At 42.2% G+C, this 118,893-nt stretch overlaps 1 protein-coding gene across 1 annotated transcript; it reads left to right on the top strand.

Moving 5' to 3' along the window:
* Positions 1–21,774: 21,774 nt before the first annotated feature.
* Positions 21,775–118,467, top strand: LOC129323398 (cytosolic phospholipase A2 epsilon-like). The gene is made up of 20 exons (XM_054969931.1): positions 21,775–21,834; positions 23,983–24,055; positions 59,532–59,668; positions 60,098–60,226; positions 70,592–70,632; positions 72,896–72,938; positions 73,872–73,944; positions 82,445–82,614; positions 82,734–82,829; positions 84,088–84,125; positions 86,368–86,503; positions 86,978–87,114; positions 90,131–90,356; positions 93,676–93,790; positions 94,163–94,300; positions 99,207–99,314; positions 100,514–100,699; positions 101,120–101,286; positions 115,164–115,350; positions 117,092–118,467. Exons 1-20 carry the CDS (start codon positions 21,775–21,777, stop codon positions 117,352–117,354), a joined length of 2,523 nt encoding a protein of 840 aa, XP_054825906.1. The 3' UTR covers positions 117,355–118,467.
* The last annotated feature ends 426 nt before the right edge of the window (positions 118,468–118,893 follow it).

Below are 118,893 nucleotides of genomic sequence, written 5' to 3'. Positions count from 1 at the left end.
TCCATTTTCCCTTCACCTGGCTGGGATCAGGAGTGGAGCAAGTGGCAATGCCTGCCCCCCTTTACCCAGCCTGTATCAGACGTGCAGCAAGTAGCAAAGCCCGCCATCCCTTCATGTTGCTGAGATCAGGTGTGGAGCATGTGGCAATGCCCACCCCACTCCTTCACCGGCCTGAATCAGTGACCGAGGAGGAGGGAGTGCCTGGCTGCCTGCTCTGCCCTTTCTAGAGTCCATTGTATTTTTTCCCACAATGGGCTTTGTTTCTAGTACTATATAAAAATAAATTAAGTCCAATTATTGTAATCTGGGTGTGATGTACAGATAAAAGACTATATTATGTTTCTTGGCTTCAGGAAATCTGCTGACCCGTGTAATAAAGAATTGCCTAACCATCATGGGTTAGTACATCATTTAAAACTGAAATATACAATAGCTGTTCCAGTCATCTCTATGGTTCAGCATTAAAGTGGCAATGCAAGTGGCTTCACAACTAAGTACTTATGTGGTTGTTGGGCTAATTTTATTTCTTGCAAAATTTCAGGACAATGTGATATAAATCTGTTTATGACTTTGGGGGAGTGATATTATAATTTAACAAACTGACATCAATAGGAGTTTTGAACAAATAGGAGTAAGGTTGCACATTGGATTTGAACTGATCTGGAGACTTCCTGAAGATGCAGCTTCTACATGGACAAAAATTAATTAGGGATGATATCCCCCTGGTCAGGGGATCCCCCACCCCAGCAATATGTGTATTCTTTCATAACTTCCAGGAAAGAACTGGAAGTGATGGTGGGTAGACCTGTAAATTACTGGAAACTCTGTAATTTTATGGTAAAACTACAGAGTTCCCAAAGGTTCCTAAAACTACTCATCAGCACTTTGGGGTTTCCCCAGAAGTGACATCATCACACCCGGAACATCACCCCCTACCATGTCCCCACCCCTACTCTCCCACCAGTTGCCAGACACAATTAATCACTCATTTAGCAACACAAAACAAGTACCTCTTTTTTAATTAAAGGGAACTGAGTAATTAATGTAGGTACAATTTTAAAACCAATTACTCAATGGGCTTAATCCCGAAGAAGCTGTTTCAGGATTGCATCCAATGTGTTTTGTCTCAGTCCTATAGACTGACAGATTGGCAGGAGACAAACCTAAACATCTTCAAAAAAAACTGACATACCATGTATGTCAACACAGTTCTAGGGAACTGGCCTGTTGTATTATATTAACATAAAACAATCCCAGATTTTGCAATAATAGGATGGATTTTAATCCAAAGAATGGCTTGGAGCCAGTAATGTACAGAAGCAGAAACATAAATGGACAAAGCAGTTCCATTTACTCAAGCTCACGTGCAACATGTGGCACTTTCTTCCCTATATATATCTATTATATATTATAATACCTAGAAATTGGATGCACAAAATCAAAAACACAATCAGGGATACGATTTAGGACAAAAAGCTATTGCCATTTTTTTTCTTGCATTTCTACTAGAGCTAGAGCTCTCGTACTCGATCAAACTCAATTAAGATTGTGGACAAATATTGCAAAAAGTGAAAATTGGTTCAAAATTCACAGTCCTGCTTAGGTGGAATAGTATACTAAAGACATAAGCAAATCCATAACCTATGAAGCTGTGTTAGACTATATCAGACTGTTCTTCCATCAGACTCACTGATGTTTAGTTTAGTGGTCTTCAGCTCACGTTAGAGAGAAAAAGTTAATCTTTCATAAAATTCTTCACTTTGTGGCAATCTATACACACCTTTCTTAACCTATCAAGAACAGGGCCTTTTGTGTGCTTATGAAATAAATTGCTTTTTGCCTTCTCTGTACAATCTCATCGGCTGCTTTGCTCTAAGTATGTCATGATGACACAAGAAACAGTCTTCTTGCCTTATGGAAAGTCCGTGATTGGTTTGAGTGATATGCAGGACTATATTGTTCAGCTTCCAGTGGAGCTGTCTTTTTCTGGTGACTGTCAGTGTGACATCATAGCTGCCATTTTATTTGCTCTCATGCTTTCATGAGAAAGTGACATCATCATGCAGGCCATGTGCCACCCCTAGGAGAGCTCCCACGCTCTGCAGTGGGCTAATTTCAAACCATTTGGGGTTGAAATTGGCCCATTGTGGAGCATGGGAGCATTGCCAGGGCAGCACAATGGGCCCTGGAGTGCTCCTGTGTTCCGCGGTGGGCTGATTTTGGCTCATTTGGGGCTGAATTAGCCTGTTTCAGGCTGAAATTGGCCCACCTGGGAGCATGCCCCAAGAGGCACATTCCCCTGCCTTTCCCCCTGCTGGCCAGGTAAGCGGGGGCAGGGGGTGGAGGGTGGGAGCAAGGGATCCCCACCCTCAGTGGGGGACTGGCAACCCTACTGCCAACCTAGGCTGGGCCAGCAGTGAGAGGCAAGGAAAGCAGCACCCAACCAATGAGTAAGGCAGGCTGCCTCTTCTTTCCTTCCTCTCTCCTTCCTCCCTCCCCTTTCCCCCTCTCTCCCTCCATCCTCTGGGGAGGAGCCCTTTTCAAGGATTTCTCACCCCTAATCCACTCCTAATCCAATCACCTTCCTCCCCCCCCTTTTGTATCCTCAGAAGGGTTGTTCTGAGGATAAAAAAGGAGGAGAGGAAGGTGATATAAACTCCTTTGAGCCTCCATTGTGGAGAAAGTTTCAGGTAGGTAGCCATGTTGGTCTACAGCAGAACAGCAGAATTTGAGTCCAGTGACACCTTTGAGATCAATAAGATTTTTTTGATGTCTAAGGGGCCACTGAACTCAAATCCCATCATGAAGAAAGGTGTGGTATAAATGAACTAAATAAATAATGTGCAGCTGAAAATGAGGGCAGAGCAGATAAGATTTAGGCTGGTTGGTAGATAGAAAGAAGTCAAGGAAATAGAGAAGAGTGAGAATATGAAGGTTGCCCCAATGTTCTTTCAGCAGAGTTTAGAAGCCTGGAGGGACAAGTATTTAATCTATTGATGGTAGTGTTTACAATACCAAGAACCTTGTCCACATCCATTAGAAGGATCAATCTGAATCTATGTATAACTACTTGACTAGATGGTGCAATTGACAGCTTTACTGCCTGATGGTTTTTGAAATACCATCCAATTCAGAGTGGATCTGAGAGATTTTGTCTGAAAAAAATCTTGCAAAAACATTGCAGTTGCCTCCCACTGAATATATCTATCAAGTCTGAAACTATCCTAAAGAGATTATCTAGTTGAGATTAGTGGACAAACAATGTGTGTATGTATATCCATACTCTGGTGTCCAGGAAGTTTATTTCTTGTGCAGAGTGATTCATAATTAGATTGATGGTGAGGTGGAAGTTGTAGAAAATCTGGTGAAATCTCTCATGGGCTTCCTTGCTACGGGCCCTACGCAGTCAATGCCCCCAGTTATGTGTGAAACATCACAGACTTCTTGAGAAAAGTACAATCTGTTGACAATCTACCAGGTAATGCTATTTTGGCAACCATGGAAGTTGAGTCTCTATATACTAACATCCCCCACTTAGATGGACTAGATGCCTTTAGGAACAGTATCACTGACAACTCTGCATCTGACCATGCTACTAAGTGATGTCAGTTTGTTCTCACCTGAAAATAGTTTAGATTTGGTGAAGATTTATTCCCTCAAATCAATGGTGCAGCCATGAGCACTCACAAAGCACTGCAATACATTAACATTTTCATAGATGACTTGGAACAGTGCTCTCTCTGATCCTACCTGATAACACACCTCCTGTATCTGAGATTTATTGATGACATTTCCCTCATCTGGACACATGGGAAAGAAGCACTGAAGGAATTCTATCAGGCCTTCAGCAATTCCCACCGCACCATCAACCTGACCATGAATCAACCAACACCTGAAGTACATTTTCTACATACTACTGTACAAATACATGATGCATCCTTAAGAACCACTTTATACCAGAAACCTACTGATTGGCAAACATATCTACATGGCTCCAATCACCATCTCAAACACATCAAACACTCCATCATCTATAACCAAGCTCTACATTACAACCATATTTGTTCCAGTCCTTCCTACAGACATTATTTCCTGTCAGGATCTACAACAGACATTTTTGGAATTACAATTGACAAAGCCAGAATGATACCAAGGGATAACCTGATACAAGATAGGCCCAAACGTAACAGGAACAGAACACCACTGGTGGTCACATAGAGCTCTCAGCTCAAATCAGTTCAATGCATCATTAATGACTTGCAAGTTGCAACCTATGCTGGGCAATGGAAATTTCAAGGAGAGATTGTAATGTGAGATTGCTGAAATGGAGTTTATTCCAAATTCAGAACAATGGAATACATACACACACACCCTCACTGGGCTGAACAGAAATTTAGGATTTTTATCTGACTACAGATTCTAATTTCAGCTGTAATCAAGCTGCATTGTACCTTTACATCCTGAAGCCCTCCTTTGTAACACCTCACCCAACTTTGGCTGGGATATAAAGGCTCAGGGATCTACATTCTTCTCGAAAGCTTGCAGTCTGAAAATGATGGTTTCTATCGTGTCACTGGACTAAAATCCTGCTCAAATGGTACCCTCCATGACTGTTTCAAGTTAGTCCTGGGGTCCCCACCGTAGGTAATCGTTCCTCCAGTTTTAATTCAGAAACAATTACATTTTTTTATACTTCTTTCACATTAATAATTCCCTGTAACTGGAAATTTAGTTCCTGGTATCAGAAATGAATAGTGTACGACTTCAAGTGGGAACAATGAGTGCAATGGAGGTTCACATACTCCAAGGATGTCAGCTTCTGAGATAAGCTGAAAGAGAGTGTGTTATCCAAGTGGGGACTTGCAACAAAATGTGGCAGAATGTTTCAGTTTGCCCAAGTATTGCTGCAAAGTTAGGTCTGTTTCCACCTTTGGAGCCACCCTCAAGGTTTAAGCCCCAACAGATGACACCCTCTAACCCCAGAAGGTAGCTGTAACGGGTAGACCTTTAGTCATGGAAGAGGGAAAATACCACATCCCCCATTCTACCACCGCTGTACTGTAAGGAAGTGGTCTCAGAGAGATGCATCAGGAAAGGGATAGGGACCACAGAGTCTAATACTATGTGCTACTGTATGATAGCTGCTGCTTTGGGTATGAGCCTAATGGGTAGTTCTATGCTGTTTAATGTTGTTCAGTGATTCATCTTAGAATTGCTTATGTTCTGTCTCAGCATTTCCTCAACTATGTATTGAATTTCTGCTGTACTGGATTTCTTTGCAAATTTGCATTGAAAGGCATTGTTAATTGAAATGTCCTTGAAATTGACTGTACTAACTCCCTCTGTAATCCATGAGTCTCAGTGAGAAAGGTGGACTATAAATAACATAACTATATAAATAAATGATTTTGTCATCTCCTACTCTTTTTCTTTCTTATCTCACTCCTGTCACCTCCTCTTTCTTCCCTCCACCCTATTGCTGCTGCCACTTCTTCTCTCAGCATGGCCTCTTTGTGCCAGTATTTTGTTCCATCCCCACAGCTGATATAGATTTTAAAATACCTGGTAATACCATCCATGAACTCATAAGATCTTAGTTGCCATTTTTTTGATTCAGTTGTGAAGTCTACACAGGATCTGATGCTGCTTCTCCAGTTTGGAATTTTTATAGAATAACATTATTTTTATACATTTTTCAAGGGTTATCTCTTTTCCATAACTTGAGGAAGGGTTCGGATAAATGTTGGTGTTGGGTACTGTTCTGATATGAAATGAAGTCTTGCCATGTTTCATTAAAATCTGACATTCTGGCATTACCTTTAACAACTCTAAGTTGATGTGTCAATTTTTCTGCCATGGTTATTTGCCATAACTCAGAGTACCGGTGATGTAATGATAATGATTCTGCAGATTTCCAGCATATTCCTAATGTGAAGTAATTTATAAAACTGTTGCGAGAGCAAGATGCTGGGTGCAGCAGGAAGGTGCATCACACTGACTCTTTGTAGAAAGAAACATCATCATAAAAGCAGCCTTGGCTTGTTTCTCGTGCCTTGTATTTATGATTTTTTATAATTGATCATTTTTATTGTTGGAAGAGGAGGATTAATCTCTGTCCCTTTCCTCAGGCTTCAGAGGGGGACAAACCAAAGAGTTAGAAAGATAGAGATAATCTTGCACCAACTCACGTCTCCACCTCTCTCTTCCCTTGTGGTTGGCAGGGAAGGGTGAAATGAACCTGGGACATAGTGCATAGTCAGAACATAGTGCAGAGTTTGTTTTTATGCTGTTAAATCTGGCTTTTATCATTATTTAATGTACCATTTTATCAATGTGTTTTTATCTGTATGTTGTAATCCACCCTGAGCCCATCCATGAGGAGAGCGGACTATAAATTTAATAAATATAAATTTAATAAATAATAATAATAACATTTATTAAAAGGGAATAAGATACTGTGACAGAAAAGTTCTATCTTACTTTATTTTAATAAAGTCAACTGCCCAATGCTAAACTTGCAAGCCAATTGACTTCAGTTTTCACCTAGTCTTGGATCCACAATAGATTCCTACAAAAAATACACGTACAACTCTGGCTTGGGAGATTCCTGGTGATTTTGGGGGTGGAGCATCAGGTGTTCAGCAAGGTCATAGACTCAACTCTCCAAAGCAGCCATTTTCTCTAGAGAAACTGGCCTCTGTAGTCTGGAGATCAGTTGTAATTCTGGGAAATTACCAGGCTTCGCTTGGAGGTTGGCAACCCTAATTGTCGCCTTCCTCTCTCCAAGAATCCTGTCAACATCCATCAAAAGGATGATTCTGAAACTAACCATAACAGCTTGATTAACTGGTGCTTCTGACCCCTCTAATGCTTGGTCTGCATTCAAACTGGAGTCCAAACTGGATTGGATTACAGAGATTTTATCTGCAAAAAATGGCAAAAATGTTATATCTAATAGCCAGATAACTCTCTTCTATAAACTCTTAAGAGTCAACATATTGGCTGGATAAGATTCAGCAGATGCAATATCAACAATGGAAAAAAAGCCTTTCTTGCCACCATCACTTCCCCTCATAGGTTTTCAAATGAACTCTATGGCATGTTTGATTTGGCACACATTTGTCTCTAGCAGTGCTCTAGCTCCCCACTATCATTCTTAAGCTCCCTCAGCTCCTTGGTATGACCTTGCTGAACACCTGAGGCTCCACCCCCAAAATCACCAGGAATTTCCCAAGCCAGAGTTGTCAGACCCAGCCACAACCTATACTTCTTAGTTGGTTAATTGTTTTCCATGAGAAAATAAGGCACCCTCTTACTCAAATTATAAGTATCCCTTTTGTAGAACTGGAAGTTTTCCTGGCAGTTCTCTAGTGGTTTGACTCTTTCTTGCCTGGATGGACAAAGAGTGTATAGTCTGAATAATTTTCCTGGAAGTTGTCATGTAATATGCCTCAGAGTTCTGTCCTTTGCCCTGTTTAACAATTATGACAGACAACTTAGTAAGATTATCTGTAGCTATGAAGCTGAATGTCATCAGCTGGGTGTCATCCAACTCCCAGTTCTACATTTTGTTAACTAACAGTGCCTTCCTAAGCAGAGTCACATCCTTCTAATGCCACTGAAATAAATGGGCTTAGAAGGATGTAATTCTGTTTAGAATGGCACTGTAAGTCCTCAAAAACAGCTGTCTCCATCCTCGCATGTTGCCTAGATACCACAATCATAAGGCTAAAAAGGAACAAACTGAAGCTGGATCTAGAAAGATGGAAGTGCTGCTAGTCAGAAAAGGTGATGACTTGGAGGGAGCTGCATTATCAACTTTGAATGGAATAGCCCTATCCTTGGTGGATTGTTTGAAGAGCTGGGAGCTGCTTTTGGACCTGACACTGTTGATAGATAGGCTTTTCAGCATTATTGCTAAAAGTGCCATTTTTAATTACATGTGGTTGAGAGATCAGCTCCCCTCCTAGAATCAGTTGATCTGGCCAGGCTGGTCCATGCTATTGAAATTGAGGCCACATTACTCTAACGGTCTGGTCACCTTGGAAACTTCAAGAGGGTTGGGCCAACTTTTGGTTCAACATTGGCAATTTTAAATTACCATGGTTGCCTAGGCAACCAAATGCACTGAGCATTCAGGAAGGAATGCATTGAGAGTTCAGGAAGCCTGAAAGGGGACAAATCATGTTTATTTTTTAAAAAAAATTATTTATTACTCAATTACAGAACAAAACATCATTAGCAAAACAAATGACTGTGGGAAAATATCAAAAAGGCAAATGCAAATACAAATCAAATCAAATTAAGGGAAAAAAATAAAGAAATAAAATGTTTCCTATTAATGTATTATCTTTTAAAAGGCGGATTAGGTGTTCTAACTCCATAGCAGAAGCAAGGACCACTGCAGTGCAAATGGCACTGGAGACAAGAGTGACCTGCAACTCATGGAGAAAGCATCAGTGGCAGAAGTTGCCAACCATTCCCCAAATTTGATGCTGGCAACACCATCTCAGTTAGTCTTACAGCTGGGTCTCCCCTGTCTATGGACTATGGGTTGGTTGTTGTCTGCTCTCTTTCTGATAGAAATGTTGTGCTGTTTTACGGTTCTAATTATAGATGTGCATAATCACATTATTATAGGCTGCTGGGCACCAAATGAGGGGAAAGGTGGATAAATATCTCAATTAATAAATAAAATTCACACACTGCATTAACCTATGGAACTCACTATCATGGGCTCATGCTATAACCACTAACTTTGCCAGCTTCAGAACTGGATTTGATACACTCATGGAGGGTAGATCTGCCAATGGCTATTTAGCTCTGATACATAAATGGGACCTCTATGTCTGGAGGAGGTTCTTTTTGAATGCTAGTGGGTGACGAGCAGCATCAGGGAGAGGCTTTGGCCTCTGTGCCCCTGCTGGGGGCTTCCAGGGCATCTGTTTGGCCAATGTGGGAGACCGGATAGTGAGCTAGATGGATTATTAGTCTACTTTAGCTGGGTTTATAATTGTTGTTTAATGGTTACAATGTTGGAGTAGGACTAAGTGATCCAGACATGAAACTCACTGGGTGACCTTGGATTATTTATTCTCGGTCAACCTTCCTTAGTTTACAGAGTTCTTTTGAGGCTAAAATGGAGGACGACAGCATCACATATGCTATCCTGAGCTCCCTGGTTTAAAATGAAACACATCTATTAAGGAACTTTCCATTAATAAACAAACAAATAAATAAATGTTCTATTTTTGTTTTCGATTTTTTACACAGTACTGTGCATGCACAATTTGCTTTGGCTATCAGTTCCTTCCTTTCACTTGCTTTCCCTCCACTACACACACATAACCCGTCTTGCAGATGTAAATATGCACCTTGACAATACACTGGCTCAGAAGTCATGTGTCTGTGTGAATGAAGTCATTCATTTTCCAATCTAGCTGAAACTCACTTTGGGGAAACCAAGTGTAAGAAGTCATTCCGCTGTCCCTTACTCCTATTCCAAAAGGAATCGCAGGCTTAGGTTTTGCACCTGGCATATAATGAATGATGCGTCAGTGGTCAGAACAGAACATGATGCACAATGTGAGGAAAGAGTCCGACTTCAGCTAATTCAACTTCAAATACAATTTGGAAAAGTTGAAATGAAAAAACCCTTTAAAAATAAATAATCATAGGTGTTTTTTCTAGAAATTTCTTTTGGCAGGTAGCTGCATTCTTGTTTTACTTGCTATAATTAAACTTCATGAAAAGATAGCTAATTTTAAAATGAAAATTAACATTACTCATGTTAAATGCTACAGTCCAGGAGACCAACAGCACAAACACAAAGCCATGCAATGTGCTCCTCCCTCTCTGCCTAATAGATTTTTGATAGCAGCATTATTTATTTTTGATGCATGCTATTCCTCCTACAAGAATCTCAGGATAACATACATTAGGTTCCCCCCTTTTATTTTTTCTGCAATTCTGTGCAGTATATTAGCTGCCCAAGGGTGACCCAATGAAGACCATATCCAAGACTCCTTTGAATCTAGTTCTCTCCTGTACCACTTTGTTTGGCTGGCAGCGCTCATCTGCTAGGTGGTCAACAGCAGGAGTCTAACTGTATGGCATCCTTATCCTCAAAAGGTGAGCAGTACTATCAGTGTTGATAGCCTCTATGGCAGCGATCATGCAGTGAAGGTTTTTCTAAAACCATAGAGGCTTTTCTGAACCTTAGAGGAAAGGCAGGATAGGAATCATGATCTATCAATCAAGTTTGGTCAAAAAGATCCATGAGCAGACACTCTTTTCACGGTAGCCTTACACTCTGATTAAGCAACATTCTGTAACTAGACAAATGTATACAGTCTTCTGAAGGTCAAAGAGACCACAGAACCTGATAAATTAATGCATCCATCAAAACATTCTGCATCCATCATAGCTGCCTCAAGCAGGTTCTCTGAAGAGGTAGCACAGAAATTTTCAAATAAATAAAACAAATGGTTATGTTATTAAAAACACCTGTGGGATAAAATACATGTTATACTGTTTATCACATTTCTTTCTCCCATCCTTCTGCCAAAGAGCTTAGGAGGATAGCACACAAGGTACTTCCTTGCTCATTTGATCCCTACTACAGTCCTGTGAAGTAGATTAGGCTGACAGAGAGAGAGAGAGAGAGAGAGAGAGAGAGAGAGAACCTGGCCCAGATTTATTCAGAGAGATTCCTGGTTGAAGGGAAATTTGAACTTGTGTCATCCAGGTCTTAGGTCAGTATATATATTATGTATATACATGTGTGAAGTATTGCCCTACAGGATTGGATTTTTTTTTTTTACAAAAAAATCACCTCAAGAGGGGTAAGTGCAAACATATGACTAGAATCCCATTGGAGAGAAGATGTAGAGAAGTAAAATGTTAGAGAAAGAAAGTGTTAATTGCCGTCTTTTCATATTCCTTCTGTGTTAATACCTGCACATTCCAAAAGGAGGGGGAAAGCATGCAACTATTGTTACAAACCTTTATGAGTAATATATGTACCTGACTCTTAAGTAGCCATCATTTTGAAATAGAGATTAATAATAATAATGTTTATTGCTTTTCCAGCCGAAGCCATAAGCCATACAAACACCAACAAAATATGAACTGTACACTTGAACATACCCAATTCACATAGACATAACTCGTCATTATCACTTTAAACTATCTAAACTCATGGAAATCTTGTTTCTTTATCACCGTGGCTAGAAAGGAAGCCACTATAGCTGAGGTTTGATTGTCAGGAAAGTTATCAGACAATAACACTGAGATTGCCCAAGGAAGGAAGGGAAGCTTTTCTTTTAACATAATAGGAATAATAAATCGAGAGAGATTAATGTAAACTTTATTGTTGACGTTTAACATTTATCTTTAGCATTTGTGATAACACCAGAAATGAAAAATCATAAAATATTACTTTTAGCCTAGGAGATGCAATTGCAGTTCTGTCCACACTTATCTATGAATGCTTTTTACTTTACTGGTCCTCTACTGTGGAATGTACAGAGTATAGATTTTCTCTAGTTCTACAGTCACCCAGTGAAAAAACCTTTTCTTGCAACAGGCTTTTGTATGGTGCAAGTTAAAGTGGGTGGGAATTCTTTCTGTTTCTGAAATCCAAAGAGGTGGGGCTCTGACTCAGTGTTTATAACACCTGTGGAACAGCTTTGTCAATTTCAAAGTCTGATATACATTTTAGGAGCCACAACTGTGTTTAGATGTACTCTTACTAGCATCTGACTGGAATGCAGTGAAGTCCACAATGGGATCACCTGCTACTTTCCCACAGGTAAGCAGATTAAAACTGAACAATGGATTTAGATATCCTAAATATATTTCTAAAATAAACACAAATCTAGGGGCACCTTAAGGACTATGGTTGCCAGCTCTAAGTTGGGAAATTCCTGGGGATTTGGGGGGGGGGGGTGAAGCCTGGAGAAGACAGGGTTTGGGGAGGGAAAGGACCTCAGCATGGTATAATCTCATAGTGTTCATCCTCCAAAACAGCCATTTTCTCCAGGTGAACTGATCTCTGTGTCCAGGAGATCAGTTGTAATTCCAGGAGATCCCCAGCCACCATCTGGAGGCTGGTAACCCTATTAAGGAAGGACTAACAAGACTTTATTCCAGCATAAATTAATGTGGATTGAAGCCCATTTTGTCAGATGCGAAGTAATGCGTGTATTCTTTTTTTAAAATCGGGGCCTGCAATTCACTGATACTGACAGGTTTTTTGTTGTGAAACTAATGCTTCTCAGTGCTCGTCTGTCACTCAAGACACCTTTTCTGTAATAGTTCTGGGCTGGCTATTTTCAGTTATAAGAGACCCAAACAGGGTAGCGTGAGGAGTAGAACAGACACAACTGGTAAAAAGCAAGTCTGAGAAGACAAGAATGAAACATAAATGCAAAATCAGAAAGGACTGTTGAAGAAGACTCCTCAAGAAATTTAAAATGATTCTTAACTGCAAAAGTAGTAATAAGATGAGGCTGTCTAGTTGTGTGTCAGTAGAAATCTCTGTTCTTGCTGCCTCAGCCTTGGGAACCAGGAAATAAGAGAGTTTGGTAATGGCAAGCAAAGCTATCAAACATTATATATAACATTGGTTATTGTGGGTTTTCCGGGCTGTATTGCCGTGGTCTTGGCATTGTAGTTCCTGACGTTTCGCCAGCAGCTGTGGCTGGCATCTTCAGAGGTGTAGCACCAAAAGACAGAGATCTCTGTCGTTTGGTGCTACACCTCTGAAGATGCCAGCCACAGCTGCTGGCGAAACGTCAGGAACTACAATGCCAAGACCACGGCAATACAGCCCGGAAAACCCACAACAACCATCGTTCTCCGGCCTTGAAAGCCTTCGACAATACATTATATATAACAGATTTGCAGAAGTAGATCCTGATGGTAATATTGGGAAGGGAGGAAGGCTGCATGGTCCTTTTGGGTGCAATCTGTTTGGTGGAAGAGACCCTGGGGCATATGTCTGGCTACTTATTTTCCAATGGCATCAGTGTTCATCAGCTCAGTTTATAATGTGCTAGTAGACCAGTCCCATTTGTACACTCCATGACAAACCAAATAATGATTCAGAAAATATCTGCATTATTCTGAAAAATGGATGTGAATTTTAAAATGTCACAAAGATTATTTTTTTTAAAAAAAATAAAAATATGTACCCTTTAAAAATATTTTATAAAAAATAATCTTTGTGACATTTTAAAATTCACATCCATTTCTCAGAATAATTCAGATAGCTTGTATCTTTACAAGAGAAGACATTGAAAAACTGGCAAAAGCAAATTTATTTAGAATGGTAAAAAACCAAGAATAAGATTTAAGGTACTACAAGATCAAAAAGAAGAGGAGGTCTGGTGGTACCAAATATTAAATTATATTATCAAGCAGCTGGCCTGGATTATAGATTGGATTAAAAATCTAAATGATAGATAATAAGATTAGAAGCAGCAGATCTGACTGAACGGCTACATAATCATCTTTGGCCAAAGAAAAGAACAAGAATACTGCATAAATGCCATGTAATTAGAAACAGTCTGTTTAAAATTTGGGACTCCCTGAGAATGAGGATCAGCCCTCAAACACACCAGCAATGTCACCGACTGATGCCTTCTATGATAAGCATGAGAGGAAAACTAATGATTTTATAATTTATCAAGATATGACAAACTCTCAAGGAAAAATAAAATCATAGCAAGAAATCAGTGAAGAAGGCAGGCGTATACAATGGCTGGTATATCTTCAGACAATCTCCAGACTAAAAGAACCTGTTCATGATTGCAAAGGTTGAATGAAGGTCTTAACTGAATTTGAAGAGATAATTATCCAACAGAAGGATCATATGTTGGGGCAAATTATTAAACTTTTGATGTATTGTCGAAGGCTTTCATGGCCGGAGAACGATGGTTGTTGTGGGTTTTCCGAGCTGTATTGTCGTGATCTTGGCATTGTAGTTCCTGACATTTCGCCAGCAGCTGTGGCTGGCATCTTCAGAGGTGTAGCACCAAAAGACAGAGATCTCTCAGAAGAGAGATCTCTGAAGATGCCAGCCACAGCTGCTGACGAAACGTCAGGAACTACAATGCCAAGACCATGGCAATACAGCCCGGAAAACCCACAACAACCATATTAAACTTTTACTTCAATATGATACAGAAACAGAACAAGTCAAAATGTGTATGCAGAAATGGATCCAAAACTTTGGAGAAGAGATAACAATTCAAGAGTGGGAAAATTTATGGATGAAGGGTATAAAATTTACAGCAAGTCAAACATTAAGAGAGAATTAGTACAAAATATTTTACCGATGGTACATTACTCCAAAAGACATTGAAAACATGGACAATAAGTATATAGGGATGTGCTGGAAATGTAAGGAAGCCCCCTTTTACCATATGTGGTGGTGGACATGCAAAAAACGGAAAAAAATGGAAAGATATACACTCTGAGATTCAGAAGATTTTAAAAATTAATTTTGTTATGTTGTTGGGAATATTGCCAGACAATGTTGAAAGAATACAATATGAATTATTTAGATATGTTTACAGTGGCTAGAGTAGTAATGGCAAGCAAGCAAATGGAAAGAGGAGGAATGCCCAACTAGAGAAAATTGGAAAGCCAATAAGGCAGAATATACGGCAATGGCAAAATTAACAAACTATATAAATAGAAGACTGATTAAAATTTTTGAAAAAAATAGGAAACTTATTTTGACTATTACAGATAAAGACTGGTAATAAATGAAACAAATTAACTTTGTAAATTTGGTTCTGAATTTGATTATTAGAGACTATAGAGATATTATTTTAAGTTTTAAATTCTTGAGATAATGTATTAACTTGATAAATATAATGTATCTGATAGAATATCATTTATTATAGCCAGTATTAAAAACTTTTTAGGTTATAATATCTTATATAAAATTAGTCTGGAATTAAGATAAGTGTAAAAACTAACATTGGTATAAAATATTTTAAATATAATACAAAACATCTTGTAGGGTTTTTTTAATAATGAGATTTATTAGGAGGGAGAGATTAAATATTTTGGAGAACGGTTGTGTTATAATCTGAATGTGATGTATAAATGTTATAGCTTTATTGAATTCTATTTTTAAACAGTCCTTGTAAGGTATATCTTAACTTTTCTTCAAACTTATAAAACTTATAAGTTTTATCCCCTTTCCCTTTTTTCTTTCTTATTTTCGTTTCTTACTTGTTTAGAAAATAATGTGTGTGTGTATGTGTGTATTTGTATCCTATCTTTTGCAATACTTTCAAGAAAGCTTACGGTCATTTTAAAAAGAGCTCAAAGCAAAATAAAAACAAAAACATTGAAACAATAAATAACCAAGTATATGAAAACCATGAGCAATAAGAATCAAATTAGCAGTAAAGACTGGTAATAAATGAAACAAATTAACTTTGTAAATTTGGTTCTGAATTTGATTATTAGAGACTATAGAGATATTATTTTAAGTTTTAAATTCTTTTTTTATAAGAATTTTTATTGGATGGGTCATTATATCAATTCACACATACAACACATTATTTTATCTCCCCCATATAGTAATATCCCCCCTTCCCCCCCTTTTCCGCTGACTTCCGACAGTTTTCCATTCCCTTCATCTAATTAACTTTACTACCTCTTAATATATAATCCTTAATCATCCTAAACCCTATATAACATAGCTATTCAATAACATAATATAATCTAACAATATGTATCATATATTTAATACTATATAATATCCAGTATATTCCAGAAATGAATCATATATTCTATTACTCAACATATACACTCTCTATAATAACGTACTCTATAATAGTATAACCTATAATATTCCATATCCAAAATAATATATATCTACTATACCATATCTATAACATTCAAAATTATTGTTATTTTCAGTATTACTTTAAGATATATTGTCTCATTTTTTCCTCTTATAACTTAAATTAGGCGTTTAATATATAGTGTCCTACAATATACCATAATCTGGTGAATACCCTATAAATCTCGTCTTATTATGACCTAGTGTATTATAGCAAAATACATCGCTATAGCCTGGTATATTATCACAAACTATATTATCCTTTTCCAATATAATGTTAAAATTTCTATCTCTATATTCAGTTAAAGTAGCAGAGCACTATCCTCCCCTTAAAAAGTATCCAAAGACCACACTTTCCCTTTAATGTCCCAGTTTTTTTCCATATAATTCTTAAATTTCTCCCAGCTTCTTATATAGTTTTCCGCAACTTTTTCTCGTAGTTTCCTCGTAAATTTGTCCATTTCTGCCAGATTCAATGTTTTCAAGATCCAATCTTCCACTAATGGTATCTCTTTTGTCTTCCACAACTGAGCGTATAGTATCCTAGCCGCCTTAATCATATAAAACACCATTATCCTGTCCATTTTATCAAATTCTTCAAGGTTCATACATAACAATAACAATTCTGGGTTCTTAACAACATTTTTCTGTAATATATCTGACATAGCATCTACTATTTCCCCCCAGAACTGTTTAGCTTTTTCACACGTCCACCACATATGGTAAAAAGAATCTTCATGTTTCCCACATTTCCAACATTTATCTGACATCTGACTGTTTCCCTTAGCTAACTTTTTTGGCGTAAGATACCATCTATAAATCATTTTATAAACATTTTCTCTTATCGTGGTACATGTTGATATCTTTATAGTATTCTTCCACAATTTCTCCCAAGCTTCCATCAATATATCCTTATTATAATTTATTGCCCATTTTACCATTTGAACCTTTACTATCTCGTCTTTCAACAAAATTTTATACATTTTAGATACCAACTTTTCCCCCCTTGAAGTAAACACTGTTCCAGCTCTGAATTTTCTGTCCTAAAACCTGCTTTCCTCCGATCAGAATCATACAAATCTTTTATCTGCATATATTGAAACCAACCATATTGAAATGGCAATTCTTCATTGTTTTTAATACTATATAAATTCTGGTCCACTCTAAGAATATTTTGATATGTCGTCCACTCCTCTCCTTCATATTCAATCCTTGGATTGACAACCTCCGCTGGTACAATCCACATTGGTGTTTTTTCATTCAAATATCTCTTATATTTAGCCCATACAGCAAATAGAGTTCGCCTCACAAAATGATGCAAAAACATCATATCAGCATTAGTCTTTTCATACCATAGATATGTATGCCATCCAAAGGTTTTATTGTACCCTTCCAATGTCAATAGTTTATGGTTTTCCAACAGCATCCAATCCCTCACCCAAACCAAACATATAGCTTCATAATATAATTTCTGATTTGGTAGCTGTAGTCCACCTCTCTCCTTTGCATCATATAACACCTTCATCTTGACTCTTGACTCTTTTTCCCTGCCCACACAAATGTTAAGATTTTCCTTTGCCATTTTTCAAATTGCTTATTGTCTTTCACTATTGGAATTGTCTGCATTAAAAACATTATCCTTGGTAGGACATTCATCTTAATTGGGGCAATACGACCCAACCATGACAGATCATCATGTTTTTATCTATTTGCTGCCATAACTTTTCATAATTGTTCTTGAATAAGTCAATATTTTTTGCTGTCAACTCAGTACCTAAGTACCTTGTTTTATGAATCACTTCACAATCCGTTATCTTCATTAACTCTTGCTGTTGTTGTTTAGACATATTTTTACAAAGCAGTTTAGATTTCTTTTTATTTATATAAAATCCTGCCAGCTCTCCAAATTCTTTTATCTTCCCCAACAGTCTTGGCATATTTTGGAGCGGATCTTCCACTATCACCATCACATCATCTGCAAAGGCCCTCAACTTATATGTATACCCTTTAATCTTCATACCTTAAATTTCTTCATCTTCACGTATTTGTCTAAGTAAAATTTCCAATACCATTACAAATAACAATGGAGAGAGTGGGCATCCTTGTCTCGTTCCCTTTCTTATCTCCAATTTTTTTGTTATGTCCCAGTTAACAACTATAGCTGCAGATTGGTTTTTGTATATCATCTTTACTGCTTGATAAACATCTCGCCCATCTGCACTTTTTCCATCATTGCAAACATAAAATCCCAATTTAAATTGTCAAACGCTTTTTCGGCATCCACAAAAAAAAAAATCCAACTTGTTTTCCTGGGTTTTTATCATAGTATTCTATAGCATTCAAAACCGTCCTCAAATTGTCCTTTATCTGTCTATCTGGTAAAAAACCTTCCTGCTCCTCCCGCACAAACTCTACCAACCAGATCTTTAACCTCTCAGCCAATATTTTTGCAAAAATCTTATAGTCATTATTTGTTAAGGATATCGGTCTATAATTTTTCACATTAGTCAAATCTTGTGTTTCTTTTGGTATTAATGTAATATTAGCTTCATTCCATGTCTCCGGCAAATCATGACCTTCCAAAATCGCATTCATCACTTTCTGCATCAGCTGCTTCAAGTCCTCTGCCATTACTTTATAAAATTTAGCTGTAAGTCCATCCGGTCCTGGCGCCTTTCCCACTTTTGTATCTTGTATCGCTTCCACAATTTCCAATGTTGTTATTTCAGCATTTAATTTCTCTTTCAGTTTCTTGGACACCATTAGTAAACTCAACTTTCAAAAATATTCTTCTAATAACCTTTTATCAAATGATCTCTTCTGATATAACTTTGCATAATATTTTTTAAAAGCCCTCTCAATTGAATTTTGATCAAACAGCTCCTTCCCATCCTCCACAATCTTACTGATTGTTTGCTTCTCCCTTTTCTTCTTCAATTGCCAAGCCAAATATTTCCCTGGTTTGTTGGCTCCTTCAAATGCTTTTTGTTTCATCCTTTTTAACTCCTATTCCACTTCTTTATTCTCCATTGTTCTAATTTGTTCCTGTAATATTTTAATTTCTTGTTGTAACTTCTTTTTGCCCAGTCTTTTCTTTAACTGTTGTTCTTTTAACTTAATTTTTCCTTGAATTTCTTTCAACTTCAACTCTTTGTTTTTCTTATCACTGGCATTTAAATCCATCAGCACTCCTCGAATCACTGCTTTATATGCATCCCATACTTTATGAATTGCCACTCCTTGATCCACATTATATTGTATAAAGTCTTTAGTCTCTTTCTTGAGAACCTCCACATTAGCATGACTGCTCAAAAGATCCTCATTTATTCTCCATCTCCTTTTTTTACCTCTCATTCCAAATCTCCAAAACACAGGATTATGGTCTGAGCTAACTTTTGGCAAAATACCCGTTTCTTTTGTGCACACAGCAAGCTCTTTAGATACCCAAATCATATCAATTCTTGAAAAAGACTGATGTCTTGCTGAAAAAAGGTATATTGTTTGGCATTCGGATTATATTTCCTCCATATATCTTCCAAACCCTCTTGTCCTTGAAGTTCAAAAAATGATTTTGGCAATTTCCCTCCTTTATTTTTTATCAAATTCTTTTATCTACTTGCACATCTACTACCTCATTGAAATCCCCTGTCACAATCACTTGATCATATGTCATCTGTCCAAGTCTATCTTTAATTTCATTAAAAAATGGCTCTTTCGCACCATTTGGTGCATATATTCCCACAATCAGGGCTTTTTTAGAATTGCAATCAAATTCCACTGCCACATATCTTCCGTCTTTATCATTGAAAATCAATTTCGGTTATAATTCTTCTTTAATATAAAGTACAATTCCTCTCTTCTTTTGCTTAGTTGTTGCCACAAATTGTTTCCCTAATTTTTTATTTTGTAAATATTTTACATCTTATTCTTGTATATGGGTTTCTTGTAAACAAATCACATTACATCTCTGTTTAGCCAGCCAATGAAATATTGCTTTTCTCTTTGAGAGTGAATTAAGTCCATTTACATTCCATGATAATAATTTGTATTCCATAATTACAATCGGGTTGATTTTGATAAGTCCTTTTCATACTCTACCAGAAACACTTCCATTGCATGTCTTGATTTAATAACTTGCCTCACAGATTGGAACTCAAAACTCAACCCTTCTGGTATTTCCCATCTATATTTTATATTCATGGTTTTCAACTTTTGAGTCAGATCCCTATATTTTTTTTTCGATCTTGCAGCACTGATCTCAGTAGCTGCTTCATAATTCGAACACGCTTCCCTTCAAGTACCAATGGGGATTCAAAATGCTTTCTGAGAATTTCCTCTTTCATTCTTTTGGTAGTTAACTGGACAATAACATCCCTTGGCAAATTTTTTTGCTCTGCATACTTGGAATTAATTCTATAGGCAATATCTAAATTGGCTGCCACTTCTTCCTGCTCTTTAAAAATTCTGCAATTATTTCAGTAACTTGTTTCATGGCAGTTCCAGCCATTACTTCTGGAATGCCTCTTAAATGAAGCTGCTTTTCCATAGCTTTGCATTCCATTACCACAACCCTATCACTCACTCCAGCTGCCTCTGCTCTTAAACCTTCCGTTTTCACATCCACCTCCTGTACCTTCTGCTGTGTAGCTTGGAGTTCCATTCTTATTTCATCAATACTTTTTGCCAATTCTGCAACCTCTGATTTTATTGCCTCTTTAATCTCTTTCACTAAATCCAACTGAGAGACTTTCACTTGCTTTTGCAATTCTTGAACCATTTCCTGCATCTTTTGTATAGTTTCATTTGTTTCCTTATTACCTTCTGTTATTTTTTTGTCCAAATTTTCAATTGCTGCCTGCCAGTCTTTATCTTTTTTTCCCCACCATTGGACTTGCCTTAGGACCTCACGAATCGGCTCTCTTCCTCAACTCCGTCTTTCCTTTTTTATATTTCTTACTTTAATTAAATCAGTCTTGTCCAATAATATAAAAAGAATGTAAAGGGAAATTTTTTATCTTTTTCCAGTAGTCAAGATGTCGGGCGTTTTTTCTCAATGGTATTCTCTATGTTTGCCTTCCACTTTTCCCCTATCCAAAATGGTGTATTCCGCTTCGTTTTATCAATGTCGGACGCTTTTCTCTGATACACAGTTACACAGTTCACATGTAGTCATCTGCCCTTCCCACACTCAAGATGGCCAACTTCCGCTTCCTCTTCGGGTCTTCTGTCCCTCGCTGTCTCTCTTCCTCTGCTCCAGCCGACTTCCTGCCCTTCTAGCCACCACTCAGTTGTATTACAGGCAATCCACTTCTCATGATATTTCAGCCACTTCCCACACTCTTCCCCCTCTCCAAAACCACAGGTATGCAAAACAAAAAGTTCCTTTTGCTCTTTTTAAACTCTTTAAATCGTTAATTTCACAGATCTTCACTCCCCGCTACTTTTAATGTCCTTTGCTTTGAGGATTTGTCTCTTTACTTTAAAACGTTTCAGTCTTTGAGCAAAAATCAAGCCCATTAAGGGAGATAGTGATCTTTACTTCTCTAAGTCTTCTTGAGTTGTACTCACTGTCTCTTTTGTTCAATCCTGGTTAAAGTTCGTTTCTGAAGCTTATCTATAAAAACAATAAAAAGTCAGTGTCAGGAGAGCCAGACTGGGAACTGAACACTCAAAGCCACCCAAAACAACATGGTGGAATGTTCTTCCCTGTGAATAGAGTCCCATGACCTTGATGCTAATACTGAAAAGGCCCTGCAATGTACAAGCAACAGAACCTCTGAGACAGATCTTAACCTCTGGACAAACTCAAATGGGAAGGGATGGTCCTTTGGCAGTGTATCAATGTCACAGATGCTTTTTCTGTTTTACTTTTAAAGGTTCTAAACAACAAAACAAAAACTTCGGGAATGTTGGAAGTGCAATTGATGCACCAGCAAATTGTTCAGAAGGATGTTGCTGACTATAAGGTACTGTGCATAGTGAAGAGTATGAAACCAAATTACCTAATGGAGAACGTGCCTTCATTTTGAGACTGAGGCACAGTAGGTGTCTAACAGAAATTGCAAATACCTCTTTAGCTGCTGGAACAATTTCACTGGAGAAATTGCCTTAGTTCTCATATCTTTATCTTCTTGATTAATGTTATTTTTTGTTCTTGTTGTACACAAGTTTTGTATGTGACTGCTGCCCTCTCAATCCAGTGCACTCCCAAATTCATTGTTTCCACTGAAATTTATTTCTATGTAAGGATGTTCAGAATTACAGCTTCACAGCTTGATCCTAAGCACATGGTCTTGAAAATTGGTCTCGCTGAATGTCATGATACTGACGAGGCAAGCCTATATACATTTAGGGACTAATTATTTCTGAATAATTCAAAATTCTCCGAAAATTTCCAGTTTATACAGAAAAATATGAGATGATTAAGGGCAGTTGGCTATAAATCAAAAGATGCATCTCACAATGGGATATAAATGGCTCCTGCTATCTTACTGCAATTAGACTAACATGTACATTAAGTTATTTGCTTCCATAGATCTCAATCAGGGCTGCTTCATACAATAAAGCCCCCACATGGAAATTGCTGTAGGTGAGTTTCATGTGGCAGAGCTTGTAACTATTCATCTGATCATGCAAGTAAGAGGCTTGCAAATGTTATGACTCTCACACCCCCACAACGAAGTAATTTTTTGCATCCTCCTCATGGGAGCTGTAACAATTAATTCAGTCCTCGAGGCTGAAGCATGGAGATTCATGCACAGCCTGATTTTCTTTTATGCCACTTGGCCAATGTAAATTGCCTGATCCTAGAGACAATAGCCCTGTTCACAAGTTACAGAGAACACATGTACAATCCATGTACAGCGTATATTTGATTTTTTAAAAATTTGGGTATTGATTAATTCTTATGTTACTTTCAATGCATATACAGCCGAACATGTGATACAAGCCCCTCATTTATCCCTGGTTTCTATTGAAAAGTATATGTGCGTTGGCTAATTCCTAGAAGCTGATGTATGTACTGTATTCTCTGAAACATTTCTTTATATATTTCCTTCATTTATACTCTGCCTTTATCCCCAATGTGCACCCAAAGCATCTTACAAAATTATCCCCTCTTCCATTTTAAACTCGCAACAAACCTGTGAGATTAGGCTGAAAGTCTCTAACCATTACATTGGCTCACAGTGGATCTTGAACATGTGAATGCAGCTTTTATGTGTTTTCAAAAACAAACAAGCCCATATGGGTAGTTGAGTGATTTGTCATACAGAGCAAATAGCGGTTCCAGTCGGGATACCCTCCCCACTCTATTAACATAATTTTAAATGAGGGATTTAAATAATGGCTCTGTTTTGATAAAATTACACCAAAAGAATAACTGCAGTTCTGGGAGTTCCGATGTTATTCCAAATGCTGACTTGATAATTATAGAAAATGTTGACAAAATATGCACTCTAAGAGCAAAATGGTGGTGTCCTGTGGGTGTGAAAATGCTGCTCCCCAGACAGGAGTAATTCAATGGCCAATGTTGCTACTGCTGCTGCCAGACCAGCTGTTCCCCTCCCATGTGGCCCAGAATTCATGGGGGGAAACAACCAGGCATGACTCTGGTTGGTGTCATATTGTAACATTTTAGAAGCAGGGGAGAACTGCAGTCCGGTATAATTTAAGAATATTATTCATTTATTGGAGAGTAAGTGTATCTGGAAGAGTGATCATGTTTGCTTAGAGATATTGTAGGGAAGGGGTCACATTGTGGGATATATCAGTAGTGGTGAAAGTACCCTTAAGTTTTAGTTGACTTATGGCAGCCAGTGCTGGGGTTTTCAAGGCAAGAGACTAACAGAGCGGGTTTGCCATTGCCTGCCTCTGCAACCCTGGTCTTCATTGGAGGTCTCCCATTCAATTATTAACAAAGGCTGACCCTGCTTAGCTTCCAAGATCTGACAAGATCAGTCTTGCCTGGCTACCTAATAGTTTTGTAATATTATTTATTTTATGTTCAGACATTTTATATTTGTTATATAGTACATTGGTTTTCAAGTATAAATTTCAAGAAGTACATTCAGTACTTCAAAGATTCATCTATTTATAAATGCCTTGTTTTCCAGAGGGCAGCATCACCTTGCTATATACTCACTGTAAGAATCATACGAATGCGAAATGTCCACCAACAAGACTTTTGTGAGTATTTTATTCTTCTCTTTATTATGATCCCATAATGGTCATTCTTCATTATGTTCATTCTAAAATTGAGTATGTTAGAATAATTATCTATCTATCTATCTATCTATCTATCTATCTATCTATCTATCTATCTATCTATCTATCTATCTATCTATCTATCACTGCTCATACAGCTATTGCCTTAAACAGAAATTAAAATGGAAAGAATCTTACTTAATGTAATTTCTCTGGTGTTTAATTATTGCCCCTATATATTTTGCCACAGAAAGAGTAATGGAATCATTTGTATTTGATAATAACCATGTCACCTGCACTCTCATATTAGATAGTTCCATATTTTTAAGTAGAGGAATGATTAAGCTAGCCCTCAACTAATTAAATATGGGACACTCTATAATGTTCAATGGTTTCAATTTTATCATATGGGCATTTGCATGGTCTGTTTACATATGGTACTTTCCTGTATCTACCTTCCAAAACTGCCAAGGGAAGAGCATTCATTCTTGCCTGAGTAAAAGCTCTTCTGAGCTTTGGTACTGTCAAATGATAAAAATACTTCAGCAGTTGCATCTAGAGGGCAATACCTAAGTAAAGAGTTGAACATATACCCCTGCTTAACACCTTTATCAAGAATACACCCCTACTTAACACCTTTATCTAAGGTAAATGGCTCAAATAGCTGTCCTGAATCTCCATATCTAACTTGGGCAGTAGGATAGCTGTATAGTTGTTGTATTAAGTAAAGGAGATGTAGTTCAATGCCATACTTCCTCAGCTTTCCCGTAAGCAGGGCCTAGAGATTGTGTTAAATGCTGATTTAAGATCCATGAAGGCAGTTGCCAAAATGCCTTCTTCAGAACTTGTATATTTGTCTACCATGTACTGGAATGTGTGGCAATGATCGATGGTACTTGCTCCTTTCCTAAAACCAGCCTGTTCATTCCCCAGAATATTATTTCATTCAACCCAGGATCTAAGCTTTTCAAAAAGCATTGCAGCATAAAGTTTTCCTATGGTGGATAACAGACTTACTGGAGAATTTGCCGGGTCCACTGGATCACCCTTTTTATAGATTGGGATGATTATCGCACTGCACCAGACTTCGGGTATATTTCTTGCCTTATTTATGTCAGGAAAAACTGAAGCCAAAATCTGCACCCATCAATCGGGGTCCATTTTAAATAATTCCACTGGTATTAGGTCACGGTCAATTGCTTTTCTTTTCTTTTTTTTTGTTGCTTGATTAAGATCCTGACTAGAGCTGGGCACAAACAGAAAAAAAATGAACATGATGTTCGTTGTTCATTGCCATCCATGAACAGGGACTCACGAACAACCACAAACATGGCCCTGTTCATGAACATGTTTGTGGTTGGCTATTCGGGGGGGCCAGCAGGCTCTCCTCGAGCCATCATCCAAGTCAAGATCCCTACCGCACCACTCCCAGAAACCTGTCCTGAGCAGGAAGCAGGAAAGGTACCAATAATAAATAATAGCTTTGCCCAGAGCCTGGCAGCAGCCCTGGAACTTGAAGGGGTAGATTCCTATCCCACCACACACAAAGAAAATTCAAGCTCCAATGCACTCTCTGTCAAAATGCCAACAGCAACTGTCTCTCTCCCTCTCCACTGTCTGCTAAGTCAGAGCTGGGAGCCCCTCTCCCCCTGCTCTTTGCTCCCTTGTTGTAACAAATTTGGAGCTCCACACTTGAAAGGAAGACCAGCCTATCAAGCTAAATTGTGCTTAGATTGGGGTTTCCAGGTGAACAGCAGGAGTTCAGACAATCCCTGCCTAAGTTGCCAAGGGAATTGATTGCAGGTGCCAGACTGTCTGGCTCGATGAACAGCAAGACGAACAGCAACAAACAAGGCTTGCAACGACCACCTGTTCGTTTAGAATGGGGCCTCACGAACAGCTTGTTCGCAAACAGCAGATTGGGCTGTTTGTGGCTTTTTTTGTTCGTATTGCTGTTCGTGTCCATCTCTAATCCTGACCTTACTGGCCATTACTGGGGTCATTCCTTCATACCAGGTGGCAGCTTTGGTATGCCATCTGGCAAATCTCTATTTTTGTTTGCAAAGATAGAAGTTTAAAAAAAAGCTTCCCAAACGACAGCAGAAATGTGGCAAGGTACTGGGAACCTTGTGTTTAATCCTATCAGAATCCAGATTTCCCCCCCAGTTTTTGATTTTACAGCCCAGAATAAATACTCCCATTCACTTTTCTGGGCCTCAAACTTCTTAAATTTCAATATTTTTTATATTCCTTTTTCAGTTTCAAAATACCTCTGTTCTGTTCAAATTTTTAAACTGTCTGTAAAGGCTCCAGTCCTAAGTGATCTTTTTAATGCCTTACAGTCAGTATCATATCAGTTGTTTCTCTTGGGTATGCCATGCCCCATAGGCTTTGTTGTTACCAAGAAAGGCTTTAAAAGGTCAATTCGTTCAGGAAGAAATTCCATATTTCCCATATTCTTGGTTTCTTGGGAACCTATAGATTTTATCAAATCCATTTGTGCTTTAACTTTCTCTTCCATAGCTTCACACCATCTCAATAACCTTAAGGTGTTATGTGTCTGGTCTAAAGCTAAGTTCATTACACACACACACGCACGCACACGCACACACATACACATATAATATATGTGTGTGTGTTATTACATATATATTGCATAATAATATTAAACTCATCCTAGAGTACCATTTCAGTGGGGAGCAGATGTTGTTACATGTTGATTTCTAGGGTTACCAACAGCCTGGAGACAAAATGTCCTGTCCTTTAATAGAGCCTTAAAGTGTGAAAATAGACAGTTGATGCTTTTATTGACATGGGTGTAAATAACATCCCTTTAAGCTTCTGTTAAGGGAATGGGACATTTTTTTCTCCAGGTTGTTAGCAATCTTATTGCTTTCTGAAGACAGTCAGTGTTTCATAGTGGTTAGATTGTTGAACTAGGACTGAGGAGTGGGGAAAGCCCGGTTCAGGTTCCCACTCACCATGAAACGAACTGAGAGGACTTGGGCCAGTCACTCTCTCTCATTTATTGAACTAAGCTTAGCTGAGAGACAAAGCTTGCAGGATAATATGATTCTTTACCATTCTAAGTCTATAAACAGATTTAAAAGAATAATTAGAGTGTGATTTATGTTTTAGCAATTCAATTTAGCTTTTGATAAAGCTTCTGATAAGGTTCCCTGTGGCATTCTAATGGGTAAAGTGGAAGACTGCAGATTGGACTATAGGACATTTTGGTGGATAGGGAACTGGTTAGAGGACCGCACCCAAAGAGTGGTGGTCAATGGCATTTCATCAGATCGGAGGGAGGTGTCCTGTGGGGTGCCACAGGGCTCAGTTTTGGGCCTGGTACTTTTCAATATTTTTATCAATGATCTGGATGAAAAGGTAAATGGGTACTCATTAATTTGCTGATGATACTAAATTGGGAAGAGTGGCAAACACCCAAGAAGATAGAGTTAAAATTCAACAAGAATACTCTGGAGAAGTGGGCGGTTGTGAACAGGATGCAATTCAACATAGACAAGTGCACCGTATTACACCTGGGCCACAAAAATTTGAAGCACAAATACAGTATGGGGGATACACTTCTGGGTAGTAGTGTATGCGAAAGAGATACTAAAGAGTGGACTGTAAACTAAATATGAGCAGTCAGTGTGATGTGGTGGCAAAAAAGGCAAACTCAGTCTTGGGTTGTATCAAAAGGGCCGTTGCATCGAAATCGCAGGAGGTCATAGTTCCTCTCTATGCTGCCTTGGTCAGGCTGCACCTGGAGTACTGTATACAGTTCTGGAGGCCTCACTTCAAAAAGGTTGTGGATAAAATTGAGAGGGTGCAAAAGAGAGTGACTAAAATGATCATGGGTCTGGAGACTGAGCCCTACATGGAAAGGCTAAGATCCTTGGGAATGTTTAGTTTGGAGAAAAGGAGATTGAGGGGGGACTCTCTTTAAATATTTGAAAGGCTGTTGTTTGGAGGAGGGCAAGGAGCTGTTCAGGTTGGCAGCAGAGGATAGGACTCAAAGCAATGGGCTTAAATTACATGCAGCAAGCTACCGGCTGGATATTAGAAAAAACTTTTTCATGGTCAGAGTAGTTCAAAGGTGGAATCAGCTGCCTAGGGAGGTGGTGAGCTCCTCTTCACTGGCAGTTTTCAAGAAGAGGCTGGATGAATATTTGTCAGGGATGCTTTAGGCTCATCCTGCATTGGGCAGGGGGTTGGACTAGAAGGTCTGTATGGCCCCTTCCAACTCTGTGATTCTGTGATCTTATGCTGACTAACGGACTTTTCTGCACACTCTATTTGTTCCTGATTTTCTTAGCAGTCAATCCCCAAGCACTAGAATCAGTTTGGGTATGGTTATTCCACATGTTTGCCCTCCCTTTGTATTTTTACAGTTGTGGAGTGGGTTTATTTTGTTCTGCATGTGCCTTAAATAATCAGGGTTTTCAAGTAAGAGTGCTGTAGTCATCAGTGATCATCAGTGACATCACAGCACATACATCCCTTTTTATTTTTTGTGCATGTTTATATCGATAGATCAATATAAGGGCTGAATTTTTAAAAAAGATTGAGAATGAATACATGAGAATGACTGAAGGGAGAGCAGCTCCACCAACTATACCTAAGCCCCCACTGTCCAAATCAGAGAGCCCTGCCCAGACTGACCCAGAGGTTCTCAGGGAGTGGTGTCACACCTTCCTGGATGAAGCCAGCCAAGTAAGCTATTTGGGATCCCAGCTGGAGGGCCCCAAAGCGAAGTGGTATGTAACCCTGTACATCACCCGAGTTCCGGAGCTGAGAAGCATGGAGGCTTTTGTCTGAGCTATGAAGGAACAGTTTGAGGACCCTCTCAAAGAGAAAAGGGTGAGGACCAAGCTGAAACAGATGCAGCAGGGCAACCGTCCCCTGCGAGAGTATGCTGTGGAATTCCGGCAGTATGCAGCCAAAGTGAGAGACTGGACTGAAGGAGTAAAGACTGAGTTCTTCAGGGTGGGCCTGAACCCAGACTTGGTGGCAAAGGCATTGGTGCAAGACAACTCTCAGATATTGCTGGGATGGATTCAACTCACCTGTGAAATCAAGAACCGGGATCAAGTTGTCAAGCTACTGCAGATGCAGCACCAAGTGGGTCAGCACAGACTCCCCCCCTTGGATGTCAGAGCTTGAGAGAGGAAGCACTCCAGGAGTCTCCTCCCAGTGGCAGATCGAGTCCTCCACTTTAAACGAGGCCTCTGCTGACAGTGCGGGGGAGCAGGCCATTTTGCAGCTGAATGTCCGGGGCAGAGAGTGGAAGCCTCAGAGAGAGGACACAAGGCCCAGAGGGCCCCGACAAAACCACCAAAGACCGCTAAGAAACTAACGTGCCCTTGGGACGAAGCAGCTAGCAGCTTGAAGTTGAAGGACAAGTCGGAGTCATCCAGTGGTGACCTGTTTGGGGCTGAAGAGGACAAGAGCCTGCCGGCGGGAAACAAAGACAACCTGCTGTGAGGAGGCCCCGCCAGCAGGATGCAAAGAACCAGCATCTGAAGAGGTGAGACTCAAAGGGCTCCTGTTCTATTTGCCAGTTATCCTAGTGAACCCTCGAAGAAGGACACATATCCGAGTAAGAGCTCTAATTGACTCAGGATGTACTAGAGACTTAATCACCCCTGCGTTGGTGACAGGACTGGGGCTGGAGGTGAGAAAACTTGCCCATCCCATTATGTTTGAGCAAATGGATGGGTCTAGGATGAAAAGGAATCCTCCCAGTTACGAGACTGAACTTATCCCCCTGGGGATGGGGAGCCATTGGGAAACCTGGGCATTTATAATTTGCTCAGCTACTAAATTTCCCCTGGTATTGGGAGTGAGCTGGCTGTGTGATCATGACCCTTATGTACGCTGGAGGGCTGGAGAGCTGTGTTTCCCCAGGGAAGAGTGTCACAACCATGTATGGAATGAGAAGTGAAGAAAAGCTGCCCCTCCTATCCCAGAAGCTGTTCTATTGACAAAAAGGAGAGAGATCAGATCCCTCCTGAGTACTGGGACTTGAGCCAAGTGTTTGATGAAAAGGAAGCAGATGAGCTCCCTCCCCATAGAGCCACCGACTGTACCATTGAACTGATCCCCGGACAGAAGCTATCAAAGGGGAAGCTATACTCTAAACTGGACTTGTGAGACACTTACTTTAGAGTACGGATCAAGGCTCCGGGGGTCTTTATGAATTTGATCAATGAGGTCCTGCACAAATATCCGTACAAAGGGGCAGTCGTTTACTTAAATGATTTGATTATATTTGCAAGATGATGAATCTCATGTGAAACTAGTGTGGGAGGTACTAAAGACCCTGCATGCTCACCAGTTGCCAGTTAAATTGTCCAAATGTGAGTTCCATAAGAGAAAGCTGGACTGTTTCGGCTACCAAGTTTTGGGTCAAGGGTTGGGAAAGGACCCAGCAAAAGTTCAAGCCATGGTGGTGTGGAAGCCCCCAAAACTCGACGGCAGCTGCAAGCTCCTGGAGTTTGCTAATTTTTACCAACCCTACATAAAGAACTTTGCCCAAATCTCACTGCCATTAACTGACTAGTTAAAAACCAAGGGGAAGGGACCTCAGGGAATGAAGCCTAGCGCTAAACTAGCATGGACTGCAGAGTGTCAGGAGGTGTCAGTCCCTAGCAGTTAGGTCCCTCCAGCTCTCCAGAGTTAACACAGAGGTGTTCCAGTTGAAGCAACTTTATTAAGATCCATACAGTTCAGGATGTTCACACAAAGGTGGCAATTGGCAGAAGTGACAATTCAAACAAAGGTATTACTAATTATAGGGAAATTTCCCACCCTTTGGGTCCATTGACATTCTGGTGCGAAACCCCAAAGAAGTTACATGGGAACTGATTAGTTTAGACTAAGTGAAGTACAAAGTAAAAATATCCCAGGCTCTGGGCAAAGATACAACATTCGCTGCTAGCAGCTTGCCTTCAAGGACAAGCTTGAAAAGTGAAAGCACATATCTTCAACAGATAATGTTGAGGCCCCACTGGCTCTCCTTGTACAATTCATGTTAACGGTTTGCACACTCTCAGATGAGTTATACAGAATACAAACAGTTATGATCAGCACACAATGCAAAACACATTAACGGCAGGTATGCTTGCAGGCATGACAGGAGGCTTTCAAGTGCTTAAAGTGGTTGTTCACCTCGGAGCCGGTCCTGTGACACCCCGATGAAAATCACAAGTTTGTGGCACAGGTGGATGCCAGTGATGTTGCAATGGGGGGGGGGGGCGTGATTCTACAGGAGGAGGGAAATTTACACCCCTGTGCCTATGTGTCAAAAATTTTTTCGGAAACTGAGCAGCACTGGGACAAAGAGGTGGCTGCAATTAAATTGGCTTTGTGCACTTGGAGACATTGGTTAGAAGGTGCTAAAATGCCATTTGAGGTGAGGACTGATCATAAGAATTTGGAAGCGTTACACAAGCAGTTATGGTTGGCGGAGTTTTTCTCTCTTTTTTTATTTTAATTACTAACAATACAAAAATAAAGAAGGGGGCAGAGGGAAGGAGAGAAAAAAAACCAGCACATAACAACACAGACACTACATCTACAAATAATGCTTTCCCTTCATACTGCCATTGTTTAAAATCAAAACTTTGTAAAATACTGTTAGATTGGTAGACCTTGCAAAATACAGATTATAATCAAGATTAGGTCTTCCTCCCCCCCCTGGGCCTCGGACGCAGTTCTCTCTGAACAGCTGCAGTCGCCGTGCTCGTTCCCTCCTCCCCTCCCCCTTCAAACTTGGAATCCTTTTCCTCTTGTTTAGCATCTTGCTGGAACTCTTGATGCTGACCCTCAAAGTCCCTTAGCTGATCTTCTGATGTTATCTTGTAAACTTGGTCTTTGTAACTAAACCAGATACCTTCCGGAAATAACCATTTGAACTTTATTCCACGTTTCCTCAGAAGAGCTGCAAACCCTTTGTATTTAAATCTTCTTTTCCGAGCTAAGAATGGAACGCCCTTCAATATCTTAACCTTATTACCCAGAAAGTCCAGATCCGCATTATATGAATTATATAGGATAGTGTCCCGAATCCTCTTAGATGAGAAGTCAATGATGATCTCGCGAGGCAGCTGACTCTTCGTTGCATATTTTGAAGAAGCCCGACGGACTTCCAAGATGGCACTTTTTAACTCTTCTTTAGTTGCCCTCGCGGGTGTCGCCAAAAGTTTCGAGACCAGATCCTTTAAATTCTCATTTTCCTCCTCTTTCATGTTCTGGAGACGCAAAATTGTTTGTGCTCGTTCCACTTGTAGCCCGATCAGCTGGTTCTCCACCAGCTTTAGTTCTTTGTTTGTTGCCCTCACGAGTGACGCATTTTCCCGAGCAGACTTCTCTGCCCCCCCCCGCTGTTTCCTTAATGGTTTTCACTTCGCTTTCAATTAAGCCAACCCTTTGATCTGTTTTATTTAGCTTGTCAACAAAGGGCTTTATGGCTTCAATCACCGACCGCTTCACCAGATCCTCAAGAGACTCTCCTTTTCCCTGCAGGGCAGCCGAGATTGACTTGCCCAAAGCGGGACTCTGCTTTTTCATCGCCATTTTAGGGGGGGGGGAGACCGCCGACCAAGTTCTGAAACTCAGTGACGGGGGAGAAACCCGAGCCTTCTTAGCTTCAGATCCCACCAATCCTTCACGTACGCTTGTAGTAACAGAAGGGATTAGCTTACTTACAGGCTTTCGCCTAGTTCTGCTCTTTGCCGTTCTCCGTGGCCCGGCTGCACACGATGTGCTGCGCAAGTCTGCCGGCCTCCGTTGGAGCAAACGGGCAATTTACCCCCTGCATTGCTTTCAGGGGGTTCTTCCCGCGGCGCCCCGGACCCTGACTCCCTCACTGGGAGTCCTGGGGGTTAACCCTCACGGGTCAACCGCCCGGTCAGGCTGCTCGGACATTTCCTCCCGGACCTGCGGAGAGGAGTATCCAACATGGCCGGGAAAACGAAACCGAATCCCCTTGGCGGAGTTTTTCTCTTTATTCTATTTTGTACTTAAGCACTTCCCAGGCAAATTGAACTTCCTCACAGATTTCTTTTCGTGCCTCCCTCAACATGACAGTCAAAAGGAGGAGGTGGTAAACACTATGTTCTTGCCCACCCAGCTGGGAGGGGTGGTCATCACTAGGCAACAGGTGAAAGGCAACGCAGCCTGCTCTCATGGAGTGGGAGGAAAAAGTGAAAGATGAAGTGGAAAAGGAGGAGGAGGAAATGCCCAAGGATAAACTGGAACAGTGCGAGCACGGGGGCTGGTACAGGCAAGGGAAACTATACATTCCTGCCAGCCTAAGAGGAGAGGTGCTGAAAAGTTGTCATGATACTAAATTGGCTGGGCATTTTGGATACCTGAAAACCTTACACCTAGTACAAAGACAATTTTGGTAGCCCAAAATGAGGTAAGGTGTGTCACAATATGTGTCCACCTGCCAAGTGTTTAATGTGGGGAAAGGGGAGAGAAGCCTCCAGGTTTGTTGCAACCTCTTGAGACTCTGGCTCGGCCGTAGGCTACCATGTCCATGGATTTCATAATGGACCTTCCCCCCTCTAAGGGAAAGACTGTGATTTTTGTGGTGTTGGATTTATTCTTGAAACAAGCCCACTTCATACCACGTGCCAAACTACCTTCAGCCAAGAAGTTGGCCACTTTATTCATGCAACATGTGGTACGTTTGCATTCGTTTCCTGATAAGGTGATCTCTGATCGAGGGACACAGTTCGTGGGCAAGTTCTGGAGGGAATTGTTGCAGGTGGCAGGGATAGAGCAAGTGTTAAGCTCCGCCCATCATCCTGAAACCAATGGTCAAACCGAAAGTGTTAATTAGGTGTTGGAACCATTCCTAAGGTGCTGTATCAATTATCAGCAGAGTGACAGAGCAGACTTACTGGGTTTTGCCGAATATTGTTACAATAACAGTATACACAGCTCCACAGGAGCCTCCCCCTTCAAAATTGGTCAAGGGTTTGAGGGCAAGGCCATGCCTTTTGTACACACCCCGGATGAGAGCAAAGAGGGGAGGTTGACTGAATGGTGGACTAAATTGTATTGTCGAAGGCTTTCACGGCCGGAGAACGATGGCTGTTGTGGGTTTTCCGGGCTGTATTGCCGTGGTCTTAGCATTGTAGGTCCTGACGTTTCGCCAGCAGCTGTGGCTGACATCTTCAGAGGTGTAGCACCAAAAGACAGAGATCTCTCAGTGTCAATAAGAGTGACACTGAGAGATCTCTGTCTTTTGGTGCTACACCTCTGAAGATGCCAGCCACAGCTGCTGGCGAAACGTTAGGAACTACAATGCCAAGACCACGGCAATACAGCCCGGAAAACCCACAACAACCATCGGTGGACTAAATTAACTAACCAGTGGGACGAGATTAAAACAACTCTGGATAAAGCCAAAGAGGACTACAAGAAACAAGCAGATTGAAAGCGCTCTGCCCCCTGGAACCTGAAAGTGGGAAATAAAGTCTACATCTCCACCAAAAATCCTCAGGGGGAGCAACTGAGTAAAAAACTTGGGTGGAAATATTTGGGACTGTTCGAGGTCCTTCGGATGATCAATGATGTGACTGTGGAATTAAAACTGCTGAAGAACTTAAAACATGTTCAACCAGTATTTCATTTTAGCCTCCTGAAGAGAACTCTGCACCCTGATGTGTGGCATCCAGATCAAGGGGTCCTACCCTCCCCCCCCCATCGTGAATGGTCAATCTCACTACAGAGTTGAGGATATTTTGGACTCTAAATTGAAATGTGGAGAATTGTACTACTTGATTCAATGGATTCATTTCAATAAGAGTAATATTGAGTGGGTCAAAGCTTCTGATGTGAATGCTCCTAAGCTCGTACATCAATTTCACAAGAAATACCTGGAGAAGCCAGGGGGTTAGATGGATCCTTTGGGGGGGGCAGAATGTCAGATAAGCCTCCAGTTAAATGTTCCAGCATATCTGTCATTTGTTATGAGTTTCTTGCTAGAGTAATTAATATGCCTCTGAGAACATGCAAAATAAAACCTGTTTTGCTGACTGGTTGCTAGCTGTTTATCTTGCAGGTGTTTTGGTTATGACTTCCGGGCAGGCTTGGGAATTCGGCCTTGAAGTTACAGCAGACACTGCACCAAGCTTCTAAGAGACTAAGTAGAGCTCATCCCTTCCCTCCTCCTCTCTTCCCAGGCTCTGCGCGCCACAATTCTAAAGGACTTTCCCACTGCATGGTGTGGGGACTGTGACCTATAGTTAACCTTGCTTTGCTGCCTTGGGCCATTCCAGCCAATACTCCCGTCCTTGCATCTTGATACTGGTATTTTTCTTTAATAAAAACAACTTTAATTCATACACCTAAGTAATGCAGTGAAGTGTTAGGGGGAAATACCTGGCAAGACCTGACACTCCCAGACTGATGCATGCTCTTTTCTCTTGTGACAAGGGCTCGTGGGCAGAAGCAGCTGCATCCTTCCTTTCCTGGCAATCAGTAGGAGACTGGGGAGGCAGAGGCATGGAGAGTGGCCATAATGTGATGTCACTTCCAGGAAACCCTAGAGGTGACACCATACCTTTCTAGGAATGGCAATCCCTCTGGCTGATATTACTTCCAGTTTTTCCTCAGAAGTGACATCCGCCCTGTCTAGGAATTGAATAGGTAAAACTATAGTATTTCCAATGATTCCTAGAGAAGTATAACATCACTTCTAGGTTTTTCCCAGAAGTGATGTCACACTGTTGCTGAGCGCATTTTTAATTTTTTTCTTCCCACTGGCACCTGAAATGCCAACTGGCATTGCCTGCTGGGGGCAGGAGGTCTCTTTCCCCGATGGGTGAATGGCAACCACACTCAGCGCTATTATTTGTTCTATTGCAAAACTTCTGTGCAGCCATGAGTTTGCAAACAGACCCAATAACAGCATTTCAGGGCAGTTTAAGCAGCAGGAAATAGTGTGGAGGAGAATGCTGCAGTCACTTCTGTCCATATGCTCTGATTATGAGGAGAAAAGGGCACACGTTTCAATTGACTGTCTGATTCAAAGTCCTTGTTTGTTGCTCATCCTTTTACACTTATAAACTTGCTCTTAAAAATTTAGTGCTGAACTAAGAGGTGGCTGGTTCACATCTCACCTCTTCTCTGAACTCTCTAAGTAGCCTCATAAACCATTATCTCTCAGCTTCCATGGAAGTATGAGGATATAACACAATATATATCAATACTAAGAATTCATATTATAATGTCTTACTCTGGAAGATTAACTCCTTTGTTCACATGACAAAATGAAATCAAAAGTAAAAGTAGAGTTGCAATTCACCTTTGAGGAACCAAGAGGAAAAATTTATTTATTTATTTTATCGTATTTATATTCCGCCCTCCCTGCAAGCAGGCTCAGGGCGGATAACAACATTAAAACATTTAAAACATTTCATTAAACATTAAACATAAAACATTAAAAACATAGTATAAAGATATTAAAAATAGCAGCACTCTTTTCCTGGTGGCAGCAATATTGATTACAGAAAGTGCAACAGTGCAATTGAACATAGCAGCAACTTCAGAACAGTGGTGGCCAGCTCTCATAGGGAGGGGAGTAGATGTTATATCCTCCAGCCAGTGGAGGCCCAGCCTCAGCCATAAGCCTGGCGGAACAACTCTGTCTTACAGGACCGGCGGAAAGATAGTAGATCCTGCCGGGCCCTGGTCTCGGTAGACAGAGTGTTCCACCAGGTAGGAGGAGCTAGGACTGAGAAAGCTCTTGCTCTAGTCAAAGCCAGGTGGGCCTCCTTGGAACCAGGGACTGATAGCAATTTCTTTGACTTTGGTCTTGTTTTTGATTCTGCAGGTGTGCTAATTAGGGACTAACTATGTTAACATTATCTAGGTAGCATGTGAATGCTGCCTCTAATAAATTACAGATTGTAGCAAATAGATTGTTTCCTAATTGCATATTAAGCATCAACTCTTCCTAATATTCAGGAAAAGGGAATGTTTCCCATCTAAGCAAATTACATTCACCATATAAGGCAGAATTAGGAGCCTAGCATGCTAAGGATTTGGCAATTCATTTAAAATTCTGATGTGCTGAATGCTGGTAAAATAAGTACCATTGTCAGTTTTATAAATATACTGCTAGTTATATCTTAATGTGTTGGTTTAAATGTCGTGTCAAACTAGGGATCTCAGATCCTCAGTGGGGTAGAGGATTCCCCACTCCCACCCTCTTCTCCCTGCCTCCACTCACCCACCCAGGGAGGAGAAGGTGGGGGAACAGGCCTCCTGGGCATGCTAGGGAGCACACGTGTGCAAAGTGCACTCACAAGGCCAAAAAACAAGGTGAATACCGGGTCCCCTACGCCCGCTGGGAGGGTAAGGGGATCTGGCAATCCTATGCCAAACCATGACTTGGACTAAAACAAACAAAACAGAAAAACCATGCTTAAAACTGCCTGTATGGTTTCATTTTCTGTTTGAACAGCATTCTCTTCTCTAAGTGCAGAGGCAGAGCAATCTCTTTAATCATGGTTCGTTAATTCAGAAATCACAACGAGCTATAATTAACACAAACTAAAGTCTGCAAATCCGTTTCTGATTCTGCTTTACTGGCTACTTGCAAACTATAACCAGCCAATTCAGGCATTGCGCCAAACCAAAAATAGCTTCACAAAGCATGGTTTGGCATCATGTTTGAATTCAGCCAGCATTGGTTAAAGCATTGCCTTTCTATCCAGATTTTGCAAGTTTATAATATATGCTTGGTGACAGTGGTGTGTAATTCCAGCCACCTGACATTGTAGCAGGGTTCGGTGTTCCCAAGAATTGAGACTAGACAGAATCTTCAGGAAGGAATGATGTTTATTGCCGGCAGAGCTCAGCGTGACTAGTGCCACAAAGAACTGAGCTCCCGATTCATTCACAGTTCTTCATTTTATACATACAGCATATAGACACATCACATAGTGTTGGTGTCAGGTAAGCTAAGCTCATTTTAGCTAGAATGTATCTGTTTTCCCATCTAACAGCGAGGCACTTCAACTGACATTTTAGATAAACATGTCTACATTGCTTCCGCTTTCACTTTGAATGCAGGCTATTTTAGATAAGCATGTCTACATAGCTTCCTCTTTCACTTTGAATGCAGGCTACTGTAAAATGTGAGAACAAAGTTTATTTTTCATTATAATCATTCAGTATTAATGGCACTCAGCATTTGCAATCTATTAGTAATTAAACAATTGGTATTTCCTTCAGCTACATTTCCCCCCTTTCAGCCTCTGATTAGCGCAGCAAAGAGGCTGACCCAAAACTTTGTCTGCACAATTTATGCCTTTAGCCCCACATACTCCCCCTCCTCCTCTTCATCCTCTGACGGGAACCTCAGAGCCCGCATCTTAATTGAATGAACCCGTTCAGGAGATACAGAGGTAACAGTATATAGCTGAGTCAGGGGTGGGGCTCCCCTGGGTGGAGGCGCCACCGGTGTGGCCATCATTGTCATGCCTGAAACTGTAGATTGTATGAGGCGAATAACACAGGGAATACAACAAGGGAGGAATATAATACCGGCTAGAGCACACCCCATCAGAAGCAAAGCTTTCTTCCACCAACCTCCTCCTAAGAAGGAGTCCCACCAGGTAGTGTCCCAAGCAGATTTCCACGTCTGCACAGGAACATGGGCTAGCTTGCGTATATTGGAAGCTATGTTTGTAACTGCTTGCCCACTGTCATCAATTGATAAACAACAATCCGAGAGATTAAACTTTCCACATACTCCTCCTTCCTCGGCTAGCAGGTAGTCTAGAGCCAATCTATTTTGGTAGATAGCTGCTCTCATTTGGGTCTGCTGCCGGGCCAAGAGTTCAAGAGCCACAGCTGTTTGATTAGTAATAATCTCAAGGACAGCCTGAAGACGGATTAGGCGGTTCAGTATGTAAATAGGGGTGCGGTAGCCCCAAGACCCATCCTGTGCCCAGGTGGCTGGGCCTCAATACTCTATTACACGGGGGGGGGGCATTCATCACCCCAATGCTGGGTACCACCAATTTCCAGGGAGCGTTTGGAGCGAGAAAGATCATCAAATACCGGTATGCCCAGTGTATCACCCTTGTCTTTTGGCAGCAGAAAGAACCCTGGGCGGATGGTCCCTATAGTGCAGGATCCGGACCATTTCCTGGGGAGACGGGAATAAGCAGTTGACCCACATACCCAGTACAGACCTTCTGGGGCTTCCCAAGTAAGGGAGAGGCTCTGTGGGTTTTCCCAAAATGGCTTTAGAGCAGTATGGTTTATCCAGGGATTTTGTGCTGGGGCAACTTGCTCATCTGTGGCATTCACCCAGGAAGGTGATAGTGTGGATGGGGAAACTGTCAGGGCCCATCGGCAGGGGGTTTCACCGACCTGGGAAGTATAACTGGCACTTGGGAACCGTACCAGGCAAAGGGTTCCTTCTATCGGGGCAGCCAGAGCCCAGCCACGGGGCCGTGCCTGAGGGGGGGCCTGAACTGTATGGTTCCACTGGGTTAATATTTCAGGGGTCACTTCCATTGCCACCCAGGGCCATTGCTCACTCATAAGGGGTCCCCCACACACCCAACAATCTGAGACATTTAAAGAGGCGGCTATTTGTTCAGCAAGAGTCAAAAAGAGATTTCTACCAGGGGCGGGGATTGGAACATCTGAGGCAACCTCCTGATACAAGGAGGAGTATATAAGAAACACTGGGGGCAGGGTACGTTACTACAATGTTGTTGACCACAGTCAGGACAAACTACCTCTTGGATGCCTGTCCCGATCTTATAAAAACAACAGATAAGGAGAACAAAACACAGGAAAAATGCACAGCCAGTAAAGGTATAGGAGAAAACACGAAAAAACATCAACTGTTACTGTAGTCCACCGATGATCGAAGCTTCAGCTGTGGGTAGACTAGCCAGCCCAGGAGTGGCTAGACCAGAGCGTCTTCAGCCTTGAACCTGAACAGCCTCCTGGAGTGCTCAGGTACCAGGCCCTGGAACTGTTGCCTGTGAATCTTAGCCTTTTCCGGTAGGCTGAGATCCAGAGGGTAGCTTCTTCAGTCAGAAACGGAGGGGATCGTCTGGACAGATCTCTGAAACTCAAGGCATGGCAGCAGGTTTAATATTAGTCCAATGAACCCAAAATGCAATGCCTTTTACCTTCACAGCAGTAGGAGTTGCTAACAGGACAGTGTATGGGCCCTTCTATTTAGGTCCTAGCAGAATTACTTGCCAGTCCTTTACCCAAATCTCAGCTCCTGGCTGAAACTTATGGACTAGATTAAACACTGGCAAAGGCTATTGTTCTCCTACATACTTTTGAATTTTCTGCAAAGTCTTGCCCAGGGCCACAACTTGTTCCCTGAGTCTCAGATCTCCCAACTGACAAGGGTTTCCTGTAACACCTTGTAAAATAGGAGGTGGCCTACCAAACATTAACTCAAATGGGGACATTTTCACTTAAAATAACTGCTGGCAGACCCCACCGTCCTACAATTTCCTTTAAAAGACACCGAACTACCTCTCTGGCCTTTTCAGTTTTACAAGGAAACGCTTCTACTCACCCAGAATATGACAAACAAACACTAACAACAAACACTAACAAGTATCGGAATACTTGGTACCGTGGCAATTCAGTAAAATCTATAACTAGTGACTGAAATGGCAGAGACCCCGGGGGTTGGAACCCAGGAGGTGGACCTGGTCCTTGTCGGGGGTTGTTTCTGGCACACACGACACAGCTTCTGGAAACAGCTGCACACAGTCCATGTAGTTTAGCAATGTACAAGTCCTTGTTTAGTAACTCTGCTAGTGCTGACTTTCCATAATGAGTGGCTTCATGGGCAGCTTTTACTACTGCATGAGCAATTGATTCTGGCCCAAAGAGTCTTCTATCTGGAAACTGAAGCCAGCCATCACATCTCTGGGTATTCTGAGGACTAGCCTAGTCCTCCTCCTCATGGGAATACTTTGGAGTCCAATCAGACATCTGGACTTGGAAAAGGACATTGAAAATGGGATGGCTGCAAAAATTCTTCTCTGGCCACCGCAATGCATGACAGTTACTTTTTAAAGCCTTGGAGCAATTGCAAAATCTCAGGTCCATTTTTAATTCGTTTTCATGAAGCAGTGATGAGACCTTTCTCTTTGTATAAAACTCCATGAGCATGCAGAGTAAGAAATGCATATTTAGAATCTGTCCAAATGTTAACCTTTTAATCCTTCTGCTAACTGAAGAGCTCTGGCTAAAGCAGTAAGTTCAGCTTTCTGAGCAGAGGTATTGGGTGGCAAGGGTTTAGCTTCTATATTCTTTGTCCAAGTTACTACTGCATACCTTGCGTTTCTAACCCCATTTTTGACAAAGCTGCTGCCGTCAGTAAAATAATGTCTGGGTTTGGCATGGGGACATCAGTCAGGTCCTTTCGGCTAGAGTAAACTTCATCGATGGTTCGGAGACAATCAAGGGTTGGGCTCTCCTCATCTACTGGCAGTAAGGATGCTGAGTTGAGAGCACTAATTACAGTTAGCTTCACTTGTGGGTTTTCAGCAATCCCTGATACGTGGTCATGCATACATTTGTGAACGAATCTCTTCCCTGTAGTCCATCAGGGCGAGCACAGAATGTGGGACTTTAACATAGACCTTCTGTCCCAAAGTCAGCTTCTGCGAATCTTTGACTAGCTCTGCTGTGGCTGCTACAGCACGGAGACAGGCTGGCCAGCCTTTTGCTACAGCATCCAACTGCTTAGACAGGTATGCTACTGGCCTTTCCTAATTTCCCAGATGCTGGGTTAATACTCCAGCTGCTGTGCCATTCCTCTTATGCACAGAAGAGCAAAAAGGCTTCATAAGGTCTGGCAGACCCAGGGCAGGGGCTTCCAGCAACTGTCCTTTAAGAGTCTGGAATGCTTGCTTCTGCTCTTTTCCCCACAGAAAAAGGATCCCGTTCTCCCCCCTTTGTAGCTTCATAAAGGGGCTTTGCTGTTTCTGCAAAGTTGGGAATCCAAATTTGGCAATACCCTGCAGACCCCAGAAATTCTCGCACTCGCCTCCTGGAGGAGGGCTCTGGAATGGAGCAGACTGCTTCCTTACATTCATGGCCCAGGGACCTGATTCCTTCTGATATATCAAATCCCAAATATTTTACTTGGGGCTGACAGAGCTGTGCTTTCTGACACTTTGTAGCCAGCTTTGTATAGCACCTTTAGCAACTTCTGGGTAGCCTCATAACAAATCCCCTTACAATGATTGTTTTATCTGTCACTGGGACTACTGGCTGAGTTACTACTGAACGTTCAGCTCTAGTGTCCACTAAGAAAGAAATATTTTGGCTCCTCATGCAAATTTCAACCATGGGCTCCTGTGGGCCAAGATTGAAGGTGCTCAGTCTGGCCTATGCCTCCCATTCTTCGTCCCATTCAGAGTCTATTTGCCATCCATATTTGTCCTCTCTCAATGCTGCTTCCATGGCTGGTCCTCATCTTTTATACATTCCATCTCGGACTTCCCCTTGGCTCTGGGGGTCCCATCTTTTCCTTCTTCTATCATCTCGTCCTCTTCCACATCCCCTGATACTCTGTAGCCTCTCTTTGCACTCATCTTTCCAAAACCCTCTTTTAAAACACCACACACATGTTTCAAAATCTAGGGGCTGCCTGCCTCCTCTTCTCTCTCTCAGGGTGCCCCCCATACGTCCCCTTCCAGGGGGGGGTACTGTCCCTGTTGGGGCTGCTGGGCCAGTGCTACAGCCAGCAATTCTGCCTTCTTTTTCATTTTATTATCGGTCTCTCTTTGTGCTTCCTGTTCACGATTAGAAAAAATTTTATGGGCAATTTCAAGCAGCTGATCTATATTCATTCCCAGGAACCCTTCTTGCTTCTGGATTTTCCTTCTAATGTCCCCTGCTGCTTGGGTGACAAAAGTGTTCAAAACCATTCTCCTATTTTCTTCTGCTTCTGGGACATAGGGAGTGTATTGACGGTAGGTCTGGTAGACCCTTTCTAGGAAAGCACCAGGAGGCTCATTTGGTCCTTGTTGACACTCTTGTATTTTTCTCATATCAGTTGCCTTTTTTCCTGCAGCCTTTATCCCTTGCATCAGGGCCTGCTGGTACCTGGTTAGTTTAGCCATGCCTCCCTCTTCATTGGCATCCCAGTTTGGATCTGCCATAGGAAATGCCTCTTTCACCTTTTGTTTCTGTATCCTCCCCTTCTTTCACTAGCTTTGCTAGGTATTTCCTAGCTCCTTGTATAATACATTTGCGTTCCTCTGTATTGAAGAACGTGATCAGGAGCTGGTTACAGTCCTGCTAAGTTGGTTTATGGCTATTAATTATGGATTGAAACAAAGTAGTCACCGGTTCTGGCTGATCTGAGAATGGAGGTGTGTGAGTCTTCCAATTGTACAGATCAGTAGTTGGAAAGGGTATATATATTATATACGAGGTCCCTGAGCGAGGGTCCACTGTCTCTCTTAAGGGACAGGCTTTAGTTTCCTTCAAGGGATAGACATTGCTCTCTTCCCCTTCTTTTTCTAGCTCTGGGATATCTTTATACTCATCTTCTGCCTCTGCATCTTCTTTCCGTGTCTAAGATCTGGTTTTGGCAGGGGTAGCATTGGAGGGGTTTCTTGGTCCACCCCCAGCTCCCCCTACTTGCTCTTCTACAGGCCCTTCCGCTCTCTCTCCTCCTCTAGGCAGTGAGGGAGCATATGGTGGTGGGGGCACCTCTTCTTCTTGGGTTTGTTGAACAGGCTTAGACTTCGGCTGGAGCCTAGCTTCTAGAGGGGCAGTGGGGCAGGCAGTATCTCGCTTTACTGGCACCACCGGGTAGATGCCTCCCTTCGCCTTCTTGACTATGGATTCATCCTCCTTCCTTTCCCTAGGGCCATAAGCTGCACCTCCTTCTTCCTAGCCCGGTACCCCGGCCAGTTCTTAACCCAGGGAGGGGGATTCAAACAAGTGTCAAACCATGACTGTGCATATATAATCTGATCATCATGATACTTAAGAGTAAAGTGATAAACATTTAGGGCAGTTGTTTTGTCAAAAGTCCCTTCCTTTGGCCAGCCTAAATCAAATGTAGGCCAGAAAATTTCCAACAGCTCAGGGGTTGGATTCTCCCCTGACTGGACCCATCCTCCATACACCTCCTGGAAATGTTTCAACATCAATGCCAGGGGGGTATTTTCTGGGGATGAGCATGAACCACCCATTATCAACACAGAGCCCAGACAAGACAAGACAGTCTAGGGATTAATAACAGTGAGAAAGCAGTAAGGGGTCTGCTTCTCAGGAGGCCCTACGCACTCGCTTCTCGTCTTTGATGACCTGACGAAGTCGCCCAGCCAGGAAATGCGTCTCGGAGATTCACACACCAATCGCCCTAGCCGTTCCATTCATGTCATTCACATGACAAGTTTCCATCCCAGTTCCTACAAGCACCAGCGGGTTCAGTTGAGTCCCTCTGACTCACTCACTTGGGCTGTGCTAGGGGGTGATCAAGCCCCTCTTCGCTCCAAAGTGGAACGGTAACCCCAATTACTCCATACTCACATGTCCCGGGACTTTCCTGGATCACTCATTCCTGATTCCGTCACCGGGTCGTTGACACCCCAGTGGCGCACCGCTGACACCCGAGGAAGGCAGGGCCTGCTCCTACAAAACTCAGGGGGCGCCCACAGGTCCACTACCAGTCTAGAACCAGCGGCCACGGACTGGGGGTCAAGGGGGTACCCCCAAGGGTCCCCTCAATCCCGGAAGAACGAGCCCCCAAAAATGTAGCAGGGTTCGGTGTTCCCAAGAATTGAGACTAGACAGAATCTTCAGGAAGGAATGATGTTTATTGCCGGCAGAGCTCAGCGTGACTAGTGCCACAAAGAACTGAGCTCCCGATTCATTCACAGTTCCTCATTTTATACATACAGCATATAGACACATCACATGGTGTTGGTGTCAGGTAAGCTAAGCTCATTTTAGCTAGAATGTATCTGTTTTCCCATCTAACAGCGAGGCACTTCAACTGACATTTTAGATAAACATGTCTACATTGCTTCTGCTTTCACTTTGAATGCAGGCTATTTTAGATAAGCATGTCTACATAGCTTCCTCTTTCACTTTGAGTGCAGGCTACTGTAAAATGTGAGAACAAAGTTTATTTTTCATTATAATCATTCAGTATTAATGGCACTCAGCATTTGCAATCTATTAGTAATTAAACAATTGGTATTTCCTTCAGCTACAACATAACAGAAGTTATAGGTCATCTTAATGAAACTAATTCAGACTCAGTTTCGATTGGGGTCAAATTAACTCGCTGAAGTCTGATCCATTCCAACATGTTCATATATCTTCATCAGGAACACCAAGGAAACCTAAAGACATACTGACTTTGGAGTTCAGTGAGTCCATTATCATCCCTTTCTCCAAACCGCTTACTGCGCAAGGAAGATAATAATGGGGAGATGTCCCACAGAGGCTTCAAACATTTGCCTTTAACTTTCTTCAGTTGTCCGTGTAGCATCAGATATGTAGGTCAAATACTTCCCAACCTGATCTGTATAGCTGAGAACAACTGGGAACAACACATCTCAGGATGACATCTAAACTAGGCTAGCTCTTAGTTAAAGAAGGAAATCCAGTCCTTTTCTATTCATTTTGGGATTATTCATTATAGAAAACCAATAGAAATTCTCATTACGTTAATATGTTTTATAATTTGAAGTGTTAAAAATGGGCAACTTATATAATTTAGTGCAATGAGAATTTGATGAGTTTGCTAATGATGAAGAACTGGAATAAGTCAAATTCTTATACATTCTCAGTTGTGTTTAAATTTTTTCGGGGGATTTTCAGTTGTGCCATTTCCAGTGTTTGCTCTATCTTGCAGGGAATAATATTAAACCATATATCTCAGATGCATTTACTATTCCAGTCCAAAAAAGATGAGAAGGGCAGACTCTAAAACGTTTTAAAGCTGTAACTCACACACACAGAGACACAATCCCTTCCCCCCTTCAAGCCTCTAACCCTTTAAAACTGTAACACACACACACAGAAACACTACCTTCCCCACCAAGCCCCCAACCCTCACAACTCACACAAGTTCACACAACTACCACAGCACACAACAGTTAACAAATTTAAATGGCTAAGCCCCACCACCACATGCACAGTCCCACTCACTCACTCCAAAACAAGCCACACACACAGAAAACTCAAGCACAGATAAAACACTTAATAATAGTACACTCAATCCCCCCTAAACACAACTCAGCAACAGAACAGCAATTGCACAACAGTTAACAAAATTAAATGGCTAAGCTCCGCCCCCCCGCCACACACACAGACCCAATCACTCAGCCACACACACAGAAAACTTAAACAGCAGAGATGAAACACTCACAACTCAGCAACACAATAGCAGGCACACAACAGTTAATACAATTAAATGGCCAAGCCATTCACTCACTCCAAAACAAGCCACTCACAGAGAAAACTTTAAAAGCACTGACAAAAACCTTAATGCACTCACACAGGTTCACACAACTACCACAGCACACAACAGTTAACAAATTTAAATGGATAAGCCCCCCCCCATACACACAGTCCCACTCACTCACTCCAAAACAAGCCACACACACAGAAACTTCAGACAGTATAAGAAGACAGTAAGGCTAAGCGTAGAAAAATTCCTTCCCCCCCCCGCCCACCCACCAAAATCAAGGCCTAGGACAGACACTCAAGCCAAACACAATCAAACCAAGGAAGGCCACAACCAAGCAGAAAACCCCATTCAATCCAAACTAACAGGACAAAAACAGTAAAGCAAAAGTATGAATCTCAGGCCAAGCCCCACCCTCCAAAAAACAGCCCCCAGAGCAGACAGGTCAAACACACACTATCACACAAGGCCACAAGCAAGCAGGATTTTTTTTTAAAAAAAAAAATTTAAAATGCAAACTTTAAAAAAATCCCTTCCCTATCCCCCCTATCCCCCACAACCACCCTCTCCCACAAAGAGAAAAAGAACCCTGTACTGTCCTACTAGTCAGATGCAGGTCCAGTAAGCAGCACAGCAGGCGTCCAGCAAAAGTCCAGCAGCAGGGCAAAGAATACACTTCAGAAGTCCAAGTCACTCTCTCACAGCCGCAGGCCAGACAGAAAGAGACAAGCCAGCAGGTACCAGTCTCTCAAACTCTGTAGGCCAGGGCAAAATGGAAGCTAGCTAAAGGCAAGCCTCCAATTTAAAGCCCTACAGAATTTTTAAAAAGGCACTCTCCTTCCAGAGAATCCCCATTGGCTGGAAGGAGAATCCGGCTGCAGGACTGGCCACTCCTAACTCCCCCATCCCTTCCCTGATCCCCCTCCCTCCTCCCCCTTGCACTCATTCACCCCTCCTCACCCCTCCCAACCTGTAAATTTGGAGGGAATCACTGCAGACTTTGCTAGCTGCTTGCATTGCAATGCAAACAGCAAGCAAAGTTCTGAAGCCTATTCAAGCTTCCCACCAATATTTCAGAGATGGGAGGGGGAAGGAGGAGGTTAGAGGGAGTCACTCACTCCTTCTCCCCCTCCCCTCTCCAAAGAAAGAGTGGGAAGTTTGAATAGGCTTCAGAACTTTGCTTGCTGGTTGCATTGCAATGCAAGCAGCCAGCAAAGTCTGCAGTGATTCCCTCCAAATTTACAGGTTGGGAGGGGTGAAGAGGGATGAATGAGTGCAAGGGGGAGGGACCAAGATCCCTTAGGCTGCTGCCCTTCAGCTTGCATCCAAAAGCTTCCATTACTGATCAAACCCAGGCTTTAAGTACCTGCTTTAAGAGACAGAGAAACACTCAGCTCAGAACTTACAGGCTAGCAACCATCTTCCCATAATTCCCTCTCCTGCTAGGGTTGCCAACTCTGGGTTGGGAAATACCTGGAGATTGGGGGCAGAGCCTGGGGAAGGTGGAGTTTGGGGAGGGGAGGGAACTCAGCAGTAATATGATGCCAAAGAGTCCACCATCAAAGCCACAATTTTCTCCAGCAGAACTGATCTCTGTAGTCTGGAGATCACTTGCAATTCTGGGAGAACTACAGCTCCCACCTGGAGGTTGGCAGCCCTACCTTCTGCTAAAAGTTACATGACATGCTATTCCAGGTATGGGGAGTAGCATGAAAGGAGAAAAAGAGGGTGACACAAATGAAGTTTTCTATAAAGAAGGACTACAAGGAGATGTGAGATAGGAGATACATCTGTAATTACAGCCTATGAAGAAATATACAGTGTGCCTTTAGAGTATCACAGAGTGACCAAGAGGCAGGGCAGGTACAGTCTGTGGCATACATGTATAGCTATTGTGGAACCTCTGTAGTTGCTTTTAGTGGTGAGGAACAGAATGGACCAATGACATCACCCACCAGCACAGGCTGGTAGAGGCCTCTCTACAAGCCCAACATAAGTCCTTCTTGCCAGCCATATAGCAGCCTAGTAGCATGGCACACACTCCCACAAACTTATAGTTAGAGTGGAAAGCAAAGAAGTGAAACTCAGAAGCCTGAAGTTGATTGAGGAGTACTGGAGAGCACCCTGTAATGAATGAAGTAATGCACACAGAGGATGTGTGTGCAAATGGCTTTCCTGGTGCTTACGTATAAGGTGGATGCATGTGGTATCTGGGAATATAAGCATCCTAAATTACTTTGCACAGTGTCCTGTCCCTTTAATAGAGATTTAATAAGTGGAAATGGATAGTTGAAACCTTTTATGGCATGAGGTTAAATAACAGCATCTGATAATTGTTTGTAGATCAAACTAATACCAACTACAGGAACCAGTTTAAAAATTGGCATTCCTAATGAGGTTGATTTTCAAAAGCAATTCCTGCCCCAATTCCAGGATGTTTATCAAGTTTAGGATTTATTTGGGTTTAGACAAGGATGTTTTCAGAAGAATTTCTAGAGTTGGTGGTTCTTGGAATTGTGGATCCATGCTACCACTTCCAGTTTTATTCTGTATTAACAGTGAAGTCTGCCTCGCTCCATGATAGATCAAAATCCTTTTTGAAGAGAATAAAATCTGTGGTTTAGAGAATTCATTAAGGAAGCAATCTGTAACAATGCCAAATCACAAATTCTTTCCAAAGAAGGGTGTGTTCCTAGTCGAAATGGAAGGATTGCTGCAACACCCCCGTGCTCCAGAATTCCTTCTAGGTGTATGGGCATGGAGAAGTCATTCAGATATCAATGGAATTCTGCAACTAAGTGACAGAAGCACAGGCTGTACATAGCTGGTAGTTTGGAAAGAGGAAGAAATTAAATACTGGGATTAAAAATTTCTCTAATATCAGAATCTGAAAATTCAGAAGGCCTCTTGGGAAAGGTCATTGTAGGAGGAAGTCCTGTTAAAACTTGTGTTGCTTATAATGCTTTGTTTTTTTTTTAGGTACATAGTAGGTATATAACTTGTTTTGCAATGGCATTTTAAGTTGTGAAAGGTTGATTGTGTTTGTTGTATACAGAAATGCTGCATTCAGGATTTCTGCCTGACGTGATGCTGTCATATTTGGAAAGTGCTGGGATCTGGCTTTTACTTCACAGCTGGAAATAGATCTGAATTAATAAGTGCAGGATATAATTATGCTAACTGCTGCCTCTGCAAAATTGTATGAAGATTATAGTATCATTTCTCACTATGTTCCATTAAGTCAGGAATTGTTAAGGCAGCTCTGGAATTGTTGGTCACTTACTGAATGAAATTGCAATAGTGGGTTTTCATACGATACCACAATAAGAAGTTGCAAGTATTATCATGCAGTATTACGTTGCAACAGTTTTTTTTTCTTTTTAGGTTTAGGATGGGTAACCGTCTTGCTAAAGCAAAACCACAGCCTTATAAATAGAAATTAATTTGAACATACAAAAATACTATTAGAAGAACCCTCCTATGACAGATTGTTCCCGTGGAGGTTAATAGCAACATGTTATGCTAATCAGGATTCAGTTACTGCATACTTAGTGAACACAGCTTCATGGGCATTAAAGGATAAACCTAGATAAATTACTAAACCCAGAAGACCATGCATAATCTAACTCTGAACTATTTTTCAGGATTTAAATGACAAAGAGAAACATTGCTATCTGGCTAGCCATGCCATATCATGCTATGTCAAAGCTGTAGCAATTCCTTCCTTACAAAAAAAAAAACCTGAGCACTCTTCCGAGTTATATATGAACTGATTTAATACGTTAACAACAGCAACAACAATATGCCATGTCACCCAAAGTCTGCCATTATTAACTTGTCACACTGTTAATCCTAGTGAGCAAGACCAGGTCTTCAGAACAATCAGCAAGACATATGAAGACCACCATCTCATTTGTTTATCTCATATTTATACCATTCGCCCATCAAATGTGGGTGAGTACTGGAGGTCTAATTTTTAATGTTCAAAAAAAAGGCACAAGAGAAGGAAGCTGAACTCTCCTGTTCCCACATTCCTATAGACCTTACCCCAGGGACTTTTCTCCCAATTTGGATCACTTTTGATACTGGAAGAGGATCAAGAGGAAGAAAGGAGCTTGGATTTGGGCTTCAGTGTGGAGAGATATTTCACTGCATGCTAAAATTTATATTCCCCCCCACCACCACCTGGAGTATACACTATACTTCAGTGGAGAAGACATATGATTAAAGTAGAAGCCACAGAAGATGAAAGGCAGCTGTATCAACGAAATTCTCAATATGCTAGTTCAATACACCATGTTGCAATATGGGAATATTGTCAGAGAGAAAGAAGGCAAACTGACATCATATAAAAAGGCTAAAAGGGGACAAGGAGGTTGATATACCTGATGAAATGGTATGATTCTTGTTTTGATTCTTGGAAGGCAATGAGAGAAAAGCAATTGAAATTGAACTGGTACTGTAGTGAGATTTGGCAAGAAGAAGGCCAGTTCCGTCACCTTGTCCAGTGTGCATGGTGTGGGAGAGAGACCACTGAATGAAAAGACAGGAACTATAGCAAAACAGGAAGAGGTGTGCAGCATGACTATTTTCTGCATTAGGAAGCAGCAATTGCAGCCGAAGGGTGGCAGCTAGAGATGGGCATGATCAGCATTACGATTTGAAAAAAACCCCGATAATGGCGTTTGCGCCATCGGGACTCAGCTAATCGGTGCTGTCCACGACAACCAATCCAGCGGTCAGAGGTTTGCTTGTTCAGGGCTTGATCGGATCGATTGGTTTCTGTTCGGGATTGCAGACACTCAGGTGCCAGTAATCTATTCCCGGGGCAACGGAGCCAGGGGAATGCCTGAGCTGTGTTTGCCCTCCTTCTGTCGCCCTGGAAACGCGAATGGAAGTCCAGTTTTCCTTGATCAGCAGGGCTTCCTTCCAACCACGGAGCAGCCAGCAACGTATCACCATTTGGGAGAAGAGAGGGGAGGGAGGGGGAAGGGGGTGTTCTGTAGCCACCACGGGCACTCCAAATGTTTTTTGCTTTTAAAAAAAACGGGGCTTTGTAGCAGGAATGGCTGTTTTTCTGTCTGTCACTCTCTGTTTTTAACCTGCTTTTAAAACACTGTATTTTGTGGGAAAACCTCATTCACGGCTCTGTGTGTGTGTTTAAAAGGGAGTGGGTAAAAGCTGGATCCAGATGCTTTTAAACGGATCCTCATGAATTCATATGATTTTTATATTGAAACAAAACAAAAGGCTGTCATATTATAGATCATGTCCTAGTCTACAGACAGCAACAAAGCAATCATGCATCCAATAATCCGTGGCACTGCCACGGCACAAAAACATGCTAAAAAAGCACAGATCCGCATGGATCCTCTTGATTTTTAAGTGGGGCCACCCAAAATCCACCATACAAAACCAGATCATGTCCATATCCACAAATGGGACCAAAAAAATCATTCATCCACTGCTTTATGGCAGTGCCACGGCACAAAAACATGGTTCAAAAGCATGGATCCTCATGGATCCTCTTGATTTTTACATGAAGCCACCCAAAATCCACCATACAAAACCAGATCATGTCCATATCCACAAATGGGACCAAAAAAATCATTCATCCACAGCTTTGTGGCAGCGCCACAGCGCAAAAACATGGTTCAAAAGCACGGATCCTCATGGATCCTCTTGATTTTTAAGTGGGGCCACCCAAAATCCACCATACAAAACCAGAACATGTCCATATCCACAAATGGGACCAAAAAAATCATTCATCCACTGCTTTGTGGCAGCGTCATGGCACAAAAACATGGTTCAAAAGCACGGATCCTCATGGATCCTCTTGATTTTTACATGGGGCCACCCAAAATCCACCATACAAAACCAGATCATGTCCATATCCACAAATGGGACCAAAAAAATCATGATGTTTCATTTGTGTTTTTCCTATTTAAAAAACCATAGGATCTGCGAGGATCCATGTGGATCCTGGTTTTACTTACTTCCTGTTTAAAATATGCTTCTGGAAGACTGGCTGCTTGCTTTTAAAATCGGGTGGGGAGGAATGGAGGATTCTATCCCTGCTTTTTTTAAGAAGCTGGCTGAAACATGTTGATGGGGTGTCTCTCTCTATTTGGAGAGGCAGGGACGGGTTAAAAACTCCCCCCCCTGCTCTAAGTGCATGTGTGTGTGTGTGAAAATGTCCCCTCCCTGAGGGGAGGCAGCTTGTCACCAGGTTAAAAACTTCCCCCCCTCTGCTCTAAGTGTGCGTGTGTGTGTGTGTGAAAATGTCCCCTCCCTGAGGGGAGGCAGCTCGTCACCAGGTTAAAAACTCCCCCCCCCTCTGCTCTAAGTGTGTGGGGGGGGCACCCCTCCGCTTTGGCCTCCCCGATCCCCGATCGGAAACGGGACTTGTTCGGTGTGCATGGGTGATCTGGGATCGTCACCAGCACAGATCCACGAACAGCTTGATCGGTATTTTTTTTTGGATCGTGCCCACCTCTAGTGGCAGCTACTGACAATGGGATACATGGGAGGCTGTTATAATGCTTGAAACAAGCATATGAACATTGAGGAAAGGGGAAGGAGGGTGGATAAATTGGAAACAGGAAGAGGAATGGGTCAGGAAAGGGGATAGCATAAGGTTCAGTTCACCAGGTAGAGAAGCTGGTTACACATGGAAACCAAACAGGAAATGCCCCTCAAAGACACTCAAGGCAGTCCTTCTGGCTGGCTAGGCAACAGACTGATGAACTTAAAGCAGTAAAGTTACACTTCTTGATCCAAAGCATATATCAGTGGAAGGCAGGAAGCACAGCATAAATAATTGAACAGTTCTTGCTGGCCAGAGGCTGACAAAGTCAAAATATCAGCCACACCTGTTAGTTCTAAGAAGTAGCCAGGTCTCAGTGGGATCCAAGTGGGTGCAGAAAGCAGAGTATCTCTGAAACAGAGAACGTTTTGGCTCGCAAAGCAGTGGCCACACCCTTTGGTTCAAAGCAACAACTAGCTTTTAGTGGGATGCATATGACACACCTAGCTGGAAAGACCTTCATCCCTTGGTTGGCAAGGACTGATGAAGCCAGAGCAGTAGACACACCCAATGTCACAACAAATTCTCAATGGGATTTAGGTGAGTGAAGAAAGCAGATCACGCTTGGCAAGTATTTTGTTCCTTGACTGGCGGAGCACTCTCCATTTCCCAGGTTAGTCATAGTTAATATCTCATATCAGTATTGGAGGGAGGACATTTAAACTAAATGTACAGGGATTTGATCTTGTACACATTTACTTGACAGTAAGCTTCAGATGATTGGACTTCATAAAATGTAAACAATTTAAGTTTGTAAAAGCTCTGTCTGCGGCCGTTGCTGCTACAGTGACTGCTTTTCACTTTCCTGACAAAAGGTTGAACATCTGAGTTCCACACGGCTATCAACTTGGTCTTGGATGACTCATCATTCTTGCCTGTGCTGAGTGCATTGCAGGAGAGTGAAAATGCTATGGCTGGATTGGCCATGTTCCTCTCCCATGGCTGCCCCTTGCAAAAAAGCAACTCAGCTGCCAACAGGGACTTCAACTCACATCTGCAGAGATCCCTGTAATATATTAAGTTCAGAGCTTTTGCTGCTCATGCCACTGGTCTCTCTGGGAGTATAGGAGCTGGCTGCTCTCTTCTGGTACTCTGCATGGAGGTGGCGTGACTCAGGAGTGTGGCTATGCTCAGCTGTGTCTGGGGCTGCTAATTACAGGAGGACTGGTGGCATGCTGTTCCATGACTGGGGTTGGTAATGGACTCCATCTCGAGTGCTATATGGCTAGAACCTTGCTAAGGAGTGTTTCTTTTGCTTACTTCTTTGCAGAATGGCTATAGAATGCTGACTAGTGGCATTAGTGTTGATGTCTTAGAATGGGGCTGCTCAAAAAATGAAAGGGATGATCGACTCAGTCTCTGGATCAATTTCTTCCCATATGTATGTGTGAACTGCCATCTTGCTGTGCTTGCACGGTTATGTGCTAAGGGAGAGAGAGGGAGAAAGAACACACTAGCTTTTCTTCCAGATCAACAAAGGAAACAAGATTCACAACTTTATCCTAAACATCATCTCGAAAGGATTTAGGATGGCAATGAAGGACTACAGCACTGCATCTCTGAGCAATGATAGCATATCTTGAAGTGAATCTTGCATTCTTTTCTAACCACTTATTGTTACACAAATAGATGCTTTTAAAAATTGAACTTCCAACCCATTAAAATTAGAAGAACAGGCCATTAATATGTCTATGCTAAACAACGCTTCACTTCATTAAAAGAAGATTGCTAGAAGGACTTTGCTCTTGGAAAAAGCAAGGGTCAGGGAAATATGTTTTGCTTTCTTTAGCGGATTTGGTCTCAGTCTCCAGTTTCACAAATATATAGCATCAAGAAGATCATTCCTCATATACTTTGTACCTGCTAGAATATTCCTCCATGCTACTCTTGTGGCAGAAATAGTAAAATTGGGAGGATTTATTTAATTTAATTTAATATGTTTATTGCTTTTCCGGCCGAAGCCATAAGCCATACAAACACCAACAAAATATGAACTGTACACTTGAACATACCCAATTCACACAGACATAACTCGTCATTATCACTTTAAACTATCTAAGCTCATGAAGATTTTGTTTCTTTATCACCGTGGCTAAAAAGGAAGCCACTATAGCAGAGGTTTGATTGTCAGGAAAGTTATCAGACAATAACACTGAGATTGCCCAAGGAAGGAAGGGAAGCTTTTCTTTTAACATAATAGGAATAATAAATCTCTCTCTTTCCTTACTCCACTTAGGGCAAAAAACTATTATATGATCCAAGGTCTCTAACTTTCCTTGTCCACAGTCACAAACTCGTTCAGAATAAGGGAGTCCAGAGAAACGACCAGAAAGCACTTTAGAGGGGAAGGAGTTAAGTCTAGCCAATGTGAAGGCTCTGCGTTGGGGAGGATTTATACTGATGTGTACTTCTGAGTTAGATGTGGATTGGCCAAGCCACTCCCTCATTATACCAGAGAAACTGAGACAAAAAGAATATACATACTCTGACTCATGAATAGATATGGGCATGCATCCTTCCTAGTTAATTGTTTTCATGATGGGTGTATTAGCACGAGCCTGCTAATTAATTGATACCATAATAAAGGACAAGCACTACGGGAAGCTGTTTTTTAATCCAAAAAATTATTTATTTATCTATTTATCTATTTATTTAAAATTTGTATTCTGCCCTCCCCGCGAGTGGGCTCAGGACAGATAACAACATATTAAAAATACAATTAAAAATTCATGTTCATTAAAAACAACACATTTAAAACAGATTGGTGGACAGCCTTTACAGGGAGGGTTAAGATTTATACACCCTTTTTTTCCAGGCCAGCGGAGTTCCAGCCTCAGCCATATGCCTGGCAGAACAACTCTGTCTTGCTGGCACGGCAAAAAGATAGTAGGTCCTGCTCGGCCCTGATTTCAGCAGACAGAGCGTTCCACCAGGTGGGAGCCAGGACAGAAAAGGCCCTGGCTCTAGTCGAGGCTAGGCGGGCTTCCTTGGGGCCAGGGACCACCAACAGCTGTTCGTCCCCTGATCGGAGTGTCCTCTGGGGAATATATGGGGAGAGATGGTCCCGTAGATACACTGGTCCCAGTCTGCACAGGGCCTTATAGGTCAATACCAGAACCTTGAATCTGATCCGGTACTCCACTGTTTCCTCTGGGATTTGTGTGTGTAAAGTACTGTCAAGTCACAGCCAACTTATGGTGACCTCTGCTGAGGTTTTCAAGGCAGGAGACTAACAAAGGTGGTTTGCCATTGCCTGCCTTTGCATAGTGACCTTGGTCTTCCTTGGCAGTCTCCCATCCAAGTACTAACCAGCACCAACCCTACTTAGTTTTCAACATCTGATGAGATCAGGCTAGCCTGGGCCATCCAGGTCAGGGCCAAAGAGACTGTCCTCCAAATGAATATGCTTAGGATTGCAAACTCTGTCTGATGTCTCATCTGCTGCTTTTATTAAAGTTTTCTAGCCAAAGAACAGCTTTTGTTGCACAGATTAGGAATTGCATCGTGTATTTTTGTCATCCTTAAGAGTATTCAGAGCCAAACTAGTTATGACAGCATCCTCATATCCACCATGGGGATGCCACCATCATTTCAAAGCCTTAAATGGATAGTTTAAAAAAGTCATGAGAGCCCAATCCTGAATGGGTCTGCACGGCAGTAGGATGAGGTGCCCCCCCACGCTTGGCCTTTTCAAGTGCCAAAATTACCCATTTTCTGCTTTAAAGTGGCAGCAGTGCCCCATGGTGAATACGATGACACTGTCATGTTTAGTGTTGCTGAATTTGTATCTCTACCTTTCTTCGCCATGGCACTGTGGTTGCCAGCCTCCAGTCAATGCAGAAGTTAAAAAGACATCACTTATGTTTCCATTTTCCTTATAAGCGGTGCTGAGGACTGAAGAAAAATATCATAATGTGAGTGATCATTCATGGCAGGAGGCAGCTGCTTGTCCCTGAAGTTCTTTAAATTCATTTGCTCAGGGCCACAAATATATCTGTTTTGTTGTTATTTCCATCTCATGATACATTTGATGTGTTTCCAGACAGGGTTACTTTCATAAGGAAGCTCCAGTTCAGATGAATGAATCTGAGTCATTCCATAACAATATTTTGCTATGGCAATGAATATACTCACTTTTGCTTAGGAAGACATGAAGTTGAAAAATTACTAGAAGTAATTCTGTTGGTGGAGGAGAGATGCATTTCAGCATTCCCTGATAGTTTGCTCCCGTTGCACACACCCAATTACTTGAATGACTGCTCTTTACCTGGACTTCAGTATGCATGCTACTTACATAATACCTGTCAGTCCTTCTAGATTAAGGTTTTTCTAAGACAAACAGTAAACATATGCCCCTTAGTTTTCCCATGCCTACTTGCCAATTATATCATTAATCCATAGCACAGTGATGCTAATCTATGGAAAGCAGAAGGGGCTGTTGGTGAATTGGGTTTCTGATCCACTGGTAACTGTTTCTGCTTCCCACTGGTCTGCTCTACAGTGCTGTGAGATAGCACTATACGCATATATTGTCACAATTCAATGATATTCATGCAACATCCTGTCCACATGAAATGGTTGGGAGGCGGGAAGCTGTTGCTCTAAAATTCTATGATTGTCTTCAAGTTTTCTCCAGCAGAGCAAAAATCAGGCATGGCAGAGCTGATTGCTATGTATTATATCTGCCTGTAATTTTATATTACCTGCAAGGTTTTATGGTCTGGGGTTGGAACTTTCAAGTATTTGTACTATGTTGTTTTATTGTGATTTTAATTAATATATTAAGTTTTGAATTGGTTTTTAACTGATGTAATTGTTGTGAACTCCTTTGAGCTTTTAACTGAAGAGAAGCAGTATAAAAATCAAATAAATAAATATGGGAACTGAAATTATAAGAATGGCTTGGGGTCAGGAGGCTTAGTCCCCAGAATGCCACTGCACCTGTCCAAATCTGGGATCCTATTTACTCATCTAGCTTGAGTCCCTTAGAAGGAACATTCATGGCATTATTGCTGTTGATTTAGTTTGCCCAGCCCCCATCAAAGCAAATGGGATACGAGACATTACTGGTGGGAGCTAAAGGGTCCCAGCCAATTAGGGGAAGGCAACAGGAAGCTATTTGCTTACCTTCACCTTCTCCTCAGCAGGCATTTCGCCAAATAGAGACCAAAAAGAACAACTTTTCATTGGAAGCTGCCTTGAGCAGACCTCTGGAGAGGCAGCATAAATGTTGATAAACTCTGCTCTAAGCCAAAGATGTCTCCTATAGATGTGAATTTATTACGATGATTTTACCTTTCACTGACGAAAACTAGCAGTCAGTCCTAAGCAGAGTTCAATGGATTTAGACTTCAGTGGATTTAGAATGGTATAACTTTTTAGGATTGCCCTGTATATTTGCTTGACTTTCTCTGGCATGCAGATATGATTTCCTTAACTTTCATTGACATACAGATATGAAAGGTTGAGGGTTGAAGGAATTCTTCAAATTCAGTTGCTTGTGAACAACTCTAAAACAACCCTATCATCATCATCATCATCATCATCATCATCTATTTATTTGTTTGTTTGTTTGTTTGTTTGATTTATAGCCCCGTCTTCCCCATGAGCAGGCTCAGGGCAGGTTACAATAAAAAAGATAAAATACAGGAGTACAGTAAAATCACAGAATCCACAACAAAATACAACATTTAAAAAAAAATTCACCTGCTTACCATATATTTATTTATTTTATTTATTTATTTTATTACACTTCTAGACCGCCTTCCCCATAAGACAGGCTCAGGGCGGTCTATATAGAAAGAGTGAAGGTCTGTATGAATATCTTGTGGCTGCTCATACATGGGGGGGGGCAGGTGGCCATATAGTTCCCCTCTGCCCCAGGTAGGAGACTGGCAGGGAGATTCATTTGATGGATTTAATGTTGGCCTCAACCATATGCCTGGCAGAACATCTCTGTCTTGCAGGCCTGTTGAAAAGATGAAAGATCTTGGCGGGCCCGAGTATCTTCTGACAGAGAGTTCCACCAGGTCAGGGCTGGGGACAAAAATGCCCTGGCCCTGGTTGAGGCCAGTCGAGTCTCCCTGGGGCCAGGGACCACGAGTAGGTGTTCACCAGCTGATCTCAGCATTCTCCGGGGCATATACAGGGAGAAGCAGTCCCTCAGGTATGCTGGTCACAGTCCGTTTAAAGATGTATAGGCTAAAACCAACACCTTGAACTTTCACCTTCTTCTCAGCAGGCATTTTGTCAAATAGAGACCAAGGTCAAGGTATCATCTAGCAATGCCCAACAAAGGACAAATGGAGATGGCTGCTGCCTCCATCAGATTAAATGCTTCTCCTAGTCCACCATACATGTTTCTTCTGTCCATAAATTTACAAATTATTCTATATTTTTTCCTACAGTAAGCGAAACTGATTGTTACGTGACCTTGTGGTTGCCTACTGCCTCATCTGAAAAGGTTCGGACGAAAACAGTTGCCAACTGCAAAGATCCAGTGTGGAATGAAACATTCTACTTCAGGATCCAGAGCCAGGTTAAGGTAAGATAAGAAACGGTTCTTATTTGGGTTCTGCTAGATGATGCAGAGGGACAAGCTTCAGGCCTTTACTGATGATTTCCTCTTCTTAGGTTATCATTTTGCCTTTTCCTGTAACAGCTTCCTCTGTTCTGCAATGTGCGTAACTCAGTGCTGCCTTTTCTGAAGGGCAGCAACTGTCTCCAGGGGGTTCCCAGAGAGATCTTTCACATCTCTGCTACCTGAGACCCTTTTAGCTGATTTTCAGAAAGGGAACACAAGATCTTTGGCAGGCAAACTAATTTCTTTACTCCTGACCTCTTAGCTATTCCCTTTGGCATGTTGTGGCATACTCTAGTCACGTCTTCTTCAGAGATACAAAGTAGGATAAATGGTTTTGGTTCACATACAGCTCGATAATGCTGTGCTACTATAAAGTATTTTCTGTTTCAGAATGTCTTGGAACTGGTAGTTTGTGATGAAGACATTATTTATGATGATACATATCGTGACATTTTTTTTGACATTGCTGAAGTGCGTCTTGGAGAGTCAATGTTTAAGACATTTCAGTTGAATCCCCAGGTAAGACTGTAAGCTGTCCTGCTTTTTTGAGGGGGGGGGGGGGTTCTATGCATTTTGTCCACTAAAAAGAAAAGCTTAGTACGATATTGAGGGGCTTGGGCTGATTGTTTCTGTATTGGCAGATGTTCTCCATTGTAACAGCTGATCATCTACAGTGCAGTCCTAAGCAGAGTTACACCCTTATAATACCATTGATTTTATTTTTTTAATTAAGAATTGTATATAATTAAAAACAAACTTTAAAATACTACAATTGCACACATATTATTAAAACAAAAACAACTAATCAACGTACAAAAACATACATATTACAAAAAAATCCAAGAAAAAAAATCTAAAGGGTTTCCGATTTTCTCCAAAACAAATATTCAAATCATGTCAAATCTACACTTTGCCACCCCAGTTGGAATGAAGAGACAGACACCAAGCTTGAATCTAAGGGCGACTTTATTAATAAACATTAACCTGGAACAGCAACTAATAACTGTGGCAAGGGCAACTAGTGGTACAGGTCAAGCCACGTGGTCTCCCACTGGACCTCTGCCTTGACCTGCCTGGGTGAGCCCCAAAGCCCCAGGTGTGAGCCATCCTGGTGGATGGCCGCAACCCAGACAGCTGGCAAATTGGATCCCCCCTTTCAAGCTCTTAAACCTCAGCCATACAGCAGTGAGGGAAGAACTTGCACATGGGGTTCCCCAAGGCAGTCTGCCCAAGCAGCATGGCAGCCGTCTCAAGCAGTACCATCAGCTCTTGGCAGACCCCTCTTCCCCATCAATGGAGAAGCGCCTAGGATGCTCACCGACCTGCTCCCTATTCCCAACCCTATCCTGCCAACACCAAGCCTCTGCTTAGGCCCTAGCGCCCCACAGGTGGCTTAAAGCCAAACAGAGCTCTTGCCGCAAATCATCCAGGAAAATTTTGTTGCCTTTTACTGACAGGTGTACCCCGTCACCTCTGTAGAGGTTGGCATATTCAGCCCTGATCCTGAGGTGGGATAAATAAATACCCAACCCCTCCCCAATGGCCTTCTGAATGGCCCAATTGGCCCTCATTTGTGCCCTGTCACCAGCCTGCTGATTTTCGGCCTCCTGCCATACCTGTCTAGGTAAAATCACTGATCAAATTATCAACACCCCCAGCCAGAGCCACCCTATCTCCCACAGGTTGAGTCTCACCTGTATAGAAAAGGCTGCCCTGAACAAGCCCTAGGTCATTCCCCTCCCCCCCAGGTGAATGACCACTATATCAGGATGAGGACCATTCCGATCCCTAAATAACAAAGGCAACAAGCCCTGCTAACGAAGGCCATGGTGGCCCAGCCACTCAATGGATGCCCACTTATGCAAACCGAGCTGGGACCCGATCTGTGTCCTCCTCACTTGATGGGCCGCCCAAAACACCATACTGTGCCCGCAGATCAAAATCCTTTGCTTCTCCCAGCTAGACATAGCACCTAAGGAAAAACCAATTAGTAACACGCTCAAAACTGCAACAAAGGTCTCACATATGATCGCTAAGTGGAGGACTTCCACCTGCCCACATGTTGAATCGTTTGTATGGGGTACCCCATGGCAGCGGCCGTCAACGCCGCCCCAATCTGAAAGGAATGGGTGCCGAATTTGATGCCTACTAAGCCCAATTTGGCCAGGGCTATTGAAGTTACTGCCCAAAACTAATAACGAGTCAAAGGTCACCCGTCCTCATGTCTAAATAATACCCCCTGCTCCTCCCTCTTGACCCTTAAGTACTTATGTAAGGCCCGAACCAGACACAGCTCTAAATTGGAACAGGGCCCCAATGTAATGGTCACCCCTGCCCCTGATCCATCTTAGACTTGCAGATCATGTGGGACACCCCGTCCCCCTCAAACTTAACATCACTCGCCATAAAGGCTCTACCCGATGTGTCCATACGAGAGTGAACTACCAGTTCACTAACCCGCAGAGCCCCAAAGAAGGCCGTTAATGCAGCTGCTCGAAACAACTGTGCCTCGAGATCAGAATTACAGATATCCACCCAAGCAGCACCCAGATCCTGCAGCACCTCAGGGGAAATGGGTTCCTTGGGGTCCGAGCTGGCCCCAGCTTCCCAAGACCACCCTTTTATCATCTTTCTCACCTGGAAGTCACCCATGGCCTCAGAAAACACTCGGGCCTTGCTAATGAAAGCCAAGGCTGCCAGCTGCCCCCTTATTGTCTTGACAGCTGGGGGCCACAGCAAGCTGGATAGCCCTGAGTGCTTCAGCCTCCCAAGCAGCCATAGCTCCTGCGGCATCTGCGCAGGTTCCAGGTTGGCCTCCAGGGCAAGTTGCCAGAACCACTCCATCTTTTGGCATGACAAAGCATCCACCACTCCATTACTGATTCCGGGAACATGTCTGGCCTTAAATAAAATGTTCCGCCAGAGGCAAAGCAATGTGCAGGCCTGCACCAGCCTCATGACCCTAGAGGACCGGGAAGTCAAGGAGTTGACCACATGGACCACCGCCTAACTGTCGCACCAAAAGTGTACAGAGTGGTTAGCTAGCTCCTCACCCCACAGGTGAACTGCCACCAATATGGGGGGGGGGGAATCCAAAAAGGTTAAGTCCCAGTCCAGATGCATGGCCCACCAATCAGGCGGCCACTGCTCTGCACACCAATGCTGCTGGAAATAAATTCTGAAGCCTGTAGAGCCAGAAGCATCAGAAGTGACCTGCAATTCAGCTTCAAGCAGCAGGTCCTCCCTACAGAAAGTTACCCCATTATAATGCCTGAGGAAATCAGACCAAACCGCCAAATCCTCTTGCATGCCCTTACCAACCTGGAGGTGGTGATGATGAGGTGCCCACAATGATGACATAGCATCACAAAGCCACCTCAAGAAGGCCCTACCTGGAGCAATCACCTTGCAGGCAAAATTCAGGTGGCCCACAAGCTGCTATAACTCCAAGAGGGAGACCTTATGCTTACCCTGAAACTCCTGGAGCCTGGGAGCCTGAAGAATTGGTGAACTGTGTCCAATTCTATGCCCAAAAACGTCAACACCTGGGATGGGCCTTCCATTTTCTCATGTGCCAAAGGGACCCCCAGCTCCTCTGAAAGCTCAATGAAGGTGGCCAGCAGCCGGGTGCATTGCCCAGATCCCTCTGCCCCCGTGTCAAAGCAATGCACCCGGCGCCTTAATTCCCATTCCAGAAAGGAGTTGAAGCGCTCAAAGGCAGTGCAAGAAACGGAATAACCCATTTGCGAAGGCCCAGTCCATGTAAAAGTTCCCCACAAATGAAAACCCAAGGAGCTCAAAGTCCTCGGGGTGGACTGGGAGTAGACAAAGTGCAGACTTAAAGTCACATTTCACCATCTCAGCACCAGGGCCACACCTATGTACCACTGATACCATCTGATCAAATGATGTATACCTAACAGAGCACAGCTGCTCCAGAATAGCATCATTGACTGAATTCCCTTTAGGGAATGACAAGTGATGAATGAGGCAGAACTCCCTGGCTGCCTTCTTGGGAACCACCCCCAAAGGGGAAACTCTCAAATTAGGAACTGGAGGTGAACTGGAGGGGCCCAAAACCCTGCCTTCAGCACACTCCTTAGCAATTTTCAAATGCACTATGTCCTCTTTACCAACAATAGAACGTAAATTATCTGACATAAAGGGTGAACGCAGTCCGTGAACTGGGATCCTAAACCAAACGTAAACCTGTTTAACAGAAAAAGGGCATCTTGCTTCCTAGGGTACAAATGCAACAGGCATTCAAGTTACCTCAGGTTTACTGGGCTGGGACCCTTTTCTAGCTGACTGTTGGCCACCTGAGCCTCCGCCCCCGGGTTTCTTACCTCCCCTTCCCTGCTTGACTTTGTGTCAGGCACTATGCCGGTGGGGCCCAGTACAGGATGGGCATTCATGTTTAAACTTACAGGGCTTCTTAAAACACACGCCCTTGAAGGCGAAGTCCCAGCAGAGCAGCTGGGGTTGAACCTGCTGCCATGCCGTATAGTGGAAACTGTGGCTGAGGAAGACTGCTGTACAATGTGGCCACTATCTTACCAGTCCCCTACACTTGGTTTCGCTGGGGACATTACCTGCAGCCAAAGTTGCTGGTGAATACGGTCCCACGGAATGCCCAGATTCAAGGCTGCTCTCATCCTGAACTCCTCATCGTACTGCAACCAAGCAGCACCCGAGAAGCCAGTACAGCCCTTGTAAATAATATCTAAATACTGAAACAAAGGTGCCACCCACGGGGGCTGATCTCATGCCAGGACACCTGCATATATAAGGAAACCCAGCAGCCAGTTGGCCCAGATCCAATCAACATGCCTATGTTTCAGTCTCTCCTTATCCCCCTATTGTCCGATTCATCCTTGTCTTTCTTCTCTAATTCCCGGAAGAGTACAGAGAAGACATCTACATACTCCCCCTTAAGTATCTTGTCCCTCGTAGCTGGTGTTAGATGGTCGCCAAGCGGAAGAGCAGTATCCTCAAAAGGGAGAGCATTAAATGGCACATTGCCATAGCGCAAGAACTGATTTAGGTAACAGGCCCAAGAGCCAGCTGGGTACCCAGCCCATCCAGCAAAGTAGCCCGGATATGCAGCAACACCTTTGCCCCATGGGGAATATGCCGAAAAGGGGATGTACCCCCAAAGGGGGTGTCCCCATCCCATGAGTAGCCCAAGGGGCCTGACCAACTGGCGGCCAGAACACTGAAACTTGCAGGCCAGGGGCTTGTATTGATGCCTGAACCCCATATGCAGCCCCATGACCAGTGTGTCCCTGCATCCCAAATGCTACCTCTTGGCCCACAGGTCTCCAAGGCCATGCTTGACCAGTGAAAGGTGTGCCATCCTTACCCCCTGAGTCCACAGGGTCAACCACCACTGCCACTGGGGGCGCCTCCTCTGCACATTCCTGCCCCAAATCCACCACGGGTACCTCTGGTCTTTGTCAGGAATCCGCACGAGCACTGCTGCTCTTGTCAGGCACAGAATCAACCACACCTTCCAAAGCAGAAAGCCTCATTAAGATTTACCTATTAATTGCATCCCTGGATGCCCTCCTGATGGGCTTTTTCCTACTGGCGCCCTGTAAAGCAGACCCTGGCACCCCTCTCGCTTGTTCCAGGGCAGCCAAGCACCACATAATCTCCTCTTGACTCACACATCCCTCCTCGTCATCAGATGATGACAAAGCAGGAGGGGGGCCCTAGCTGAGGGTTTCTTGCAAGGCTGCTTGCCCTTGGATGGCCCCCCCACCTTTCTTGGGTGGCATAATTACCCCTCAGCAAAAGAGATAGGGCAGTAACCGCCACAAAGCGGACAATACACCAGGCAGCGGTAGCTGCAAGGCAAGAGGAAAATGACACCATCCCCCAAAATGGCTGCACAAAATGGCCACTGTGCACAAAATGGCCACTCCAACAAAGGGTACCTAGTCAGCCAAGATGGCTGCTCCAGTAAATGAAGCTAGCCAACCCGGCCCACCCCCAAAAGGTCTCTAAGAAAAGAGGTATGGGCAAGGCCAAAGCAGGAGTGGGGGTAGAAAAATGGGGATTAAACAATTCCCCACAGGTCCAACCCTAACGGGCCTAGCCCCCCCCCCCCCAACTCACTGCCAATAGCCAGAGGGACTAATCGGCCAAGGTAAGGGCTGTAAAACAACCGTCTTCTTTAAGAGTAATCTCAGCAGCCCCAAGGAGCACACAGCCATCAAATGCCCGAAACTGCCCTGGAGGTTGCCCAAATACTGGGCCTGCAACCCCTCCCTGCCACCTAGCATGGTGAAGGCCCACCAAATGAGGCACAGGCACACCACCAATGCGCCCCTCCCAACTGCCCAGCAGGGCCCCAGGAAAGCGGGCAAAGCCACGCGCTGCTGGGCTGTCGGGCAGATGCAAGAAGCAGACACCCAAAGGCTGAGATAAACGTGGCCTCTCTCACCAGTCATCACTGCTGCAGGTCCCCAAATGCCACTCCACAGCCACGACGAGCTATGCGGCAGGCTGTGCCAATGCTGCTGCCTCGTGCCCACTGCTGCTGCTGAGGCCGGTGCCAAGGCTGGTGCCGAGGCCAGTGCTGAAATCGCCACCGCGAAGTCACTGCCGTCACAAGGCCCACGCTCGCCACAGCAGGCACATGTCCTGCTACTCCAAGCACTTGCGAAGACTGCAGCCAATGGACAGGTGAAGCCTCCTGAAGAGGCTGCTGGCTCCGTCCCCCCCCCCCCCGGCAAAGCCCCAAATGCCCAGGAACCTGGGCTGTCTCCTTCTCCATCCGAGGAGGCAAAGAGTGGCCTGCAGCATGCATGGCTTGTGCTGGCAGCCGATCAGGCCATTTTCTTTGGGTAATGATTAAAAGCTCTTTTTCTAATGTCAAAATCCCTTAATCCATAAATCCACAAACCATCAATTCATTGTTATCTATTTCATATAAATAGCCTGTGAAAGGTTTCCATTCATCAACAAATGAATTTACTGACTTTTTTCTAATCAGTGAAGTAAGTTTTGCCATCTTAGCCAGTTCCAACATCTTTGTCAGCCATTCCTCCATTGTGGGCAGAGTTGAATTCTTCCAGTTTTGAGCATATAGTAGTCTCACTGCTGTACTTATATATAAGAAGAGAGTGGCAGCACATTTTTCCAACAGAAAGTCCATCATTCCCAATAAAAGTATCTCAGAGAGCCAGTTTGGTGTAGTGGTTAAGAGCGCTGGACTGTAATCTGGAAAACCGTGTTTAATTCCCCACTCCTCCACTTGAAGCCAGCTGGGTGACCTTGGATCAGTCACAGCTTCTATGAGCTCTCTCAGCCCCACCCACCTCACAGGTGTTTTGTTGTGGGGATAATAATGACATACTTTGTAAACTGCTCTGAGTGGGTGTTAAGTCATCCTGAAGGGCGGTATATAAATCAAATGTTGTTGTTGTTGTTGCACTTTAATCTTAAAAATCTTCTGTATTAATAATTGTATTCATTTCCAAAAAAGTTTTGCCAAGTTACAAGACCACCACATATGAAAGAACAATCCTTCATGTTGAATACATTTCCAACATACATTCAACTTACCCTTATACATTCTAGCCAATTTCTCAGGAGTCATATCCCACTGTGTAATGATTTCAAGAAATGGGTGCATGTATCTTTAAATGCTTGGTTTGAGCTAGGTGAAGAGTGGGGGTGAGAGAGGGATGAGTGAGTGATATGATTGGTTGATGACTGAGAGTGTGGGCGGAGTGAATGCAGTTTTGAGACTGAGAGGGCAGAGAGCAAAATTTGCAGTCAGAAGAAAGCAGGCTAGCTGTGTGCTGCCTGAATATGTTGAAGTGTTTATGAGAGAAATATAACCTGTGTGGAACCTGAACTGAGCATGTTTGTGAAAGGACACTCAGTCAGGGAAAGAGAGGCCAGCTGTGTGCTGCCTGAGCAGGTTTAATATTTCTGTGAATGAGAGTCAGGGAAAGAAAGGCTAGCTGTGTGCTGCCTGAGGAGTTTTAACCATTTCTATGAGACAAATATTGAGTTAGAGAAAGAGGCTAACTGTGTGTGAAGCCTTGGAAGAGATCTGTGTGAATGAGAGTAAATGAAGTAACTTTAAGAATCGAGAACCACTTTTATGAAACCAATACGCTTCTTAACGAAATAAAAGTTTATTTTGTTTTGTTATATCCCAGTGTAGCTGTCATTGCTATATTCCATTCCTATCCTCAGGGCCACATAGAACCACGAAGGAGCCTGACGCTTTGGGAATATTACCAAAGGGAAAATTTAAATAAAATATCTTAGAATAAAATATTCCTGGTGGCAGCAGACTACCCAGAGGGTTAAGGGATAGATTAAAAGAAAAATCTACTCAAAGAAAGTAAAGGTCGTAACACACTGATACATCATCTTGTAAAAATTCTCCTTAAGACTAGAACTTAACGTAAATTTCAACCCTTTTAACCACATATTTTCCCATTGTTCCATTAGTATACCATACTCAAACTTTTTAGCCCATTTAATCATACATTCTTTGACTTGCTCTTCTTCTGTCTCAAGTTTCAACAAAGGTTTATACATTTTTGCAATAACACATTCATCGTATTGTCGAAGGCTTTCACGGCCGGAGAACGATGGTTGTTGTGGGTTTTCCGGGCTGTATTGCCGTGGTCTTGGCATTGTAGTTCCTGACATTTCGCCAGCAGCTGTGGCTGGCATCCTCAGAGGTGTAGCACCAAAAGACAGAGATCTCTCAGTGTCCTAAGAGAGATCTCAGTGTCCACTGAGAGATCTCTGTCTTTTGGTGCTACACCTCTGAAGATGCCAGCCACAGCTGCTGGCGAAACGTCAGGAACTACAATGCCAAGACCACGGCAATACAGCCCGGAAAACCCACAACAACCAACACATTCATCATTTGTACATAATTCTCAAATTCAGTATTAAATTGATCAAAGTCATATTGTCTTTTATCTGCTTTAAATATCTCCACCATTTGCTTATAAATAAAGTATATCCCTCTGATAAAAAGTCCTCTCTTGAGTTTATTTTAACATCACTCTGTGAAAATACTAGCATGTCTCAATAAGTTAACCAACTCGAAGGGCTTACCAGTTCCCTTTTAAGATACATTTTTTGTGGTGATAGTTATATAGGTATTTTTGGACAGAATTTAGGTTTATATTTGTTCCAAATTCTCAACAAAGAACACTTAACATAATGGTTATTAAAATCTGCATTAACCTTGGCTTTATCATACCACAAATAAGCAAGCCATCCAAACTCCTGTCAATTTGGGGGGCTATCACTCCATTCCACTTCCCCATCAAACACCAACTTTCGTAAAACAGATCTGTCAGAGCATCCAAAAGCTTTTTATAAAATTCAGATTTATCCTCATAGATTCCCAAAACCAGCATTTTAGTTCCATAGAAAACAACCTCCACTCCAACATATCTGTCATGTTCATCAGTCAATACAAAATTAGGCATTAAATGTAGTTTAATATACAAAACTACTCCATTCTTCTTTTTATTATCCACTGGAACAAATTCCAGTCCCAATGTTTTATAGACCAAATATTTTGAATCTTTTTTTTCTAATATGGATTTCTTGCAAACAATGTTTTGTTTTAAGTTTTTCAAAAATGAAATATTTTTTTCCTTTTTTGGGAAGAATTTGCTCCATTTATATTCCACATTATACATTTGTAATCTATATTGAGATCAAATTATAAAAATTAAAAAAGTAACAATTTAAGAAAAATACAAAAATAAGAAAAAGAAAACTTCTTTTTATTACATTAAAAAAATGAAGCCTGAAGCTCCTGATTCAAGTTGCTCTCTCCAAATCTTGTTGTTGGCATCTGGTCTGCTGAACTTTCTGGTAGTACCTCATTCCAATCCCTATGTCTTTCTATAAAATCTCTGGCCTTTTGGACTGAATTCAACTTGAATCTTTGTTTTCTTAATGTGAAAAATCACACCTTCCACGGCATCCTACCTGGAGGGAATCTTTTTCTATCTCAGATTTTCTACCAGAAAAGCATAATCTTTCCTTTTACACAAAATTCTAGTAGGAATTTCTTTCAAAATTAAAGTATCTACGTTTTCAATTTTTAATTTATTATTAAAGTGTTTTTGGGGAACTTTCTCCCTCATATTTCTTCTCACGAAGTATACCGATGTGCCCCTTAGGAGGTTTATAATCTTTGCAATCCCAGAGTTAATTCTATATACTTTGTCAATTTCTGGGTATAAATCCTCCTTGTCACTGTCCAAAAAGGTGGCCAAAGCAGAAATCACTCTCCCCCTAATATCTTCATCTTTGTTCTCTGGGATTGATATGAACCTCAGACAAAACTTTTCAAAAGGTGGGTATGATCTAACTAGAGTTATATCATATATGGTTTCAGTGTGTTATGTGCTATCAAGTCACTTCTGACTTATGGCAACCCTATGAATGAAAGACCTCCAAAATCTCCTATTATTAACAGATTAACAGCTTTTAAATTCCATTTAGTTCAATCTAGTGCAATCCTATGAAGAGTTAGAGGCTTCCAAATCCATTGAAGTCAATTGATTTACAAGGGTGTAATTCTTCTTTGGGTAGCACTTTTCCATTGATGTAAATGCAAATTAAAGATATATAAGTTTGGCTAGATTGTGACAGATGTTTTAATGCATTGCTACAATATGAAGGAAATCTATGTTTAGATTTTAAAAATTCAACTTCAGGTTTTAGCTTTCAATTTAAATTCCTACAAAAAACTGAAAAGATGCGTCTTTGATATTCTATTTTCATTTAGTCTCTACAAGTCAAGAAAAAAACCAGTGTGTGAATCACTGGTATGAATCACTGTAGAACCATTGTTTCATTATGTTAAATCTTAATTTTCAGAAACATGAGGAACTGGAGGTTGAATTTTCACTGGAGAATATGTGAGTATTTTGTTTGTTGTTTATAGTCTGTGTTTCATTTATTATTGGATTTATATCCCACCCTCCCCACAGGTGGGCTCAATTCAATTCAGTTAACAGCTTGGACATTTAATGAACAATAAAGTAGGCTATGTGTTGCAGAAATGCAAAGCAAGCATTACATTATGTAATGTGTAAACATTTGATCCTAACCCAATAAAAAAAATTTCAAAAAAAAAAAAGAAATGCAAAGCAAGCATAAATTTGAAAACAAGCATAAATCCAAATATAGAGTTGAAACATTACCGAAACAAAGCATAAGTAAGTAATATTTAACAACACAGAAAACGACCAATTCCTGTAGAAATTCAATTCCTGTAGAAATTAATTCTTCTTATTATTATTTTGAGAACCATTGTGGTGTTGGACTAGGATCTGAAAGAACCAAGTTCGAATCCTGATTTTGCTATGGAAGCTTTCTGAGTGACCTTGGGCCAGTCATGCACTCTCAGCCCTACCTACCTCACAGGGATGCTGTGAGGAAAAAATGGATAAGAGAACAAGATAAGCCATTTTGGGTCTCCATTGGAGAGAAAGATGGGGTATAAATGAAGTAAATAAATACATAGAAAGTTTGTAATGAATAAAAATAACAGTTATAGACTAACAAATCCACACTGAGCTCTGTTTTATTCACTTGCTGGCTCCCAAAATAAAATTCAAGATCAAGATTAGCAATCTATAGCCATGCCCTATGGTTTTAGTGAGCTAACTAGAAAGTGATTAGTAGGATTAGTAGTTTATTTTAACACTTGGGCAAATAGTTATTCAGAACCAGTTTAGGGTACTTCGAGAGATCAGATTTCTCAGTGATATTTGCCATAAACCTGGAAGCAAAACAGGAACCCCTATGAGTACCTGTCATCATAAGGTTGTCAGCTATGGTTGCTGGTTTTGCATGATAGTATCTGCTTGGCATGAGTGGATCCATTTGAACTATACCTCAACAGAGGTATAGGCACTATTGGTATCTGGCTTGGAGGAGTTTTACATGCTAGGACAGTGTGAAAGCTTTCCATGAATGTGTTACTTATTTTTTTAATTTATTTAACAAAATTTATACCCCACCTTTCTGTCCTCACAAAGGCCACCAAGGCAGCTAAGAAAATTAAAACATGCATAATAAAATCACATCTTTAAAACCATTAAAACTAACAAAAATGCATCATTAAAACAATTACAACCAGAGCTAAAATACATAAAAACAACAGTTGGGCAGAAAGTAGGGAATGGGATCACTGAGGGAAAGCTTAATGAAACAAAGAAGTCTTCATCAATTAGCAGAAGATGGAAACTGAAGGGGACAGATGAGTCTTCTGGGAGCAGAGTTCCAGAGATCTGGTGCTCTCTCCCAGGTTCCTACCCACTTGATGTCAGAAGGTAGGAGCACCCAAAGCAGGGCCTTGGATGGTGACTGTAGTGCTCAGGTAGGTTCATAAGGAAGTAAGCAGGCGTTCAAGTATGTTGGTCCCAAACTATATATAAAGATCAGCATCAGCACCTTGAATTGTACATGGAAACAAATTGGGAGCCAGTGTTGATGGGCTAAGATTGAAGAGAGATGGGTCTATGACCCACTCCAGTCAACATCCTGGATGCAGCATTCCACATGAATTCCAAACAGTTCTCATTGGTCAGTGATCACTGGAGAAAGTTAACACTTACCAAATAAAATGGTGTGATCTTTGCCTAATGAACTGAATATTCCCTCGGGTTATTTACTGTAAATATAAAAGAACTATTAACTAATCATTTAGCAATGCAAATCTGAAATAATTTCCTGGTATTAGCAAAATGAATTATGCAGTTGTCAATCCCAGCCAGTTAGGGATGGGCCACATGTTCAAGGATCTAAACTGAACTTCCTTCTCCTGGGAATTTTTCAAGAGACAAAGGGATGAATCATGCCAGTCAATTAGAGAAGCACGGTGGTGGCAGCTACAAGAAAGGACAGCACAATTGTGTTGACCAGGGAGACATACAATTTGTAGGAGATGATACCAGTGTTTCACTTCCTTTATGTTTGACTTTATTGAGCAGAAGAACTTGAGCTCTCAATCTCCAAAGGCAATATTCAGCAACAGCATAAAATAAAATGTCAATAGACTTAGCTATGATGACTCCTACTTAAATGTTTTTTTAAAAATTAGCTTTTAGAAGATTTTTTAAAGTTTTTTTTTTAGATTATTTAAACTGTAACATATGTTTCTGTTTATTTTCCTAGAACGGGTCCTCCTGAAATGATCACAACAAATGGAGCAATAGTGGTAACCTTCATTTTCAAATTTATTTTTCTTGTATGGTCCAATTATACATACATATGACCCTGCTGAGTCCTGAGCATATGTAAGCTTCCTGATACATTGATTGTATAAGAGACTGAGGGAGAAGGAAAGCACAACATGTCGAAGGCTTTCACGGCCGGAGAACGATGGTTGTTGTGGGTTTTCCGGGCTGTATTGCCGTGGTCTTGGCATTGTAGTTCCTGACGTTTCGCCAGCAGCTGTGGCTGGCATCTTCAGAGGTGTAGCACCAAAAGACAGAGATCTCTCAGTGTCACAGTGTGGAAAAGATGTTGGCAGGTCATTTGTATCTACTCAGGAGGGGTGGGGTTGAGCTGAGTCATCCTGTAAGAGTTTCCCAGGGTGTGGAATGCTAATGGTGGGAGGCTTCACTGTATCCTGAGGAGGTTCTTTTGCATATGGATTGGTGCTTGATGTGCTAATCTTCTCTGCAGGGCTATTGTCGAGTATAGAGTGTTTTGTTAGCCTGGTGTTTTTCAGAACTGATTTATCCTTGATTTATGCTGCTGAAAGAATGTTTGAATTGGCTCATGTGCACAGATATGTGTGTGCTGCAACAGAAGAATCTGATCTAGGGGAAATTGGGAGAAATAAATATTTAACTCAGAAAATCATGAAATAGATATAGCAATCATGAGAATATTTACTTAATGTACTGACTTAATTTTTAGTCTGCCTTTCTCATTGAGACTTTCAGGTGGATTACAGCATTATACAACAATGTAATAAAACAGTGTAATACATACAGTAAATAATGAAATAAAAGTGAACTACAAAATTACAGTATGTGTTTGCTGCTTGCACATTCTTCTTGGTATAAATAGCAAGCCTCCAAACCAAATCAGTGTTTTTTGGATCTTTGTTATTCACTATTTTGTACATTATTTTCTGTTATAGTGCCGTGAACTTTGCCGCTTGGAGATTCAGGTGGAGCAAAGGAAAAGGAAAAAGAAGAAAAAGCATTCTAAACGTGAGACCATTCATTAAATGTTTCTTTTTAGTCTGGATTATCGGTTCTTTAAGAAAGGACTTCAAGACCAAATCCAGGCTGGATTGGTCACAAGTGCCAGAATCCATACTTGAATGTTTATTTTTATGACTTACCATTTAGATGATAATTTTTTTTTCATATACTAAAATGTCATTTAAATGCCCAGACTAAAAGATTTAGGTTAAGACTGGCAAATTCCTGCATGGGAATGACAGGAACTCCCTCTGGCAATCATCCCCTATCTCTAGGGCTCTGAATCAATCCTGGGGATTCTGCCCACTAGCAAGCCCCCGAGACTGGCTAGCCAATCAGAGCCCCTGAAGCTCCACTGGATGAGAGGGGGTGAAACACCTCAGTTTTAAAAGGGAGGTTTGATATATTTCCCTGTGGACAGGGATTTTAGTGGCTGTGGATAGTGCAAGCTTAGATAGGCTTTTTTATTTGGGGCTTTCTAGTTAGGAATTTGGGGTCAGGGAAGGGTAGGAAACTTTTTAAACAAGCACCCTGTAAAAGGTCTACCCACAATCTAACTTTTCTGGTATTGGTTCTGTGGTGGGTATCCCAGGTGCTCATCAGTGACAAGCAATCACCTAGCAGTTTACCTACTTGCCCACCAGTTACTGGATAACTGCAAGGAGGTTTCAGGCCACTGGTGATCACCTGCCACCAGAAGGCACCCCAGGAACACACATGGCATGCACACTTCTGGTAGATGCAATGACATCATTTCTGGAAGCGACAGCATCACTTCCAGAAGTGCCATCATCGCATCAGCACCAGGAGTGTGTGCGCTTTGCGTAAGGACAAAAGGGAGTTTCCCAGTAAGTACCAACTCTCCCCCCTTCCGCCGAGAGGGTATAAGGACTTAGGAACCCTATTCTGGGCCAGGTTTTCTGAAAATTTAAAAGAGGGGCCTAGTACTTGAGTCAAAGCCTGTCAGCCTCTCAGCTGTGGTGAAGAGTGTAAGTTGGAGGAGAAGATATGGGGACTTGAGGCATGCTTGTCCACACTCCATTTTATAAGTGAAAGTGAAGAGTTCATGGACAGAACGCATGAAGCACTCTTGAGAGAGCAACAGGAGGAGGAGGAAAAGGTATTTCAGGATTTGGAGGAGCACAACAACACAGGTGGTGGGCACATGGAAGAATATAACCTACAGGAGCAGGAAAATCAGGAGACATTCTGAGCCTCTGATGCTAAGCAATCAGTTCCAGGATCTTCCCATAGATATTGATTCTGGACCACTGGATCAAGGGATATTCCCCCAGCCTCTTTGAACCTTAAAGGAAATTTCTCAGCCCCCCGTGGGTTAGAGGACTCGAGCTTCTGTGCTGGGAATTGGGGATTTCCTACTGAGAGGGCTAGAGGGTAAAGTGTGCTGACTGGACTTGTTGTCTTGAGAGGTATGCTGTCTACCAGGTGCACGCATCCAGGATGTGACAAAAAGGATAGTCAGATTCATCAACCCCACAAGTTATTACCATTTCTTGCTGATCCATATAGGAACAAATGATATTGCCTGGCACAGCCCAGAATGCATTAAAAGAGACTATGTGGCTCTGGGCAAAAAGGTGAAGGACCTGGTAATACAGGTTGTATATTCATCAGTTCTTCCTTTTGAAGGCTGTGGTTTAGAAAACAAAAGAAGAATACTGCAAATAAATGACTGGCTACATAGATGGTGTAATCAGAAAACGGTTGGATTTTTAGACCATGGCTTACGTTTTTGAGATGAAGCTCAATTGAGAGATGGTTTGCACCTCATGAGCATAGGAAAAATGTGTTTGGTAAGAGCCTTGCAAACTTTATAAGGAGAGGGCTTTAAACTAAATCCTATCGGTGAGAGAGGCAAAAATTCAAGTCTCAAACTGAAGATGAAATCACTAAAGATTTGTGGGGAGTGACGCTTATGCTAGGAAACATTAACTCGCAAGTAAGTACAGAAATGAAAATCTCAGGCACATAACCCATGGATTCCGATGTAAGGGAAACAAGTAGGAGAAACTCGAAGTCCTAACACAGGAAGGGGACTATAACAGTAAAAATCCAGTAGCACCTTTAAGACTAACCAACTTTATTGAGGCATAAGCTTTCGAGAACCACAGCTCTCTTCATCAGATGCATCCAACAGCTCTCTTCATCAGATGTATGTGGTTCTTTAAAGCTTGTTCCTCAATAAAGTTGGTTAGTCTTAAAGGTGCTACTGGACTTTTTACTATTTTGCAACTACAAACTAATGCAGCTAACTCCTCTGGATCTATGACATAATAGGCATTACTGAAACTTGGTGGAATGACACTCACAATTGGAATACTAGGATTGAGGGATATAACTTGTTTAAAAGGGATAGACAAATAAGGAAGGGGGAGGAGTAGTATTATATGTAAAGGAGGTATATACTTGTGAGGAAATGCATGTAACTGAGCATGGAAGTTCAGTCTCTGGGTAAAAATAAAAGGAGTAAGAAATAAAAGTGATATTATGGTGGGGGTCTGCTATAGACCACCAAGTCAGGCAGAGGACTTGAATGAGATACTCCTAGAACCAATTAGAAAGTTCTCAAAGAGGCACAGTGGTCATGGGAGATTTCAATTACCCAGATATCTGTTGGAAGTCTAGCTCTGCTAAAAATTAAAGATCACATACATTCCTGACTTGTCTTGCTGACAACTTCATTTTTCAGAAAGTGGAGAGCGAAACAAGAGGATCTGCTATCCTGGCCTTGATTCTCACCAACAGAGAAGAACTAGTTGAGAAGGTTAAAGTAGTGGGCACCCCAGATAGCATTTTGGAAATGCAGAATGCATTTTGGAATTTACAGTCTTGGGGAAGGGAAAAGCTGTATGTAGTCATATATATAGGTTGGACTTCAGGAAAGCAAATTTTAATCAACTGAAAGTTATGCTGGGTAGAATCCCATGGTCAGAAATATTTAAGGAGAAGGGAGTTGAAGAGGGGTGAGAGTTTCTTAAAGGAGAAATATTGAAGACACAATCACAACCAATTCCTATGAGAAGAAAAAATGGGAGGAGTCTAAAGCCACCAAGGTGATTCCATAAACAGCTTTCTAAGGATTTGAGAAATAAAAGGACTCATTTAGGAAATAGAAGGAGGGCCTTTACTGCCGGCACCAGGGTTTCTGGTGCCTGTGGCCAGTTCCACGTGTGCGCGCCCCGGACTGCGTGATGACATCATCACGTTATGACATCATCATGCAGCAAAGCCAGGCCCATTAGTTGGTGGGTGGCTGGGGTGGGGCGCGGAGGCTGCCCACACTCCGCATGCTGCCCCGGCCGTCTGCCGTGCCTGGCCCGTGGCTGCTGTGCCCAGCTGGGGGCTTGCAGCAGCGGCTGCAGTGCGGAGCTGGCCGGCTTGAAGCAGCTGCGGGGCAGGCACGCCAGCTCCGTGGTGCACGCCTCCGCCCCCGGCAGCCCCTCCAGCGCCCCGGCGCCCACGGCGGCCGCCTCACCGCCTCAATGGTGGCGCCAGCCTTGAGGGCCTTATTATTAAAGATAAATGTAAACAAATAACCGGTGCTTGTAGGGAGAGTGTTAGAAAGGCTAAAGTTCAGTAAAGCAAGAGATGCTAAAAACAACAAAAAGGGTTCTTTGCTTATATTCAAAGTAAGAAAAAGAGCAAGAAAATGGTAGGCCCATTGCAGGAACAGGAAAGTGAAATTGTAACAGGCAATGAAGAGAGGGCAGAACTGTTCAATTCTAATTTTCCTCAGTCTTCTCCTGTGAGGGAAATGGTCCGCAACATGGCAATAACAGAACACATGATGAGGGAACTGAGTTACAGCCTGGGATTGGCATAGGGGTAGTACATAAACACCTAGTTCCTTTAAATGAAACTAAGTCCTCAGGGCCAGATGAATTACATCCAAGGGTACTAAAAGAACTCACCAATGTAATTTTTGAGCCTCTGTCCATTATTTTTGAGAATTCTTGGAGAACAGGCAATGTGTCAGAACACTGGAGGTGGGCAAATGTTGTCCCCGTCTTCAAGAAGGGGGAAAAGGAGGATCCAGGTAACTACCAACCCATCCGTTTGACATCTATACCAGGAAAAATTATGGGACAAATCATCAAATTGTCAGTCCTTGAGCATTTAGAAAGGATGGCAGTGATTACTAAGGTTCCACATAATATCCTTGTCAACTAATTGGTAAAATGAGGTTTGGGTCCTATTACTGTTAGATGGATCTGTAATTGGTGGACAGATTGCACCCAAAGAGTGCTTGTTAATGGTTCCCTATCCTCTTGGAGAAGAATTACAAGTGGAGTGCTTCAGGTATCGGTCCTGGGACCTGGGCTGTTCAACATTTTTATAAATTATTTAGTTGAAGGAATAGAGGGAATGCTTATTAAATTTGTAGATGATACTAAATTGGGAGAGGTAGCAAAATACAGTAGAAGACAGAGTCAGGATACAAGATGATATTAACAGGGTGGAAAACTGGGCTAAAACAAACAAAATGAATTTCAGCAGAGATAAATACAAAGTTCTGCATGTAGGTAGGAAAAAGCAAATGCATAATTATAGGATGAGGGAGACTTGTATTGGCAGTAGTATGTGCAAAAAGGATTGAGAGGTCTTAGTAGATCATACACTGAACATGGGTCAGCACTGCAATGTGATGTGGTATCTAAAAAGGCAAATGTGATTTTGGGCTGTTTCAATAGAATTATAGTGTCCAGATCATGAGAAATGATGGTATCACTCTACTGTGCTCAGGTTAGACCTCACCTAGAGTATTATGTTCAGTTTGGGGCACCACAATTCAAGAAGGATATAGACAAGCTAGAACATGTCCAGAGGAGGGCCACAAAGATGGTGAGGGGTCTGGAGACCAAGTCCTATGAGGAAAGGTTGAAGGAGCTCAGTATGTTTCACCTGCAGAGGAGATGACTGAGTGGTGATACGATAACTATTTTCAAGCATTTGAAGAGCTGTCATATAGAGGATGGTGCAGTTGTTTTCCGTTGCCCCAGAAGGTTGGACCAGATCCAACAGGTTGAAATTAAATCAAAAGAGTTTTCGGCTAAACCTTAGGAAGAACTTCCTGACAGTTAGAGTGATCCCTCAGTGCTTAGGAAGGGTTACATCAGTGCTTGGTTCTCGTGGACCCTTCTTACATGCCCAGGTTAATGCCGATCTCCACTTTGGGGTCAAGAAGCAATTTTCTCCAGGCCAGTTTGGCTAGGGTGGTGTTTTGCCATCTTCTGAGCATGGAGCAAGTGTCACTGTGTGTGTGTGGGGGGGGGGGTAGTTGTGAATTTCCTGCGCTGTGCAGGGGGTTAGACTAGATGACCCTGAAGGTAGTGGTGTAGCATGGAGGGGCTAGAGGGGCAGCCACCCCAGGCGCAAAATTATTAGGGGGCACCGGCCACTGAGGAGAGCCTGTGCCATGTCCATGAGAGCTGGGAGGCCACCCACACCACCCTGGCTGCCTGCCGTGCCAACAGGGAGGCAGGCTTGCTGGGCGCCGAGCTGGCCTTTGGTGGCTGCTAGCCAAGGAGTGCACCAAGTGGGTGGCAATGGTGCAGGTGACTGCGGTGAGCAGCTGCAGCAGAGCGGTAAGGGGCGAGGAGGTGAGTTGCCCTGAATTGCGGGAGCACTCCCGGGGAGGTGAGCAGCTACGGTGGAGGGGTACGGGGTGGGGAAGCAAGTGGCCCCAAATCAGGGGAGTGCTCGCAGGGGGCTGCTGCGCCCTGCACAGTGCTGTCACTTCCTGGAAGTGATGTTATCATGTGGGGACCCAGGAGCACATGTGTGCTTTGTGTGCACGTGCACGCCACAGGCACCACCCCTGCCAGGAGTTGCCCCAGGCACTCGCAACCCATGCTATGCTGCTGCCTGGAAGTCCCTTCCAGCACTATGATTCTATGATTCTATTAGGGTCACAAAAAGGCCATTATAGGTTACACAAAGCTACTTGCTACTCCCCAGTTAATAAATCTTGTGCCTTCCTTTTTATTGTTATTGTGGCAGCTGGAGTTTAACAAAAAGGAAAGCAGAGGCCAGAGTGTAGGGGTAATAGGACAATATTCAGTCCAGAGATCCTTTTCCCTCAGAGGTCTCCCCCTCTGCCTTCTTCTTTCTTCTTCCCCTCATAATATCAAGCCTACGCTACAAATAGAATCAATGGCTGCCCAAGTTGTTCAGTCACAACATACAACAAAAGAAATGACAACCAGGCACTAACCATCACGTCCCTTTACATGGTTTATCATTTGACCCTTCCCGTAGACTAGGCAATTAGCTGCGCAACCTTTGCCTCATTTGAATTTAGAAGGCTGAGACTGGAACTGGGCTGAGATAACAGTATTAACTATTAACTGGCTCTGTGTATGCTCAACTTTAAAATCCTTTCTAAAACTCATTAATAGCCTTTAGGGCCATGGATACTGTTATCCCAGCCCCTTCTAAATTCAAGTGTACACCAGTTGGGTTTGGGGCCACACCCTGTGTCAGACTAAGTTGCTGGGGGGTGGGAGACCAAAAAGTCAGAGTGTGGAGAACTCACCTTGTGTAAGCATGAAGTAATCTTCCAGGTAACACTGTTTTGTCCACAATTGATGTTGCGTCTCTATGCATCAACATCTCCCACAAAGATGGGCTACAAGCCATTAAGAATACTCATATGGAGCTACAATATGCCAACATTTTCATGGCTGTCTTGGAGCAGTGCATCCTCATCTCCCACTCATGAAGACTGCTGTTACACTTGAGATTTATTGATGACATTTTATCATCTGGACTCATGGAATAGAAGCACTGGAGAAATTTCACCAGGCTTTTAACAACTTCCACCCAACTATCAACCTAACTATGAATCAATCCACACAAGAAATACATTTTCTAGACACCACTGTACAAATACATGATGGAAGCATAAAATTCACCTTATACCAAAAATGTAATGATTGCCAAACACCTCTAATTACCAAATAATCCATCGTTTACAGCTAAGTTCTACACTACAGCTGCATCTGTTCCAAGCCCTAAGACAGATATTCTCACATGTGGGATCTACAACAGATATTTTAATTACAATATCCCCCTGATGTAGTAAGAAATCAAACTGAGAAAGCCAGAATAATATCAAGGGACAACCTTCTACAAGATAGCCCCAAATGAAATAACAGAGTACCACTGATGGTCACGTACAGCTCTCAGCTCAAACCAGTTCAAAGTATCATCATTGACCTGCAACCTATGCTGGACAATGATAGTCTTCTCTCACAGGCATTGGGAGGCAAACCTTTTCTTGCCTATAGACAACCCTCTAAGCTTAAGCAACTTCTCATGCACTATATCTGAAGTATCCTGTATCTGAAGAAGGGAGATTTGACTTTTGAAAGCTTATACCCTGAAAAACTTGTTGGTTTCTAAGGTGCCACTGAACTCAAATTCTGCTGTTCTACTGCAGACCAACATGGCTTCTTACCTGAAACTATCACTCACAATAACACATATTAGGATTTTTTTTTAAATGCAAGTTATTTTATCAATGTTATTTATTGCAAGGGCCAGGGCCAGAATAAACCAAGATATCAAATTTGTCCCCATATTCACCCTAACACAATCACTGGGCCTAACAACACCAGCCCAACTGTCTCCAGTGCATTCACATGTTCAGCTTCCAACCATATGCCATCAAGTGCCAACCATGACCTTCCACTCTAGACTGGGCAAGCAAGTCAGCCCCTATGCAAAACAATAAATGGGAATAAATCTGACATTAAAAATCACAACACCCCCAAACCAATGAGAGAACATTTTAATCTTCAGGACATCCCATTGCTAACCTAAGAGTTGCAGTCCTCCAACAGAAAAACTTCAAAGTAAGATTACACAATATTGCTGGAACTGAGTTCATTCACAAATTCAAAAAAATATACCCTCCAGGGCATAGGGTTCTTCTCTTGCTATAGATGCTAATTTTCTGCATTTCCAGTCCTGCTCTAATCAAGCTAATTACATCGCACATTGTACTTTCACATCCAATCTTACTTCTTTGCAAAACCCCTCCCATCTTCTGACTGGGCTAAAGATGAATCAGAGATCTCAATTCTTACTCATATGTGCTAAAGAGAGCTTGATTCTTGAACGCTTACCCTGGAAAATCTTTCTGGTCTTTAGGGTGCTACTGGACTTGAACCTTGTTCATGTCACTGTGGCCTCCTCTGAAAAAGACTGGGCTAGAAAATATAATCACAATTATTTGGGTGGTGGTTCATTTCCTTGTTTGGGACTGGAATTGGTTTATCCATAAATCTCTACATAAGTTTCTCCATCAAGACTCAAAGCAGTGAATTTAAAAACAATGTGCAACTGAATCTACATGTACTGATGCCGATGGAATGAATGTTTATTTTATTAATAATGAGTTTGGATTTGGTTTTGGTTTGGGGTCGTGCCAGTATAAGTGCTAGTGTAATTTTTTTTTTAAAATTCTGCTTTCTTTCTTTAGAACAAGATGTTAAATGCACACTGAAAGGATCCTTTGAAGAAACCCAGAACCTTTCATTGTGCTGTAGATCCTGCTTGCACTTCACAGATTCCACCATCTTCCACTACGCTAAGCACAAGCAAGCAGAACTGGAGTTTCTGTTCCCTAAGAAGAGATCACTTCCTGCCTTTGTATGTTGTAAATGAGCATGGTAACATTCTAGAGGAATTAAAATCATCATGTCTCTAATTACCAGAGTCATTTAAAAAGTAATCCATTTTTATTTTTTTTAAAATCTTGTTTATTTCAGGGTGCTTGCCTGTCATGCCAGGGACATGTGCAAAAGAACAGAAGCCTCACCTTGCCTTTAAATTCATTTCCGTTTGATCAGGATGTAATAAATGACGTAAGTATTAATGTCACATTTTCAGGCAGGGGGAAAAGTCAAGCACCATAAACTATCTCCCATGCAGACTATATTTATTTTGGACACCTTTAGCCCACCTTTCTCCAGTCACTGACTTGGCGGGTTAGGGCATTACCTAGTAATAGAGCATCTGTTTCGTTACATATACCTCTTCTACTGTCAGTAGTAACACCCAAACTACAACTGTTGTATATTTATTTATTTTATTTGTTTAAAACATTTCAATGTCACCTTTCCATCTATATAGGGTCCCCACATAGGGTTGCCAAAAATCAGTATGATTACTAGGGTCCCAGACTGCAGACTTGAAGCTAGAATTATGTAGGTTTTTATGAATGCCAGAAACTGAAGATTATCAATATTCGGTCTAAACTTTCTGATTTATTAGTTGAGTCAACCATTAAACCATGGCTTAATAAATAAATAATGAATTAAACCATTTAATGATTGTCTGAATGTGCAGATACTGCATTCCATTGTAGTTAGGGTTATACACACCACGATCTGAAACCAGGATATGTTGGTTTATTAACCACACTAAATCTTAATTATGGTTTTGCATGATGTCTGAATGCAAACATGCTAGGTGAATCCTGCCTTAATCTTGTCTTGTTCTCTGGGAATGCCCTCTCAAGCAACAGAGAGAAAGTGATTAAATAGTAATTGTTGAGGCAAACTAGGATTTGATTGATTGCCAATGAACTGAATTCTGGTTTCACAAACTAACCATAGTTAAAATATGTTTTCATCTTATGCCCCAGAGTATAAGGAGACAAGTTCCTGCCGCATGAAACTTACAATTTTAAATCTGGTATAAGAATGCTAACAAACATGCGGGGCGGGGGGGGACAAAAGGGAGGATAAGGCAAGAATATACTTTCATTCCAGCTTAGCTTGAGACTTCGCTTGAATAGATCAAGCAGACTAAGGGAAAATATTTAGATTTTACAGAAAATATTGCTTTGGAAGAGAGCTTTAAAGAAAGTGACAGAGATGGCATTGTATAGGTGTTCTAGGAGGCACTTCAGGCAAAGGGAACAAGGAGCAAGGATAGCTATAGTCCTTGTGAAATATAGAAAATCTATTGGAGAACTGCTGGCACATGGAGGAAGATTAGGAAGGTTTTCAGGGTATAAGCTTTCGAGAATCTAAACTCTCTTCATTAGATACAAGTAGGACACTCCTACCCACTTGAAATTATGTCAGAATTTGTGATGTGTACATTCTTTATCTGCAGGACACAGACTTTGATTTACACTTCAAAACAAAGCAATGGTAAGATTGAATATTTATATAGTTATAAGTCTTGTTCACATGTTATAGTGAATATACATCTAGCATATATGAGCATACATCTGTTTGTAAATTGCCGACGTGTTCATTTTGGCAAATGAAGTCAGGGTCTGGTACCTGGATAAATGTGGGGTTTAAAATTTATGTTCAGCTCTACTTGCACTGATTGTTACAGCATTACTCAGTGCACATATAAAGAAAAAGCTAGTGTGCACTGTACACAGATTGTAGGTGCATTCACTGTAACTTGTGAACAGATCGGCTCATAGTACTTTCACTTTTTTCAGGGCAAAAGATGTGCCTTTTTCTGCATCTTTACTACATTAAACAACTTGGCTTTTTGCAGGTTAGATTTTAGGAACCTAATTTTGGGGCATAAGAGTCTGAGAAAATTTATCTTCAACTTTTGCATATGATTTTGGCTGAACAACTTGGAAACCTTCAGGTTAATATATTTCAAGAGAAAATATAGGCAGAATCATAGCATAGATTAGCATTTTTATTCTCTGTGCTTCTTAAACTGTAGTCTTTAACAGTGAAATCCTAAGCAGTTACTCCAGTCTAAGCACATTGATTTCATTGGGCTTAGACTGGAGTAACTCTGCTTAGGATTTCACTGTAAGGCCCTTTTCAAATGTCCTTAAAGGGATGGCCACTCACCAAATGCTGGCGGCTTTCCCCCTTGCTCCAGACATCTCTGTTTTTCAAAACAATTGCAGGCTGTTTGGCTTCCTTTCTTTCAGCACCTTTTCTGGGAGCACACTTTCCCACGGTCCCAGAAAGATGCCAAAAAACAGAAGCCAAATAGCCTGCAATTGTTTTTAAAACAGAGATGTCTGGAATCAAGGGGGAAAGCCACCAGCATTCAGTGAGTGGGCCATCCCTTTAAGGATATGTGGAAAGGGCCTAAGTCTGCTTAGTTCTGCTGTGCTGTCTATGCTGTGATCACTTGAATTTTGGATTGTAGTACACTGGCAGTACTGTGCTTTTTTTTCAGGCTGCTTGCCTTGTAGAGGCACTTAATAAGTTCTCACATGCTTGTGAGTAGGATTTGTCACAGTTTTTCATACTGCTCTGTATAATCTCATAAGAATGAAACTATAATGTTTTAGAATCACCTGTTATTTGTTCCAGAGGACAGCATTGTTATATATGGCCAAACTGGATATCATGAGGGATTTACATATTTATGCACATATCCTTCCATCCACATCTAAAGTGGATGTGGCTATTTTTAACAAGGGAAGCAACCCTTCCCTCCATCCCATCTTACATTGCAACTCTACATTTCATTCAGGACCTTATTTCCAACCCAACTCCAATATTACAAATAACCCAGGCTGGAAGAAAAGTGCTAAATGCTACCACAGTACAATAAGATGAAGAGGCAGGATTTATCCCCCTTCACCAAGAATTTAGATGTGAATTGGTAGACATGAGTATCTGCATGTCATGTCTGGCCCATAGCTGCATTATGCAAGATCTGTTTCTGTGTCTGAGGAGCCACCCCCCCACACACACACACACACCGATAAGGATCAGCCTGTTTTCAAAAGGAAGCTCTACCCATATTGCTTAATTCAAGGCTCTACACAAAACAATGAACCAGTCTGCATACTGCATGCCTCACTCACAGGTGGTGAGAAATGCTGCCTTTAAAAAAAATTTTTTGAGGTGTTGATTAGAGATGGGCACGAACCAGAAAAAACGGATGAACAGATCAGCCTAGAAAAAAAATTAGAGATGGGCACGAACCTGTGCAATTCGTGGTTCATCGCATTTCACAAACCACGAACCATGAACTTTCATGAAGCTGCCCTGGTTCACGAACTGGTTCATTTGATTCGTGAAAATGTCACATCTAGGTCAGCAAATTGTCACTTCCGGGCCAGCAGAAGATCACTTCTGGGCCAGCAGATGGCCACTTCCAGGTCAGCAGAAAGTCTGCAGGAAGTCCATCCCCTGTTGCTTAGGAAACTGATTGATTGGCACCAGGCTGTCTGCAGTGACGAACCAAAAAACGAACCAAATGAACCAGCCTAAAGTTCATGGCAGTTCATCAAAAATGGGCTCTGATGAACCGTCTGTTTGTGAACCACGAACTGGCCTGGTTTGTCACAAACTTTGATTCGTATTTCGGTTCGTTCCCATCTCTAGTGTTGTTGATCCCCTTACTCAATATACATCCACAAACTGTGATGCATGCTATATTTGTCTGTTACAGCACAGCAGGCCTAGATGTTCGCTTGAGTTTTGATCTCTGTCCTGAAGAGCAGGAATTTCTGCAAAAACGGAAAAAAGTTGCTGCTAATGCTTTGAAAAGAGTTCTTCACCTTGAAGAAGATTTGCAGGATGATGAGGTGAGAGAGACATCTGCCTTGCACATTATAGTCCCAGTTTTCCTCCAAGGCAATCATGTTAATATATATGGTTCTCTTCTGCCCTCCTCATTTTTTATCCTTAAAATAAACTTATGAATTAGGATATGATGAGAGTGACTCTCCAAGGCTGAGTGAAGATTTGAACCTGAGTTTCTGCTGCCTAGGACGTTGCCATGCTTCATGGCACAGCCTTCTTTACTGTTCAAAACTCTTCTCCTTAGCGAGTGCATTATTTGTTGGTACTCTGCAGAGCCAGGGCTTTGTTTTCTGTGAGCTGAGCCCTATATGACCACAATATGAATCAACAGGAAGGATTTAACCAATGTGCCTGCATTTGTGCATGACAGCCAGGAGTAGTTGATTTCCAACTTTTCTTGTCTTGTTGCACAGATCTTGTTCTGATCTGTTCATCCAAACAGATGTTATGCTTTTTTTGTGTGTTTGTTAAAACAGGTTCCCATAGTGGCAATTATGACTACTGGTGGAGGGATAAGAGCCTTAACATCAATGTATGCCCATATGCTGACTATCCAGCAGTTGGATATTTTGGACTGTGTTTCATACCTCACTGGCTTATCTGGTACAACATGGTAAGGAAATGAGAAGAAAAAGTCTCATGCAATCCTCTTGATTTTTCATGATAGAGGCTGTTGCTTGGTTTTTATATCCGTAGTTAAGATGCAGTCAATGGCTTTTGTTCTTTTAGTCCAACTGATATTTAGAATCAGAAAAGAATTTTGCTGAAATCAGACTTTCTGGTGATCCTTTGCAGATAGGGTTGCCAGCTCCAAGTTGAGAAATTCCTGGAGATCTGGGGGGGGGGGGGGTGAAACCTGGAGAAACTTGGAGAAAGTGGGTTTTGGGAAGGGAAAGGACCTTGGCATGACATAATTCCATAGAGTCTACCCCCCAAAGTAGCCATTTTCTCCAGGTGAATTGATCTCTGTGGCCTGGAGACCAGCTGTAATTCCAGGAGATCTCCAGCCACTACCTGGAGGCTGGCAACCCTATTTGCAGATGTTTTACTTTCCCCTTCAGATCGGCTTTGTTTGAATCAACCTATGCTATATGCTTTACATAGAAGGAAAGCCCTCAAAATCCTCCCTCCCAAATTTTATTCTGGTTCAGAACAGAACCCCAGGTTCAAATGTTCACTTACAACCTATAGGTCCTCAGCTCCTTATTCCCTCCCCTTGTCTCCATAAAGGCCTGGAGCCTGTTCCCAGGATTCCCTAAATGCTGCCTGCAGCCATGGCACATTTGCTATGGAGCTTATGATAAGAAAGCCCCCTGAGAGTAACTTGCTGTTTTCCTGTCCAGGAATGCCACCACTCCAGATGGGGATGCCAGGACTCCTGTCTTGTGCCAACTAACACCTCAGGCTCCAGCAGGAGGAAATGACAGGCCTGTCACACCAGCATGCTTACATCACTTCTGGTAAAAAGTGGAAAATGCTAGAGCATCCACCTTGTTCCATTTTTTTACCAGAAGTGATGTAAGCACATCAGCTTGATGCTGGCGTGCCAGGCTCTGCTCCATGTTTCCTTCCTAGGCCATAGGAGGGCCCAGTCCCTTCTGACCTCCAAAAACCAAGGCCTTGCCAGCTGTCCAGCTTACTTCCCTTGTCTAATGGCTGCCTCTCCTATTCTTCTGTCTTCTAGGGATACTAACCTTTGGGGGAGGGGTGTTTGAGTTTTCCTGGAATTGCAACTAGTCTCCAGGCTATAGAGATCAGTTGCCCCAGAGGAAATAGCAGCTTCAGAAGGCATAATCTGTGGCAACATATCCCCGTGGAGCTCTGCCTTTTCCAGGCACTGCACTCGAAGACATTCCCTAAACTGGAGTTAGCATCCCTACTTTTCTCCTGCTTTGGACTTTTGTTCCTCCTACCGCACCCTTCCCAGGTTCTCACAGCTTACACATCAGAACGTCTTTAGTCCCAAAGAGGTCTCTAGTCCTGAAACAGCCTTTACCCCTGAGGAGGCCGATAGTGGCAGTTTTTGGCCTTGCCTGCCTTTTAGGTGCCCTTAGTGCCCAGTCTTTCTTTTCTAGGGTTACCAGTCACCCGGAGATAGCAGGGGATCCTCCACTCCCACCCTCTGCCACCCATGACCACTCACCTGGCTGGTGGGTGGATGCATGGGAACAGGCCTCCCAGACATGCTCCAGAGGCGGCATGATGACATCACTTCCCAGGAGTGATGTCATCACACCGCCCCAAGGACACTCCTGCACTTTGTAGAGGGCTGATATGGGCCCCAAATGGGCCATTGGGCCCGTTTGAGGCTCAAATCGGCCCACTGTGCACATGTAATAATAATAACATTTGATTTACATACCGCCCTTCAGGACAATTTAACACCCACCCAGAGCAGTTTACAAAGTATAACGTTGCCCAAAAGAGCTATCACCAAAACTGAAGTCATCACACAGGCACAGGAGCATGTGCAAGCTTTGCATGCACATGTGGGGCACAGAGAAGGTGAGAACTGGGTACCCGCCCTCCCACTGGGAGGGTAAGAGTACCTCGCATCCCTGTTCCTTTCCCTCCTCCTTGTTCTGTCTTTGACTTGAATCAATCTTCAGGCTTCATGAACAAAGGTAACAGGAAGCTGTGTCTTGTCATTCAAAGAATTCTGAGGTCAGGGCACAGCTAAAGTCCAGGATCATAGTTAGCACTGAAGTGCTATGTGAAGTTGCATGTGAAATGGTTGAATCAGCAAGGTTCTCTGCTTAGCCCGGGACTTAAATAATCTAAAGACAGAGAAGCCCCACCTCTTCCTGGACTTCCTCCAGCCAAGGTTTAACCAAGACTCACTGCTGGGATGCACTATATGAGCTATATGAGGCAGTGATCTGGCTCAGTAGCTGGAACACGGTCTGCTAGCCTGGAGCTTCATTGCTGTTGAGCTGCCTCCTCACAGACTTGCTATCTCTACTACTTCTACTAGGAGGGGGGAGAACATGAAGGATTGCTGGTTCGGAATCTGATCTTATGAGGTTGGGGGTTGGCTGCCCTGGAGTCTGGAGTACTGGCAGCTCCATCAAGATCTGAGACTTCAGGTGCAGGTCTTTGAGTGGAAACCTCAGACTCCAGAAGCTCTGAGTCTGGAGGGAGTTCAGTGATGTCAAATACCCCTAAGCTTCCTGATCAAATCTCTACCCTGGCAGTCTCTCATTTGTCCTGATCATCCAATGAAATGTCTGTTCCTGGGTCTGGCTTGCGGGGGGGGGGGGGGTCCTGACACTCCTGCTAACTAAAGTGAACCCTCTTTTGGGTTGTTCCTGAGTTCCCCTGCTGCACATCCTCAACCTGAGATACCTCAAATTGTGACAGTTCGACTAGTTTTAGAACCCCCCAATTCAGTGGTCCTTAATTAAAACTTTCCTTTGGCAAATATGGATGACTTTCAATCTTTGGAAAATTATTTCAGTGGGTGTCCTGAGGGAACCAGTGCTCTCGGTGAGATTTATACAAACTTCAAAGTATAGAACTCAGAACATGGTCACAATAAAGTAAAACAATGATAGCAAATCTCAAAACATCTGTGCTTCATATTACATCAGTTTGGAATCCAAGTTTGTCCTTATTGTGTTTCTTTCCAGGACAATGTCAAAGTTGTATGATGATGCTAACTGGTCAAATAAGAATCTAGAGGAGCTAATCACTGATGCCCGAAAGCATGTGAAAAAAAACAAGTTCCTTGCCTCTTTTGCCCCAGAACGTCTGAAATATTATCTAAAAGAACTAAAACAGCGGCATCAAGATGGCTATAGTATATCATTTACTGATCTGTGGGGGCTCATCATTGAAGCCATGCTACGTGATGGGGTACTCTTATCAAACTCTCTTTCTAAGCTCTTTCAATTAGTCAATAACTCTGACTAAAGTTATGATCATCGAAACTCAAAGCACTTTCAAGTCATCTATTCCCTCACTGACCATATACAGAATTCTTAGCAGAAAACAGTAGCATATGCTGCCATTGACAACCTCTCCCCACACACACACATTATAGTTGTTAGCTCTGTGTGTGTAAAGTGCAAACAAATCATAGCTAATTGATGGTTAACCCCTTGGGTTTTCAAGGCAAGAGACTAACAAAGGTGGTTTGCCATTGCCTGCCTCTGCATAGCAAACCTGATCTTCCTTGGTGGTCTCCTATCCAAGTACTAACCACAGCTGATCCTGCTCAGCTTCCACAATCTGAAGAGATTGGGCTCACCTGGGCCATTCAGGACAGGGCAGTTGTTTGCTAGCTCAGTGTAATTAGTGAATGGTCTCTGAACCATTCTCTTTATTAGATTTGAATTTTACATATTTGCATTTTGCCCTATACTTCTTTTCATGGTCTCCTGATCCTGCAGTTCTCTCCTCATCCCCCTGCATAAAATGTCTACCTAGTGGGCATTCAGTCATTGCATCTGAAGAAGTGGGCTATTGTCTGCAAAAGCTTATGCTGCAATAAATGTTAATCATTAAGGTGTCACAAGCCTCCTGTTGACAGAAGCTCAAGTACCCAAAGACAGAAGTCATGAATGAATTCTCCTTTTAAAAACAGTTTTCGTTCCATATATGTGCAAGCAGAGGTAGTGGCAAAATAGCAGAGGTAGTGGCAAATCTAATAAAGAGAATTCCCAGAATGGTACCAAGTAGCTCTCAGGTTACAGTGTGGTAGACACTATGTGGTGGTGATATAAACTTTTATAGCCGAGGCATGATTATCTGTAAAAAAGAGATGTGCACTAGAGATGGGCATGAACTGGGAAAAATCCGAACCATGTGGTTCATGGTTCATCACATTTCACGAACCACGAACTTTCACGCTTGCCTGGTTCATGAACTGGTTTGTTTGGTTTGTGAAAACATCATTTCAGGACAGCAGGAGGTCTGCAGAATAGGGGTTTGCCTTCTGGTTTCCCCCTTTTAAATGCCTGCCACTTTTCAACTAATGGGAGGGGGATCCCCCATCAGCTGAAAAAAGGTGCCAGCTTGAAAGTGTGGCAAGAAAAGTGTTGCTGCTTTCAAACTCCCACTGCTTTTTTCAGCTGAGGGGAGGGGCATCCTCCTATCCACTGAGGTAGTTTTCACACTGAGACTTTAAAGCGTTTCAGTATCAGTTCTGCTTCCCATGTTTGCAGGAGTTCACTTATTTCCTGCTGGCTTTAATAGCCAGGAAAGAGTTAAATTGCTGGTCTTTCCCTTCCTCCTTTGAGGTATGCACACTCTCTTTTTCCCCCCCAAAGCAAGAAAGGGTTGTAACATTGTAATGTTACTGCACATTCCTCCTGGTTTTAAAAGCCAGGAAAGGATTAAATGGCTCCTTTTCTCTCCCTCCCAGGCATGTTTCAGGCTTTGAAAAAGAGGGGGGGAAACCAAGTGTTTTGCACAGTCCTTTGGAAACAAAGTAGCAGGGAAGCTGGGAGGGGATGAAACAGAAGCTTCCCTGCTATTTTGCAATGTTTCAGTGTTACAACATTACAACTCTTTTTTGCTTTTGGAAAAAAAAGAGTGTGTGCATACCCCAAAGGAGGAAGGGAAAGACCAGCCATTTAACCCTTTCCTGGCTTTTAAAGCCAGCAGAGAATAAGAAAACTGTTGCAAACATGGGAAGCAGAACAAATAAGTTCCAGTGCAAAAAGGACCTCAGGTGATGGGAGGGGGATGACCCTCCTCTCAGCAGAAAAAAGTGGCAGGCCCTTTGAAAGCAGCACCACTTTTCTTGCAGGTAAGAAAAGTGTTGCTACTTTCAAACGCCTCCTGTCAGCTGAAAAGCCGGTGGGTGAACACCTGTACTGCAGAAAGCCCATCTCTGGTTGCCTAGGAAATTGATTGATGTTGCCAGGCTGTCTGCAGGGAGGAAATGAAAAATGAACTGGCCTAAAGTTTGTCATGGTTCATCAGAAATGGGCTCTGATGACCCACCAGTTTACAAACCATGAACCAGCCCAGTTCATGATGAACTTTGGTTCATATTTCAGTTCGTGCCCATCTCTAATGTACACAGCAAGTACTTTGGTGCTTACTATATATGTAATACATGTTTTGAGCCTGTTCTGATACTCCTATCCAATTCTCCAGCTTCTCAATTAAGAGTTGGGTTAGTATGGGAAATTTTAACTGTCTAATGTTCAGAGTTGCATCCATTGTTTAGAAGATGTATACATTTCAAAATGTATACTATTCACCAATACCTTTTCTTGTGCAAAGAACCTTAAGCTACTCTTTTGGAAATACGAAAATATTAATGAATGTTTGTGATGGACTATACATTTTTTAAAAAGCTTGGCAGTGCTGAACACTCAGCTGCAGAACTGTTAAAGGTTGACCCCTCACAGACACAGAAAGCTTTGAGTGACAGGTTACTCCAAGGCATCTGATTGGGTGCCATGAGCTGGAAAGAGGAGGGTCTGTTTTTCAGTCCTAGCTGAGAGGAATAGTGTGTGAACAGTTGGAAGACGGAGTCCTTACTGAAAGCATTTTAACACCGGCTGGAGAACTGGGGAAAAGTTGGCAAGGAAGTTTGGGGAGTAGGTGCAGACTCCCCATTCGGGCCACAGAAAAGGGATAGATCATCTAAGGAAAGGAGACTTTCCCTACTGAGTTAACAGGGAGGTACTCTGAAGAGTAAAAAGATCCCTGATCAGGTGTGGTTGGAAACTGATGGAAGGCACTGATGTGAGAAGAGAAGGGGATTGGGGTACTAGAAAGTGGGTACCAGCATTCCTAACTCCAAAAGAGAAATGCTAAAAAAAAAGTATACTAGAGTGCTTGGGAAAAAACAAAGGAACAAATGCCTTTAAGAGCATAACAACTAAAGTCTGTGCATGTTCTGATTTTACCTCAGAGATATATATGTTGACTTACCTCAGACATTTTTAACCCCTAATTTCACCTGACCTTTCCCTTCTAAAATAAATAAACTAGTTAGTTATTTTTGAATTTTAAAAATGCCTGTAGTGCCATTTCTGCTGTTTAACGATGAGGGAATAACATAATTTCATTACAAACCTTTATTTGGAATGATCAAATGCAGCCAGATTGACTTCATACTATATTCCAGGGTTCAGATAGCTAGAATTCTAGATGGTGTAGTTAACTATGTATTTTTGTAGCTGCATTAACTGTTTCCACCGATTTTCATAAACAGGAAAATCCACGTACACTCACGGATCAGCGGCAGGCATTAACTCATGGCCAAAACCCCTTGCCTGTATACCTTTGTCTTAATGTGAAGGAGAAATTAAGTAATAAAGGGTTCAGAGGTAAAAATCATGCTCTGTGTCTTTGTCTACCTTTTATGCCTCAAGAGTTATCAGCAAGAGCTATAAAGTCTGACTCATAAATACTCAGTGATCAATAACATTTGTTTTTTAATTTAACACTCCTCATTTTCAAAAGAACTAAAACCTTAGAAGCAGATTTACAAAAATAATACCACAAGTTACATTTATTTCACGTTTTTGTTCTTGCTATTATTTCATGTTCCTAGTTGTATGATATGACTTTTTATATAAGTTTGCTAAATCTAGTATCTATGAAAAAAATATACTGATTAATTTTGATGTACCTTAATTTAATTTATCTTTATGGGTGAGTGATTGCTGAAGCATAACTCTCTTATGCTTCTTTTTTAGAATGGTTGGAATTCACGCCATATGAAGTTGGATTCCAAAAATATGGAGCCTACATTCGTGCTGAGCATTTTGGAAGTGATTTTTTCATGGGTCATTTGCTTAAAAAAATCCCTGAATCTCGAATCTGTTTCTTGGAAGGTAAATTACTAATGAAAACATTGGTAATTAGGTACACTGAATGCCATGTAACACTGGCATTGTTATTGAAACTTGGTTCAGAGGTCCAAAGGCACAGAATCACATGGGAGATGGTTTAGATTTCTGCTTCAGAATCTGAATGCTGTTCTTTTTAGTGATATTTGCTGCTTCAGGTGCTAGATCAGTGGTACCACAGAAAGGGCCATCTTGGTTGTGACACCAAAACTTTGGAACTCTTTCTTCAAAACTTGTATGTATCCCTTGGTTGTTGTCTTCCACCAGCAAGTGAAGACTTTTTGTTTCATTTGGCATGCCCCCACTGTTATTGGCCCTCCTCTCTGGTTGTATTGTTATGTGTGTTTGTGTATTAATATGTTTTATTAATTTGTAAATTTCTGAGAAATACTTTTTATTTTATTAATAAAATTAAAAACCTGATAAAAAGGGCAGAGAAATAGAAAAAGAAAGTGAAGAAAAAAGAATACAAAGAGAGAAAAAGAACAAAAATTGAAAATAACGAAGAAAAATAATACGTTTCATTTTCCATTTTTCTCTACACCTAACATATTTTAACAAACATTATACTTTTAATTTTAATATGTACAAAATTTACCTTTTCAATACTGCCCACTTCTTTCCCCCAAATTTATCTTCTTAGAAATCAAAACCACAAATCATCAGTTCATTTTTTCTTGTCTCACAGTCAATAAGGGGTTTCCAGTTAACCATAAAGGTAGACCATGGTTTATCTCTGATCAGAGCTGTAAGTTTAGCCATCTCTGCTAATTCAATCATTTTCACAATCCAGTCCTAGATTGAAGGCAATACTGTACTTTTCCATTTTTGCGCATATAAAAGCCTAGCCACCATGGTCATATATAGAAATAAGATACCATGTTTATTTTCCAGCTGTTTGTCCTGAATCTCTATTTTTTTAAAGTAAAAATCTCTCCTTCCAAGTGGGATTTTCTTCTGTTTCAATTTTACAGGTAAAAATACGTAGTCTCTTCATTTCCTCAAGATTCTGATTCTCCTTTAAAATAATAACTCCAACTTCCTGCATTCTCAATTTCTTCTTATAATGTTGTTGAAGAACTTGATCTCTTATCAGGTTTTTGACAGAATGCACTATGATATCTTTCAGTAGCTTGTTCTGTGTCGCATATCTGGTGGAGAGACTGTATACTTTATCTAATTCTATGTCAACTCTTGGGATGTCCCACTGCAGAAATTCTGCCAAGGCCTCTACCACCCTATGTCGAATATCTTCATCTTGTATCTCCCTAACTCCTCGTAGTCTCAGAGCATATTCTTTCTCCCTTAATTCCAATAAGGCTAAATTATCTTGATGTTTCTCCAACTCTCTATCAAACACTGCTGTTCTGCCGTCCAGGATCTCCATTTGATTGTTCAGCTTCTTTACCTCCTCAGAGGTTTTTTTAACAGCACCTTCAATATTTTTAATTTGTTCAGTTAAATCTGTTTTAAATAGCATAAAATTGTCTTCCATTCTCCTTTCAAGTGAATCTAATTTATCACCTAGTTGATCAAAGAGCTTTTGCATCAAATCTGTGGATGTAGGAGTATCTACAGAGTTAGCTCATTTTCTTATACCTTGAGACATTTTCCAGACGGTGGCTCTGTTTCTTTATGAATAACCTGTGAAGCCTTTTTACAGATAGTATTGTTTACTATCAACTTTGTTTACATTCCAGGCCTAAGTTTCAAGGTCATTGCTTCAACCTTAGCTTCTTCTATGCAGTTTATTTTAACCAGTCTGGCCAAAACACTTTCTCCCAAGACACATTCACAAATTACAGAGAAAAACAAACAATAAGCTTTTGGTTCCCCTTAGTCCATTAAATCTTTCCTTCTCATATGTAGTTTAAAAGTTTTTTGCTAATGATGTATCATTAATTTTATTATCTCAGTTAAAAGGAAAAAGAAAAAAAAGAGAAAGTCCAGGAAAGCAGAGTATTATTTCAGCACACGGTAAATAATTGTATCATAGAGTTGGTTAATTCTTTGAAGTCCTTAGATTTAAGACTTGAGGGTGGGCTTGCCTTTGAACTCCAATCATAGCTGCAAGTAGATGTTTTCTCCCCATATCCAGACTCCCAAATTTCCAGCCACCGTTCACGACAAACCTGGGCAATAAGACCTTCAGTAGAGCTGTCAAACAAGGCCCAAGCGGGTAAACTCATGATCCCTCCTTATCCGGAGCGATTTGTCAGCTGGAGTTGCATCTCCAGCCATTAATCAAAGCTACATTGTCTCTCCCAGCATGAAAAACTTCAGGCAGCCATGCCCTCCCCTCACATGATGTTTTATTGATTTGTTTAAACACCACCAGCTCCATGCACTCATCACAGATCTCCACAGGGTACACATCCCAACACATCAACATAACTATGTAACTATGTAACAAAATATTGGGAATGTGGTACGTCAAGTCTAAAGCTTGTTAAGAGCATAATAGATTTATATTTTAAATGCTGTTTTAATGCCTTGATGTTTTGTTGAAATGTTGCCATCTTTGCCACCTTGGGGACCCTGTTTGGATGGAAAGTCTGCAGATAAATATTTAAATAAATACATAAAATAAATATTTGGGTCATTTGAAACACAACACTAGCATATTATAAATAATATATTTCTGAGAAGATCTCTGTGTATTGAGCCAGTTTGGTATAGTGGTTAAGAGTGGCAGGACTCTAATCTGGAGAGTGGAATTTGATTTCTCACTCCTCTACTTAAAGCCAGTTGGGTGATCTTCGGTTATTCATAGCTTTTCAAGAGCTCTCTCATCCCCACCCACCTCACAGGGTGATTGTTGTGGGGATAATAATAACATACTTTGTAAACTGCTCTGAGTGAGTGTTAAGTTGTCCTAAAGGGTGATATATAAATTGTATCATCATCATCATCATCCGCAAAGGCCACAGCTCCTGGCCCTTGTCATGTGCTAGTTGTATGCCCAATTTTCCAGCTTCCAAGCATGGCCCAGAATATGGAGTTCACTTCCTTCTACTCCTGGAAGGTTCAGTTTCCAGGGCCCCAGGATTGGCCCTCCCAGCCAATGCTCGTCTTTGCTCACTGCAAGTATCCCTACTTCACTGCTCCTGGGACAGACTGGTATCCCTTCTGAGGCCCTGTTTGTAGGCTTGTCCACTGCCTTGAATATCTTCCCTTATCCAAGCTGATGACTCCTCTGTTTTGTCATTCCTTTCCTCCACTCCACTTTCTCACTCCAGGAAGGAGGGCTTTTAATAACTTTCTTATTGACACGGGGGAACTTCTGACATGGCCATATCAGCATCTGGTCAGACCATCAGCTCCATGCACTCAACACAGAGCTCCACAGGATATACATCCCAACACATTGATCATAACTATGTGACTCTAACATTCCCAAAATATTGGGAATGTATATGCATTTTTCTGCAACTGAGACATGTTAAACCTAAAGCATGTTAAAAGCATAATTCACCCATACTAAGCATGTTCAAATAGCCTTTAAAGCTTGGCACTTAAAAGCTTTTAAATATGGCTTGCTTGTGCCCTCAACTTATCAAAGTTTGGGCTAAGAACTACATAAGAGATGTTTTCTGTTTTTGTTGATATCAGCATATAGACTTTCATTCTTTTGCAATTTGCATGGAGTGGAGCAGAAAATATAAAATGCATTTGATATCTATAAGCAATGTAAAACAAATGTTAGCAGTTTTAATTTCAATAAGCTTTGAAACTTTATTGAAATTAGATAATACCCCGTTGGTTAGATGATATTTTTAATCACATTATATGCCATTTTCTTATTTACCAGTAGATGGTAGTGTTTGTTCATAAGTAACTACAAATTTAATGGACTAATACTACACATTTCATGTATTCATGTGTGCTTCATCTGTAATCTCTAATAGCTTTGTATATAATAATAATAATAATAATAATAATAATAATAATAATAATAATAATAATAATAATAATAATAATAATACATCTGGATAATTGACATTGCAATTCCTGGGGATGCCAAAGTCGAAGAAAAAGTACAAGAAAAAATGACTGACAATAGAAATCACCCGACTATGGAAGAAGAATGCAACAGTAGTCCCCATTATCATTGGGGCACTTGGAACCATCTCAAAAAACTTTGCAATTCATATGGGAAAACTGCAGCTTTCTGACATAACACCTACAGAACTGCAAAAGACAGCGCTACTTGGAACAGCATACATATTACGCCGATATCTGGTTGATACTTAGGTCTCCAGTGGAAACTTGTATCAGCTTAGCAAGGCCAATCAATAATAACATGTGACCTCTGTTTATTGTTGATTGTGTTTTGGATAATTCTAATAATAATAATAATAATAATAATAATAGAAGAAGAAGAAGAATGTGGTGATGGTGGTGTTGGTGATGATGATGATCAAGACAAGAGCAGCTTCCTTGAAATCACCTAAGGAATTAATGCTTGGGGTGAGATCTAATCAGCAGTTTCCACTTCATACATTCTTTAGTCAAAACACTAAACTGGCCTTAGCATTGGTATAGTGCTTTCCAGTATTCAGAACACTTTACCTAATTATCATTTTGTAAACTCTCTAAAACAGGTTGCTATTATTATCCCCATATTGTTGGGGCAGGGGGAAAGCTGAGAGAGTAGTTTTTCTAAGACTGTTAATGAAGTTCATTATATTCAAACTGAAGACTTCCCACCTCATAGCTCAGTCTACTCCATTCTACTGTGCTATCCCAGCTGGCTCCCAACCAGTCAATGCTCCTCAAATACATTTTTCTGATGGTGACAGAGAAGCCAAGTTCACAGGAATGGGAAAAGATCTGCTTTAGTAAAAATATTTTAAAGATTTTCCATATATCTCCTTTCTCGCTATCACAGGAATCTGGAGTAGTGTGTTTTCCATGAATATCATGGATGGCTGGTTACTGTCTGTTAATTCAGAGGATTTTTGGCAAAAATGGACACGAGACCGAATAACTGATATTGGCAAGTTACTGTCATGTTTTGTTTCTGCTTGGTTTACTAGTGTAGACAGAGTGTCTGTGTGGTTTCTTATGTACGTTTCACTAATGTGGCATTTTGCAGTTTCTGTAAAGCATTCTTACAAAGAAACATTTCCTACTTAATTAGTTATGTGTTCAACATACTTCTATGCAGCCAGTCATAACTCTGAGTATACCTGTCAGAGACACATTTTGAAAGATGTTTGCCTCTTAAACTTTACATTTTTAAATATACTATTTATTTAAAAATCATAGGTATATATTCCCAAATGGTGTGAAGTGGACTGCAAACTGTTTTTTTTTTAAATTAACACTGAATAATTCTACCAGCTAGTTTCTGAAGCTTTGCTAGCTAATCATTGCCTCTTCTTCAAAATGTGAAAGTACGTTCTTGGGAATAAGACCATATTGGTGCAAAGTATGCTTTTTGTTTTCTGAGGGAAGGGGCTAAAAGACCCCAGCTCTTAGGGAAAAACAGATGGTTTATCCCAATGAAGTATGAGGGCACAAAGTCTACAGTAGCTGAATTGAGTAGAAGAGTATAGGGTGGGTTAATATGGAACAAAGGTATTTCTACATGGTTGCTTTCTGCAATAATAAAAGTACTCTTATGAGTGGCTGTCATGTTGAATCCATGTACTCAATACTTGTAACCCAGACAGAGCTTGTGTTGGTCCTGTTGATTGTTGCTGGGCCAAATTAGCTTGAGCAGTACAGAGCCTGTTTCTACATGAACAGCAATGATAGAGTTAATTCCCTTATAACAGTTGGTACTACTTCTGTGAAGTGCAGTGTTAGGAATGTGGAAATACTCGATGTGATATGGAAAAATGACATAATGTACCATTTTGCACATCATAGCACCAGGAGCATGGAGCATTATGTAAAGTCTGTTTCCAGCTTTCTCCACATGATCAAGGCAATGTAGACCAGCAATGAAACAGTATTCTTTCTTTCTTTCTTTCTTTCTTTCTTTCTTTCTTTCTTTCTTTCTTTCTTTCTTTCTTTCTTTCTTTCTTTCTTTCTTTCTTAACTTTTAAATTTTAATCAAGTGACACTTGTAGGAAGCTAACATGTAATAAGGAAAGGAAGTTCATGGGAATTCCACATATCACATAATGATTCGTTGTTACTAGGACTAATGTTAAAACAATGATGCACTAAGTGTTATTTCTTCTGCAGATGACTGTGTTTTGCATACACACATGAATAAACTACCCACCCGTATGCAGAGTCCTCCAGATAGTCTTGCCAGTATTTTTCAAGATATTATCATGTGGCGACCAGCAGTTACACAGGTCTCAAATTTTTTAAAAGGTTGCCCAATGCACAACAGGTACCTGGAGAGTGAACTTGCAAAATGGAAAGGTACAGTGACAGCTCCTCTTTTTATGAAAGATTGTGCAAATTGAACAGCTTGTATGAGCAATGTATGAAGCTGTGGTATGGCAGGAACCCTTTAAAGGAACTGAATATTTGCCATTCTTCTAGAGGGAAGGGTTTGGGCAATCAGAAGAGATTGTCTTGTATTCCCAGAGAAATTGCTATCTTCTTGGGGGTGGACTTTGAAGCCCTGGTAAAATGCAGTATGACCAGCAAGATTGAGAAGGACAATTGCTTTAAAGATTCTGTACAGGAAGAAGGGCAGAGTAGAAGAGTTTTAAAAAACTAACAGTGCTATTCCTAAGCAGAAGTCAATGGGCTTAGAAGGATGTAATTCTCCGGAATGTGCTTTCTGTTTCTTTACTTTCCTCACAATCAGTTTAACAACAAACTCATTTATTTTAGACTGTGATCTTGACAGTTTTCCTAACCAGCTGACAGGAGCTGAAGATCACCTATATTTGGTTGATAATGCGTTTGCCTTCGCTAGCAGCTACCCACCACTCATGAGGCCCGAGAGGAAAGTGGATGTCATCATACATTTAAATTACAGCTCTGGATCACAAATAATGGTGAGAAAATGCAAACTATAACTTGACTGCAGTGATAACCATAATCATATGTTTTGAGAGTCAATTACTAATTTATATGATATAAAGAGGATGTTGGTTGTTAAAACATACTTCCTGTTCTTCCTTCAGCTGTTTCCTCCTCTGTTATCAGCAACTCCAGAGCTATAAGAGGGGAAGTTTAGTAAATGCTGTTTAGTAAATGTATGTAACCATCCCAGTTTTGATTAAAGTGAGATGTTCTTTTTCCTTCATTCCTTTGACCTGAGGTCTTAAACCAAACAGTACAATATTTATAAAATTGCAAATTTATATCAATAACAAGCAGGGAATAACAAATAAAGACAATTGTACATAGTTATCCCACTAATATGTAACAAAGATACTATGATGGATAAAAACTGCAGGATTAACATCAGCCAGCAAAAAGGCTACTACTTGACGTTGAATAACAAGTTGGTATTTACTCAAAATAGGAAGTATCCAGAGATCCCAAAATGAAGACTAATGCTCACCAAATACCAAATTGTGATCAATGGTCTCAATCAGGCCAGAAGCACAGGAGCAAAGGCAGCTCGAAAATGGAATGCAAGCAAATAGTCCCTTCAGTTCAGCAGCGGGCAGAACATTCAATCGGGCAAGCATGAATGCACAGCAGTTGCTAGGAATAGTAAGATATTTTAAGTGTGGGGGAAGACTAACAGGGAAGGAAATTTCAAGTGCTAAGGTGGAGCATATGCAACAAGCTTGAGACTGAATACTAGTTCTATCAAGTTGTATTACCATCTTTTCTCTCTCAGTGCTTCACTATAGTCCATAGTTTGGACCATAGTGAGGGAGAAACTAAGGCATTCAAGTTTGCTATCCATCAGCTTCACCCAGAGGCTTTTATAGATATCTTCCCTCAAAAGATGTAAAAGACTGAGAAAAAAGATTTTAATCTCAGATTAAAGACACAAAGCCAAGCTCTAGATTCCAGTTAATATTGTGCACACTCCATTGTTAATGCAGTTCCTGAAACACAAGATGATACTCTGACAATTTATCCAATAAAAGTAGGTAATCAGTAGCTTCCGAGATACCACTTATCCAAATACCCACACCATATAGAATTTGTGGGAGTACCTTTGCATTAGATGCCTCAACGGCTGCAGGTACATATTGCCCTCCTTTAGAATAGGAAAAACATACAAGGGCATTTATATCTGCTTTGGCAATTTTCTGAGCTAAAGAAATATGGGTCTTCTATGCCTAATTGTAACTAAACATGACATGTAAATATTTAAAATGGGACACTTGATCTAATACCCTTTCATTTATTGTCCAAGTTCTACACTTTTTTCTTTTTTGAGAATGTCATAACTTTAGATTTTTCATAATTAACTGACAATCCCTTGGAGCTACAGTCACTGACAAAAATTTTCATTGTTTTTCGAAATCCTACCTCTGTTCTTGATAACAACCAAGTGTCATCTGCGTACAGCAAAACCGGAACATCATAGTAAGCTAAAACTGGTGCATGTCATCTCGAATTCTGCAGATAGGACATCATATCATTCACAAAAAGACTGAAAAGTAAGGAGGCTAAAAGACAACATTGTTTAACACCCTTAGAGAGAGATAATACCAGACAATTGACCATCTAAACCATATCGAACTTGGGCTCTCATATAATTTAGAAATTAGCCAAAGAATTCTTTTGTTTATGGTAGTATTGGCCAACTTAGCTCAATGCTTTGGTCAAAAGCTGCTTGGAGATCCATAAATGCTACAAAGCTACAAAGAGATTGCATCCTGGATGTGAAGAGTTATTTCTCAGCTAGATGATATAATATAAGACAATGATCAAGAGCAGACCCCGCCTCTTCTGAAATCTGCTTGTTCAGATACAAAAGTGCTTCTGATTCAACCCAACGCAAAATGTTTGAATAGAGGCTGCATATGCCTTTCCAACAGCTGACAACAAATTTATTGGACGGTCGTTCACAGGGTGAGATTTAGGCCCTTTTTATATATAGGAACAATTATTGCATGTCAGTCATGGAGGTATGATTCCAGAGTTGTTTATTTGAGTAAAAACAGGTGCCAACACCACTGTGGATTAGCTTTCAAAAGATTGCTTGGTATAAAATCTGGCCCTGATGCCTTACCTGATAAAATTTGCTTAATTAAAGGAAGCACTATTTCTAATGAAACTGGCAGCCAAGAATCAGCAGAAGGGGGCTCTAAAGGAATTCTCTCAAAAACCCTGTCATAGGCACCTGACAATCCCTTTCAGGAGAACTGCCAAACATAGAAGAAAAGTGCTGTTCCCAAAGCTCAGGAGGAATACTCCATGGGGAGGGCGGAATATAAATGTAATAAATTAAATTAAAATTAAATTAACTATTAATTAACGACATTCCAAAATGTACATGTCTCATTGTTATTAATAGCTGAAATAAGACTACTCCACCACTTACATAGAGCAATCCATTTTTATGCTTAATCAAAAATTTAAAAGAGCATTTTAATGAAATCAGCTCTGACAAGTAGAAAGATAAGTTAGCGTGTCTAAAAAGACAATGTTTTGCTCTGATCTTCCTAATACATTTTCTGCGTTCATTTTCAAAAGTGAGATGTTTAAAGTGATAAAAGTGAGATGAGAGAAGAGTTCTTCACTCTTTATTTAATTTGTACTATGTGCATTTGGTCGCAAATAGCTCCACCGAATCAGCCTCAGTTAAACCTTGGTAAGTCTTGTTAACTTTTATTCATTTACCAAACAATTTCACTTCATGCATATGGTGTCTGCCACAGAAATGCCAGATGTTCAAGCTGGATTCAGAAAAGGAAGAGGCACCAGAGATCACATTGCAAATGTACGATGGCTAATGGAACATACCAGGGAATTTTAAAAGAAAATCAGCCTGTGTTTTATAGATTACAGCAAAGCTTTTGACTTTGTGGATCATGAAAAGCTTGGAGAGTCTTAAAAGAAATGGGGGTGCCATGACATCTGATTGTTTTGATGTGCGACTTGTACTCTGGACAAGAGGCTTCTGTCAGGACAGAATATGGGGAAACAGAATGGTTTCCAGTTGGTAAGGGTGTCAGACAAGGATGCATATTATCTCCCTACATGTTCAACCTCTATGCAGAGGATATCACAAAGAAAGCTGGATTAGATCTAGAAGAAGCTAGAGTAAAAATTGGTGGAAGGAACATTAACAATTTGAGATATGCAGATGACACCACATTACCAGCAGAAAATAGTAAATACTTGAAATGACTATTGAAGATTAAAGGAGAAAGTGCCAAAGCAAGATTACAGCTGAATATCAAGAAGACAAAAGTAATGACTACTGAGGAATCACACAATTTTAAAGCTGACAATGAGGAAATTGAAATTGTTCAAGATTTTCTATTCCTTGGCTCAATCATCAACCAAAAGAGAGACTGCAATGAAGAAATCAGAAAAAGATTTGGAAGAGCAGCTTGGAAGAGCAGCAGTGAGGGAGCTAGATAAGATCCTTAAAGATAAAGATGTCTCTCTGGGAACCAAGATCAAGATAATCAAAACAATGGTATTCACCATTATTATGGATGGATGTGAAAACTGGACAGTGAAGAAAGCTGACAGGAAGAAAATTGATTCATTTGAAATGTGGTGCTGGAGAAGAGTTTTGCAGATACCATGGACAGCCAAAAAGACAAATAAGTAGGTACTATATCAAATCAAGCCTGAATTCTCCCTAGAAGCTAAAATGACATAACTAAAGCTACCATACTTTCATCACATCATTAGAAGACAAGACTCTCTGGAAAAGTCAATAATGCTAGGAAATGGAAGATTTAAATTACTTACCGAAAAGCTTCCTTTCTCGGTGGTCCAGGAGTGGGGCAGTCAAGACGCTGGGTAGCTCCTCCTCCTTCTTACGCAGGGTCGGACGAACAAAGTTGCGATCCTAGGGGGAGGGGCTCCCAGGCTCTTCAGTTCCTTTCCAAGCCCTCACAGTTCCCCAACAAATCAGACCAGGCTCTCATCACCTGAATAATACAACTATAATACTAACAAAATAAACTTTATTCATCGTTATGTAACACATGAACACCTCAACGATCAAAGTAACATAACTGGCCCACTTAGGTCTGTTCTCTCAACTGCTCATCCCTTCCCCTTTCATAACTGGGTGGGTTAGGACTGCCCCACTCTTGGACCACCGAGAAAGGAAGCTTCTCGGTAAGTAATTTAAATCTTCCATTCTCCTGTGGTCCTGGAGTGGGGCAGTCAAGACGCTGGGATATATTCCTAGCAGTGAACCATAGGGCAGGTGACTAAGCTTCCAGGACGTGCTGAAGCACCCTTCTGCCGAAGGCGGCATCCGCAGAAGCAATTTGATCTATTCTATAATGTTTGGTAAAGGTGTGTACTGACCTCCAAGCTGCTGCCCTACAAATCCTCTCCAAGGATGGGAAGGACCTATAAGCGGCCGAGGTGGCCGTTCCTCTCAGAGAGTGAGCAGTAATCCCCTTTGGAGGGGTTACTTTTAGGGGTGTGCAAGCCAAAAATTTTCGGCTATAGCCGAAAGTAGAAAGCCGAAAGAAGATTCTCTATCGTTAAAGCCGAAAGCCGAAACAAGAATCTCTTTCGGCTTTCGACTTTCGGGATTCTTTCGGCATTATTTCGGCATTCTTTCGGCTTTTTTCTATGGGAAAATGCCTCCGTCTTCCAGGACACCTGGAGGAGGCATTTTCCCACCGAATAAGCCCAAAATTGGTGGGGACCTTCCTCTAACCCTTCTCTAACAACCACCCAAGTTTCAGACAGATTGGACTTTGGGGGGGCCATGTTATGGCCCCCCAAAGCAGGTCCCCCCATCCTCCCATAAGAAAGCGAAGGAGCAGCATATTGTTAGCATGCTGCTGCTCATCTTTCTTCATTATTTCCTATGGGGGAAAAATGAAGAGGCAGGCTTCCTTTGCCAGGGGTGGCATTTTGCATGCAAAATGCCCCCTCACCCTCAGGGGCCCTTCTCCCACCCCTCCTCCCACCCCCCACCAAGGCTCAGCCTGCTCCCACTTGGGGGGGCCATTTCATGGCCTCCCCAAGTAGGTGCTCTAATCTCTACCACTGACAGCTGGGGGAGGCTTGTGTTGCCAGGGGTGGCATTTTGCATGCAAAATGCCCCCCAACCCTCTGGGGCCCTTCTCCCACCCCTCCTCCCACCCCCCACCAAGGCTCAGCCTGCTCCCACTTGGGGGGGGGCATTTCATGGCCTCCCCAAGTAGGTGCTCTGCTCTCATCTCTACCACTGACAGCTGGGGGAGGCTTGTCTTGCCAGGGGTGGCATTTTGCATGCAAAATGCCCCCCAGCCCTCTGGGGCCCTTCTCCCACCCTTCCTCCCACCCCCCACCAAGGCTCAGACTGCTCCCACTTGGGGGGGGGCATTTCATGGCCTCCCCAAGTAGGTCCTCTCAGCCCCTAAAGTCCACCCCTTACAGCCCCACACAAACCCAATTCCCCCCCAGCTGCCACACACAGACCCAAATCCCCACATTAGCCCCTCACAGACCCAAATCCACCCCCACCTGCCCCACACCCATAACCCCAGGAACAGGCTGGCAAAGGCCAGCCCTCTCCCTTTGTTCCCTATGCTGGGAACTTCTAAACTCTCTTTCCCTGGGCAATTCTGCACAGCCCAGGGGTGCCACAATGGTGGGCACACTTCTGAGTGCCAGCTGATCCCTGTGAAAGAGCACCTGAACCACAGACACCCTCCCTCAAATTCCCCCACCACCTACAGAGATGGCTGGCCAGCCAGCCCCATTGTTCCCTATGATGGGAACCAACTGCACAACAAAGAATAAAACAAGAACAACACAAAATAAAGTTTTAAATTTTTTTTTCTCCCTTCCAAAGTACAAGTAGGCAAAGCATTATGACACATTACACCAGCAGTCCCCCACACAGAAAAATTAAAACAAAACTCACTTAACATCAGAGAATCACAAAACACGATTCCTGTCAAAAACACTTTATTTCTTGAACAGCTTTAGGTTACACAGCAGGGGGGAACACCAAAGGGCATGGCAGCACTATCTTACACAAAAATAACACAACTCACTTAACATCAGAGAATCACAAAAGCACAATTCCTGTCAAAAACACTTTATTTCTTGAACAGCTTTAGGCTACACAGCAGGGGGGGGGGACACCAAAGGGCATGGAAGCAGTATCTTAAACAAAAATAACACAACTCACTTCACATTAAAGAATCACCCCAAAAAATTGCTGTCAAAAGCACTTTATTTCTGTAACTGCTTTAGGTTACACAGTAGGAAGGCACCACAGAGCAGGAAAGCAGTGTACTACACAAAAATAACACAACTCACTTCACATCAGAGAATCACACAAACACAATTGCTGTCAAAAACGGTGAAGTGGGTTGTATTATTTTTTGTAGTACATTGCTATCATGTCCTGTTGTGCCCTCCTACTGTGTAACCTAAAGCTGTTCAAGAAATAAAGTGTTTTTGCCAGGAATTGTGTTTTTGTGATTCTCTGATGTTAAGTGAGTTGTGTTATTTTTGTGTAAGATAGTGCTGCCATGCCCTTTGGTGTTCCCCCCTGCTGTGTAACCTAAAGCTGTTCAAGAAATAAAGTGTTTTTGACAGGAATTGTGCTTTGTGATTCTCTGATGTTAAGTGAGTTGTGTTATTTTTGTGTAAGATAGTGCTGCCATGCCCTTTGGTGTTCCCCCCTGCTGTGTAACCTAAAGCTGTTCAAGAAATAAAGTGTTTTTGACAGGAATCATGCTTTGTGATTCTCTGATGTTAAGTGAGTTGTGTTATTTTTCTGTGTGGGGGACTGCTGGTGTAATGTCATAATGCTTTGCCTACTTGTACTTTGGAAGGGAGAAAAAAAATTTAAAACTTTATTTTGTGTTGTTCTTGTTTTATTCTTTGTTGTGCAGTTGGTTCCCATCATAGGGAACAATGGGGCTGGCTGGCCAGCCATCTCTGTAGGTGGTGGGGGAATTTGAGGGAGGGTGTCTGTGGTTCAGGTGCTCTTTCACAGGGACCAGCTGGCACTCAGAAGTGTGCCCACCATTGTGGCACCCCTGGGCTGTGCAGAATTGCCCAGGGAAAGAGAGTTTAGAAGTTCCCAGCATAGGGAACAAAGGGAGAGGGCTGGCCTTTGCCAGCCTGTTCCTGGGGTTATGGGTGTGGGGCAGGTGGGGGTGGATTTGGGTCTGTGAGGGGCTAATGTGGGGATTTGGGTCTGTGTGTGGCAGCTGGGGGGGAATTGGGTTTGTGTGGGGCTGTAAGGGGTGGACTTTAGGGGCTGAGAGGACCTACTTGGGGAGGCCATGAAATGCCCCCCCCCAAGTGGGAGCAGTCTGAGCCTTGGTGGGGGGTGGGAGGAAGGGTGGGAGAAGGGCCCCAGAGGGCTGGGGGGCATTTTGCATGCAAAATGCCACCCCTGGCAAGACAAGCCTTCCCCAGCTGTCAGTGGTAGAGATTAGAGCACCTACTTGGGGAGGCCATGAAATGGCCCCCCCAAGTGGGAGCAGGCTGAGCCTTGGTGGGGGGTGGGAGGAGGGGTGGGAGAAGGGCCCCTGAGGGTGAGGGGGCATTTTGCATGCAAAATGCCACCCCTGGCAAAGGAAGCCTGCCTCTTCATTTTTTCCCCATAGGAAATAATGAAGAAAGATGAGCAGCAGCATGCTAACAATATGCTGCTCCTTCGCTTTCTTATGGGAGGATGGGGGGACCTGCTTTGGGGGGCCATAACATGGCCCCCCAAAGTCCAATCTGTCTGAAACTTGGGTGGTTGTTAGAGAAGGGTTAGAGGAAGGTCCCCACCAATTTTGGGCTTATTCGGTGGGAAAATGCCTCCCCCAGACGTCCGGGAAGACGGAGGCATTTTCCCATTGAAAAGCCGAAAGAAAGCCGAAAGAATCCCGAAACGTTTCGGCTTTTTTCTTTCGGCTACCCGAAACGTTTCGGCATTCCCCGAAACGTTTCGGCATTCCCCGAAAGAAGCCGAAACACTTTAGTTTCGGCATTCTTTCGGCATTCTGAATGCCGAAACGCACATCCCTAGTTACTTTCCTAGCCTTGTATGCTAAACCTATACACTCCCTGATCCACCTGCTGATGGTCGAAGAGGTCACCTTGCTCCCCGTTGCACTCTGCTTGAAAGAAACGAACAGATTTTCTACCTTATGAAACTGCTTGGTTCTATCAATATAGAAACTCAGAGCCCGCCTTATGTCCAATTTATGCCATTCTTTCTCCTTCTCATGCTTAGGGTTGGTACAGAAGGATGGCAAGACTATATCCTCCCTTCTATGAAAGGCCGAGTTTACTTTGGGAATAAAGGAGGGATCCGTTCTAAGAACCACTTTATCCTGATGGAAAGTACACAGTTCCCTATTCACTGATAGGGCTCCTAACTCTGACACCCTTCTCGCCAAAGTCAGGCCCACCAGAAACACCGGTTTAAGAGTCAGTTCCTTAAGGGAACAAGTAGCCATGGGCTCAAACGGTTCTTTTGTGAGCACGTTTAGTACTAAGTTTAGGTTCCAAGTCAGGAAACGATGCACTTGGGGCGGGTTAAGCAAGGCAGTCCCCCTCAAAAAGCGTTTCACATGAGGATGCTTAGTAAGAGAGGTCCCTCTCTTGGATCCCCTGATGGCTGAGATTGCCGCCACTTGTCTCCTCAGCATGCTTGTACTGAGTCCCTTGTCCAGTCCATCCTGTAGGAATAGAAGAATCTGTTTTATGGATGCCAACATAGGATTCAGTCCCTTTCTCTTGCACCATTCATGAAACACCAGCAACGTCCTGTTGTAGCTGTGATTAGTGGAACCTTTCCTTGAAGCTAGCATGGTGCAAATCACCTTTTCAGAGTAACCTAAGGCCTCAAGCTGGCCACGCTCAACTTCCAGGCTGTTAGCTTTAGCGCCTTGGGGTCCGGGTGTAGGATCTCCCCCTGAGTTATGAGATCCTCCCTGCAAGGAAGAGTCCACGGTTCTGCGCATGCCAGTCTCTTCAGTTCCTGAAACCAAGGCATCCGTGGCCAGTAAGGGGCGACTAGTATGACCTCCGCCCCCTGATCCACTATCTTCTGGATTACCCTGTGAAGGATCTTTGTTGGAGAAAAGGCATATAGAAGGCCCTGAGGCCAATCCTGGGACAGCACATCCACTGCCATGGCCCCCGGGTCTCTGTATCTTGACATGAATCGTGCCACTTGGTTGTTTTGGGCCAAAGCGAAGAGGTCCACTCCTGGCACCCCAAACCTCTTGCATATCTGTGTGAAGACCCTCTCGTTCAGCTTCCATTCCGACTGGTCTATTCTGTTCCTGCTCAACCAATCCACTAGGACATTGAGTTGCCCCGCTACGTGGCTTGCTTTTATGTACCTTAGATTTTCTTCCGCCCACCGTAAGATCTTGTCTGCCTCTTTGCTCAGGGTCCTGGACCTGCTGCCTCCTTGCCTGTTTATATAGGCCTTCGCCGTCATATTGTCGGTGAGGACCATCACATGCTTCCTTTTCAGACTGTCCATAAACTCCAGGAGCCCGTTCCATATTGCTCTGAGCTCCAGGAGGTTTATGCTGGCCTCTGCCTCTTCGGGAAGCCACTCCCCTTGAGCTATCTGCCCCTCCATGTGGGCACCCCAACCCTTCAGACTCGTGTCTGTTGTGAGAGTCACTCTCTTGGGTTCCCTGAGGAGAGAACCCTCTGCGAACCTGCCCAGTTCCATCCACCAGGACAGATCCTGTAACAGTGTGAGAGGAACTTCCACCTTCTTGTACCACCTGTGCGTGATGACTCTTTGAAAGGGTCGCAAGAATCTCTGTAGAGGCCGAGTATGGAATCTGGCCAACTGCAGGACATCCTGGCACGACAACATCATTCCTTGTAATTTGGAAAGTTGCATAACCTCCATCACTTTCCTTGTCTGAACTGTCTCTAACATAGTCAGGATCTTCTGTTGTCTCTCTGGAGATATGAACATCTTGCCCACCATTGTGTCTATTATTACCCCCAGGTGAGAGATTCTCTGCGTCACGGTAAGTATGCTCTTCTGGCGATTGATGATGAAGCCGTGACTCTCCAGACAGTTCGTGGTGGTCTCCACCACCCTCTGGGCCGACGCCCGGGACGGCGCCTTTATCAAGATGTCGTCGAGGTAGGGCGACAAGGCGATCCCCTGCACCCTGAGGAAGGCCACTAAGGTCACCAGAACTTTTGTAAATACCCTTGGGGAGGATTTCAGACCAAACGGGAGAGCCCTGTTTTGGTAATGCTCCCCGTTGTAGGCAAAACGTAGAAATTTCCTGTGTGAAGCCCTGACAGGGATATGCAGATAGGCCTTGGACAGATCTATGGAGGCCAAGAAGTCTCCTTGCTGTAAGGCCCCTGCAGTGGACTTCAGGGTCACCATCTTATGTGAAGGTTCAACCATTTCAAGTCCAGAATGGCCCGTATGTCTCCGTTTTTGTTTGGAATCATAAAAAGGACCGAGTACACTCCCTGCTTTTGAAGATGTGCAGGCACCGGTTCTTTTTTTTTTAAGTTTTTTTATTATTTTTTAATATCTAACATAAAAAAAACTACAGAAGACTACAAAAGTATAAAGGGGAGGGGAAAAAAAAGGGAAGGGAGAACTGGGAAAAGGGAAAATCAACATACAAACAACAAACACTACACTACATGTCTTGTATTCCCTTCATGCTGCAATTTTTCTTAAAAGTTAACTTTCTAATATGCTATCAGATTGGTAGGTCTTATACAATACAGATTATATTCAGGATCAGGACTTCTTCCCCCCCCCCCTTGCGTCTCGGTCTCAATTATCTCTGCACAGCTGGAGCAGCTGCGCCATGCAGGCACCGGTTCTATCGTCTTGATCCGAAGGAGGTGCCTGATAGCTTCCACCATTTTCAGGTGGTTCGTCTGAGATGGATTCCTGAGAACTTGGAGAAAACGCCTTCGTGGCACCCTGTCGAACTCCAAGGAATAACCCTTGGATACTACTTCCAGTACCCAGTTGTCTGAAATTGTTTTCCTCCACTGAGGTGTAAAGTCCTAGAGATGGCCTCCGACCTGTCCAAGCTTCCGCTTCGCCGGGTAGTCATGCTTGGCCACCTTTTTTCTGTCCTTTGCTTTGGGTGGACGACTTTCTGAAGCTGAAGGATCTGCCATCTGACCTGGGTTTAGGTTGCCACCTGCCCTTGAATGGTCTGTCATTAGTTTGCCTGGCGGGTCTTTTATAGTCACGAAAGAAATGTTTCCCTTTGAACTTGGAGTCCCTTTTCTTAGATGGCAGGACCTTCTTTTTCTCAGCATCCTCCACCAAGAATCTATCCAGGTCTTCCCCAAAGAGTTTGGTGCCTGAAAAGGGAATCGCTGCCACCTTACTATGGGCTGGTGGATCCACATCCCAATTCCTGAGACACGTGTTCCGTTAAAACCCATGGCCCTAGAGGACATCTGAAAGGAGTCCAGTATGGCATCTGCAGAGAAGGCCGCTGCCAACGCTATTTTCTTTGCTTCATTTCTGATTTCCTTCAGTACCTCTTTATCCGCAGATGCCAGGTCTGATGCCCACGTAAAGGCCGCTCTTGCAAATAAGGACCCCATTGCTGAGGATTTAAGAGATGCTGCAGATGCATCAAAATTCCTGCACAGCGCTTGTTCAGTCTTTTTATCTGAAGGGTCCTTAGGCATACCCTCAGCATCCATAGGTAGTACCGAAGACGTTGCCAAGCTGGAGATGGGGTCATCTACTGTGGGGAGTTTGATCTTCTTGGAGTCGTTAGCTGACAAAGAGTAGTACTTGTGAAAAACTGATTGATAGAGCTTAGGTTTTGCCGAGTTATCCCACTCTGTTTTCAGAACATCATGGAAAATAGCTGGTAGCGGCACCCCTACCTGCTTCGGACCCCCTTTAGGCAGTGCTCTTTCCAAGCCTTGGGGGTATGTGGGTTCCACTTGTGTACCTCCTGTAGCAGAAGGAGAAATTTCTAAGGTTCTCAGCACCTTTGCAAACAGTGTAGAAAACATTTCTGGAGGAAAAAGCCTGGTTTGGGACTGGTTTATCTCCATGACTTCCTCCTCAGACAATTCTCCTTCTTCAGCATCAGAGGATTGCTGAGACACTTCAGAGCCCCAGGGGGACTCATCGGAGACACTGGAAATGTCATCCACCAGAGGGTCTGATCTCCTCTTTTTTGGTTTGATCTGTGTAGCAGGATTTGCAGGCCTTTTCCCTTTCGAGGTGCCAGGCCATTGCTGGCTTTGTCTCTGAGCGACTAATTGTGCCTTAAGATCTTTGACTGCTGAGTCCAGTCCTTTCTTGATTTCTGTGCTTAGCCATGCTAGAATATTGGCTTTCACATCTGGCCCTGCCAAATCCAGATCACTACTTCCCAGGTTCTCCCCTTGATTGGAGTATGTAGGCCTTAAGGCAATAGAAGACTCTAAATTGCTAGACATTGTAATAGCCTCCCTTGCCTCTGATATGCTGGCTTCTGAAGTCATTCCCGCCAAAATCTTCCTGCCTAAAAGTGAAAGTAAGCAGGAACCGTTTTAAAATAAAAGGTTTCCCCCCCTTTTTTTTATCAGACTTCTCCCACAAACAGCACAACTAAGGACCCAGTAACAGGGAAGCCCGTCCCATCAGAGAGACTATGGACTCCACTTTGCCAAGAGGGTAGTTCAGTTCTAGACCAATCAGAACCCAGCCGCAACGTTCAGGACTATCTCTGGCTTTACCAGCACTTTTCAACCCTCCTGATCCTTTCGCCCCGTCGGAGGCTTTAAGCAGGCGAAAGCCTTCACTCACAGTTTGGCGCGGCAATCGAGGCTTCTGCCGCTTGGGAGACGTTTGCTTTCCTCCCCGGTTGTGGCAGCGGTGGCGTTCTTCTTCCGCTCTCCTGTGCCTCAGCAGACGCCGGGTCCTAGCTGGCTAGGATCGTCGGCTCTGCGGCTCGTTCCCCGTGGCTCCTGCTGCAATTCCAATGTTGGGAGGGGAGGGGTGGAGGGGAAGGAGGAACAAGTCCTTCCTATATCCCCACGAGCCCACGCCTTTCTCTCTGAATGTTCCAAAGGATCGCTGCTCTCGAAGAGCAAAGAAAAATACATCCCCTGCTGAGCAGGGCCGGAAAAAACTGAAGAGCCTGGGAGCCCCTCCCCCTAGGATCGCAACTTTGTTCGTCCGACCCTGCGTAAGAAGGAGGAGGAGCTACCCAGCATCTTGACTGCCCCACTCCAGGACCACAGGAGAAAGTGGAAGCCAATAGGAAAAGAGCAAAGAGTTCAGTAGCACCTTTAAGACTAACCAGATGCATCAACGAAGAGAGCTGTGGCTCTCGAAAGCTTATGCTATGATAAAGTTGGTTAGTCTTAAAGGTGCTACTGGACTCTGCTATTTTGCTACTGCAGACTAACACGGCTAACTCTTCTGGGTCTATGACCATGAACAGGAAAAGATGAAGACCTAAAATGAGATGGCTTGACTCAATTAAAGCCAGTTTGCAGGATCTGAGCAAGTCTGTTAATGATAGGACATTTTGGAAGTCTTTCCTTCATAGAGTCGCCATTGGTTGGATGCAACTTGACGGCACATAACACATATGGTGTCTGCATCATGCATTAATCATATTCTAGAAGTAATTAACAGGATTGCTTTTAGGATTGTTTTTAAGGAATGCATGTTACTGGGCATATTACATGGATATCATAAATATATAGGTAACACATCACACTCTGAAAAAATGTACAGACTGCCAATATCTAGATGTATATATGAATGCATTCCAAGTTTGTCAAGTGGAGATTCTAACATCTTGTCTGGATTTCTCTCCCTGTAATTACACAGCCCTTGAAAGAAGCCTCAAAGTATTTCTCAAAACAAGGAATCCCATTTCCCCAAAATATCCCAAATGAAGAAGAAGAAAAGGATGTGAAGGAGTGCTATCTAGTTGGAGATAAAGAAAGCCCTCAGACTCCTATAGTGGTTCTTTTCACCTTAGTTAATGATACTTTCAGAGAGTACAAAGCACCAGGTAAGGTTTTGTTGTCTTTATTTTATTATCACTGACTTAGGACAAAGGAAGACATGAAAGATTCGTGTTTGTATTGCCACATTTTTTTAAGATTAAAAATCAAACATGTTGAATAAAGTAATGAGCTTGGATCAATAAGAACCAGTTTTAAAGTCTAGCTCAGCAATACAAATTAAGAGAGATCACATACATTGCTTGTGATAAACAGCTCAGGCTCACAAATACCACAATAAATGTATTTCCATTTAAGAAACCACAAATAGCTTGGCTGCAACAGTCTGACATAGTTACCTCTTCAGAATTTGTTGTTCTACCTATATTTCAGTTATCTCATCTGTAGAAAGAAATGAATCTCAGAGGCATGGTTTTCAATACACTGCATTTTCAGTACAAACAATTAACAGTGATATATCTTGGCTAAAATTAGTCTGTAAACTCCTTACCAAGGAACATATTTCCAGACAGTTTAGATATATACCAAGATGTAATTTTACAACCACAAAGTTCCTTGTATGATTCCCATTATATGTCTTTATCATCTAGTGCATGTTCAGCACAAGAGATGTTTGTTCCTGTTAAGCAACAGGCAATAGTTGTAGAATGCAAGCATGAATTCGTTGAATTGGCAACGGAAAACTGCTGTGCATCATGAAACGAAATGTGCTGGTGTTGAGGTCCCTTCTTTTTTAATTTGCCATTTACTGTGTGATTTTTCTTTATTGACTGGTGCCTCAAATATATTCAAATAAGCATATACAAATCCCTCATTTGAGCAAATCAAAAAGCCAACTTTTACAGTTATTATGAGACCAGAAAACTTGAATATCACAAGAAATAAAAATGTGTACTGGTTGCTTCCACATGGAGATTTTGCTCTAGGATCCCTCACAAATGGCAGTGTTTTAGTTTCCATATGCTATTGTCATGCAGTTGTTCATTTTCTGGGTTTCCGCTTGCCTTATAGTGTATGTATACCTGCATTGGTATACATTGTGAGCACCAATGTGAGCACAGTGGGAAATTGTCCCCATGTGGGAGGAGCCACAGACAGAAAACAGAGTTAACAGGCAATCCTATGCAGAGTTATACATTTGTAAGTCCATCAAATCCTCACTCTACCATAGGGTTGCCAGCTCCCTTACCTTGAAAGCAGGGGATGAGGACAGCTGGCAGGTGGCAAGCCCTGAGCCGTGCTCTACGCACATGCTCCAAAAGCCCTTCAGTGATGTTAACTTGTGGTATGTTTGGGGCCAGTTTGGCCCCACCGAGACCTTGTAGCTTTTGGTTTTGCACCAGAAGTGATCGGGGTGCACATGCGAGCCATTTCACTGTACCAGCCTGCCTCCCCACCCTCCAGCCTGCCTCCCCCTCCTCCCCTCCCAGCCAGGTGAGTAGGGTCAAGGGGAAAAAGATGGGGCTGGGAGTTTTGCCACCCTACCAGGGATCTGGTATCCCTACTATGCCATGGAAACTCACTGAATGATCTTGGGCCAGTCACTCTGTCTCAGCCTAACCTACCTTATAGGGTTGTTGTTGTGAGGATAAACTGGAGGATGGAAGAATGATGTTGTGAGCCACTTTGCATCCTCATTGGGGTCAAAAGAGGGGTATAAATATATAAACTGAAATCAGTAGGATTGCACTGTCAATCTGTGACCTGTTATGTATTTTTGACATAGACAATCTTAAGGTGATACTTTTCTCTCAATAATAGTAAGACCATCTTTTTCTTTAACAACAGGTGTGAAGCGTAGTCCTGATGAGATGGAAGATGGTATAATTAATCTTAGTACTGTTGGTCCTTACAATATAAATATTTTACGATATTCAGAGGAAGACTTTGACAAGCTGGTAAAACTGAGTCAGTACAACATCATGAATAACAAAGACAAGATTATCAAGGCTTTGCGCCTAGCAGTGGAACGTAAAAAGCAACATAAAAACAGTCTTCACTGTAGAACAGAAGACACATTTCAATCTGGAAGGAAAGGGAACAAAATCTAACGTGCAACGTAGCCCATTAAATAAATATTAAAGACAGTGTTCAACTTCTTCTATGAAATGAAACACCTACAACAGATTTTAGAAAATCAGCTGGTCATAAAGGCAAGAGTTTGATTGACAATTAAACAATACAGTTTCGTTGTTGAGTGAAGCAGTCACCAAATAAAAGATGGACATAGAACCATCTGTTCAGCCTGGCTCTTTCCTGTTGACCTACCTTTCCTAGTACCCTGACCTGGATAGCCCAGGTGAGCCTGATCTTGTCAGATCTCAGAAGCTAAGCAGGGTTGGCCTTGGTTAGTAATTGGATAGGAGACCTCCAACGAAGACCATGGTTGCAGAGGCAGGCAATGGCAAACCACCTCTGTTAGTCTTTCGCCATGAAAACCTCACCAGAGGTTGCCATAAGTCAGCTATGACTTGATGGCACTCTCCACCACCACCTTTCCTAGTATAGGTTATCATTAAATTTGTTTGTGATCCTGTTTTAATTTATATAGTACTCAGTGATTTTAGGTGCTTTATAAATAAACTTTTTTAAAGCTTCTAGGAAGTGCTGTGAACAAGTTATGATAGAAACACAACAAAAATACTGTTGTCACTTTCCACACTCAAAATATTTTATGCATTAAGAAATAAGACCTCTCTCCTAAAAATCTGTTTCTGATGGATTTGGATTGGTTGGTTTGCTTTCTTTTTTAAAGTATTATTTAATGGGTTCTGTGCAGTTTATGTATGCACAACATTGCAGTAAAACTGGTGCTATTTTTAAAACAAAAGCCGCTTGTGTTAATTAAGCTCTGCTAATAGATAATAGTGCTAATAGTGCTTTATAAATAAACTTTTTAAAAGCTTCTAGGAAGTGCTGTGAACAAGTTATGATAGAAATGCAACAAAAATACTGTTGGTTAAGTGGTTGGACTACGAGTCAGCACTCTGCTTCTTCAAATCCCACTTCTGCACATCAGCTCAGCAGGTGGCCTTAGGTAAGGCAGCCCCAGCTCCCCAGCTGTATTGTGGGGATAATAACGCTGGCTTTGTTCACCTCTCTGAGCAGGGCACTAATCTGTCTAGAAGAGTGGTATATAAGTGCAATTATCATCATCATCATCATCATCATCATCAAGAGAGTCTTCCTATGCAGGGGTGGTTTTCACACTGTGCATAAGAATCTTCACACAAAGACCCCCAATTAGTTTTATCTAACAGCACCAATCACCTGTTTGTTTTTTTGTGGGGGTAATGAATAGGATTTTCCATATGCAGAGGTCATCAGAGATCACATCGCCAAATACATCTTAAGCGTGTAGACGGCTTGCTTGTATGTGTGAGGATTGTTCAGACTTGGGACAAAATTAGTTATTTTTATGCAGCTCCCAAGATAATCAATCCACACACTAAAATCTATGTGGACACAGATCACATTGGCTGCACTGGGAAATGTAAGAACAAATGGCTGGATCCTGTTTAAAATAACTACTACTGTTTTATGTAGAGACTTTCAACTGCAATATACCAGTGTCAAAATGTTCTGTTTCC

This window comes from Eublepharis macularius, chromosome 2 (genome assembly GCF_028583425.1).
Source record: "Eublepharis macularius isolate TG4126 chromosome 2, MPM_Emac_v1.0, whole genome shotgun sequence".
Classification (NCBI taxonomy): domain Eukaryota; kingdom Metazoa; phylum Chordata; class Lepidosauria; order Squamata; family Eublepharidae; genus Eublepharis; species Eublepharis macularius.
Note: the sequence above shows the minus strand (reverse complement) of the source record. Positions and strands in the feature narration are given on the sequence as shown.

What these genes read in the sequence shown, in the direction of transcription:
- LOC129323398 (XM_054969931.1), top strand. Translation starts at nt 21,775, where the DNA reads ATGTTGGAAGTGCAATTGATGCACCAGCAAATTGTTCAGAAGGATGTT. An exon ending in AAGCCATGCTACGTGATGGG is followed by an intron (nt 90,357 to 93,675) that starts GTACTCTTATCA and finishes TTTCATAAACAG; the next exon opens with GAAAATCCACGTACACTCAC. An exon ending in CAGAGAGTACAAAGCACCAG is followed by an intron (nt 115,351 to 117,091) that starts GTAAGGTTTTGT and finishes CTTTAACAACAG; the next exon opens with GTGTGAAGCGTAGTCCTGAT.